Below are 112,396 nucleotides of genomic sequence, written 5' to 3' on the forward strand. Positions count from 1 at the left end.
GCGTTATACGCCCTGCAAAAGCATAAAAATATGATATTAAAGGCACACGCCCGCGGTGTTCAATATTTGTATTATGTTCGTTTTCTTTGTGTTTAATAATAATATTGTAAGTGCCATGAAGGATTCTGTGGAAAAATTTCCGTCATCAAAAATACCGGTGGTAAAAATGTCGTCCACTGGGGACATAAATTGTATCTAGTAGAAGACAAAACGTATTATAAATAGGAATATTGGATTACGAAAGTTTCTCACGTTCTCCCATCGTGCAGGTTGGATGTCAAGTTAAACCGTGGCCTATACACTTTAGGTAACAACCAATCTGAAGGCAGAATCGAAAACATTCAAAACTAGTTTTATTTAATATATATATTTTAGATTCTGACCGGAGCGAATGAATGTATTGTATTTACAATGAGATGTGTGTTTTTTTCTGTCTGCCATCAACATTTTGGGTAGTAAAAATACTTCGATTTTCGACATCAGCATATTTACTAATAGAAAAGTGAATCTAGTTGGTACATTTGAACGGTAAAAATGTAAAATTCGCATTAATTTTAGAAAGCGTCGGGAAAAACAAAAAATGTAGTAATTTTTGAGCAAAACCAATTTTTGAACGATTTTAGTTTTTTTGGTGTAACTCAAAAATTAATAACCGTAGTCCCTTGAAATTTTCACTAATTATTTAAATTAGTATTTATGCATTTTTTGACTTTATTTGTGTTAGTTAATGCCTTGAGAAATTTTTATAAATTCTAATGCAAGGTTCCTTATAAGTTTCATTAATGGACGTTCAAGAATATTAAAGATACATAGGCATGATTATTGATTATTTTTTATATGCATTTAAAGTTCAAATTTTGGTAAAATTCATCAAAATATCTAAAATTTTAAACTATTTTTCAGTTAGAAATTCATAAAAATTTCCTTTTCATAGCTAATATTAGGAATTTTAATAGAAGGTTTCCAACAAGTTTTTCTACCTCAATTAAAATAAAACATACACAGGAAAGTTATGCTATTTATAGACATGAAATATATTTGTTTTATTAATATTTTTCTAAATTATTACAATTGATTATTTATACAAGTATGCTAGGCTAACACAACCTCTCCTCTAAGAATATTTTTTTGTATCCTCGTATGCAATGATTTATGTTATTTTTCATTTCAAAATAAAAAATTAACTATAACTTAATAAATAGGTACTATTAACATGTGTACTGTTACCCATAGAAAAATGACACAAGAGTTAGGAGTAAACGAAGATGAAATAGGTCAAAGAGAAATTGGACAATATCCATGAAAAAAATACATGTTGAATACTTGAATTAAAAGAATATTAAAAATTTAAATAAATTAAATGAAAAGTATTGAGAATTTTCTTAAATGTATTTCTTATTTTAAATTGTTTTTAACATTTTGTGGTTTTTACAGTTGATTGTAGAATTTTTTTTTGCACCTATCCTGTCTTTTTTTGGGCGCAAATTTTTTCATCAGTCAATTTAGTAGATTACCACCTAGGTACGAGATATTTGAGTTTAGACAGATTCATAATATATGTGTTATGCTATATAAACATGTACAAATACGGATAGTACGTAAAAAGAATACCTAAAAAATAATACGTCACACACTACATAGGTAACTTGTTTTATTTTCGGCATTATAATAAAACCAATAGAATATTGTTTATCGGGTTATCTGGCGTAAACGAAACCTTATAGTAAGTACAGATAAACTTGATCGCCAAAAACACTGAAAGTTTAAATTGATTGAATGCACATTTCAGTACGCGCGTATAATAAAAATATATATTTACATTCAACAATTCAGTTAAGTAACTGAAATGTTTTTAAATATTATTTTTTTATTTTATGTTTTTATGAATAATAAACATCCAGATACAGGTTGGCCACATAGTCCACAAACCAAACTGTATAATATTATTGAATCGTGTCGAATGACTGCATACCAATAAGTACATACAGTTATTATTTATTTTATAATACAGTAAAACTTCCGTTAACGGTCACCTCTATGTAACGGTCAATTTTTTAGGTCCCTGCGAGTGTTATCCTAGTGTTATCCTACCTCTGTAGGACGGGCACTTCTAAATAGCGGTCATTATTTACAGTCCTTTCTATATGGAAGTTCTACTGTATTATGAATTTTATCATAAGGGATAGTAAAATATATTTATAAATTATATTAATTTAATATCTATGCATATGCCATAAATATCATAATATGATATTAATATATTATAAAACTATAATACTCGAAAACAAAACTAAAACTCATTAACTTAAAAGTGTTCCCAGTGTGGTAATTTGTGGAAAAGGCGAATTTCTCATTTATTATTTTTTTTATTATTACCTATTTAAAAGTCAAGATTCAAGAGATCCCAATACCAGTATCTTTTTAATCGACTTACTTTACTTTAAAATGTAATAAAACATTTGCTGTTTATAAAAATTAATAATTTATGTAGGCATTGATAAAATATTCAAAAGAGAACTACTATAGGTTATCATTGTTTAAATATATGTATAATTCAAATATACAAAAAGATTTCTTATCGTACATCATTAAAAATAACTAAGATACAAAACAATACATGTTTGTTAACTGTCTACTTCAATACCTATCAAATATGAATGATGAGTACCCACTGTTATTATAAATTTTGTTTTCTTGAACATGTTAAAAAAGTCTCACTTTTCTAAACAATGCGTCACAGTTATTCTGAATTATCACGGATCGCTATAGAATATGGACGATGTATAAACAGCGTGACTACTAAAAATAATAATTGGAAACAATGGTTTTCATTTTTAGTTGAAACCATTACAATAGTTTTTAATTTCAGCTCAAACTATTACTGATTTTGCGCGCCTAATGAATGTCAAACTAAACGGTGATAGTTAAACTATCTTTTATCCTTCGTTATAAATAAATAATCATAAATATTGAATACAAATAAAAACGGTGTGGGAACGATGACAGGAGGAATATAACATTATTGTGTACAGACAAATACTAAAATGTAGGTTCGAAAAAAAAGGTTTTGAATGTATTGTCAGTAAAATTACTATGTAATCGCATAAAAAAAAGTGGATATCCAATAAAATTGATTAGGCGTTGAGTATCAAAATATGAAAAAATGGTTCAATTACTTAGATATTTTTATAAACGTAGCAGCAACTAATTTATGCTGATTAAATTCTTTTTTAAAAAGCATTTTTAAAAGTCTAAATAAACAAGCTGACAAGTAAAAATATTTAATGCTTGCGTTTTTTTTTTTTTTTTTTAGTAGTATTAGTATTTACACAGCGACGCTTAGTATTCGCGTTTGATAAAAGGTGCAATTATTATTAGAAAAAAGAAATAATAATAAATAAAAGTACAAAAAGTAGGTAGGTACTGTAAAGTTTGAGAGACAAGTCAAATAAGAAAAATACTCAATACTTGCACACAGACGATTATTACGCAAACAGAAAAAAAAAATAAAACACATTTGAACACAATCAGTTGTGAGACTAACCAATAGTGAATAATTTTGTTTGTAGATGTTATTATTGTTTTTGATGTTGTTCTCGACGTTTTTTTTTATTTTTTTTTAACCCGACCGACCTACGACTGAATAAAACCAAATGCATTCATGTATATTGTATATGTAGAGGTACTTTTCTCCTATAGCCTTCTCTACCCCTCTACCGCGGGTTTGCGGGAAATCAAAAATTGCTATCGAATCAGACCGGATGATTTATTTTCACTGCGGGAACCGGGTGTCACGGCGACACCGTGTGTTTCTCGTCGATAACTCGCAAAATGCACAAAACTTGTCACGCCTCGCTGACGACTGATCTCTTGTGTATACATTTACGTACGTGCATATACGGGAAACGAGCCGTGGGAATTGTGTGAGTATTATTTCCGGATGTCCTAAAAGTGTGCCAAATACTATATAATAGTACACCTACCAATAACTAGTAGACGAAAATATTATGTCGTATTCCTGCTGTCACTACAATAGCAATTTATTTGCTCGCACGAAACCCAAGACTTTGTGACTTAATGCAGTGCTTTGACTATATTTATTGTTAGTTTGAGAAACATTATAAACGGATCTGAATTTATAAGCAACGAATAACGAGCATTAACTTGTCTAATGCGTAAATGGTAAACTGCTGTACCTATACCTAATTATAATGATCATAGTTTAAAAATAACACTTTTAATTGATGACGTATTATTTAATTTATTAATTAAGATTTTTTCTTACAAGTTATAATGCAATCGTAGTCTAGACAAATTATGTATTCATTTTAGATTATGAGCGGAGCGGTGAATGTATATAATGAATATTTAAATTAAATTTAAAGTTCGAATTTTCACAAAATTTATCAAATTTAAAATTTAATAATAATTTTGTAGTTAAAAATTTATAAAATGTTCAACTTTAAAACCTTATAAAAGCTTCATATAAACTAAATTAAACTTTAATATTTATAGAAACTTTATATAGGTAAATTAATTAATTTATTCACAATAAATCATCAAATATACTTAGTAATATATCATAGGCTGACTAACCGTCTTTGCTCAGAATCGTTTTTCGTATAGGTACAATGATATTATATCATTGAATTCAAAATTAATACCATCCATGACAGTGACTCACTTGTAACCTAGTGTACAGTAGAGCGACACCAACTTGTGGGCACCTTCTCTTATTGTAATATGAATGGTATTCTGTATACTATCGATATAGGTAGTTTGAAGTTTAAACATTTAAATACTGAAGATTTTATTTATTTATATTTTAGGGATATTCAAGCTAATAATGCTTTGATTATGTCTATTGGGGGTATTTGGCTTTACTTTGGAAATATTTTATTTTATTTAAGTCAATAATTAGTTATAGCTACATATGGTCATGAATCATTAAAATAATATGTGTTGTGAAATAAATCTAACTGCTCAAGTAAGTGTCGCGAGAGAAATATAAATTAACAACTCAACGAAGCGACAAACCTATACCGGTTTCAGACTTCAGTATCGGAATTTCACAGTTATAATATTAATTATTTATTATACTACAGTAATCACACAGGAATACTGATATTACAATAAGCTGCCGGCTTGCACTTCTGTAATGGCTCAAACTTTAGTTATCTAGTAAGACGGCTTGGGCGTCACTGAGCTCGGCCTCTAAACTTTAATTTAAATAATTAATTAATAGTCTCAATTAAACCAATACCTATCCAAATTATTTTCCCCATTCGTCAAACTTAATATTTGGGACAAAGGTCTACTGAATTACATAAAATATTTTTTTTAGTTTACAATGTTATTTGCATCTGGTAGATACACAAAATAATGCCTACTTTATTGTTTGTTCTAAACTGTCATCGATTATTGTGATTTAAGTCGGTACGTTCAAATAATGAGTGAGATAATACATTCATACCCTACTATCCTACTTTAATATAAGCACCAAAAACGAGTTCACTACACCTGATTCCTTACAAATATTTTGTTGTATACCATAATTTTTTGTACGGCGTATTATATAGACAATATAAGTACATGACGGAGTAGAACACCATTAAAAATGTTCTACTTTAGTACCTATGTGTACTTTATTATTATTGTTTAAAAAAAAAAGTTTGAAACATTGATAATGAATAACCAATGGTTTTTAATATGCCCATGTTTTAGCTTAGAATATTTATAAGCTAATAATTTTCACCATAGTAATAATTTCAAGATTTTAGTCATGTAGAAAGCTAATCAATTAGTCATCAATGCACTCGCTCGAAAATCCATTATGTATGTAATCGTTGACAGACTGACTAAACCTTTATAATTTATTCGACATAATCTTGTTGGAATAAATACTGGTTAGGAGAAAAGAATCACTAAACATTTTATAATAGAAACAACAATATTATAATTTATATAATTTGCACACTTGGAAAAAACGAGACGGCCACAATCTAAGGGGTGGAACTATTTCCATAAAAGTTATCGCTTATTCAATAGGATTACAACATTTTTCTCTACAGAATTATAATTCTCTTACAGTAGTTAATTCGAAAAATGTTAACGTTTTTACATAAAGACACCTACCTAAATTGGTGACCTCACGCAATCACTTCAGATTTTTAAAAAGAAAACAATTGGTTAAATTTGAAATTTGAAATTCAAATTTCTTAGAACCAAGAAATAAACATTTCATAAGTGCGGCTATTAGATATTTTGTAAAAAAAAACAAAAATAGATACGCTTGGCGGAAATGGCAATAATAGGTGCATGGACCGAGTTAAAGAGAGGTGATCATTCTGTGTAATGTCAAATACCCTTTTGGTTGATGTTGTATTTTACTCACATATACGCACATATAGTACAAAAGGAAGTTCACGTAGACAAAATAAAATATTGGTTCGTAAAGAAGGAATGTCTTTGGCGATTTATAAGACTCGGGCTGACAGGACACAAATGAAATGAACAACTTAAAAAATTACTCGAGTGAATACATGTGCATGTAAATGTATATTAGAAATACATTATCGTTATGTTCTGGTTGGTTTCACTGGCTCGGGCGAACTAAAATATTCAAAATGCACATACTTATAATTTACTCGAGTTTAATAAACATATAAATTATTCACGAAATTCGGATGCAATCGTCTAATATGTTTGTCAAAGAAATGTGAACGATGTTTGTCGGCTTAAATAACAACGACGATGTTCAGCGAAGGTGAATTTACGAAGAAAATCATTATTACAACTGTAACTAACTATATTATTATATAACACTTTTATTACTGACATTTTTCTATGATGTTACGTTTTGTATTTCTTAGCATCGGAACACTTCTTGTAACGACCATTAAAAAGTTTAGACAGATTGTTCAGCATTAACGGCACTGGTGTTCAACGTATATTATATACTAGAGTAACTCACATAGTCACATTTACATTATGGATTGTGGAAATACGAATTATTCAACCAAATGGTTTGTGTTCCGAGCATTTTTTTTTTTTATAGAAAATCACACGGAAGGTTTCACAAAATGTGAATATTAAAATATGTCTTCCTTTGATAGTTAAAAAGATGTACCCATATTTATTTGAAAAAAAGAAAAATACGAACAAGATATTATATAAAATTATATCGAATAAAAAAAATACGATATAAGTTCCCGAAATAAAAGGTAGTATATCATTGATATCCGACCGTCAGCATTTATGGAAATGTAAACCGATATCACTCTCGTTCGTCGATCACTTACATGTATACATAGCAGTCGCTATATTATTATTATACAGTTGACATGCTAATTTTTTTTTTTTCCAAAAAGAGTCAATGCCTCGCGTAGGTATCATTTTTATATTGTTTTCGCCTCATTGGCGTTTCTGCTCGCAATACGAGTGAACATTTTGCATCCAATTTCGCGTTATTCAATAGACGCTTGTTTTAGTTTCTCTCGTTCATTTTTGCATATCAAACGAACTCTGCGAGTGTTGAAAAGTATCTTTTATTAATAATTTTAACCGTTACGCAATAAACGGTTAACGAGGACAAGTCGCATAATTATTAAATGGGGCGCACACCCTTACGCATCGCATGGTGAACTTGTTTATCCCATGAATTATTTTGGTTTCTCATCGCCGTTCAAATCAATAAATTTTAATTGATTTCTTCACTGCATGCGTACAGAATACCATTAATAATTATAAATACAAAATGTGATTAATGTATCAGATTCAGTTTGATCACTCAATAAAACGTCTACAATAAACCAGACGAGGTTTTAATATATGGTAAACGCTGCCATTGACCTTTCCTCCCTCCTGGATAATGTCAAAATGTATTTTTTTTTTGTATTTACTTATTCAATGCATTTTAATTTAATTTTATAGTTATTGTTTATTAAATTAGCTAATAATATTTTTATTTCTTGTGTATATTGAAAAAAGGCAGATATTTTTTTAGGAAAATGATGGACATTCAAAACATTTTTATTCACGGTCCATGAGTATGAGAATAATAATATGCAGTTTTATCTAATTTATTATTTAATTTTTTTAACAATAATATAAGAACTTGACAAAAAAAAGTCAACAAAATACGATAGAATAACGTAACTGTGAATTTTATTATTTTTAATATTTTAGTTTATTACTGAAAATGTTAAATTTTCAATTTGCTAAAATTAAATTGTATTGTAATTTTACAACCATCAAGAGTCAATTAATCTCAAGACCGACGTAAATGATTCTCTTAATCTAGTTCTTCGAGGGTTAAATCACTTTTAATAATTATAATTTATAGATAACTATAATTTCAACAATTAATAGTAGATACATACTTATTATTCATTAAATAGTTTAAACACGCACTGAAGTAGTATATTTTTTTAATTATATTTTTCTATAACGATATTTTACCACTACCTACTATTATTAATTTAATTATCTGTATTTCAAAGCAATATTTTTCTATTTTAAAAGTGGAAAAAATAAATCGCATATCTCATGATTAAAATAATACTATGCAATAATAATACTACCAATAGGTATTATACTATATACTATGTAGTATGATTAGTCATTTATACTTTGGAATTTTTCTTAAAAGTGATACACACATTTTTGTAGTTTAACAGAAATATATATGATATACAAATATGTAAAAAGAACCGAATGCCTACGTATTCCAAAATTATATTATAAAAAAGTTCGGAAAGATCACTCTGCGAGCGTGCTAAATTCCTAGTTTGTAAACATATTTTAATGCAACTATAATAATTAATATTACATACCTATTATACAATTTAAAAAGAACTCTGTAACTTTTATAATATTTAGTACCTATTTTTAATATTAGCCAGTATGAATTAATTACCCATATTATGATATTTTTTAGTACTGACTAGTATGAATTTACTTTGAATACAACCACTGTACAATTATTTATGTATTCAACTGTAGTATTAAAATATTTATATTAATAAGTCTCTACCTAAATTTATTTCTAGTTTTAGGTTTCTAAACATGCGCTTAAGATACCTTTTACCCAAGGGTTAAAGTGACACAAAATGGCAAGGGGTACTGTGATTCATATTTTAATTTGAGCGTTTCATATATATTTTACCGTACAACTCATTAATTTGTTGAACCAAAACATTCTTACTCGAAATATTAATTGCTTTTGTTAATAGGTAGCAAAAATATTCATATTATATAGAATTATAAAATGCATATATATTTAATTTAATTAAATAGGCACAAATGTACAACTGTACCAGTGGTGATGGGCACATAAATTATATTTTTCTTCTTTCTTAGGACTTAATTTTACAAAATAATTTTTTAACGCTTACATATTATAAATTAACAAAATTAAATGTAATTAAAAAAAATCAACGGGAACATACATTATATTTTCTTTGTGACTTAAGTACATTGCACAAAATGTTTAATATATAATAGTTAATATATATATATATATATATATAATTGTAATCAAATAAATAATTAATTTTAACGAAGGAGAAGTTATTTGGATTACGCTTCAATGCTCAGCGTACCATAACGTACTGTTTTAAGAATTAGTTAAATGGAACGCCTTATAAGTGCAATCAGAGGTAGAGGGTCTGAGTCTCACTGCAACCCTACTTTAACCCCTGCTGTGTCCATCCGTCAGTTATCAGTTGTACATAGTTACGATTGTTGATATTAATTTTTCCACTTTAATATTATAGTATTCATAATTCAAACTAGAAATATGTTTAACTAGAGATATATCAATATAAATATTTTAATACTAAGGTTGAATAAATAATAATTGTATAACGATTGTATACAAAGTAAATTCATAGGTACTAAATTCATAGTATAAAAAAGTATAAAAATATGAGTATTTAATATAGATTATATCTGATAACAAATTTATATTTTTGTTGACACATATTATAATAATTGGAACCTTGTATTATTATATAATATATAAATATATTATATACATATTAGCTATGCACGTTACAGGTAGAATATAATATTTTCGATTTTATAGAACAGTAAAAACAATTGTTCTGTTTTAAAATATTTCACATATTTTAAGTAGGTACATTTTATTTTTACCTTGTTCATTAAAGTGTCAGTTGTTTGATCTATACTATGCAGTTTGTACAAACCAAACACCCACCTTTTTGTTATTGTATTAAATGTTAGTTGTGTTAACATATATACCACTGGACAAAGCTGAAATAGATCGTCAAAACAAAAAGCTTAAAGTGCTTAGCTTAAAAGTGAATTTTAATTAGTCAGCATTTCAGTATATAGTCAATAGATGTGTTTACATGGATGCACATAAAGTTTGTCGAAACTAGTCAAACACTCGTTCTCCATTTTCGTTTCTCAATTTCGCTCTCACTTCCTGGATTTTTAATCAACAATTAGCGAGGGTTGTCCATTTTACTAAATTCCATAAAACTCCTAGGTGCGTTGACACTGTTGAAATTTTTTATATCATCTTTGCGTAACTAAGTAAAACAGAATTAAAATATTTTTCGACAATATACGTTGGAACATTATCAAAAATTTCAACATTTTAATCAACACTTCCTTGATTATTTAATGAATAGCAGTTTTACGAATGAACTATTATGAGTGCTTGATAGTAGTTTTGATTCAAAACAATAAATCACAATTATAACTCACGTGGAATCGTAGATTTGGTTCCCCAAAATTAGTATTCTTATTAGTATCCCATGGATAAAATGTAACATCTAAAATGCTTTTAAATACATTTAGAAAACTACAACGCTTCGATTTTTCTTAACACATTTATCCAACACAATGATTACAATAACAATGATATAATAAAATAAAATTTGATATTTATTAAATAATACCTTTAAGACGAACAATATTTAATATTGTGCCCTCAGTCCACGGAATATAAAATAATATTAATTGTAATTTGTAAATCAAATATTCAATCATCACGCGTAATAGATTCCACCAACTATCAATCCTCCTAATAATTTCTAAAATAACTAATAATAGTTATATCAAATTTAATCCGATATTAAACACATACGAGGTATTATAACCTACAAATGTAATACTGAACAATTATATCCTGTTTCCATCTAAACACAATTTTTAACTGTACATAACTATATTAAATTATTTTGTTGCCAGTATAATTATATATTCTTCTATACGCTGACAAATATATTATGTATTCGGCATCAAATATTGTAGTTTTTATATTTAAACAATATTTTTACAGTGGTGTTTTAGGTTAACATACAAAATATTCAACACCTTGATTCAGATTTTTATGTGATAAAAATTTTTATCGAGTTTATTTATGTTATAACGCACAATTATTACTTTAAATTATCAAATAATAAGAAACAAATAATAATATTTATTATTAGTTATGTATTAAAAGTTAACAATATATTAATATAATATAATCGATATCACTAAATATCTAAATATGAATAGGTACATTTAATCTTTAAAGTATTATGTAAGACAATAAAACGAATTTATTAATCGGAGGCGTAAAAAAAATATAATTCTGTCAAATGATATGTACTATTAAGTTCACGTAGGTACCTATTTTAATTTTTCACCATTTAGGAATATAACGTTTATATGTTCTCAAAACGAAAAAATACAATAGAATAAGTAAATAAATAGCCATCTAATTTATAGTATAACAACTATATGGAATCCAAGCAGACTTTGATGAGAAACACAAAATCATAGCAAAAATATTATGCATGACTATCGATTAATTATTCACCATTTCACCAACAGCTGCACTATCTCATAAAAATAGAATAACGATAATGGCTTAGCTTGTGCTCATCTTTACAAATTAGTATTAAAATATATGATAATTTACAATATTATGAAAATAATATGAAACAATACAATAACTACAATAATATAATAATATACCTATATCACATTAAATATATACAAACCACGTTTATCTTAAGCTAACACAAACGCACATACAATTTATTGTATAATAGTTCATTATTTCAATCTCGTCTACCTACTTAATAATATGTTCTCATGACATATCTTATGAAAACCAGTAAATTAGCAAAAATCACCTAAATTAAAATTATTTTGAATAAGCACTTGAAATATTTGTTTCTTACAATACCTACTTGAAACATTACATTTGGAATATTTGGTTAGTTCTTTTTTGAAATAAATTAATAATTTTATTAGTTCTGAAGAATTTATTTTACATAATTCAATATCCAATGCCAATGCATTTCATCAGATTATCAAGTATGACGAGTAAATAAAATAAAACTATTAATTTACGGTTTACCTACTTAAAAAATATGGTTACTACCTTAAAAAATCTTAACAGTTATTGAGTTACCTACTAGAAAGTAAATCAAAGGATTTTTTTATTTTTAAACATGCACGGAGTATTTATAAATTAAAGGTAAATGCCATTATATTTGTATTTTCAATATATTGCAAGGAATTAGATTTTACAACGAAAATAATATATAAGATCTCGTGTTATGACAACTTGATTACTGTTATAATATAATGTATTATAATAATTTTATTTCAATAGATCCCTACCTAATCATACGTTATTTAATCTGTTTTGTATAATCATTAAATGGTGTAATTTATTCATTTCACAACGAAATTATTATTTATTTAAATATATTATATCACAAGTCACAACAACAATGCAATACATTTTGAAATAATTTACAGTGTTTAGCATTTTATGATAAATGTTTAATTATAAATATATGTTTGATATTTATTTAGTATTTTACATTTATATTATTTTATATTTTAACATGACGTAAAGCTTTTTATTATGAAAAATGTTTATAAAAGCACAAATATGATATTAATAGGATATAATCGAATTGAAATATGTCGACAAATTGAAAACGTAGTAAACTACCATCCAAGTTTTATAACAATATTTTACAGCTTCTAATTCTCTAATTACGATTTACTGTATAGAAAAATAGAACTTCTAAAACTTTTGTTTGAACTAAAACAAAAAGATATTAAGGTTTACATTTGTACCAACAATTCAAAAACATTAATAATACTTTTAGCAACGAATAATTGAAATAAATAATAAATAAATATTTTCTATTGAAATGTTAATTATACGCATTTATCAATTTTATCATTGTATTTGAGTTATCAATATTTTACAACGTATAATTTTTAATACCATTTTGGTTTTTCATATTTTGAAAGTATTTCTATTTTTACTATTATGTGAAATAAGTGAAATTAATAGAGATACGCTAACATTGAGCTAACACAAGCAGTGTTGCGTATTAATTACTATTACATGAGTTTTAGCATTATAAACCTGTATTTATTTATGTAATTTCCTGGAATCTTTTACTGTTATATCGAAAAATTACCCATCAAAAGCACAATCAATGTTCATATATAGATGAGCTACAAACATTTGATACACATTTAAATTAATGCTTATAATCATTTAGTTAAAATAGTAGAATGTATTAATATCATATCAAATATTTAAATAACGATTTAAATCGTAATTGCAAGCTTAACAATTATGTCTTTTCAACAACATGAATGTACGATAAAAACATTTATTTAACATTTTTTTATTAAATATAAAATACGAGTAATTTAAAATGCTAGATTTGAAGGATTATCTCATAAAACCCAACTATTCAACACGCATGTACTTCTTAAGTGTCTAGCCAATTACCTCTTACTGAAATTATTAAGTTATTAAATTATCCCTAGTAAATTCTACACACACGTATATAGTGTTCAGTCATTCATTAATCTAGCTACCTACGTACAATTACAACGTTATAACCATTAAGTAATTCATGAGGAAATATATATCTAACCAGTAAAAAGCATACTTAATAAATATATACCTACTATCATATTACAATAATATTTAGCTCTTAAACGAGAGTTTACGTAACTGTTAAATTGTTTCAAGTTAACTACCAGCGTATAAAATATAACATTTGTTAGAATATCACATTAATGGTACCTTTAAGGTTATGTATGACAAATAATTAAAAAGGGTATTGTGAACGTTCTTTGTTTGTGCTATGCTCTACAAATTATATAATAAATTAATAGAATACCTAGGACGTTAAAAACGCACTCCATAAAATAAATTTAAATTATTTAATTAGATAACGCAATTATTCAAAACCCACACCCATAAGTTGATAAACACAACTTATCTATCACATCCATGTGATATTTGTAAAGTTATATAATAAACCTACATCAAAATCTGGCTTTACGTTCACCTCTCTAAACAGACAAAATGATAAGGTCTGGTATAAGTATTTTGACCAGCCTATGGTGCACTATTTCTGTTATGGACACGGACAGTACTATTTTTCCTCAAGAATATGATAACGAACAACAATTTTACTCAAACTCAGATATGAGTTATAACTTTATAAGTATCATAAATGCTACAGAATGCAGCTCAGAAAATGCAGCAGTGATTTTGGATAACTTTTGCCCTGAATTAGTTCGATGAAGCAGACGATGATCATCAATAAGATAACCAACCAGAAATTGAGGCATTTGAAGACCAAACAGAAACTCCAGAATTCGTCTAAAACAATTTTATTTGAAAAAAAGGTATTCAAGCGTGAGCGAGTTAATTATCTCTCATGAGCTGGAAATAACTAAATCCAAGACTAACATCAAACACCAGTTCTATTGTTTTTATGGGAACAAATAATACATAATTATGTTTGTATGTATATTATTAACTATTTATGTACATACGCAATATGCATGTATTTAAATGTAATAACATCTAAGATATTATTTTGTGGAAATTTTTTTGATACATTTCGGTACAACATTTTCATTAGATACGATATGTTATCTTATATGTACACCTGAATTTGACTGTAAAAACATGAAATCCTATTTATATAATTGACACTTTTGATTGACCAGTGAATATTTGTAATAGACGGGCTTCAATGTAAAATGTTCCATTAAATTATTTAAAATTAAAACACGCCAAAAATGAATTATTAAATTATTATTAATGATGATATTTTAAATTAATAACAACAAATACAAATAGATTTATTTTAATTTATTACAATTCAAATACAATATTTGAATACGTTAATATATTCAGTATCGTCCAGAATACCTAAATTAATTCGGATATCTTATAGGTATAATACATATTCAATTTGAATGGAGTTTTCTTCTGTTTGCAAATCATTATTTATTTAAATTATACATCAAAATACATATTTTACGGCTACTGACTTACCAATAAAATAATGTGATTTGGAAAGTACTATATATAATATCCATCTATATAGTTGTATATATTTTATGAATGGCGTATTTCAATGCTATACCTATTAAAGTGTTTATTTTTTGCTCAATAACATTACATTTTGTCTTTACAATTTTTTTTATGCATGATACTTATACAATTATTATTATTTAAACCCAATATCCACAATAATTAAAAAATATTTCAATATTAATCATAAAATAATAGAATATAATTAACATTTAGAATCAAAATCAAATTATACAAATAAGCAGAATAAATTCCTAATATTATCTGTAAACTCACTATACTATATTTTAATCTAGATATTATATAAAAATAAATTTCTGTTCGTTAGTCTCGCTAAAGCTCATAAACAACTTGATCGATTTCAATAATTTTTTTTTCTTTAATACAGGGCTAGTTTAAAAAAAAATAATAAAGAAAATTCTTAAGTAAAGCTAAAAAAAAAATCAAAATTGGTAATTTAGTATGGAAAATCGTTCTAACTAAAAGCCTTTGGGAAGTTGTTAAGTATACTTCAGCGAAGGTTTCAGGCGTATTACAATCTGAACTAGGTTACACCAAAACTGAGATGCACCAATATAACGACGTATTTTGTACCTATTACCTAATTGATCATTTCTTTCCCGACGAGGTCAGATTATACGGCTATATCAAAAATCACTGGATATCACATTGTATCTAATCTACCGTAAGTTGGATCAAGTAAAAACAACAAACTTGATATGTAGGTATAACTTTGCAACTTCGGAGTTAAAAGTTAATAATATTATACACTTACGTACATACGTCACGGGGTGGATCTCCGTGAATTGCCTACCTGATAATATACTGCTCGCATAATATAATATAATCGAACATATCCTAACTGACTCACTGACTGATAAACGTATAGTCCACTAAGAAAGCATTTTCCAAAATTGGTGCTTACACAGTTATTTTTTAGATTTTTACACCATTACACCGAATATTCAATAACGAATTGAACTAAGTTTGAATAATATAGAGTTGGCTTTTTAACGGACAACGAATTGCACGGGGTCAACTAGTCAATAGTAAATTAATAATTATATAATACGTTTAATAATCAAAGAATAAAATCGCATACAGCAAAATTGTATAGCTTATATACAAGAGATTTTTATCGTTAACACCATTTTATGTATAATTTAATTTTCTCAATGTTATAAAAAAACATATCTATAATAATATACCATAATTCATAAATATAAACTACTAAAAAATAATATAATATATACTTTTCCATTTACATACAATTTATTTTAACAATGATAAATTACGAATGCAATTTTATATTTCCCGATACAGTTTATTTTTAAGCATTTGTATATCAAGCTATAATGAATGAACCATAAAAAGTAGTTAATAAACCATATTCACTTAATGTATTAATACATAATATAAACACTTAATGGAAAATAAAAATAACTTTTAAATCAAATCTAAGAATTCAAAATATATATATTTTTATAATACGTTTTTTATGACAAATTGTCAATTTAGAATAAATCTCCAACAATAAAATCATTATCACGAATAAAAGACGATATAAAATTATATTGATTAAAATAAAAATAAATTTGACGCCAATACAGTACAATATAGTTGTCACTGTTTGCAAAGTTGTTTTTTATTTTTATATAAAAACGGTGTTTCAATATTAAATTATAATCATTTTTTATAGCATCGTGTATAACAATTACGAAAAATCAAATTCCTACTTCTTTACATGAATTTTTTCTCTAAACAATGTTTTTTGATCCATCACCCGAGGTTTGTCAACAATGATTAAATATACAGAGATGAACCCTGAGCTAATATTTGCACTGATAAACTCTTATAGAACTCCAACAACTATATTATGTTGGTTATAAAATGTATGAGGGTCACCCCGGGAGTGTGAATAGCATGATAGAAACGAAAAATATTAAGTTTATTGAATTCGTTATTATTTCATTTGCATTTAAAAAGTATAATTAATTTTCCCTCACTAACCCGACGCCCACCTCATCCGGAAACCCACTAGTTGTAGACATTTTCAACCTGCAAGGACCATTCTGAATATAGTTCGCTATTTTAATATTCACAAGGATCGACAAAGAAAATGGTCCAATTACCTTTTGTTAGGTGTACAATCTGGGGTTTCGTCTGGTTATGTATTTTTTGCTCTTCTTTCCATTTCTCTTTGAAAATTATAAAGACGAGATGAGAATGTATAATAAGAACGTTTATCCTTATTCGAGTTCATTTCTTCATAACGTTATACTTCATTTTCCAAGTATACTGATCATAAAGATGACTCTCAATCGTTACCTACCCATTTATCATAAATATAGGTTATACCTATAAAATAATACATCTAATTGGACACTTTATGATTACGCTGTAAGCGATATCGTATTGTATTTTTTTAATATATTTTTTTGTATACAATTATATTCATCCTTATTTTATAATATACTGTGTAGTATATTATAATATATTATAATGTAATGTGAAACAGTCTTTCCTAAAAGCAATTCGATTAAGAATACCCACGTGGTCATTCAGGACAAGCAATAATAATGTTATACCTACGCAAATTAGTATTGTGTTTCGTGTACAATTCTACATTTTTATAACTTCAATGGAATATTTTGCAGATAATAGAGATATAGTAACAAAATAATGACCAAGTTTTATTGATTTCATTTAAAAGCATCATTATGATGACAATTGAAAAGATTGAACTTTTAAACATTTCTATAACGTATTATTGAATGTGTTGAATTCTAACATTTTAATATTGTTACATTAGATATGATTTTTTTACTGTATATAATATATGTGTACACGCATTCATGAACAAAATATATATCATTCTACATAATAATATGGTTATGCTTTTTCAACCAAAAAAAAAAAAAAAAACAGTTGAGTTAAATCTGATGGAACCTAAACTTCCACCATCAAAATAGCAAGCACATAATGTATGAAACTATGAACATTTTTATTTATTTCCACAGGCTTTATTTTCAAAGCCTTTGGGGCCCAAAGCATTCGGTACTATTCACAAAGGCCGATTTAAACGACGTATTCCTTATAGTTTATACCATTGCATATACACATTATTGGATCTTATTTTTCGAGCCATCGGTCCGTACCTATATAAATTTGTCCGCTGTACATTTGATACGATATGTTAAATGTGTGTACTCCTCAGAAACTTCTATTCATTCATTAATAATAAAAACTAAAAAATAAACAGTGTCTAATGTTTAAATTAGATTGCTTTCCATCATAATTCATCTATAATAATTTTGTCTATACCAATTTTGTCGGAAACTAATAAGTTTGAGATACAAATTGTTAGCAGACATTTTTAATGTACAAATTGCATCCATGAATTAACTGTTAAATTATACGAGATGTCGTGGTGCAAAATATGCCACTAGGTAATAATTATATTCAAAATGAAATCTTTGTTATTGTTGGAATAATAAATATTATCTTGGAATGTATTACGAAGTTTGTGATAAAAGCAAAGACAGCAGCTTAGTATGATCTTTAATGCTATTTTTTATTTTTATTTAGCCCACACATTACTGCATAAAAAAAATTGTTTTTTTATCAAATATACCCAGCTACCCATAATTCCTAACTGAATTGTAACGCCAAACTTACAGTGAGGAATAGCCGTGTAAGTATTGAATGTTTATATAACATTTGATATAATTATAATTTAAGAAATATTACAATACCTGATATTATAATAGAGATTGACATAATATTAAATATAATATTGTTTTTTCACGACAAAAGATTTCAAATGTGTTATTTTATTTTTAGTCAAAAAAAGAAAAAGTTTCTTACTTTCTTAATAAAATAAAATAATTTAATTAATATTTTCTTCACGTTTATACCATTACCATTGTACTTATACAATATATTCCCATCTGATATGAAATTAACATTTTAAAAAACAATCATAATTAAAAAAAATTAAAATACTTCAGTTTTATTGAATTAATTAAAGAATTGAATTGAATAAAACTAATATAAACTAATGCTTGATAACATAAACTCTAAACACGAAGAATTTTAATTACGATATATTACATATTGACAGGTAGTTCACATATTATTATGTATGTGTAATATAATTATAGAGATATAAAACATGCCCAACACACATTGTTTAACAAAATATAACTCACTAAATTCTACGTGAACATTATTGTGATGGTATTAAAATATTTCAAGTTATAAATCGTCATCAAAATATTAAAAGCCGCTTAAAAGTTCTGGGACGTTTTATTTAATTACAAACTAGGATAGCTCGAATAAAAGTTTTTTACCCTGTCCGTCAATTTCACCGTAGACAGACCACAAACTCACAATAATAGGCGGCCAACTTTAAAAATGTGAAGGGAAAAAAATGTAATAAATCGAAATACGTTTTGGAATATAATGTCGTTTGGACTTCCGCGCGTTGAAATACAACATAATATAATACAACATCCGTTTATAACACGTCATTGCGTGCTTCGGTAGCCGGATGGAAGGAAACACGAGGCAGGTATACGATGGCTAAGTAAATCACATGTGTGCGTGTGCGTGTATGTATACAGGGTGACCCCCAAAGAAAACTCACCCTGTTTACCCACATTGTAACCCTTAAATAAGCATTCATTAGTTCCGATTTTTGTAAATTTTAAGCATAGATACCCAGCTTTTGCAGGTTAGGTTAAATATATTTTCAAACACTTGGTTTTTTTTCGCGCCACCATTTGAGGAGTGTTGACACGTTTTGTTTTAAAATCAAACCCCCCCCCCCCCCTGTGTACCGTGAATTGTTGAGCTAATGCATTTTGTTTTATACTTGTATGTATCTAAATCAAAAATTGAACACGAGTAGTTTCTGAATTATTAAGCGTTAAGTAAAGGCAGGTATACTTAAAAATTCCTAAAACCGTAATTTAAATGAATGCATAATCAAAGGACAGAATATGAGTGAGCGTGATGCTCGGCGAGTAACCCTGTATATGTGTTACTACGCCATGTCCGTAAGTTTGGTTCGACACAGGCTTTTCGGAATAGGGTCGTGCAAACGTGATGCATAATAACCATGTACATTATACGTTTATTTTGTATGTATAAGAATCTGACCGTGTATGTATACGCGCCATCGTCGTCGATGAGACTATATTCACTTGCAGTTGCCGTAGAAACTCGAACGTCCCTATGGGTATGTAAATCACCCGTGGTGCGCAAATTCACGTGTCGGTGCGGGAAATATCCGAGCAGGTCAAACTTCGACAATTTTAAATCGTTCTTATTCCATTCCGATTCCGGATACCCAAATCAATATTATTCAATATTATCATGCTGCAATATGTCTATATTATTTTTGTCCTGTTTAAACCAACCGTTTTATTGTTTCCCTCTTTGTTTTTGCGCCATATTTTATATAACCACATAAATACGGCCCCATTAGACGATACGCGGCACCAAACTCGTTGAACCAACATTTTGTTGGTATTAAAATAATCTATCCAATGCACCGTCGTGTGATAATATAATATTTAGGAACTTATTTGTCAGGTAGACATATATCAATTTATTTTATAATTTATTTTTAATCGTGATTAAAATAAATAAACTATTTAAACATTAAATGTAATATAAAGTAAACAAAATATCATATATTTATTGCATTTAAGTTTTAGACAGTTTTTAAACATAATCGAATATCTACATCGATTGATAAAAAAATATTTACAATACGTAATAATATGTAATATAATATTTAAAAGATAAAGTACTTAGGTATCTCATAAAATTTACTCAAAAACAGTTTTTATTCCCTCGTAAATATATTCACAAGAAAAAATATTCATGGCATTTTATTATTATCTTAAGACAAGAATCCAAAATAAATAAATTTCGATATTTTTTTTTTGTAAGTCTTGGGTAGACCATCTGTTCGAAATAAATGTTTCGAGCGGTTTAATGGTGTTTAAATAATGTTAGCTGTGTGGGAAAAATTACTCGAATGCCTATGTAACATACACGTACCTTTATACATTTTATTTTTAAGGGTTAGTTTTTGTTTGTTTGATTATAATTTATTTTATTATTATTTCCTTTTTATTTTTTCTATTTTTACAAAACATAATCTTTTATCCGTGTCGTAAATAATTCTTTTATCGCATTAACGATATATGAAATATGTAGTATTTTGACAGTACGTGCTTCCGTCCTTTCGGATCAATTATTATCTGCCTAAATAATTCGAGCTACATATTTTTGGTTCGTAACATTATTGTCCCTTAAACACTTACAGTGTTAAGTATTAGAAATAATGACAAGTTTAAATATAAATGAATAAAATATGTCTGTGTAGGAATATAAATGATCACTTTTAAAAAAATTGTAACTTATTCATTCGAAATTAATTCATGCAGCGTTAAACTTTTAAAATGTAAAATTAGACTAAACTTTTTCCCTGTCTAGAGTCTAGAACTCTAGACTATGTTTAAACAAGGTATCCAGACACTGTATAAAAAATACTTAATGTAGGCACATTTCACATAAATATATTTATTTAGTATATGTATCTTATATAACTGTTGAACGTAATTCTTATAATTTATGGTACAAACTTAAAATATTCCACACTATAATAATATTTTATGGAAGAAAAGTTTTTGAAGACTTGATCTACCACTTAAAAATTTTTTATTCTAAAATGATTTAAATCGGACTTATATAAACTACTGATGTGGAACATTAAAATTTAAAGTAGGTATGATCATTTTTCTTCCATAAGAACTCAACCCTTCGTTGAATCTTTCAGTCAAGTTTGATATAACAATTTACGTATTGGAAATTATTGAAACATGATCATAATATACATAAATGTGTTATACCTATTGTGAAGACTTTATGTAATCGATGCGAAGTATTTTGTTATGGTTCAAAATTTTAAAATACTCAGATTTACAATTAATACAGTATATGTTTATGACTAATGACTTATGAGTTATGGGTGTATATTAATTATTAATATTTATACATATAATAACCAATACACATAATTATTAAACGTTCGTAAATCAAAATAGTAAGGAACGTATTTATACGGCGGAGGGTGGTTTCCATCTCAAAGATGTTATTATATATTTATATACATTATACCTACCAGGAAGGTTCAACCTTTAAACATTTTCTCGAATTAAAAAAAACCTTTAATATTGTTTAATAACAAGGCATTTTTTTTTTTTTTTTTTAATTTGATTTGGTACAACGATACAGCGGTAAAGTATATTATAACAATTAAAAACTGCGGATTTATGTAGGTACGTCATAAATACGAGTAGTTTCAAGATCTGTTATTTTCTACAGTATTTTCAATATATTTGTTGGATCGTACATTGTAAGTACATATTTTGGGTGATTTTATTAGTGCGTTGAATGACCTGCACTGTATTTATAATCCTGGTACCTAATCACACGATTGCTGAGCTAAATAAGGTTGATATAACTGATAAATTATAATATTTTCGTTTTTTCCATCTATATAAAAGCACTCATTATTGTTAATTGTTTTTATTGAATAGGTATTATTGTCTAATGTCTATTGAATATAGTTGGCAAAAACTACCCAAGTAGATAGATTTTTCATAAAAAGTATATTCTGGTAAACAAAAAATAGATTTAAAATTTTTATGACCATTCCATGCTGGCTGTAAAATTATTCCTCATAATTACAACCCCCTTCCCAACCCAAATTCAAAAAAATCAGAAATGTGCAAATTACCACGATTCGCAAGTACCTATATCATATTATTTTAATTTCGATAATTAACGGCGAATATCGATCTGCCGTCTTTAAAAATTATTTCACAGTTATTTTAAAGAAACAACCGCCGCAACATGATATAATTGTAATGATAAAATATAACATTTTGGGAAGAATTGTGTTGAAAACGATTGCCACAAAAATAACATCACTTATTTTGTCGTTTCCCTAAAAAATGTATTACAACAAGTTTGCAAAGAGTAAAAAGAGTGGCGGAGAACTATTGAATTTCGTTTGTATATATTGAATTATTTTCGTATTCGTATTATGCAGCGGCTACTGCAGCAGGCGATGGGCGGCCACTGGGCACCGGCAAGCTGGGCCGTATTCCCCGAGCGCGTGGCCGGTCTTGAAAGAAATGTAGGAGCAATTTTATTCCAAAAGTCCTCGGAGATATCGTGGTTATTGAGGGGGACCACTGCTCGAACTTGGATTTTCTCGGTCAATAATTCTTTTAAATCCGTCGTAGTACGTAATACGCGTAGGTATATTATATAGGTACACCGTGCAGCGCGCTGCGTAGGTATATATACTATGAAGTATGAATAATGTATGTGAATCCAAAACTATATATAGTTTCATATATTAACTAGTAGTTTCCTGAATTATTTTCGACGTAGGTAAACAAATTGAATGAAAAAGGGCACTCGTTTCGCTTCGATTATTATTAGGTCAATAAAGTGATGAATAATATTTTTCATTCTTTTTTTTTCAAGATAAATCGTTACATTTGAAAAATGGTTTTTCCAAACGATGGCAGTTTAATGAATAGAATTTAAACAACTTTTTTTGCATTTTGAAATTACAAAAGGCTCGTAATACTCGTTTATAAAAATAATATATCATATTATTATCTTATTGTTGTTAATCCTTGCGATAGAAAATTAAGGTCTTTGCAATTAAAATTTCTATAACTACCTACACTAAATTATAATAGGACAAAACCATTATTTACAATCCATGGTTTAAAATTTGATAAAAAACAAGTCTTAATTCATAAACACACCTACCAATAAACTCATTAGTAATAATAAACACTTTAAAACATTTTACTTACAAATTACTCACGATTAATTATATTATATTTTAAGAGAATTGGGTACCGATATTTGTTGTTTCTGTTTTTCACATGTGCAACAAAGTAAAAAATTCCGATTTTGCGTCCATTGATGTATAGACATTGTGAGGTGATACTATTATAACAAAATAGATTTTTATTCAGCTTGAATATTAAAACAAAAATTTTCTTTTAAATTGTTTTATTCTTTTTGAGCTATTTATAGAAATTTGACATTTTTAAAAATTGATTTGAGTCGATAAAATTAAAAATTGTTATTTCTCTGTCAAATAGCTTTACAATTTAATATAAGGTTTCTTTGTGTATCTTTTGCTCTCACAATAATTTTTTCAAGTACAATGGTTTATCATTGAGTGGTTAATTTCCCAATGATGAGTTATATACACTTGAAACCTCCTACACAGCTGAATCAAGTTTCCCCGGTTTTTGTTTTAGGTTTTAAATCACCAAAAAGTTACGTTGTTACCATATAATAAATCTGATAAACAATTTTTATAGTTAATAGAATGTTCAAAAAGTGTTGATGTATTTTACATCTATATTTAATCCAAAACTTGTCTATATAACCTACTTAATTATCCAAACTATATTATTTTATTTTTTAAAAATACATTATTTATTTGTAATATATTAATTATTATATTTTGTAAATATTTAATCATTGCACTATAAAATACTAGCTGAATATCTGATCCTACACGGCGTTGCCCGTTTGTTAAATAAAGAATGTTTTGACAAAATATAAAATACAGGTGTGAAATTATATCCAACCATAATAATTATTTTATTTTTGTAACCAATGGCCATTCCATATAAACTAAAAAATATTCGTTTTTCGTGAGCTAACAAATCCATTTGTAAAATTATCCCTGGCTAATTTTAGAGTGCACCTCTACACGGCGGAACGAATGTACCATGGACTTTTCAAGTCTTTGGCTATCATATTTTTGGTTGACTATGAATATTAGTCAGATGGATTCCTTATTTTATATATTATGCAGATATCTGAAATATATTATATATGTTGGGGGAAATTACTTTAAAAATAACTTCTATCTATATATAATTCACTGTTATATTAAACTTAGCTTTCACGTCATAACTACCTCGATTATTTAATAGTTGTTTCAACAATTAATATTGCTATATTTAAGAGGCTTACTTGACCTCTACACAATCTGTTCTTAAGCTAAAGGAGCATGGTTAAGTTAAAATTAATAATCCGGGTATCGGCGATGAACTCAAATATGACTCTTCCGACAATACAGCCATTTTGCATGTTTATTTTAATCACTAACTTAATCTTAGGATTGTTCAATATGCAATTTAAATACTCATATCGCTTTTGAAGTTGTCTCGTACCACTATATAATTATTGTAGTTGTATAATTTGGCAAACAAAACAGTATAAGCTTCCGCATTCATGTTTTATAATAGCTCAAACTAAATCTAGTTTCTAAAATAGTACTTGGTGGAAAAAACATTTAAATTTTAAATAACTTCTCTATTAAATATGAAATGTGATACCTATATTTACGAAATACTAATACATAAAGCGTAAATCAATGGACGTAAGTATATAAGATATTATATTTATTCAGCACAAGCCAAAAGTTATCAGTTAAGATAATCAGAGATGACTACCTCGTAATAAGTATGGTGTGTTTTGTATTTTACTTGAATTATATAAAAAAATCATTATAATAAAACCTATTCATATAAGAATTAGAAAGACCGTCAAAACGCGCTTCGTTAAAATTTTAATTTTTTCCACACAAATCTTATAGTTTTTCTTTTCGGAAACCATTATGTAAATTGAGAAATTATCAGCTTTTGAAAGGCTATTTAAAATATAAATAAAACTGTATTTACCCATTACCAAAACATATAATACATATTTTTGTATTTTATTTTTTATATTTTAGATATTTTTATATTTAACCCACTGCAGTTACATCGTTAACTGTTAGTTTATAATTTATATTAAACTTAGAAAACATAATAATTGTATATAAATTTAAAAAGTGAGTAAGTGGATGTCGCTCTGCTGTACAGTAGGTTACAAGTGGGTCACTGTAATGGATGGTGTTAAATTTGAATTCAATGATATAATATCGTTGTATAAGAAAAACGATTTTAAGCGAAAACGGTCAGTCAGACTATAATATTATACCAAGTATATTTGATGATATTATTGTGAATATAGTAATTTATAAATAACCTATTTATGTGGAACCTTGTTTTAAATTTTCAATCCTTAACTGTAAAAGTTGAACATTTTGTAAATTTTTAACTACAAAATAATTATTAAATTTTGTCGAAATTCTAATTTCTATGCTTATAAAAAAAAATTGTGCCTATGTATTTTTAATATTTTTCAACTAATATTGTAACAATATATCAGGAGCTTCGCATTAAATTTTCACTCTTTTTTACCCAACAAATAATATTTTATTGATATTTATAGAAAAAAAACTAAAAAAATTGAAAATTGACAATGTCCGTAAACAGCTCAAAAAGAGTCAAAATATTTTCAACATTTTATGGTATATAGAAATTGAAAATATAAACATTCCGTAAAACTTTCATGTATCTACAGTTATTCGTTTTTGAATAACGATAAAATAACAAAACCACTACATGAGAAATCGAGTGGAATATCCAATCTTGAAAAATATGGACTTCAAACGCTCATAAAAATTTAATATGATTTGCTTGTAGACATTTTTTAATTTATAAAGGTAGACAAACTTATGAATAATCTTGTATTACATTTTCAAATCTTAGATTTAAAAAGAAAATTTTAGTGGATTCTTAACTCAAAATAATTTGCTGATTTTCGTGATTTTTCCGTATTTTGTCAAGATTTGAACTTCAAATGCTTATAACAAAAATGTGACTAAAGATTTTTAATATTTTTCAAATATTATTGTAACAATATAGTAGGAGCCTTGTATATATTAAATTTTCAAGCTTTTTTAGCCAACAAATAAAGTTTTATTGACATTCATTGAAAAAAAGACCAATAAAATTGGAAACTGAAAATGTTAAACAATTCAAAACAAATCAAAATATTTTGAAAATTTCATCGTGTATAGAAAATGCAAATATAAACAACCAGTGAAAATTTCATCTGTATACGTTCATTTGTTTTAGAGTTACACCAAAAACCAAAATCGATTTTGTGGAAAACCGATTTTGCGTAAAAATTCTCGTTTTTCCTTAATTTTTATGTTGTTTTTTCCATCGCTTTTGAAAACTATTGGGAATTTTAAAAATTTGATCTCCTAAATGCACCAACTAGATTCACTTTCCCATCGAAAAATATGCTGTTGAAGAAAATCGAAGCAGTTTTACTGCCGTATTGAATTTATAGAAAATAAGAATATACGTGATAGTGGAACGTTTCAAATCCCTACAGTTATAATGTTTTGAATTATAACAACATTTGAGGATAAATCTTCATTGTACGTATATCCAATATTCGTCAGAATTTTAACTCCAAACGCTCCAAAAGGCGGCGACACACACATCAAATACAAATAAAACAAATACACTCATATTTCCACTCAGAATCTTAGAATATCTTTTCTCGCACACTTGCCCTGATAACCTTACCCCGTACCCAATACATTCGACTATTTAAGTATAAAATAGGAATTGAATGATAATCGCGTAGCTAATTATATAAATAACCATTCCATTACTCTAATAGTGTATGAATATCCTCCTCTATCGTTTAGTCGTATGATTTTATTTAATTTATGAATTGTACTCATTTTCCTTACAACACACGTATTTTTGTATTTACGTTTTTGCATGAACAAGTGTTAGTCACTGTGATATGCGTTAGATCAACTGTAATTACATTTAATCCTGTATCAATTATTCTAGCGGGGGTTAATCAAAAAAAACCACTGGTAGAAATGAGATTCTACTGAATTCGTAGTGAAAAAACTCCAAAGATTGTTCGGATCCGTAACAGTCGAAATGCCAGTAACAATTCCTAGGACAAAGAAACTCATGAGCCACATAATATATACAAAGCTGAAAACTGGGTACACATAATTGGGTGGGAGGAGGGTTAAAAATTGTAAGACATATGCCTAAATCGTAATACGATTAAAAAAAATTTAACACTTCACATGAATAAACTTTGTTACGATTTCATGACAGATAACTTATTTATGTCATGTATATTATTATTATATATATATATATATATATATATATATCTGTATAGTGTTTATGTATGTCGTGACAATCGACAGTGGTTTCTTCCTACATATTTTTAAAATGACAGCAGGTGGTTGCCGTTAACGCAAGCTGATCATGAATAATGGGTAACTTTTTTTTAGTTATTTACCACTTTTTTATTACGAAAATATATTACATCTCTATAGAGAATAATATCAAAATTATTTTTACAATCGTTTTTGTAGGTCTTGGAAGATTTTTGTGGTCTGATTTCCATACTGTCAATAATATTAAATAATATATTATGTAATTAAACTCGAAATTATATGTAGTTTTTTATACTGTATTACCTAACTTAATAATAGCTGTATTTTTATTTGTACAATCTACATAAAATAAAAGAATTAGTTACCAACATTATTTACGTGTTGTTCGCAGAAAATCCAAATTTTACATACCGTAGAAGAATGTACCATAAGTCATCGCATTAATATATAAAACCAATATTGCATTATAAACCTAATGTTTTTATTTGACAGGATAATACTAGTATACTACAGTGGATTTCACCGTTTTTCGAGTAATCAAAAAGATCTGAGACCATACTTTATCCACTGTCTGTTGGCATTTTTTATGCTTATAATGTTTTTAATCAACTGTAAATTCATTTTTGATTACGACTGTAAAAAAAAAAAAAAAAACAATATTGCATTTAGAAAAATAATCATTTTATGAAATCCCTTCGGTACCTGTTTTACCACGATGATTTATATTCCAGATTGAAAAAAAAATAAGATGACGTGTTCTGGTTTTTCTCTCACTCTCTCTCTTCTTTAATTCGACCGACCGCAATATTTCACATCGTTGATGGGCCAAGTCCTCGGGGGTATAGGCGATGGAGGTAAACGTGCCAGTAGTCAGATTAGTTTGTCAGGACGGCGCCGGAACTTTTCTTATTTAGTGTCCTCGAGACGATGCTGTATTTTATTGTGCATACTGCTGCCAGCTGAAACCAATTTGGATAATAATATTAATTCGCTCGCACAAACTCACGTTGAGATTCCCATTGCGCAGACTGTCTGTACGTTTCTAGTTCCATGGTTTCTACTTATTTAAATATTATTTCACTAGTCTTCGTCGAATGCTATAAACATCCTCCATCTCCTGTATATCGAAATGCATCTTTCAAATGACTTTTAGATTATACGGTACATCCAAGTCTCTGTTCAACCATTTGTCACTTAATATATTAAAATAAATAAATAATTTAATTGTCTGTACAAAAACAAAAATAATAATTTTAGCATGAATTTACTGTGTTGGTTACTGATAAATCTAAAAACCCGAAAATCACGTCACCTTATCAATTTGATAAAAATATAAGATTTTATTTAATGCTTTAAAATCTTTCTTAAATAATTAACTTTATAACAAAATAGTTATTCTATTACGTATGCACTATTGGTTCAATAAATAATTAAGTTACATTTTGCATAAATTAACATTAGGACTTATCTATAATAGTTAATTTAGATTTAGCAACCAAGTAATAACATAGAAGGTTATTTTACTGCCTAGTTGTATCACATCTATAATAGCTATGGCTAATGAATAATAAAAATTTATTTTTCAAAATATCTGTTTAATATTCATGAAGATTTATAATTTATAGTTATCTTACAATATTAATATACAGTGTAACAGAAAGACCTGACATATGAAAAATGAAAAATAAATGATAGTTAAATGTATGAAAAAAAAAAAACTATAAAAAATATAAAGATAGTAAATAATTGTAAATTTTTTGAAAATTTTCAAGAAAAATATTTTGATAAAAGTTATTTCGTTTCGAATAAATTCACTTAAAAAATATTAATGGTTTGAAAAATTGTAAAAACAAATCTACTTGACTTAAATTAACATTTTTAAACCATATTATGATCAGAACAAAAGTAAAATGTTCCTATATCTATTAATTTTTAATTTTTGATTGTCACTTACTTATTTATTCAAAGTTATATATAAAATAAAAACTTATATTCTATACTAAAACCATTTTGTTACACACTAATAGCGGCCAATGACTAATACAATCGAGGTATTTATAGTAAAAAAAAAATTATAATTTACCATTAAAATTGTTCTAACAATTAGAAATATAAATAAGCAATTTTGAATTTTTCCAAAAGAAATTTAAATAAAATAAAATTTTTTTCAGTATTAAAAAATAAAAAAAAAATGTCTAACGCGTCTATAAACTATAAATAAAAAAAAATTAATATTGAATAGAACAAAAGTTATTTTAATTATCATGTCAATCTGTTACACGACTTGTATACTAGGATGTGGAAAATGATTTCTATTTTGATCGATTTAAGAAAATTAATATATCTCACAGCATTCCGTAAAGCTTCATATTTTGCGAATATGTAGAAAATTACATGAAAAAACATAAAATAATGCCAAAAAGAGATGAACATAAAATTATTTTGTTTGAAAAATATTCATTAGTATAAATTATACTAATGAAATAAGGATTTAATCATTGACTGAAAAATATAAATCACCATTGTTGTAGTTTTTAATCGAATTACACGCATTATGTGTAAGAACAGGTAATATATCACACAATACTACTATGTCTAGGATTGACTATCTTTCGTAATTAATTATAAATTAATAAATTACGAATTTTTTTTTTATTTATTAAATTGTGGTAGAGTCTTATAGTCCCTATAGGCAGTAGGCAGTTACCGATGTATAGGGCCCCTCATTGTTATTTATCAAAAAAATAAATAAATAAAAACCATTTTTTTTTTATTTTTAACATACTTGGTTTATAAAAAAAAATCTGAAAAATAGCCAATAATTAATTAGGTATTCTAATTTCGTCCCTACAAAGATTAATGCATGAAACAGTATTAAGCATTCTACTGGTTGCCTACAACTGGTTTATGTACTGTAATCATGATATAAACCAGGGGATCCAACCTTTTATTGAGGTGGGCCAAATCTATGATACGCTTTGGCATCATGGCCAAATTTTTTTACATAGGGATAGATAGGTAATGTAATTGTAGATATTACATAAGAGTTATTTTTAGTAATTAATAAATTAAAAACAATAAAAACATTAAAAACTAGGTAATATATTTTCGAAACAATTATTTTGGCCTCAGCGGGCCATAGGTTTGAGAACCCAGGTGATATAAATAATAAGGTATAGGCTAAACGTAATTTCTTCACAGTCAGACTAATCTCAAGAAACCAACATATGAGGCCATCTTGAAGATGATGACAGTTGAAAATGGAGTTGAGTTGACACGTCATGGATGTAGAGTTTCAAGTCATCGAAAAAAATTGGAATTTTGGTAGGACGGAGGCACGGAGAACCGTAGAGACTGAGTTTATAAGCTAGGAAAAAGGTATAATAACTAAGAGAGTAAAATATCATTTAAAATAATCAAGAAATAATCAACTTGATCAAACACATTTGACACATCTGTATAAATTGTGTTAAATTGGCTGTGTTCACAGAAAGAGTCGTATAATTTAATATTTAGGTAGTTTTTGTTCAGCAAGTTCCACTCAAATAATTTATTTTAGTTTGACATAATTCTGACTTGTGTTCTATCCCTGCATGGACGATTTAGCATGTGAGCACATACATTTAAGGATTTCCCTCATTCTCAACTTAATCTTATCAGGTGTCATTATATTTCCAGTGATATTAAAACAAAAATTGAAAAATAATAATAGAGTACCTATCGCTAATGTAGGTATTAATAGAACCATTAATAGAATCGTTGTACTTAAATCTATCGGAGCAACCAAAAAAAATCAAACTGTTATGTTATGATTTTGCTAGGCATTAGACATAACATAATAAATTCATCCCTAAATATTAAGTACGAATTCTATAATTATTTTATAAATTTGTTATGTCTATTTTTAGAATAATATGTTATGTACGTATATTTTATATTAATTATATAGTAAAAAAATTAGTAATGTTTTGTGCAAATTCTGTTTTGTAAAAGTCACTTGTGAATCACTTTCAATATGTCAGTAATTAGTATGATTAAAAATGAAATACTAATATAGTAATAGGTAATAGGTATAGTCAATATTATATCCTTTGAACAAAGGTCAAAAGATAATACATTGCAATGTTCGCTGGATTACCTGCATGACTCTAAATTAAAGTTGTTGTACAATTTAAGTAATAGGTGTACACTATACAGTATACATATTACATACATAGGAACATACATACAGGTGGTAATTACCTACTACGCGCCGTTCATTGTTTCTAGTACTTACTACCATTGAGTATATACTGTACAATATATCCTACCTACCTTAAATTCAAATCATCATGCCATTTGTGATACCGATGTAGTGTTATTGTCTGACAAAAGGAGAACGTTTGTTCTATCACACTAATTATTTTTCTTGGCTGGTTTCCAAACATATAGATTTAGCCATATTATAGGTTAGGTTACATATTAAAACTTCATGGAAATAACTAACCTACTTGTTGGTGCAGTAAACCGCATAATGTACATTGTACAGTCCTCTTCGATTGCAATCGATCATAAACATAGGGAAAAATACATTCAAAGTCATGAACGTGTATCATTCAATAATGAATAACGATAATATTCTGATACTCGTAACCAGTGTTCGGATTAGATAAGTAGTTTTTTTATCTAGATAAAGATAAAGATAATGCAACTCTAATGTATCTAGATAGATATAAAAGATAACTTAACTCATATTCATCTAGATAAAGATAAAGATAAATACTTTTTTATCTAGATAAAAATAAGATACAATTTTTTTTTAAATTGGTTTTAGTTTTAGATATTTTTTAGTCGGGCACTAGTAACATATTAATAATAATGATGTAAATAAAAATAATTACATTATTTATAAACCATAGACTTGGTTTGAGAATCTGTATAAATATTTTAAATGCATTTGTACAATTTCACGATTTTTATCAATAAAAAATGTATCTAGATGAATTTATTTAGATTAGTAAAAAAATTATCTAAGATGAACGTTTAGATAACTTGTAACTATTTATCTAGATAAGATAAAAGATGAACAAATAATTATCTAGATATTCATCTAGATAAGTCCGAACACTGCTCGTAACAAAGGCTAAGATTCAGCATGGGCATTGGTATTTTTCATGTTTTTTTCACGGTGTCTTTTTACAAATTTAATTAGTAATTCCCACGAATTGCCTCATATTAATACAAACGATCTAATTTTTACTTTGAATATTTTTGCATAATATTTAATGTGTATGACGTATATTATTAAATATTCTAGCTATAAACACGATAAATGCATGATTTGTGGGATATTTAATCAAAAATAATGTAAAGGATATAATTTTATGATACACTAATAATTTAAACTCGATAAAATCAATGATTTTGCAAAATTGTTTTAGATTTATCTGAGAGTAAGACTGACAAAAATAATTTAGCTTATAGATACATCAAAAGTATCTTCAATAAGTTATAACAGTAGTTTGGATAATAATAGGTAATTTTAGTGAATATTTTAGCATATTTCAACAACAATAAATGCATATTACATATAAATCCTAGCGCTACTCGCAAACCCGGATTAAGAGTGGCCAAGGGGGGTCAGGGGGTCAGGGGGGCCACTAGAATATAATATAATCATCCAAAAGAAGGCCCCTGCCGGTAGTACGTTTCCTATAATAAGTATGTCGTACATGGATAGTGGGTATATATTATTACTATTTAGCCCCGGACCAAAAATGATCTTAATCTGAGCTTAGCCACTCGTAATAATTGGATATTTTATAAGTACCTACCTAATAGACTTTTGACACTTATAGGTAATTAGTAATAAAATGTAATTATTGAGGTACTTAAAAAAAAAACACCTAAAAATTAAAGTATATAATTTTTTTCCGAGTCGTTGATCGACATCAACATTTTGATTCCTGTATGGTTAGCGAATGATTGCAACATATTTGATATTCTAGTATCAAAATTAAGTAATTTATGGTAATCCTATTATTAAATATTCAATTGCTTAACGTTGATTCATTAGAGTTATTCATACACAAAGTTTAACCTTATTTATACACTTGAACATTGAAAACCATTTGAATAGAATAAAATGACTTTGAATAACTTACCTTATATAACAATAAATAAAATTAAGAATTAAGTAATCAATATCATATTATTTTAAATATTTATAAACCAACAATATTATGTTTAAACAATGTACTCAATTAATCTTCATTCTTCGACTACTGAATTTTATCAAAACTAATGTTGGAACTTGGAATATGATTACCATTTGAACATATTTTGTGTTTAAAAAAAATTAGATTGAAATATAGAGAGTCATTATAACTCAATGTGCGTACCTGCTTTTCTCATTTCAGTCATCCAGGGGTGGTCAAGAGAACAGTCATGCTCCACCCACAATTGGGACTGAGCTAGATTTTTTTTAATGTAAAATTTTATGTTTAACCATAATTCTTATGAAATATAAGTAAAATGCTTGAATAATCTTTGCAGAATTAAACTAAAGTAATAGTAGATACATACATATATATTATGGGTTTAGAGCTTTTTTTGGATTTTTTTTCTGTTAGACGATCATTCGTTTGATTTCACATTTTTGTTTACCATTTAAGGAGTGTGGCGATACTAACTTATTTTTAAATGAGAATCATCTCTTTTCTTTAAATTGTTAATCAGATAATTTTTTTGGAAATTTTGATGTACCGTAATATAGGTATATAATATCTAAATCGAAATTCCAAATAGTAGTCTTATCATTTTTGAGGTTTTTAACTTTGTGTACTTAGGATAATAGGTTTATGATAATTGGTTTGGAAGATGTTGGGTCATGATGATTGAAACATTTTAGTAATTAATATTAATCCGTCATTATTTTAGAATTTATCAAAATAGTCCGAGTAGGACAGTAGTAACCTAAAATAAATTAATAAATACTAGATCCAATGTTACATAATATATTATCTTATATTTTTTTTAAAACGATTTTTAAGGAATATTATCCTTGGTATATTATCATAGGCGCAACTAGCCCTATATTTTTGAGGGTGCGCAAATTATAATGAATTCCCAGACTCACACTCTATATACAGGGTATAATAGAAAGATCTGACAAAAAAAAAAAATTACGCTACTTAGACTAAACGTATGACAAAAATTGTGAATATCTTAAAATATTCTAAAAAATTAACTACTTGACTTAGATAAATGTTTTAACCATTAAAATTATTCTTATAATTAGATTTACAAATTGCCTATTTTGAATTTTTCCAAAAAATTTAAATTAAATTTTTTGTTTTTTATTTTCAATATTATAAAATAAAAATATTAATTTTATATATAAAAAAAAAATTTTAATATTGATTAGAACAAAAGTTATATTTAAATCTGGAAAATCTAGAATGTCAATTTCTTGTATTTTCTTTTTTTTTTTTAAATAATATAGGTTCTATAGGTCTTATTATTTGTTTAATATTATAAATAATTGAATAAACATTGATATATTTAATTTTCATAAAATAACACCATAAGAGTTTTTTGAACAACATAATTTAACTGAAATATTGTTGGCTATTTAACGCGCTCCCGTTTGTTTTATAAACTATAACAAATTATAAACAAGTAAACAACATAAACGCGCTTACATTCATGAATCATGTATTTATTTAGGCAGTATTTTATTTTGCCAAAGATAAAGATAAAGAGAAATATCGTTATCCAGTTTTCTAATTTATTTTGTTAATTTATAAGAAAATATTATTAGGTACTATGATCATTGTTACACAAATAAGTAATAACGACGTAACTATGACCTGTTCTATACAACATAAAATACCTACCTAGGCTAAAGGTTATTTCATAATATTATGTTATACTGTTATAACTGGGAATGTCGGAACATAATAGTGAAGTATCCACTTATTATATCCCTCAATATACAGTATGGTACAACATTTTTGTATTTAATGATAATTTTCACTTCAAAATAATCAAAATATAATAGATTAAGTCTTTTATATTTTGGGGGTGCACAAGTCTCTGTGCACCCCCCTAGTTGCGCCAATGTATATTATAGAATTTAATAATTCAGAAAGACAAAAACTACTCATTCGAATTTGTATTTAGATACATCAACATTTAAATAATATTTAATATTATAAAAAGTTGGTTATTCTCATTTAAGAAAATGAGGTTTGTTTCACCTCCTTAAATGGCATACAAATCTAAATGATTGAAAATATGGTTCCTAAATACATTTAAAAATACCAAAATCAGAGTTTGAATAAATACTTTTTGAAGGAAAAATTAAGGTGGCATGCTTAGTGAATCATTCTGCATAAATGTATAATATAAAATCCTATGGACTGTTTATCATACCTATAAATCGTTATTATTATATTATTATTAGATATTACATTTGATTTAGATATAAAATACATTCAGCCAATTTTTCGAACATATTCACTACGTTTTTAATCGCTCAACAACTAGGTTCACTTTTCTACCATAAAAATTATTGAAGTTGAAAATCTAAGCATTTTTACTACTTCAAAAGGTGATGACGTAAAAAAACGTACATCATTGTGAATTGCTTTGCTCTGAATATAAAATTAATATTTTAAAAAGAGTAGTTTCTTGGATGACAATTTATGACATTATTGATTAAATTTACATATTTTCATATATTAAATACAATTAAGATAACTCATGTGGCTATGTTTTACTTTATTTGCTATACTCTAGGAATCTATTTACTTATATTTTTGTGTTTTCCTATTTTGTATTTTGTTTGTATATTATATGGTTATATTTTCACTCACAAATGTGTGAAGTAAATAATTGTATTATAATTTATCTCTGCTAATAACTACCACTGCCTTTAAAAGAGGTAAGTTGTTTAATATTTGTATCTCTAAATTATATTATTGTATTTGTTAATTTATATTAAGAAAAATTCGTCTATACCTATAACCGAATTTTTATACAATTTTTTTTTTTTGATAAAGGCGTGAACGACAACTACTAATAGTTTTATTGAAGTGACTTTGAACCAATTGAATAATAATCTATGCACTGCATGTCATTGGACTATGCATATTGGTGTATTGAAAATAATCGTATTATACGGTGTGGCGTCCAACACGAAAAAACGTATTTCCGCAATTCTGCGACAAGTTATACCATTCGTACCTATTACCTATTACTATTATTATACATAACTATTAGGGATCAAAGAGTATTAACTATTAACACTGTGTAGTACTGTTGCGCACCGATATCATACAATCGTTGAACGGATGCGTTTTACTTGAATTACAGTAAATAAATTAAAAAATCACAAAATATTTTGAAGTCCCCTGCTAATTTCAAACCACTCTTTCTTTACACTCCCTGATAACCCACCTCGCCGTCTTAAGCGAAATTGGCCCAGGGACCTCCTTAACATTTAAAACACAAAAGTACAAAAAAAAAACTTCCTAGAATTATGAGGTAGGGTCATTGGACTACCCCCATCTATATTACCTATTGTATACATTTTTATTACAGATTGTATATATTATATAGGTAATTCTTGTTCGTTCCAATAAAAAAAATAAAAAAAATGAATAAATTTCTAAGTGTTTCACATTAAATTTTAGTATTAATGAAAGTTCTCAAAATATAAACTATGCAAAATCTCGTCTTAAAGTGTCACTCTTGCAGGTCGTATTTATATTTATAACGACTTATTATATCAACCCCTCTAATAATTATATGACAACTGACATCGATGTATCGGAATCAATACATCCCCTATGCACCGGATACCACCAAAATTTGGCCTATCGATTCGTATGATCGAATAACAATATTTTTACATTTATATGATATGATGCAACTGTAATAATTGGGGAGTGGATTTCAATGCAAATTTCATTTTTTTTATGAATTTCCTAGGACAATGCTTTCCAAACACAAAATTCGTTTCATGTATCACTTATCCTCAGAAACGCGGGAAATTAAATATTTTTTCTCAAGCATTTTTTAACTATTTTTTTACAAGTGCGTTTTTTAAGACATTTTTCTTGATTTTTAGAGCATCTAAAACCGCTTCCTGTACTAATAATACTGATGACATTTCATATAGAATTCTTATATTCGATTCAGACTATTGTTTACGTATAGACGTTTACTGTTTGATTCTTATGCTTTGTAACAGTAAAACCAGTGGGGGGGGGGGGGGCGCAAGCCCGGATAGCGCTGCAGTGGCATGCCGTAAGTAGGGATAAGACGAACGCGCTGCTCGCAGTAGTCACGTGTATTACCGTCCCGACGCACCCTCGTCGGACGCACAAGGGTTGTTCTGCCGGTATAGTTCGTCTCTCGCGCCAAGTTATTTCGAAGTGACAAATAATTTTTATTCCTTTTCTAATCACATCGTATTTTAATAACAAAATATTACTACTAATAAAAATAAACATATTTTGAATACGATGCACACAAAATATACAAAATGAAAAACGCCGGGTAATATGTTCGACCATTGACGTCCTGGCTCGTCTATGAAAAAACACATACAATTCAGGTATGACACATTATTACAAGTACTGACATTGACATGCCTACCTAATAATAATACCAATAAATAATAATTATTATGATAAAGATAAAGTTTCTCGCGAACGAAAGTAAATTTGTTCAGAAAATATTTCGATATAGAGTGTGATCTTGTTAGTGAACGTTTGTAGCATATACGCCGCTAATGTGAACTGACATCCGCTCTGCCATATATCCGTTCGTCTGGTGTAGAAAACACTTCAAAATAACGATGTCTCCGATTCAGTAGTGGTGGACGTTCATAGTTCTTTTCAAAGAGATTTCACACAGTTAAGCGAGACCTTTTGTACGGCCACAACTTTGTCTATTTTTTCCATTTTATAGATACAATGCAATACTGTTTTGAAACCCGGAGGAAATAATATAAAATTGGTGATACACTGATACTGTAGTTGGTCACAAAACAATCTAAAAACGTATCTTTGTACAATGTACAGTGCAATTCAATGATGAGAGGATCCGAATTTCCTTTTAGTGAAATCAATTTGTAATTTTAAAAAACCAATACCAAAATGTACGAACGTACATATTTTTTTTATTTTATATTCAAACCAGATAATAAAAATAACATATGTCAAGAACGAAGATTATACGTCTTATAGATTTTTGGTGCAATCTAATCTATAGCCTTTACTGTTAATGCTTAAAAACCCATACAATAATTTATTAAATTAGTGTTCATTTTAAATTCATAGCATTATGTAAATTAAATAAGATACTATATAGTTATCTGATTATAAATATTTGAGAAAAAGTAACTAATTATTTCAATAGGTATAGTAAAAACAGTAATGACTTATAAAATAAGACATGTTTCAGACGAACTGCCACTGCATAATTTAGTCGCACCGTTTAAATAACTTTATAAACAAAAGTTTAAATTACACGTGAGAAGATATAAAGACCTTGCTTGTAATCCTGAATAACAGGTGAGGGTTACAAAAAAAAAAAAAAAAAAAGGTAGACTACTTAATATTTTTATTGGACTCAAGCGTAAAAAAAGTTTTTGTTTTTAATTCTTGACCGTCGTTATCCGCCAGTGCTAGTGCGGTTAGTACCTATTCCAGCCAGCATAGTTCTCTGAATTAATTTATGCACCCCAAACACAGGACCAAATCGCAAAGGGCAGGATTTTTAATGAAGGTTTTTTTTTTAATTTCATCAACACCGAGTTTTCCATCATACAGCGTTAGGTAGGTACTGACCGTACCAGCAATGACGCTGCAAAAGTTACGAGTAAATGATTAGTTTAATTCCATAGCAGCGATTCATAAACGTTTCAGAAAACATACTTTGACTTATATACGTACATGGTACACACATTTTAATACCACCAGCATATTTGCAGATGGTTTGGAAAGTTTGATCACAACTTCTGACTTGAACACGCCCTCGAGGAGTATAGGACACATTGTAAGTCGGAATTCTCACCGAAAGAAAAAAACAAGGGCGATAATACTCTTTTCTCTGTTAAACTACATTATTCATAAGGATACAACATAATGTATCGTGAATAATTTAATTTCAAGTTGAAGTTTTATTATATCAAATTACGGTAAGCATTATGTAATTATAAATTGAGTTGTTCGGTGATACTTTAGATCTTTGAACTAAACAAACCTACATTATTCAAGAACTGTTATACAATATTGCAAGACATTAATTTATTGGTTTTGTGCTTTTACAAACATAAAAATTAACATATTTTTTTTGACATCATTATCTGATTACATAGAATAATACAATAACATCATTAACGATACTCCATATTGTCATATTATTCATAAATATAATATAATTGTCGTTAAAATATAACCAAAGATCTTTTGATTATTTAGTTTTGTATAATTTAAAAATGATTGAGAAATTTGTAATAATATTATACATAATTACATATATTATTATTTGTTTATTTTTAAATACTATGGTTTAGGTACCTAACCTAAAAAACCATAAACCATTGAAGTGCATGAATTCGCAATTATTTTTATATTTACCACTCTTGCGTGCAATTAAATGATGGAAGTTTATACATATTTTACGTCAATTTTCTTGTATAATTTTAAATTACTCACAATGCATTTAAAGTTTTCATAATCGATATTATATTAGTAGGTATACGCTCTACAACAAACGTAAAAAATAAAATAAAACATTTTAAATATAATTTGATGCAAACAAAATGTGTGTCAATATACTTTTCAGCCAGATTGGATGGAAATTTATTATATTTTCAAGTTGAAATTTATCTACATTTTATGTATATACACGCGCCTTCTAGTTTAAGTAAATTAAGTTCGACTATAATATATATGGAAATGTTCACCAGTATGCATACTATACTTAGAATTTTCTCTCATTTTTGGGTAAATTAAATTCACCTATATAATAAATTATACACTGTGTAAAAACGTATATATACCTACTATAGTTGGACCATGTAAATTGTCACCATTTATCACAGTGTATAAAATAAAGTTTCAACTACGTTAATAACTATGTATACGCTTCTATATCTATTATATGTGTGCTCGTCCACGATGGTTTTTTTTATTTTTTAGGTACCTAAATATTAATGAATATGCGAATTGAAATAAATAGATAGGTACTTACCTAGTTGTTGTATTTTAATTAATCTGAAAGTGCAACATAATATCATCATGTCCTGCAAAAATATTTCATAGGAACTCCGTACTCGAAGTTTAAAAAGTTAATAGATATGCGTACCTAATAACAGAGATTTCAATACTTTAAACTATACGTTCAAATTTAAAGGAATTTTTCTAATGATTATTTTCAATATAAATCTAGTGCAGCAATAAACATAATATCACAATAACGAGGGAATATTTTTGGTGGCTTAATATCTATAGACGTTGAATTTATGTAGAATGTACAGTATTGTACACATATATATATAATATTATAAGTGAGAATAACTACGGCAACACGACCGGCAAAAAGTTTTCTATATTCATCTAAAAAATTCCACTATCCCGGCTGGGTTTATACGAACATGTGGTACGACGAGGATAAAATCCGGACCGACACAATCGACCACATTACCGTTTTGTGGTAGGTAATGAAATAAAACTTTCGGCGGGTGGCAACAGTTGAACAGTATTGTATCTAGATATAAAAAAAAATGTATCTTTATAATAAATTACTTAGTCTCATCAACTCGTCTAAATAAATTAAATTAAATTGTCCATCGATGTTAGCAATCATTTTGATTAATTTATTATTACATTTCATTTTATAGATTTAATCATATTGTATATTTGCAAATGAAATTGTATTAGTAATTAGGTACTTAGACATTTTCTGATAATACATGTTTATATTTATTTTTTTTATAGGTAGTTGATAATTGTGAAAAATATGATATTTTTTTAGATTTATCATTAGTAAATTAATTTATTAAAAATGAACGACAATTGGTTTTACTCGTGTGTATTATTATACTAAATTTAGAAAATAAACGGCTACAATAATTTAAAAAGTTATGACTTGAAATAGTTTTCCTGCAAATATACCGACGTAGGTACATATAATTAAATAAATAAAAAAAATACATAAGTTCCGCATTGACAAACACGTAAGCTTGGTTATCCGTTCAAAAATAATATATTCGTTTTTATATAAATAAAAAAATTAAAACATTTTACAATATGTGAAAAGGTATTATTATCGATAAAAATAAAAATAAAAATTTGAATATTTATCTCTAATTTTAATACCCATGTACCTACACGTTTTCACGAAATTACCTTTATCTAGACATTTTTTGTTGTTGTCTGGCCTCAACCGCCGATGACTTCGGGGACGATAGTACACGTACGCTTCGCGGTTGTGTGTCACGGGGTTGAAGCCAAAAGGGTAGAATGTCGAACCTGGTGGGAATTCTAAAGCGGGGCGGAGCCGATTTGTGTATAGGTTCGAAGTGCACCCCGTCTATATACACGGGCGAACCGGCAGATTTAGGCATTTGTCAGTTTTTCAGGAGACACGTTCGTGTCGGTACAGGTCATTGTCGAGACAATCCTCCCGGCGGCGACGTGGAGGTTAATGTCAAAGCCACGCCAAAGGGACATCCACCTACATTATACTGTTTATTAATCGCGCGACAGCAACTATATAATATGTAGGTGGTGGAGGAGGAAGTGGCGGCGGTGGCTCGTGTCAGCGTCCAAAACGTATTTTGGCACCACGGCGGTGTCGTTAATCAATTCGCAGAACAATTCGCACGGCCAATCGTCGGACCGCGTCCGACGGCCATTAATCACGAATCGATAACACAATAATATGTTCGGTAAAACAGCCGGCCGATGAAAAGTTTCCTCCCTCCGTCTTTATAATACCATTTCGTCCGCAGTACACAATACCTACACTTTTCCTGCACGTCCGACGTTTAATGTTTGTACAAAATGTTTCCCAAAAGAGTACCTGCGCTGACCGGATAAAATATATTATAGTGTTTCTAATTGAAGACATGTCAGACATGTTTACATTGCGCATCTCCTCAGATTACTGTTCATGTGGTGGGTACCGACGTAATTATTTTTGTGTTTAATGTTAATCGAAAAATGCACTTAACCGCCGCTTGAGACGAGCGTCAGCTGAAACGTTTTGCGAACAGCTAATAGATGCAAAAAGTTGGAATGCGACCATTTGAAAGTGCACTTTCAGCATGCTGATCTCAACAAACGGTTTTTATCGAACTACTGTTTAGTTGAAAATATTTGAGACTATATTATTTAGTGGTTGATGAATAAATAACAGTTTTCAATTTATAATTTTCAAAGTTGTGACATCGAATATACATAACGTGCCTGTAATCACTTTCATGTTTGTTTAATAAAATATAAACGATCACATCAAATGACTAAATCATTTTTTTTTTTTGTACTTATAATAAAACTTGACGTACGGCGTACGATTGAGGCCACAATAAATGATAACTTTAGCTGTCAAAACATGTTTCTATATGTTACCATCGGTATTATATAATGACTTGTAGAATAATAATGGTAGTAAAACAACATTTTGTTTTTTCAATAGAATGGGTTGAACTTTATTTTGATTTTATCGAATTGTTTTTGCTTAATTTGTATATTTTATGTTTTTAATTGAAAATGTGATGATTTTAAACATAATAATTATTACAGAATGTAAAACTCATAAAAAAATTCTGTACAACACAAGTCACTACTCGCAAAATAATGATCATGAATTCATGAATATCATCTAATTCATCTCTGTCAAATGAAAAACATTTTTGAACATGTCTTAAACCATATTTATGATTACAGACTATAATAAAAATTGGTGTATTGTCAAGATACCACATTAAATATATTTTAAAGATAATATACGTATTATTTCATCATCTTTGAATCTTTCATTTTTCAATTTTCTTAATATTTCGAAAAATTTCTAATTAATAACTAATAACATTGATTATAAAATTATAAATGCTTAATAACCACTTAATTTAATACTATTCAGTCGTACATAACTGTTTTCAACCATATTAAGTCATGAATCGATTTCGAAAAAAATGTAGTTACTCACTTGAATATTATTATGAAACGTTATGTTTACTATAATATACTTAATACGCAGGATAACCCATTAAATATGCACAGTGCACACTCAGTCAAATTTTGAGTGTTGAATTTTTTTTCGTGAATATCGAAGTAAGTACTGTAATAAAAAGGTGATCAAATAATTAATGTACAACATTTTTAAAAAATGTTGTCCTCTCTAAAATTATACACAATTCCTTTCAAATCGGAGTAAAATAAAAATATAATTTAGTTATATTTTAATACATTTAGATACACAAAAAAAATATATTAGGTGGATATTCGAATAAATGATGTCATATTATAAAAATTGAATAATTACCATCATATGTACATTGTACATAAAATTAAAAGAGAGCTATACAGTAAGTTAACGTCTAATACAAAATAAATCAAGCATCTGGACTAATTGAAAAATAGAAAGGTATTAAACGATAATCGACAAGAACTATGATAGGTTGAATGAGTATTTAACTTAAACAGTAATTTTCGAAAATTTTTTTTAATGAAGTAATACTCAATTATTAAGAAGAATTAGAAAATATATATCAATATTTATAAGTATAGAATAAGTACCTACCTACTCAGAATATGATTAGATATTCATTTATATTGCATACTTATTACAAAAAAAATAGTGAAATTTACGTCAAAACAAGATAATACGATTGTATTTTGGTTAAATTGTTTCTAATAAAAAAAAAAAAAAAATCCTAGTTTTGATAAAATATAAGTGTTTATAATGTTATTTTATATACGTTATGGGTTTTGAAACATTTCGATCAAAGTTGGACCTTTTATTAATTTTAAAATGACAATATTTGCCGTCTTAGTTATAAATATGAAATGATTGACATAATATTACGGTTAACTGTAGATATTCAAAACATCTCACAAGCCATGAAGATATCAAAAAAAAAAGTTCACGTTTATTTAATTGTTGATAAAAAAAAAAAAAAATAGTATTACCTACATAGTGATGATATTTACTTAATTTCAAGGCCAAATGTAATATTTATATAATATTAATAATGATTATATTATAAAATATTTGCATACAATAAAATTCTATGTAACTTCGTATAAACAAACAATTTCCACAGAAAAGGTACCTAAATTATTTCAATAATATCAACAATTTAATCAAAAGTTTATATTTATTTTTAGCTTAGCTTATTTAATAATTGAAGCTCCTTATAAAATGTTGGTATAATTTATTATATACTCACTACCTATTAAACATTTTTAAATTTATTGAATTTGCTCATTTAATGTTAAAGTGTAATTTGAAAGTATAATAATGAATTTAATTCAAACAAAGTTAATAATAAGAAAACTTTTGTTCCTGGAAGGAGTGAAAATTAAATTTGAGAGAACTGCGCCTATCGTTTATTGAATTAGTTTAACTGAAACACTTTGTGTATTCTCGAATATGTTGAACCATAATAATTTACGGTACGCACAATCGTAAAAGCAGAAGATTTACAAAGTTCTATTGTACACACAAGAAGGGTTAAGAATAAATATAAATAGTCTATATTCTATGTATCTTATAAATATTTTATACTATCTAAACTCCAAAACAAGGATTTACAAAGACATAATATATAATGCATTATACATAACTCATAAATCGTTTATTTTTTAAATAAAAAATATCTAATGTATTTTATGATCATTAATGTTATGTAGGATCATACTATAATACGTGGTTTCCCTTCATTCCATCTAGAACAGAATATTGCATTCATCATTAATCATTAGGTAGTCATTGGTAATAACTAATAACTAGGGGCGTACAACCCCCCCCCCTCATTATAAAATCCCAATAATATAATGATAATATATAATCATAACAATCAGGAAAAAATTGCATGTAGATACTATACAAACAACAACAATTACTTTTAAGTTAAACACAAGAAAACAATTAATATATTGCTAAATTATAACCAAGAGCGAAGATCAATATTTTTGTAATACAGTTTTACAAGTACGCGTTTGTTGCGAAAAATAATGATTGTCTATAAATAGATATCTAATGTTATATTCAATATTGTAATAGCTATATATATATATAATATTTTTACCCACGACGCATACGGCCGTACCAGCAATACTGCTAATAATAGTTTGTTAATAGTATAAGAATTTATCACTGTGTTTGAAATTACGTGATCGCCGATTCACATCAGTTCATTTATCCTGGAGCTGATGCGCATTGCGGCTGTCTCAGACCTCAGTTTGCGTGTAACTAAATATTATTTTCCAGCCAAAGCAGGTAGTTTATTCATTTTTATAATTTATATTATATAAATACAATCAGAATTATTTATTTCAAATTGTTTTTCGTTTTGTCATTTATATTTAAAATGTTCACTGCTATCCATTGTTTGATCTATCCATGTTTACGTATTCATTGTATTTTGGTTTTTTTGTATTCCTATGATTAATATACGCCTATATTTGTATTTGGTTTTTTCACGTTAGCCTATTACTAATAATTTAAGTCGAACCTCCTCTCCCTACCCCCCCACCACCCATTAATAATCTATACCTACGCCCCTGCTAATAACCCACCTTTTAACATTTAGTTGTATCATGTGGTTACTACTTACCAGTAATCTGGTACTCTGGTTAATTAAAGAATGACCTATAAGATAATATTTATTATATTAAAAATCAAAATATATAGTTCCAAAACCACATTATTATGTACCTATACTGTTCATATTTTATCAATGTGATAATAATATTGGTTTTATGATGCTCTTATAAGCTATTTTATAAGTACCTACTACATATTTTGTTCAATATATTTCAATTGCGTATTGTGGTTATTATTAAGTTTTTATCTTTTACTTGACTAAAAATAATTTAAAATATCAATAATTTGAAGTTTTTCATAAAAAAGAACGAAAAATATAAAGTGATTTCAATTTTCAAGTATGACGAATGACGATGTAGATCTTAAAACTTTGGTTTTAAATTATGACATCGACAGCAAATATAAATTACGAATGTAAATCTAATTGTGTTTCAAGGTTTTATTCTTGTATTTCTTTTGATGGTGTTAAATTATTTATGATCAGCTTTTTACTACTTTTACATTACAAATAAATTTGAAACAATTCAAAGAGAATTTTCTCAATACGCCTCTACATTAAGTATCACATCATATTACAACAAATAAACAAATAACAGGAAAGAATTAACAGTAAGCTATGGTTTCATCCCCATGAGATCTCATCGCTCAGTTTTGTTTAACTAGATTTTCCCACCATTATTTAGCCCTTTGGGATTTCAGTCCAACAATTAGTTGACCGAATTTCTCTTTATTTGTTATAGATCCTATCTAATGATTAAACTCCAATTTATATGAAAAAAAAATTAAAAGTAAAAATATTTAGATACAATCTCCGTAAAGAACAGTATAATATTGTATATCGAAGCGTAAATTGAAATGTTTATCTTCTACTCCCTATTACTTCCACTATTACTATACTTGCATTACTACTATTACAGTATTTCATTTTTTTTTGTTTTATACAAAAATTACTTTCTTTTGTCGTATTTAATACCAAACCGTCTTCAAGATTTGTTAAACAATTTATGGGCTCACATTTAAAGTAGGTGGGCTAAAACGTAATAATAATAACGATAATGGAAAATCCAAAAAAAGATACGGAAAGAAAACAGAAGAAATAATATCATTGTTATTGTTTATGTGGAAAACTTCAGTCAGCTATTGCTTTTTTATTATTAATTACGAGAAAATTAATATTTTCTTAAAATAATTAAAACCTTTCCTTGATCATTACTCTATATAATGATGCTACCATTGTTAGAGATGAATTTAAATTGTATTTATTTAAGCTTTTAACATACAAAGTAAAATATTATGATGAATAATAATTTTAATTAGATATTTTAAAGTATGTACCTTTATATATTTGGGAAAAAGTTCATAGTATGATGACATTTTATAGCTTAGAAACTCCAATAGAACAATAATTTTGTTTATATATATTTGAATTAACAAACATCGTATTTTGTATTAATATCAAAAAGAGGGAGTAATACAGTTTTACTGGATGATGTATTTTTAGTTACTTTTTTTTTTAAACTAAAATTGGGTCATTTTTTTCTCTATTTTTATTTTTTACAGGAAATTTTAATTTAAAAGAAATACACACATTTAACACCAAATAAATTATATTATATTTTCCAGTATATTCAATGTATTTTCAAATGATCTTGTATATAGGTACTTAAACATTTCTAATGGAAATTAGTTTCACTTAAAGTTATATTTTGAATCGATGCATTCGAATGTATAAATAATAATTTCCACATCTAAAGCCTTTACCCAGGTGAGCGAAGCAAAAAAAGTTCCAAACACCAGTTTTTGTTTTCTGTCAGATTTTTTTTTCAATAATGTGAATATTTACTTTTTTTAACGTGGATTATTTCTGCTTCTTTAGAAAATTGTTACCTGAAACATTTTAATCTGAACTCAAATAACATTGAAGGTGTGTTCAATGAATAATAAATCAATCTAGTTTATTTAATTTTAATAATTTAAAGATCATTAAATCGTTTCACGGAAAATAATTAAACACTTTGGTGGACGAAAACGTCGACAACATAGCTGATCAATAAATTATTCATATTAATTAAAAATCGTTTTAAACTTTTTAAATAATCATTATATGCAGTGGCGTACGCAGGATTTTTCAATGGGGGGAGGGGGGAGGGGCTTGAAAATTAGTTACAATTTTATTTTTATTTTGTCCAGTCTAATAATTGGAGACGTTTATTTGAGGTATTTTAAAATGTTTGCAACTTCTCAACTTTTCTGGTAGAAAAAATGCTCTTATGCATAAACTTCGATGCCCGATGAATGTTTTTGGAAGCAAATTGTACTTTTAGAGGTCAAATTTGAAAATGCTCAGTGGTTTTTAGAATAATTGCAGAAAAAAATGAAAATTTATTAAAATTGTTTGGTAACCAGCTTGGTTATACCGTCCTCACTTGAATTGTATTTGATTAATTAAAATTATTTTTTTTCTGTAAATGTCAATAAAAAATTATTTATCCGGTCAAAAGCTTAAAAATGTTATACGTAAGTTTTTATTATAGCTAAAATAGGCATCATGGTTATTTTTTATAAGTATTTAAAGTTCAAATTTCGTCTAAACCCCAGTTAATTTGTAGTTCAAAACTTAAAAAATATTAAATGTGTATAAGCTAAGACTAGAAAATTGAATATAAGGTCTTTCATACAAGTAGTTCATACTTTTTCCGAAAAATTACAGATAATTTTAGGAAAATTGGAATGCAAATACAGTGTTTTTTTCAAAAATGAATTCATTCTGGTAAGACTGGTATTGTAGTTGACAGTTGAAACTTGATAAATATTTATTTTTTTTAAGTAATAATAATACGTTAATGGGGAGGGGGCATCAGCCCGTTAGCCCCCCCTGCGGATGCCACTGATTATATGAATACTATAATAAACTGACTGATGGTGTTTATTTAGATTTTTTTTTTTCATATAATTTTGAAGTTTTTGGCTTTAAGCTTATTCATACTGATTAATAAATTTGTCTATTTTAAAATATGTACAAGTATGATTGAGCAAACGCATTTAACAAAGTGTTCAAAATATATTGGATATGATCCAATAAACGTTAAAAATATATTGAAACACTTAAATATAACCTATGACGAAATTGTGCAAAACAAATTGTTATTAGGTACTATAAAAATAAATTTACGATTTATGAAAATATTATTGAGAATTATGACATAAAAAAATTTGATTACATAGCCTTAAAACCTGCAGTGTTCTTATTAGTTTTACGATTTATTTCATTACAAAATAACCAAAAACTTTTTTGGTAGATAGTTGGAAGCTTGGTAGTAGACGATAAGTACTTTAGATGCTTGTTCGTTAACTGTACGTTGTATATATGTGGACAACTGTGTAAATGTGTAATATTGTAGCATGAAAATCAATTACCTAACTGATATAGTTTTTAAAATTGATTAGGTATGTACCTATAATTATTATAGGTTTAATACTATAATATAGTCAGTGACATCACTGAGATCGTAATTTTATTTATGTTTTTGGCCATCCAGAATTGTTTTTCAGTTATACAGTCATGACATGATGTTCTTCAAGAATGTTTCCAACTGGTTGCTTATTTCCAAGTACTTACACATTTTTTTTTTAATGAAACGTTTGTATTTAAGATTCTGAGAGAAACTAAAAAGCTATTGATTTTACGATGTTTTTTTTTTTATTGTGTGTCTTATTATTTAATTTTAACGAGCTTCACTCAGTATCATTTTTTGAATTCAATGATAATAATATACCATTAACTATTGTTATTTTTCATTTACTTCTTTATTTCATAATATCGTAGTAGGTACATCTTCTACAATAATATTTCATTTCATCGAGTTGTGTAGCTCGGAGCTCCTTATCAAGTTTATTCGAATAGCGTATAATCAAAGAGTTGTGCATACAATTTATTATGTCCGTTAAACGCTGTATAATTATTATTATAGAATACATTGTGCAAAATAACGATTATTATGAACTGTCCTGGTACTTAATAATATTTTATAAGTAGAAGTACAGTTAATTTTCTGGGAAAAACAACGGTATGAGTGTTTCGTAGGTAGGTCGAACATCAACCGACAGTAAAGATTTATTATTGCATAGTGATAATTATACAAAGCGCGTCACCAAGCGTGCTCGCTCACTATATTTTTTCAAATTAATAATTTATTTATTAAAATTCTGATTTTTGTAGTTTTAAAATATATTTAAGACCATATTTTAAAATTGTTTAGACTTGTACTACTCGGGTGTCCTGTGGTGATACCAACTTAATGTTACAAAAAAAAAAAACTAACCTTGTTTTGTGTAAATTATTTAGTTCGAGATTTTTTTTAAATGTTGACGTTTCTAAATCAAAATTTGATTAAGAGCCTGGTTTTTGAGTTAAAATGTATATACTAAGGGTTATAGTCCTTAAAAATGGCTTTAAAAAAATATAAAATTGGATCTAGTATTTATTATACTCAAACTATTCTCACAAATTATTAAATGTTGATGGTCTAATATTAATTACTAAAATGTTCAAATCATCATAGCTCCTGTATCTTCCAATCCAATTATCATAAACTTGTTATCCTAAAAATATAACGTTAAATACCTCAAAACTACGAATTAATATTTAGATACATCAAAATGTCCAAACAAGTATCCTGATAACAATTTATAGTATAAAAAAAAAGTGATTCTTGTTTGAAAAAAATTTTATTGGTATTGTCACACAGTAAGTAATAACTAATAAGTAATAACTCGTATATGGTATAAAAAAAATAAATATTTGAAAATACATAAATATATTTAAAAATTCCAAAAATCAGAATTTTTATACTTAACTGCATTGTTGAAGGACAAATGGGGTGAGTATACTGAATCACTTCGTTTACTGTATAGCAATGATTATTTTATGCAGACAATTATTTCCGATGAAATAGACTTATAAATGATAATTGTAGACCTTTGATTGTCATACCGAACGATTGTCGTACATTTTTAATAATAATCATGTAACTATTATTTTCTAACACACATCGATCTATATTGATCATAATACATAGCTCATATAGACGTATGGAACTAATCATTTTTCCTAGAAAAATATTGTTAAATAAATGTATGTAAAGTAAGTTAGTTGATTGTTTCAATAATACGTTAAACTATTAGTGGAAGTTCCACGAGTGTAATTTATTTTATTTATAGTAACCGAAAAACTGTTTTTTTTTTTTTTTATTTAGTACAAATATATTGTTTTGTGGGTTTCTTAAAAATTACCAATATTGATTGAAATTTAAAATGTGCACAACAAATATTAATTTAAAGAGATCAATTGCGCACTGCGAAACCGTAGAATTCGGCATATTTATGGGTTTCCTTATGCGTCATAACTCATAAAATAAGTGTTTTTTTCCTATCTGACTTAACATAGATTGGCTTTACTAAAAGAGTATTTTGATTTTATTTTTATTCATTTTAATTTTTAATCAAATATGTAGTTTCACATATTACATCTTAATATGTTAGTTTTATTCAAAAAATATAATTTTACTACAAATTATTCAATTAATATCAAAACTCAACATTTAACAGCAATACAGTTATTTTTTTTTTTTTTTAATTTATAATGATGAACAATTTTATATACTTAAATATACAATCATTTTCTGATCTGATTTTACTACCCCCAAGACCATAGAAATAAACGTTCAAAATATTTGGGCTACTTAAAAATAAAATAAAAGTTTTATAAAAAAAAGTCAAGTAAATTCATATTAAGAACAAAAGTATCTAACATTAAATGTACATGATAAAGGTGCATTATTCAGATTTATATTACTATGAACATAATATATTATACGTATAATATGATTATTTATAAAACCATTTATGATCTCGAAAGATACTTTAGGATTCAACAGCTAATAATTAAAATATTAAATTGTAATATATTTATCATTCAAGCTTAACTAAGATAAAAATTACAAGTAGTGGAGTATGGACACACTTCATGGTTTACAGTCCGGCACTGGTATTAAGCTTTTCCGGTTATTTGTTTTTGCACGAGTGGCGAGCATTTAAGCAACACGTCATGCCATGTTCTTAAACGCATAACTTTACACTGTTTTCTACAGTTCAAATACAAATGGTCTAGATGAAAATTAATTCACTAGATACTAAACAATTTGGAGGTATTAACCCACTTGGGTTTCTTAATTGTCGAACTATAATATGGATATTTTCACGTCAACAATTTTTAAGGGGCTCTGAAGTGATATGTGAGTATTATGTCCTAAATCCCCTTTAACTGTGCATATGGACTGTTATAAATTAGATTGGGTGGCTTGGCGTGGCGTGGTGGCTGCAATAAATTACGCAATGTGAGTTAGAGTAAGTAAAATCTGCTTCCACTAGTTACCGGATGGGTGACCATCCGGGTTCGTAGTGGCAAAAACCTTGCCACATATACACGTGTTGCTAACCTACTGTTTCAACCGTACCAAACCTACCTAACCGTAATCTCTACAATAGCTAATGAACATAATGCCAGACTCAAATTCATTAAAAAAAAAAAAAAATAATATTTGAAAATTTCTTCTCAAATGTCATCTATACATAATACAATAATACATGTTATATTATACAATAGCTATTCAATGAGCTTTTTATATGAATAAAAGTATTCCAAAATTGTTTGTATACATAAATTCTAAGTAAACCTTTGTTTTCAATGTTTCCGTAGGGTCTAATAAATAAATTATATTATACATAGTAACCTAGTTCGATCTATAGAAAATGAACTACAATTTTAACAAAAAGATACAGTACGTATACTAGTATGCTCTGGGGACAAGTGGGAAAAACGGATAGGACGAGTGTTGATTGGAAAGAATGACATACTTCCACAGAGAATAGAATATTCCTGACACCTTTCTAATACCCTAGTATAATTTATTCAAATTATAGTTTACTCAAACCCATTTAAAAAATCGTTTATTTATGTATGTATCTTGCACATAAAAATTAAGAAAGTTTAGAATTTTGAAAAAACATACTTCAAAAAATAATAAAAGTTATATTATATTAATTACCTAAGCTAAACAGTACACCCTCCTAACAATTATTTAGATCTCGTAAAATCGTGTACGTGTAAAATTTAATTAAAAAACAACAAAAAAAAAATTATAAACTGTTAATAAAAACATAGAATAAAATCAAAACAAGAATATCTACATATTTATATTGGTTACCTACCAAACAATCATAATACAAAAATAACATGTATCTCATAATATGCAGTACATTGTACATATTATATTAAATAGTAAAATATCTAATAACACGCATAGGTAAAATGTAGTAGTATCTTGTGTGAATTAGAAACTCAATTTAAATGTTAGATACAATTTTTGTTGATTATTTACTGATTTAAATCCTTGTTTGAAATAAAAAAAAATACTTACATAACTTAAAACTTTCCCCTTGAATACAAAAATAAAATTATAATCCATTAAAACTAATACATTTAGTGTATACAAATAATATATTATACTCATGAGTATTTAAACTAAATCATTACATTTTTCTTTCTGATAATTAATTTTAATTCTTAGTTTACAAAACATTTCATACTGTAAATTCAATTATAGTAGAAAAAGGCTCTTCTTGTAGGTATGAAGTAAAAACGACAAATTTAATGAAATTATTAAACTAAGACGTGATGAAGTTGTACAATCTGAAGAGAGGAAACAAACATTGTCTATCTCCTTCATTAAGAATATGTCAAAATTACCATTATTTTTAAATAAAATCTCAAAACTTTTCAAAATAAATGAAAAACCTACCTATAGTTATTAGGTATTACATTAAGGCTAGGTATATAATAACCTACCTACACAATATAATAATATACTTATAATAATTGACTATAATATAATCTACTATTTAGATAATAATTCATTTTGTTTCTTTCAAACTAAAAACTATAAATAATGAATAACATTATGTAAAATTAAAATATTTTAAAAATTGTTTAAAATAATATGCTAAATACAACTTATGTTTACTGTTTTTAGTTTTATAGTAATTTAACTCATAATTCAAATATTAAATATTATTGGTGACGCAAATATCGATAGAACTGTAATCAACAAACGCAATCCAATTCGTAATTGTTCCCTTATAAGTTATAATCATTGTTATAAATCACCACCCTGCACTCTGTAGCACTAACGTTGAGGGGAGAGCTTCGGAGGACGGATTACCCTTTCTTTTCAAAATCTTTTCCTGTGTTCCAATTCACGATTTCCATCTAACCTAACCTTACGTAATATGCTCGCCTAACGTTTCTAATTTAAAACAAAAATGTTGTCTACAACTAATATACGTTCTGTCACTTATATAATATATTGTAAATAGTCATTAGATAAATAAAATTTTTAATATTAGTTTTGTGAAAAATTACGATGACTTAAAGGGGTGAAATACTGAAATGTATGAAATTGTTTAAAATACAATTAGATTAATAAAAACCATAAGGATTTGAAAATAATATTATTTGAATGTATTAAACCAGTTAAACTTTTTTTAAGTTACCTATTAGAAAGTACTTAATATGTATATGCACTGAATTTGTATTCTTATACGCCAATCTACGTATATAAAATATTATTAATACATTTTTAAACACTCGTGACAGATATTATATAGCTTATAAAAAAAAATACTATTTTATACTCAACTAATTATTTACAATGTTAAAAATATAATCAATCAATAGTTTGTTCTAAATTAAATTGCTCAGAAAAATAAACAGAACAATTTTTTTAGGTCAAAAATAGTAATTGGCTGCTATATAATACCGGATAACGTATAATTTATACATTACATACGTTTACTGTAGCTGATGATATTACCGACATTCTATAGATTTAGTAAGTCCCTTTTTAGGATTTGCATAAATAACACTCAACACTCTTGTATAATTAAAATTGCACTCAGCATAAATCCATTTTTAGAATTGCACACTAGCCCAAAAAGTATTTTCCGGTGAAGTTATAAAGGCTTTTGTCAACCACATAGAATGAAAGAGATTTAAAGCAATGCCATTAAAGCCTGATGACATGGCTACAATAAAGGACATGTTGTGGTCGCAGACAATTCCATAAGCTCCTTCACATGCCGAACATTAGTGTAGTTTTAAGATATTTAAATTGTATAATAATGGATAGAGATTTATACATTGGGATCTAATGATAAGTGGTATATAAATTAATAGTTTAACCTTTCATCAACAATAATTACAAGATAATATACATAAAGGTGAACGAGAAAATATTATAGAAATAACCTGATATAGTGTTTTTGGTAAGACACCTTTTAACCCGTGATTTATAAATCTAAATTAATACATTTGAATGCCTTTAATAATAATTAACTCTAACTCATTTTTAATAACAAATAATAATATTCTTAAATTCGCATTATTATTGTTTATTTTACATTATCTTGGTAGCTGTATTACCCTGCGTTGCCTGGGGATACATGAATCCGAGATAGGCAATCCACCTGCGGCGGATAGTAATTAGTAATTTTTTTCTTGCGTGAACCATTAATTGCAATCAGAAACTAACGAAATAAAACACAATGAATATGTGGTTATAGTTTTCATGTTCCTAATAACGAGTAAGTCACCCTAAAATAATTAGTTCTATCTATTATCTAAACCTTCTTTGAATCGTTAAAGTCAGTCGAGTAGGCATTTTTTGATTCTATATGCCTCAGTCCCATACACTTTGCTTTTATATCACATTGCTGTTAATCATGGTTTCTAGTCAAGTATTTTTAGAGCCTATATACATCCTATTAACCTGTTATAGAGGACGAAAAAACAAATAAACATTCCCTTTTATATATTTGATTTTAAGTATCAAACAGTCTTGTTAAGTATTCGAATACTTGAATTTCAAATACTTTTCAAATACTTTTTGACCAATGTACTTTAAATACTTAAAAAATACTTTTTATTTATATTTTTATTTTTAAATATAAAATACTTTTTTTCATTCCGTGGTCTATTCCAAATTCCAATTACTAATATTTTGAAAAGTACTATTTTAAATTTTGTTTCTAAAATATTATTTTAAAAGTGGTTCTAACTTCTGATAATTTATAAATGAGGTTTCGCCAAAATACAAGCAGATAACAGAATGTCTGAACGCTGAAACCACTGTTGGCTCCTCACTCCCATATTATACCATGGCATACAAGACACTGATAACCGCTGGTTGGATTGGCATTTATCTTGAATTTTTAAATAGACTTCCTTCTTATTTAATGGGTATGGTACTGTGGTAGTAGTTTATAATTTGGATATAAGATATTGGTATTAATGTTATTGAACTTTTTTTTTTTGTCATTTTGATTTGTACAATCTATATAAAATATTTTTACAATAAGCACAATAGGTTGTGGGATATAATATAAGGTATTGGTTTCCTTGATTAAAGAAACTATTCAACAATAGTACTTCATGGCGTAGGTAGTAGTGGTTAGTCGACTAGTCATTGAATTGATTTAATTATTGATTATTAATTATTCATTTATTGAACTTAAAAAAAGTATTTGTGTAAGTATTTTGAATACTTTTAAAAGGTATTTGTATTTATATTTAAATACTTTTAAAAGAAAGTATTTGAATACATATTTTAAATACAAATTACACCAAGTATTTAAATACGTATTCTGAATACATTTGAAAAGCATTCTTAACAAGACTGCTATCAAAACATAATTACAATTTAAAAAAATATTTTGACTAATATATAATAAAAAAAACTACTAAATCTGGTTAAACGTACTTATACTTACCAAATATAAAAGTAAGTAATATACTAATATGTACTATTGATCAATTTGAAAAAATCGAAGTTATTTTACATAAAAGTTAAATAAAAAATAAGTTAAAATAGATTCAATGTATCGATTTCGATTTATTTTCAATAGAATAAATTATAATTTAATCATTAATCTGAGCAAAATAATAACAGGTAACCTACAACTAATTTTTAATTAATTATTACAATTTAATCGATTTTTGGTATACGTAATTCTAACCTACCCTCTACAAAAAAAAAATCAAAGTTGTAAACATGAAGACAATAAAACGATATTGTTAAATTAGCTATTGGTTATAATTCCAATATATTATTCCAATTATATGATTTAATAATTATGATACAGTAAACGTACTATACAATTAAAATTTAATTTTAGATGGAGTACTTTTTTAAAACACTTAATTATTTAAATATTGAAGAAAAAAAAGAACTATAATTAATTTCGATTTTTAAATGCAAAATGTGTATGTGTAAATTTGCTACTATACAAATGTATACAAAGATTTTGGAATGCATATAAAATCTCTAAAATTATTGTCCTAAAAAATAGCCTCGTAATATTTGCAATTTGTTGAAATTACCTAAAGTCGAAACAAATACCGATTACATTTTTTTTAAACCAACCTAAAATTTATCAAAAACTCATTTATATTTTCCTGCTCTCAACAGAAATATCACTTAAAATTAAACATTAAATAATAGGTATCGTGTTTTACAATGTTATATTAGTAGGTACCATTTTAGTTGAATTGCCATTGAAGTATAAAAAATATGAACGAAAACGGCCTATTGTTTAAAGCGGTAAAGGTGACGTTCGTGTTTATGGTCGTAGGACATTAGGTTACCAGGAAAGTTGTGGAAAGGGGAGGGAGAGATTGGCAAAAACAAGAGTCGCGTAGATGTGAAGTCATTAAAAACAACGGCTATTATGCATTTCACCGGTCGCGTGCCAGTAAGTATAGTGTTCGTACACCCTTTCAGTATTGCACCTACATAGCCAATGGCCGACGGGTGGAAATTATTAAGGCAGACTTTCCTTCTAAACAATGAAAAGAGAAAAAAAAGTAGAAGGAAATCATTTCTCGTGCACGGCGAGGGGTAATTTGGCTAACCCCAGTAATTTATTGGAGGTATTTCACCTAATATTAAGTCGAACCGACACCTTACACCTATATTCAAACCGACCATAGGCGTGGTTTAATACTGATGATAAATCGTTCATGCATTCAAAATTAAAGGAATACTCGAGACTTTATGATATTTTTGAATGGATTATTACTAGGGAAATAATTACATAGATTGAAAGTTAATGGGCTATGTATTTATATGTGTCATGATCTTTTTTCTTAAAACTTGAACTACACAAAATTGAATTGAGTAATTTATGCTTTTATTATTATAATTATTTGTATTCGTTTAATGTTTATAGGTGTATACATTTGTAATATACTTAAATAATAATTTACATTTATATCTACTACGTTTACCTAACTATAATAAATGCGTATTTATTTAAATATAGGAATAAATTCTTTGGAGAGCTACCTGAAAGCAATGAAGCATATCTATCATACAAAACTAACTTTTTTAAACTTATTTTAAATAGGTTGGTATCTATAAAATCCAAGTATTAGTTTCGCCTATCAATTTCTTGAAAAAAAGTCTTCCGGGATACACAAAGTAGGTACATTAAAATGTTTTATTATTATTAATAATAATATTGAATTCGCATACCTGTCTGCGCTGATTAATAACGATTAATGTAACTGTATTAATGTAATTGACAAATTAGTTTCTTAAAATTCCTACTATTTAGATTCTTAAACTTTAAAAATATAGAATTTGGAACATTCAGACTTATGCATTATGACTTATGTTCAAATTATTCTAGAAAATCATAATTTGTTATCAATGAGTTATCAACAATCATAAACAGTATTTACAGCGAGTTGTTAATATAGTAGGTAAACCTAATTTATTTACTGGCCGTAAACTTAGGTGATATACGAAAAGAAGCAACATCTTTTCATGAAAAAAAAATTATTTGTGAATTAGCCATATTCCTATGTTATTCGAGAGATCTCTGCAGTCTACACCATTGACATTTTCGTTTGCAGGAAGGTTTTAAATGAGAGAGAAAAGCCAAAAGGAGAGCAAGTATAGAGGATTAGGATTGTTTCGGGAACTAAAATTTAATCATTTGAAGATGTTGAAACAAAGAAATGTAATTATTGTTCGAAATAAGTAAGTTTATTTTGTACTTACTGTAGTCAAGGATAGACAAAATAAACAATTATTATACTATAAATACAAAATATTAATTGAGTTGGTATGCCTATTTAAAAAAAATATTAAAATATTTTTTATTCGTATTAAGGACTCAACTGCGTATAATCGTTGCTTAACAGCTAAGTACCATTTTAGCCTGGTGTCGATACTATTAAAATGATTGTGAAACTATATATGAACACGACATACAAATTATAGAATAATAATTGTTAACAATTTCTTATATTATTCAGAAAATTAAAAAATATTATTCTATTTTAAAAATATTAACTTTTTAAATATTTAATAATTTATTAGTTTGACCTAATTGCATGCACTGAATCATTCTAGACATTAAAAATATTCTTTTCAATATGTTTATAATGACTACATATTAAATACTAATTTTTTCCTTTCATGTGAATGTAACCTACTATAAGTTATAACAATGCTGGTAGGCGTACAGTGATGTTAATTATAGTAAAATCGTCATAATAGTTTCATGTTAGTAACAAACAACGGAAACGTTAATTTTCCAAATCACATACAATTTAACCCTAAGGCCCGTATGGTGTATTATACTGTATACCGATGGTCGCTTATTGTATTGCGGAATTTAGTAGAATATGGCATATGAATATCACATAATATTTAACAGAATTACAAATCCCAACTACCAACAAATATTACCTAAATCTATCTCCGAAATATTTTTTATTTTTATTTATGATTTTTAGACTTTAGTCAACTTTTAACCATTATAATATGATAATAGGTTTTTACACGCAAATTTAAAAAATATTGCACGTTATATTTTTTTTATATAAATAATATCATGTAACATTTTTTTTATCACATAATATTTTAGCAAAAATTACATTTTAAATGTATAGTCGGATAAAATGTGACCCCCTTATTATAAGATTTAAATTTTAGGGCCCTGATTACGAAATGTCAGTCAGCACACCTCGGACCCCCCCCCCCCCTCTTGCACACGCTTTTAGACTTAAAAATACTCCAATTTTTGAAATTTCAATACATTCTAAGATTTTTTTTTGATTTACCAAAACTAGATTTTTATTACCTAGACGTTTGTAACATTGAGAGCGTAAAGTTAAATTTAAAAAAAATGATAAATCGTCACATTTAAAAAACAATTTGGAACGGAACTCGCTTACATCAACGTTCAGTATATAATGTCGTCAATAACACTCCTCAATAGTTTTCTTCACACTTATAGAAATATTCAATATTTGAAGGATCATCTAAACTTAAATTGCAATCGATTTAGAGTTGTACTTGAAATCGTTTGGGTATATCTTCTACCCCAAAAAGTGTACTCGAGATAAGATTAATTTAAATTTAAATAACGTCGTGGAAAGAACCAATACATTATTTGATTCGCTCGAAATGAAATACTTTGAATTCTAAAATAATATTATATATTGCATTTTAAGAGTAAAATATGATTTTTAAATTTATTATAAAATAAATGCAGGATACTGAATGTATTTAAAATGAATGTATGATAAATAAACAATAATAATTGTATATAAATATATGAGTCTATATAAAGTATTAGCATACGTTGAATAATTGCATTATTTGTTAAAGTAAGCTTTTCTAAAGTATCATTTAATAAGTATCTTATTATTTTTATTATTCCATTTTACAGATAATGAGATGGAAAGAATAAAAACACCGTGATTCATTTTAAGCCTAATTTGAAGATGGGTGAATGTAAATCAACTACAAAAACTACATCTGTTGTGATGGCATTACTGTTTTTGATCATAGATCCTTGCGGTAAGTAAAAACTAAAAAGTATAACTAATAACTATTGTCGTTAAAATTAATTTAAATATAATATAATCACTTTCGAATATTTTGCTTGTTATGTGTGTCCATTAATTAAATATATACATATAAATATGGGCTATCTCCGAAATTAGATTTTAATCAAAATTAAAGTTTAAATCAACAAAATGTTTCTTATTTTAACGGAAAATAAATTGTTGGATTAATTCATATTTTCTGATATATTCACATAAGGTTTTGAAAAACCATATAGTATTCCATGCACGACTCAGCGTACGAATGTTGAATTTAAAATAGTCAATCAGAAAATTATCAATTACCTACCCTCATACAAAAGAGAATAAAAATTTTAAAAATTAATATTAATAGAGGACTAAAACTAGTAAAACTAATGTAGAATTACTAGAATTTGGCAAACATCTATAACCTTGTACCTACGTTATATTTTAACCAAAAATATTATAGTAATATCAACAAAAATATTATAATTTCTAAATAAACAAAATATATTTTGATAAAATAATTTAAGCTTTTTTTTCAATAATTAATTATTATACCTGAGTACTTGCTTCCTAGTTCCTTTTGTTTATACAGCATTCACATTTATTATTTAAAATTAGTTATAATAGATAAATGTAAATTATTATTATTCATTATAAATCTATACTAAATCTAAACTGAAATATGCATCTACGAAATTAAACCAAATCCTTAAAATCGATTCTATACTAAGTAAATAATTTATCATTTTATTTTTATACTTTATACTTTATAAGTTTTGCTATAGCTTTCATATTTGTCAACTAAATTATAATTTAATTAATTAATAACTTAAATCGATGGAGAGATACATTTTAAAAATGTAGGAAGTACAATACATCATCACATTCCAGGCCACCGTTTTTGAAAAGCCTTACAAAAGCGTGTGTCATGTTAAATTTGAAAGTGACTTATCTGATTTGAAAACAAATCTGAACCAAACTCAGTTTACAACAATGATTATGTTGTTTTAAAACTTTGAGGAGAAATTCTATGTATGACTTGTGGACTAAATTGGTATTATGTAGTGTAGGGTGATATTTCAGCTATCACTACTGTCCGTTTACTTTTTATACGTAAAAATATTGTTGTGTAATATACTAATGTAATAATAAAGTTCTAGTGCAAGAAAGTTGAAATTTTCCATTTTCAAAGTACTTCCATATGATCACAAAATATCTATAAGTTAAAAATCTGAAATTTCACTCGAATTCTGTTATTTTTTATTGAAAACATTTTCTGGTAATGTGGGTTACCAAATAAGTCAAATATTATATATAATAGCTATAGCTACTAAAATACTATAATATATTATACTAAGATAATTTAATTTTTTTGTTTTTATTGAATCAACTATAAAAATAATTTATTGTCCACCCTAACTTTAAAACAAAAAAAAATCGTATATTTCCGTGTTAAACTTTGATAGATTAAATTATATTTGGGAATAATAGTTAAGGGTAGATTACTACCTAGGTACTTTTATTTCATATTTTTAATGAAACTATTTACCACACCTTATTGTTAAGTATTGGTTTTAAAATGATGAGTGTTTTTAATTTTTTGGGTCTCATCACTTTTCAGAGCAATAAAAATGCTTCAATCTTAAACTTTGTGGGTGTTTTCTTGTAAAAAAAACTGTAACTCGTTGGTACTTTGAGGCGTCAAACTTGAAATCTTAGATATTTAAAATATCAAATACCTATTTATATTATAAATATTAACATTTTCTAGGCATATATATATTTTTTTAAATATATTGACTCTTTTTAAACTATTTATAGTCATTTTAAAAATTACAATTTTGACAAAATTATTTATTTAAACGTAAAATAACGATATGAGTAGTATTAGTGAACTATAATAGTCTACATTTGGAAGTCTCAATTTTAGCTCGTTATCTTTTCGAATATTTTGACAATATCAAAAATTGTGAACTTAGTTTTAACTTTTAAGTACGTAAGTACGTTTTATATTCAGTTAAATATGAATGACTAAATAATAAAACCTAAATCTCAGTGTAGAAGAACTTTGTAGCCCACACTGTAGATGATGGGAATACTCAACGAAATTCTCTTCTTTGGAAAAAGCAGGCTAACAAATTCTCAATAAAATGTCGATACGTTTCTCTATTAATTCATGCAGGTACAGCGAATACAGTAATGAACGCCATCTTAATAGCTAACACCATCACTAATATTCGGGTAATCGGGTAACCAGTTAGCACAGGGATCGGCAACTGGCGGACCGCGGTCCGGATCCGGACCGCGGAAGGCAAGACTATGGACCCTGTCAAAACATTGTACTTCATCTTCATTATGTTATTTTCTGTAATAGTATTATTATTAATACAGACATTTATTTAATTTAATTTATATTTGTTTGGTTCGACATACATTTGTGAGGCATCGTTTTCAAAAATTAATTTTTTGAAAAACAAATATCGGACAAAATTAACAGACTCTCACCTTGAGGACACATTGCGCATAAGCTGTTCTCCACGAGTTCCCGATTTCAAAAAGCTGGCTAAGGAAAATAAATGCAATTTTTCGCATTAAATAATTTACTGTAATAAATATATTTTTTTTCATACTTTTAATTTTGTAATTATTAATATAAATTAATTGTAATAACTGAATAATTATTTTTATTTTTATACTGCTATTTTTATTATATAAAGATTTGAAAAAGATTTTTTTCACTGGACCTCATTGATTTATTATTTTAATCTTTAGGACTCCAATAGAAATTACTTGCCGACCCCTGAGTTAGCAGTTACCACAGTCTATCATCGTTCCCGTTTTCTGACCTAATTCCTTTCCTTTACTCGTTTATATTTTATGCTTTTAACAATCCCATTGGTTTTATGATTTTCAATACATATTTTTAAAATTCAATTACAATTAATACTTTTTAGTGACTTGCATTAAGAAAACATATTACCTATGTATGGATCAAAACAAAAATAATGGTGGATGCTATAGTTTATAACAACCACTTTAATTGTTCATATTATAGATGGATAACACTAAAATAAGTTATTAATTATAATAATATAGCATAGGGATCAAAACTTTCAAAACATTATTAAAATTAATTACAATCTATAGATATTTAAATATTGTACCTATACTATCATGAAATTATATCAGATTACACGTATTTCGTAAATCGTAATTATGCGTTCATTAAAAAAGTTAAATTGTTTCAAATTTAAATCGCATAACCATAGATTATGATTTATGACCATCAATTGACATAACTTGTGATATTAAAAACAGAAAATCCATAGAAATATTAACCCTCGATAAATATTTAAATTATTATAACATATGAAAAATGTTTTTTTGATACTTATTTAGTACCGTTTTCCGGATTAAGAAACAAATATTTCATCATTCAAAATACATTTTATATTAAGAATTGAACAAATAATCAATTTTAATGAGTAAATATAGATAAAATAGTTAATAGAAAATCCATGCTATGATCATAATATTATATTAGTATGGGAAATTCACCTTTATAGACATTACGTACCATTGAATATTTTCTTTAAAACATTACCATATTGTTCTTATTCATATTATATTAGTTCTAAGATTTATTACTGAACCAATTTTATTTTACCAGCAAGTAATTAAATATGTAATAAATTATTTTATACTATTTAATATACCTACATTTATTAAATATACAAACGTATTATAATGCGTCAATAACAATTCTTGTTGAGAATAGATATAGAGTTTGAAAAATCACCGTAATATGTCTAAATATAATTATTTTAGTGAACACCTGAGAGCAATTAGAATAATTAATTACCTGAAAATACAAATTTAATGTATAATTACTAGAAACAAAATTATGGATAAAAATATTTTTGTTTCCGATTGTCATATGAGGAAAAATAGTTTATTATTATTTATTATTTATTATTTAATATATTGTTAAATATATTTAATTATTTAAAATTAACTTAGTTGAAACAAAATTTATTTGATTCCTTAAGTTACTTAGAAATAGTTGATAGGGACCCTTCAATATTAAATTAGAAAATTATTTTAACTTAATTAAAAATCGTCCTGCACATAGTAATCGTTCTATTACACCTACACATGTACCTTCAGAGTTCAGTGTTTGTCAAAATATCTACCTATTGTACAGATTAGTCTTTGAAAAAAAATATGTATAAATATTTTTTATTTGAATGATTTTAATAATTTTTTAATTTCAAAAACAACTTTAACATTAAAACTATATGTAAACAGGTACCGCACTATAGGTAAGACTACTATGGATTATTATTATCCAAATACAAACGATAAAAAATTATGGATTGTCACTACATGATTACAAAAATTGTCTTCTTAATTTATAATTGTTTGTAATTTAGAAATTGGTGAAGCCGTTCAAATGCTAGGTGTTAAGGTGCCTGCGTACATTTTTATGGGCGACTCTGTACAATTATTTTGTGATTATGATATGCAAATGGACAAATTGTACTCAGTTACCTGGTACAAGGACAATGAAGAGTTCTATCGGTACGTTCCAACTTCTTCAAATCTCAAACACAGTTTCAGTATGGACGGAATCACAGTTGATGTAAGTATTTCATATTACCTTTGAAATTGTACCTATATTATATCCAACGGTAAAAAGCTGTTATGGTTATTGGTTATTCAATAAAATATACTTTCACCAACAAATTATGACCGGTACCATTGTTGAATATTCACAGTTTATAATTTAAAAACAGAGTAAGAATGAATTACTTTTATTTTAAAACGTCATTCACCTATTGATAAGTATATCGTCAGACACTCATAAATGGATAACACATAATAAGTTTTACTTTCAAAAGTTAAATAATAGTATCATAACAACAAAAATATTAAAATACATTTTAAATATCTTATCACTAACAGTCAAAATCACTATTAGTATTAATATTTACTTGTAAGTCAAATATTAGTTAAAACTTATGTATCAAAAATGTTATACTTAATTATAAACCCAAATCAATAAAATGTTAAATTGAGAAAACCACAATTAGTTATAGAAACTATAATACAATCGCTTCCTTAAACATATTAATGTATTAATGATAACGGTCTTATTGTATCATTGACAATTTCTACTCTCTTACACACATTGAAAATCTTTTCTGGAGGTAGTAGTGAAGATATTCTTTTCAATATTTAAAAATATATAAGCACAAAGTCAGTATTCCTACTGATTTCTCTAGCTTTTTATTATAATTTCGTTATAAATAACTCACTGTACTATTTTTCAGTGCTTTACGTATTTGGAATCCACGTAAAAATAATATAAAAATATGTTTTTAAAATTTAGAATCTAAACTTTAGAAGAAATAAGTGGATTACCCCACCACAAAATGTATAGTCTATAACTATGCTCATCTAAAATTTGAAATTGTAATGCATATAAAAAACATAAACACAAACTATTACTTTAATAATCGATATTTATACTTACATCAACTTTTTAGAAAAATTTTATGTTTCAGATTATGACATTAAAAATAGTATAGTTTGACGTTTAAAATTCAAAAGTTAATAATGGGTTCACTAATAAATAAAAGGAAGAAAAAGTATGGGTAATCAAAATATCAAAATTGCGTGTGGCTTATATTTTCTTACAATATAATTCTTATCAAAATAATGAGTTTTCACAGGAAAAAATTAGACTGTAGGTATACTCAGCTATAGAAGAGTTAAATGTTGAAAAATTAAGAATATAGTGAATATTCAATATTCCTTCAAATTTCCTGTACAGCAGAACATTAAATTAACTTAACAACGGTTGTGAGAATCAAACAGTTGATATAGCCCAAGGTAACTTATACTTGCGTAGTTGTGTACCTATATAATAGTTAGATAATATTAATATTAAAATATACGATGTACATTGTAAATAGTTTTAGTTAGGTACCTGTACGGCGCAGCATATATAGATACAAGCCAAAATCAATATTTTATTAAATTTAATAACTTTAAATGTTTTAGTTTTGATCAGTTAAATTTACTAAAATAGAACAAATAATTTGAGGTTAACTTAAACGAATTATAAATCAAACCAAAACATATTTAGGAAGAAAAGAGACGACATGAAGATAACATAGCAAAATAGCAGTGGTATGACAACAATTAAAATACATATATTATTTGCAGAAGTATAAAAACCTAAAAGATCAACAATTAAAATTTATGTTTTCATAATATATTTTACTTATGGTAGGGTACATATAAAGAGTCTAATCAATTTGCCCATTCGTAAATTTCTCGGTGGTATAGATATATTTACAAGAAATATATTTGAGTTCGATAAATATATTTCATAATAATTTAATATCGAGTACCTACCTAGTAATAAAAATTTTAAATTATATTGTTAAAATAGTTTCTGAAATTAATTTCCGAGAAGTATTGAATTATCCGCATACTTATACAAATATACAATATACATTTCCACCAGTTAAAGTAATGATTAAAAAGAATAAAATAGAATATCACGGAGGTATAATTTGTTTGTTTTCATTGTTCACCATTACAAACAAACAATGTGTGCATCATTCATGAATCGTGCATCTTATATTTTGATCGAGCTACTGTTATGGCTATACAGTAGGCAGGACTGTAAGAGAAACTGAACCATAAAAAGATAAAAGATAAAATTCAAGTTGCTAATTATACTTAAGTTAAAAAATCTATCAATTATAATTTAGAGTTTGAATATTGTGTAAATTGTGCATCGTCTGTAAGTAAATTTCTATATATACGCACGTCAAACGGTGTCTACTAATATTATAGTAAATATATTATTATAATATGCGAACATTGATCGCCTATTTTACAATATTATGAATTTACGTGTATGAAATCCATACGAAAACACGTATATTTAAAATGTTGTTAAGATAACTGTGATCAACTTTGGTGATTGTATTATAATTTAACATTTTGAACTTATTATTAAAAATACGAAAGGAAGTTTTGAATTCGTACCTACCTGGAAAAGTTTACCTACCTCACATATTATGATTGATGAATAATGATAAATGAATTACGTGTGAGTCTAATCACGGATAAATTTACTAATATGTATTATAAAATGGTTCTAATCATGAATCAGGTATCCTTTGACTCTTTGAGTAGCACTTTCTTTCGGTTTTAAAATACAGTTTTGGTTTGAATAGCACAAAACACAGACACAAGGGAATTATATAGTTAATTACGGGCGTTTATGTTTGTTTCGTAACTGTCAATATATTTTAATACTGCACGCTGGTCCTGTGCAACTGAAGCTAAAGCTAGCTGAGGTATCTATTTATCTATTATTACTGGCTAAAACCGCAATTTAATTGTCAAAGCTTGTGTAATTAGTCGCCACCTAACTATAGAAGCCAACGTGATAATATTAAAATGACGAGGGCTGCTGCAGAAGTGATTACGCTGCCCTCTCTCCACTCTGACACCGTAACGTCTGCTGATGACATCGCAATGTAATTCAACACATTAACCCGCGACAGGTTGTTACAACTATACAGATTACCGATAGAACTATTTCGTTAAGACCATCTTTGTTTTTCAGTATAATGTTCCAATTATGTGTACAATATATTTATTACTACCTATTTGTAAATCACAAATACTTGATAAATTCGTATACCTAAATGTTGTCGTGAATCAATATTAATAATAATAATTTGATAGTTGGTAAACACTTAGTAACTACATTATATGTATAGCACTTGAATTCTAAAATAGTAAATAATCATTTTTACTGAAAAATTAAATTGTGTTATTTTGGGTTTAGTAATTTGTTTCTGACTTTTGATTAATTTTCTTCAATAAATTTTTATTGATTTCAAATAATTTTTAGTAAATTTTAATTTTATGAGGTTTAGCTTATTACTGTTGAACTTGTCACATTTTTATTTTTAATTCATATAAATCTATAATATTATTGGTCAATATTTTTGTACTAATTGTTGACAAGACGTTTAATTATCAAATTAAATTAAATTAAAATTAAACAAATGACTAATTATTACATTTGACTAGGCCGTGGTCCGACTATTCATGAATAATTTACTGGATATTTAACAATTTAAAATTGATGGTAAAGTCATCAGAAGTTATATTCGTATTTAAATCTATAAACTGAATACCTACACGATGTTTAAAATTATGATTTGCAGCATATTTACTCGGACAGCAAAAAAGTCACCTTACGCTACGCTAATTTGTTGATGAATGGCGAATACAAGTGTGAAGTATCTGCTGAAGCACCGTTCTTTACAACTGTGCACGCTGAATCCAAAATGGCCATAATAAGTAAGATCACTTAAAAGTTAATTATTTAAGTTTAAACAAAATATTTATATAAAATGATTAGATAAAAATTAGTTTCAGAATTCAATTATAACGTTGTTCAACTTTCCCCTTATATTTTCATAAAGTATAATTTAATTTTAACTAATTGATTTAAATTAAATTCTTTACGTATAAATAAATGTTAATAGTAAAATTTAAACTCATAAAATTTATTACTTATAGCTATTGGTATTTTACATTTTGTTTGTATACTGTATTTATATATCCCAACAAAAACATTCCGCTAAACTTCGTGTAAGAAAAAAAACTAAGTTCAAAAAAAAAACCGTCTGTAAAAGTTGTAATATAATTTTATATATAGCAAAGTCTTCGAACTATAGATATAATATACACGGAGCTTATAGCGGAACATATTATTTCGGGAACATATCGGTTTTACAATGATCTTTGTTTTCTTTTCTTCTTTTTATTTATTTTATAAAATAAGTTTATAATATGTTTAAAAATAGTGGCCATTGCAATTGATTGCAGATTATAATAGTAATAGTAGAAATAAGTATTTTTATTTCATATTGGTTACCATTGGTGTCGGCTAGTGCATTGCAATGCGGTCCACGGGTAATAATATATAGGTAATAAAATGTTGAAAATACGCTACAATAATTTCTAGTTAAATTGGCTAGAACTCTGTTGATATTGTTCAAAATGATTTGAAAACTACAGGATACACATCTACGTGAAATTTAGAATTTCGATTGTATTTCCAAACTTCATTATTTAATTACAAATTTGCAATGCTTTCTCAAGAAATTTTTTTCGTGAACCATGTTGCTTTCTGTAGGCTGTAATTATATATATAGACCCGGCAAGTTTTCTCGTGTTGTATTGCCTATGTGTGCATTTTTTAAGGCGAAATTTTCTTCTTTTTATACTTAGCGTGACCCTGCCGGGTGGTTAGATTCATATATTTTAAATAATATATACATATAAATACAATACGACAATAAAATGGACAGACCACGAGTACATATTTTAACTAGTAGTCCGACTTATAAATTCTTGGGTAAACATTTATTGACTTCATAATGTTATTCTGCCACAGTATTTAGGAAGATTTAATATTACAGTTGTAGACTGCGTGAGTTCTCAATTAAGAATCATTATCATTATTAAATAATTTGCATGAACCTTTTTCATCTAGGTTGCCTTTAATAAAAACGTAAACCATAACAAATATTTATCATTTTGGAAAATTTCAAAAATGATTTACTTCAAACTAAAACATATAAATAATGTTTAACTGTTAAACAGGTCAAAATGTACCTATATATTTATATATTGATGTTTGTGTACTTATTTTTAACTATTGGTACATAATTGTATAGAATTGTATATTATCGTTCTGTTCAAGCTATTTAAAATCTTTGTATACAAAACGATTTTTGAGTGAAGACGGTCTGTCAATCTATAATATTACTAAGTATATTTTATGATATTATTGTGGTTAATATAACTTATTTTACTATTAGGCATTAGTACAACAGTCGGTTGGATTAATTTTTGCTGAAAAAATTGCATTTGAAAATGTCATTGTGTATAAAATATAATAATATACTTTCAAAGTTTCAAGTACCCATGAATAATATTTTTAAATTACAACAAAATAACTAAAATCAATATTCTCTGTTTAAATATCTAATTTCGTCCAAATTTTAACTTTAAATGACTATAAAAACCCGTGATTATACATTTTTTTAAATTTTGGTTGTAGTATGAACTATTTAGGGCACTCCTTATTTTAAAATTTTAATCCTTAACTATAAAAATTGAACATTTATAATACCTTTTTGAACTACATGCTAATTTACAAATTTTCGAGATTTTGATAAACCACAGTCACACATCACTGTAAAATCAATACATTCATAGGTCCACTCAGAATCTAAAATATGCAAAAATAATTATTATTTATGTAGAATATCCTCAAGTTATTCAACTTGTATAACTAGATATCTATATATTATTACATTACCTATATTAATTGCTCCCAATGTTTTAAATTAAGATATAATTTGTTATTATTTATGAAATATACACCAAATATATATATTCAAATATTTTGATTGGGATAAGTCATTATTAGTTTTACGTGATCCATTAAAGATTTTTGTTGTTCTTATCTAAATTGACAAACTTGAAACATTTTAAAAGTTACAAAAACAAAATGTTTAATCTAATAACACTATATTTGTATTATAACATTTTATCAACGATGCAATATAAATGTATTCATTTAAAATACTATTACACATTTTTAAGATCAGATAAGCCAAATTTATTATTTTTATAACTATATAAAATGTAATGTCGATTATTCGGCTTTGCTAATACCTATCTAGGTACTGTTGAATATTCTTTAATTTTATTGATTATCGATAATTTTAAATATTAATAAAATTACCAGACAATTTAAACAATTATTAAAAATAATATTTCATCATTCAATCACAAATTGTTTTCTATATTTTCCCACAAGATAGCGACATATTTTGTAGTGAATATTTTTGCATATTGTTTCAAGATATTGCATATAAGAAAATATAAAATACTTGTAAAACAAGAAAAGTGTATGGATATTTAAAAAATATATAGGTATACATATAGGTAAAACAACGGTTACTATTGATCATTGTATACATTTGAATTAGTTCAATATTATCAAAATAAAAAAAAATTATTAATTATTTATATTAATTACCTCGACTAAATTTTCGGTTTAGTTATTGAAATAACTCTTAGGTATCAATAAGACTTATCACTAAAAAATAATTAAAAACTTATAAGTCTCTAAAATCAGATCGTTTTCTCATAATGAATTAAAAATGCTGTTTGTACCATTTCTTTCATATAAATAAACGAACACACGACGATCAATAAACATGTAACCTAATATTGAGGTTTTTTTTAAATTAAATTCTTATACGTTTATAGATATAATAGACAGATGAATTTAAAAATCAGAATGATCTGAATTGAATAACATAGTTTTATCAAAAAATCAACGATACCTACATGTAATAGTGTTGACAAATAATAACAGTCGTGGTTATAAAACAAGAATGCACACGCTATTTGCAATCGCCTTAATTATGAGAACCGGTAAAAGGTTTCGCCTTAAACAAGGAAGCTATGCGCAAAATCGAATACATCAATGTCTCGAAGAAAACTCATCGGGATAGAGCCGTTAATATTAATTATGTTTTAATACTTCACCACTGTGTACACATCGTGTGTCCTCGAAGTATTTCAGCGACGCCTTCTTACTATAGGGACCTGACAGCGTTGTTATTATTATGATGGCCCCTTGAAAAATGGTCACAGGCTTACACTGCCATAACATCGCTGCACAATACGTCGATTTCCCTTACCCAATTATTTTAATAGCCCATTCACAAACGAATGTATACGCGCTACTATTAAACGTCCGAAATGACTAAGTAAAAACACGTAACTTTGCACTTTAACAAAACCTTTATTGTGTATCCCGTTTACCTGCCTGACTAAAGCCACACATGGTACACTCCCACCCCCCCCCCCCCTCTTGGTTGTTTTTTTGTACATTTTCAGTATACATTTTTTATGTAACGAGTTGTGTAGGATATTGTCGTTTACATAATAGCTTGTAAAATGTTGAACATATATATTTTTACACATTTTAGACAACATAATAATGTAAACTTGTCATAAGCATATAAACAAATTATTAAATATGTATTTTACTAGTGCACATTACATTACACATAGTCCGTTTTAAACACGCGTATCACCGAACATTAAAGTACCTAGGTATCTAGCTAGGCGGTGTTGCAAACTATAATAGATTAGAATTAAAAACACGCTTAGCCAAGGTATATATTTTTTTTTATTTTAATTTTGAAACAAATCATACGAAGCTTTTGTTACCTACCAATTATTCTTATTATATACACCCACAAAGCGTTATAATATTTTAAAATAACAAAAAAATACTACACGCTGACTCTGTGGCACAATATTATTGTTCAGTATTCTAATCTGAACATTTGACAATAGATAAATATGAATATCCTTTATTATTAACTGTAATACCAATGAGGTATGTAAATGTATATGTCATATTATGTTTACGGGACAACGTGTGTGTAGTACTAAGATAACGGATGAGAATGAACGATGAAATATTTCCAAAAATATTACAGAGAAATTATGTAAATATTTGACTGGTTCATTATTTATAAAATATGTATTTCGCTCTTGATTGCTGTCTATCCACTTAAAACCACGTACCTAGGTCAGTGGTTCAAAAAAATCATCTAAACCTTCAGATTAGGTATATACAGATTAGTATAACCTTTAGTTTAATAAACTTCAATTTTTGTAGTCACATTTATGAACATTTACCAATAAACATCAAACATTAGCGAGGCCTTTTTTCATATAATTTTAGAAAGCAATTTTTTTTTTTTTAGAAAAGCTTAAAAATATACTATTATAGTTGTTCATATTCATAAAAAAATGTGAACGACACAATTTAAATACATAGTACCTAGTAACGCAACAATAGCGGGGGTGCTGAAGATACAGCAAACCCCGAAAAAGGCCTCATAATTTTATAAGAGGGCCCTCAAGACTTCGACACTAATAAATAAGTATAAAATAATATGTTTAAGTTTTATTAAAATATATTCATCCTTTAATGTTTGTTATTTCAGTAATTTGCGATAAATTAAAGCATCAAATCATATTTTTAGATGGAAAATAAAATATAATTAATATAAAAAGATTAAATTAATATCTCAAATATATTATTTCAAAACAATAAATATTTTAAAAATTCGAAAACAATTTTAGCTTCACGTCACATTTAAATTAAATATTAATTAAAATCAATAATTAAATATACATTATGTAAAAACCTATCCGTAATGTAATATTCTAAGTCAATAATTGTATAAAATTACTCAATATACAAAACATTCAGATATGGTTTGTTAAATTAACTAACAAGTAATAAATTAAAACTAAATGTACCTACTAATTTTTTTTTTGTTCCTGTAGGTACTTAATAATAAACCAATGTTTGACCAACTAATTAAAAAAAATATTAACGTATAGTATTAAGTAAAATCATTAAACTTTTTACTACCTATATTGAACTCCTAAAATAATATTTAATTATTATTAACTTTCATTTAGGTTTACCAAAACAAAAAGATGTAACCAAAATCAATGGAGGCTCAGGAATTTATCAAACTAGTGACACTATTTATTTAAATTGTACATCGGGAGAATCATTTCCCGCTGCAAGACTCCGATGGTTTATTAATGACAAAATGGTAAGTTAGATTTGTTTTGACACTTAGTAATATGATAAATCAAAATAACAAATATCAATAAAACTGAATTTATGTAACACTATAACTATGTAATAGTCTGTAAAGGTAAATACTATAAAATCCTACAATAATGTAACTAATTATTCAACACTTAATTAATGAGTTGTATTCAAACTAATATTTATGGAAAAAAGTTTTTACAACAGAGTACATTTTCGTTTTGAATTTTAAAACCTTTAAAAGTTATTCATTGAAGTCTGTTATAATAAAAAATGTCTTGTGACTTTAAATTCTAGCGTATTAAATAGAATATTTGTAATTCTAATTAGTTGTACTGATTAGTTAAAAAAAAAAAACATTTTTAAATATAGAACCAGAAACTAATCATTCCGAGTGAAATCTGTTACCACCTTTTCAATACAACTTTTGTACTTTTCAATATACGATGTAATTAAAAATAATTGGTTAATATTAAAATTATATTTTCTCGGAAATATTTTCTAAAAAAATAAATATCCGTTCAAAGTAATCAAAACATCAAATATTCAAATACATATGAAATTAATGTTATTAATCAGCAAATGTAAAATATTTTAATTAGTTAAAATAAATAATACCAATACGCTTGTGTAGTTTAAAAATGTTCAATGAAATAGATATTTAATTTTTATGATTGTAGATGAATTAATATTAAAATTATGAAATAATTATGTATCAACTATATATAATTCAATAACTTCTTTAGTCAAGTATGATTAATAATTATTATAAACATAATATAAAGTTGATAGATTATTATTATTTACGTAAATGGCAAACGTTTTAATTAGGTGATTTCCAATTACGACCGCTCGGAAAAATTACGCAACGGTTTGTACATCAGCATATCCAAATTAAATTTGGCAATATCTCCTGATCACTTCAACAATGGCTTAATGAAAGTTACATGTCAAGCCATCATCAATATAGGTCGTCAAAAGGCATTACCACCTCCTAAGGAATACAAACGTGAAGCAATACTCTTAGGTGAGTGCAAATATCAATTATCTAATTTCATTTAAACACCGTGTTCGTGTATTTCATAATTTAAATTAAAGTACCTATGTTATATCTATAATCAATTAATGTTAATGATCTACATTAGTTTTATAAATGTGAACAGATTTTTCAATATAAAGTTCATAGAATGGTTTTATTAAATACGTAAATTATGAATACAGGATAATATACTAAAATTAAAAGATTATTACAAATTCTAGCAAATGAGAAAAATTAGCTCACAGTTTTCATTTTTCGGTGATAGATTCGTATTTGCCATGTATATTGGAATGCGATGGTACAAGTTTTACAATCTGTGTTCAATAATTCTTTTAATTTAATCTAAAACTATAATTTATGAGTCAGTAGGTATATCATACAATTCTGAATAGGTAGGTATTATATTGAGTATATATTGACTAGCAATACGTCTATATCAATATATTGACAACTAACCTAAAGCTATACCTCATATTGTATGACTATGACAGCTGTTCATTTAATCCACATAGTTATAATATCAGACATCAGTCATAAAATAGAGTGTGTCCACTGTCCAGTGTTCCCCTGATAAATGTATTAGTTATATATGAAAACTTTAATAAACTTGTCATCATCATAATCCTGGCTACGCCACTGAGTTTGTCTATGGTTAATATGTATATATGACAGTAATGATTTATAAGAACTTCAACCGATAAAAATACGAACATAATTTCATGGTATGGTAAATAGTATATATTTCGTGAAATTCTGAAAAATGGTTACTGAAGCATTCAAAAGAAAAATTGTTTACATTTAACTTTTTAAGTTTAACTTAGTTATCACATATAACTAAAGTTATTTTATAAAACAATATGGAGACTTGCAGGCTGGAGGTTGTTATAAATAATAAGCACTATATATAAAAGGCGTATTTATAATTGTGGGAGAGGGTTATCGTTATGCAAAATTCGAAATTATAAAAATAAATAGTGCACCGACACGAAATATAAATACATTTAAAATAATATATATTGATACTATTAAAATGAATAAGTAATAACTCAATTATAAAATAATTAAATACTGTGTACCTACCATTTATAAATAATTATTTGAATGTAAATATAATATGGTTAAAATTATTATTTTCTAAAATATAACGAGATATATAAACGAGCTGCAAATAAAACAAAATGTTATAATTTAAGATAAGTAACTTACCTAACATGTGCAGGATAGTAGGACAATTATTTGTATATATTGTATTTGTCTAGGTAGGTTATTTATGTGGGTGTATTATTTTTTACAAATTGATACCAAATTTAAATATAGATTATATTAGTTGCACCATAATAAAAAATTATCTACTATAATATATTCTAATACGTGTTGCACCTATACATCATTGTTTTGACATTTTGCTCAACTAAAATTACCTATATTTCTTTAGTTATCTCTTTAAATGGACCTATATTCATAGTGCATGCGTCAAACTACTGCGTAGATACATTTAAAACTAATATCATGTGTTTTACGTAAGAGTTCTTCAGTAAAAATAATTGTATATAATACGACTATACGAGAGGACAACGCGTTCCAAAAATAATAGTGTGAATCCCTAGCAAAAAAACATGTAAATTATTTATATTTGCATGTTTTTATATACCTATTGCCCTTTCTTTGTCCTTTTTGTACTTGTTTTATTTAATAATTATTAATGTCAAATTGCATGCATAAATTTTAATTTAATTTGTACAGATAAATGTACTTTCGGCTTTCGCTAACATTAACCTTAAATTCTCTACTTTTACTTTACAAAATAATGCAAAAAGTATAGTAATGGTGGAAAAAAATAAAAGAATCTCTTAAAAATTACAAAATATTACTAACCTAAGTGTTAAGCGATTTACATTGTACTTTCTTTATTTTCTCGTATTTATATTTTATAAATTAATCCAAAATAGGATTTTATACAGATTTTTTTCTTGTAGTATACCAAACTTAAAATTAATAAAATGTTTGTAAATCCCTGGAATGTAAATACAACTAATAATAATAATTTAAAAAATAATCTGTATCTCTAAAATGGTAGTCAAAAAATAAAAATTATTTATAATTGAAGAAAAAACATTTTAATTGTCTATTTAATCTCTTTTTGTATGTTTGATTTTAGTACGTGGATCAGCAGTAGCGATGTGCATAACATTCAACTTTAAATTAACATTAATAACATTAACATCAACATTGTTTTTATTAAATACGTCGTGAAAACGGTAAAAATTGTTATCCAATTATTTTGGCTCCTTCATTTAACTTATGTGAAATTCTATGTTATCTTGTTATTTTATCAAAACTGTTTAATAAACTTTATATCCGCACAAGTTGTAAGTTGTAAGTTGTAACTATACATTTTTTGTTTTAAACATAAACATATTATTATTTTTTTTTTTATAGTAGTTTAGAGAATAGTATTATTTTATACAATACATATACATTACACTATAATTAATTATTCGAACATAATTAAATACTAAATATAAAATTTCAAAAAAAAAAAAAAAACGTTTAGATTTATTTCTGGTACCTATACCTACGTTATTTTAAACAACAAAATGTAATATATTGATACATAATTTATAATTTCTTTTAACAAGATGTAAATGTTGGTAATAATTAATTATTTATCATTTATATTGTATGACAGTAGGTACCTACTACCTATTGGTATTATAATGTACCTACCTACAAATTAGTAACTAATTTATTTATTCATTATAGCCAAATTATATGGAAAGTAAATCACGTTCAAATATTTATTGAAATATTAGTTATTACTCACATTTAATTTTATAACAAATAAATATTTGAAGTGTATTTATTTTATTTCAGATTGTTGTTTTTTTAAATATGTATATATATATTGTATATGCGTACCATCTTTGTTATTCCTTGTCAGTTCTACTTAAAATCTGAATGGAATTGCTTTAAGTAAAGTAAAAATACCATCTAGATAGTTATTTAAATAACGTTAAGAAAGTAATTTTATTTGTTATAGGCATAATTAATATCATCTTGGCTTCGAAATCGAGGCAATTAAATTAATACGACGAAACAATATTAAGAACAAAGGTTTACATGTTTAAATATTAATATTCTATTTAATAGACTTTTCTTAATATTTCTTCTTTAAGATACATTTAGATTTAATCAATTCTAATTTAATTAGTCTAATATAAATTATAACTTATATAATCCTTGTTTAATTTACTTAGTTACTTTTGTTTGAATAGGTACACATTTCTATAAAACTGATGAAAATATATTATTTTCTCTTTGTTATCATCTTTATATATTATATATATATTTTTTTTTTTTTTTTTTGGTGGGGGATGAGGCTTTGGCAGCTGAGGTCATTAGCCTGTGGAACTGTGGGGGAGGGTACTGTAGGTTTTGAACACGTGTGTGTTTGTTTTGGTTAGGTTGTATTGGCAGAATTTTTTAAGTGGGCACCCATGGCAGGTATCTGCCATGTCCGGGTGGGGGATGGCGGCCTCTCTCTCCGGACACCGTGACTGCCCAAAGAAAAATGCCGCCCGTGGCCTGTTCGAACCGGCGTCGGTGCCTTAGTCCGCTCGGCCACTCCATCCCCCATATTATATATTACATATATATAGGTATCTACCATGTTACAAATTTCCAATATACGAAATTCACAAACATTTAATTCTTTGGAATAAAGTTATAAGTTGTTTGTCTTTACATCGGTAAGTGATAACGCAGCAATTACATTATCAAACTTCGTTTCAAAATCACACAAATAAGAAAAACGAATATTTTTAAGTTCTTAGGTTTAAGGTTAAACCTCAATTAAACATCGTGTCATAAATCATAATTATATATAATATATCTAAATAATCATCTCAAAATATGCGATATTTGTACTATGAACCATCAAACTGTATTCGGTAATTGGCAGGCAACTGGCATAGAAATGAGAAAAAACATATTCTCAAAAATGTTGGATTGAAGATACCCAAAGAAAAAGAATCCCCTAATCATTTTGATTATTCTCTTATCGTTTTTTAAGGGTAAATATTATTACCATTACAATAGCAACAAGTATTTTTTTAACGTACTTTTTCATTGGATAACAGATAAATGTTTTATTTTTTCTGTTTAACATTTTGACAATGATGAATGGTTGAATTATGAAATCAATTCAATAGTTTTCCGATAGATGTTACATATATTTTCTACCTATTCTAAGTACAGATCGGTTTATATTGTCATCGGTGGCCGCTTACAGTACCTAATCCAATTTCGATTTTATAAGTTTTCCTTACTCCAGGGGGTAAAAAATAAGAGTGAGTGTAGATAGAGATGAAAAATAAAACAATAAATATAGTAGTTTTTGTTAGAGTTTCAATATAAAAGAGCACAGGATTACTGTAGGTATACGACACGGATAAAAGTTTTTAAAAGTCGATAAATCCCTGAGGCGACTTTCTGGATTGAAAAACTTCAAATTTCGAAGTTATACTAACAATTTTGAGCTATTTCACTGAAGTTTATTAGCTTTATTTATAGAAAATTGGATCATAAATACAGTGTTATAGTTTCTAGTTTTTTTTTGATTTTATAATATTTACCTATATTTAAGATGAAATTAGTTATGACTAGAATAATAATAATTGTTTGATAAAAATTATTTATTATTTATATAGGTATTTGTTCAAAAATAATGAACATATTATTTAAACTCAATTAAAAATTAAAATACCTATACTGTATTATTTAAATCTTAACTTTAAAATAATAATAATAACTAACAATTTATGGCTATTATATTTCAAATATAAAGTATAATATAGGTCATATTATAGTATATAAATATAGCCACCACTTATATCCTATATTTATAGGATAAAATTACAAGCAATATCTCAAATTAATTCACATAGATTATTTACAATGTTCATAAACTTCAAGATCTTGGAAAATAATATATCCCAGTAATTATTGCAGATATCAACCTTATTGTATCTATATTAGAAACTTGTATAATCAATTAATTACGATATTTTTCGATTAGAAAAATTTAACATAGTCTTACATTTGTGGTAGTTTCCTCAAAGTGAAATAAAAAAATAATGCTGTATTTGTAATGTAAAATATGTATAGTATAAATATGTTGGTACCTACCATAAACTAACATCTAAATAAGGCAATAGAAAAAAATGTTAAGGCGCCCGGTGCCGATGTCATTTTGTCCTCAAAAATACACTCTGCGGGAATAACGATACCGCCTTGTAGAATCAACCAAATTTCATAATTTTTTTTTTAATTGCTAGAGGGAAATATTCTATAGCCCGCATCGATCTCTGTTTTTCAATATTTTATTCTCAAACTTTATAATATGTCTAAGAAAATACAAGATAAAAAGCATTTTTTTACAATTTTTTTAATACAATTATTCGAAATAAATAACAAAATCAGAGATCGATGCGGGCTGTAGGAAGTCTTCTTTTTTCAGATAAAAAATAGTCATAAAAATCTGACAATTCTACAAAGCTTAAAAGTTATTCCCGAAGTCATTTTTTTCGATATAATACACCCTATCAACCCCCCCTAAATAGGTATCCGGTAGTATATTAGTGGAAAAGTCTTATAATTGAGGTGACAACCAAAATATAAAACTTAATTTTCAAATTTTATAGAATTGTGGAAAATTGGAAAAACTGGCACCGGGACCCTTAACAACACCTAGAAGTTACACTGTCATAAAACATTTATAAACTCATTGTTTGATATGCATTTAGTTATAAGCCAAGTCCAATCAAATGGTTAACGATATCAAAAGATAGATTCAAAACTATTTACTAATTCATATTAAATAATGATATAAACAATGTATCATGGTTACCGATATAATATTTAATGGTTCAAATCCATTGTAAACATGATTCAATAAAAAATAATAAACTTATATCCACAATGCATTAATTACACTGAGAAATACTTACGTATTTCCATCAAAAATTCACCAATAAAATTTACACTAGTAAATAAAAACAAAAACAAGAAAATACTGCACTGTAGTCTGTAATTCAGAGTTGAAGCATTTAGTATAGGTACTCTTCTGCAGTAAATCAATTGCTTCTGTTTCCAGTAGGTACCACGGGTATCTTGTTGTAGCAACAAGTTCATTAATTATTATTTTCAACTGAGAAAAATAGTATAGTCATCAGTTAACATTTTAAAAGTTAATAAATAAAAATAAAATGTACAACTTTTATAACAGAAACACGTATGTGCCTAATATATACAAGAATGCAATATATACCTAATATTATACATTAATAACTAACACCAATTTTCGTAGTCTTAATCTAAGCTTATTGTCGCTATATTAGTTATTTAGTTATGTATACCTGCTAAAGCGAATTTGAATGTTATAGCCATTTTAATCTACATTCAACCAAAGAGCAAAGGTCACAAAATATATAATTATGTTACCGGAAACGATGACATTTAGTCAATGTTGACAATGACTATAGTCAATAACGATAATGCCTGATTTAGTAAGGAATTAACGTCAATAACCAGTGGTCGGAAGTAGCGCGCTAATTGTAGCGACAGGTAGAGTACGATTGAGAACGTTGTACCCTATTGATAACACGATTTGAGAACGATTGCGGCAGATCAAAGAAACAATATTTTGTACCTTATAATCAAACGATTGAGAACGATTTTTGGAGCGACGTTGCCGTTCAGTGCCGTCCCGAAATAAAACTACATGTACCTATGGATTTCTAAATAATATTGTAAGTACAGGGGCCTTGAATTCCTGTTAAAAGTTATTGGTACTACGTTTATTTTCAATTAAAAATAACATTGGGTTATTGTCAAATTTGAAGCACATTTCATTTAAATCCAGTACAGTACTGTATCAAACTGGAAGTGTCCATAACGATACCTATAGTACGACAATTTTATATTTGTTGAAAAATTGTTTATAAGTAATAAGCATTTAAAAACGAATAACGATAACATAAAACCGGGTTGACCATACTGATGATGTTCAAAAATCAGACCGATCACCGATAAAGGTATTATTTGTATTTGTTTTATACGGATTTATAACATTGCCAAATATAATACGGAAATGTTGATAAAACTAAGAAATATCCGACTATGCATATCCTTTCCAGTCATTGTCAGCAATGACAAGATAATCACGACAATTCCTAAATTATCATCTTTTCCGGTAACACATACACGTATAGGCATAACTTTAAGGGGAATCTTGACATTTTTTACCAAAAAAGGTATGTTGACACAATTATAAATTTTAACAATGTTGAATATTTTTTGTGTTAATTTATATTAAACATATAATAGTTATTTTTTAAAACTGTACAACAAAATTAATGTTACCAATAAAATGAGTGGGCTCCGGACAATGCCCCCCCCCACCCCTAATGTCCTCCTATGTAACGGCTTTTTCTATAATAGATTTTAAGATTTATGTTGACAAACATTTAAAAGATCCGGATTCCGGATTAAATACTGGATGGTAAGGCACTTATCGAATGTATTATTATTGTTATAAATATAAAAAGAATGATAAAATATCGCATTCAAACTTCAAAGAGTTCTGAACGACGCGACGATTGGTTAAACGATTTTCCTAATGTTTAGAATAATACTAGAGAGTTTACTGCGTAATTTACTTCAAAACCAAGAATTAAGACTAATGTTAGTGTATTTGTATATTTACCAATATTATAAAAATATTGGGTAAAATTACAAATTCATGTGAGAATAAACCATAAACATATTGGTTCATGTTTCAGAAAAATAAATTCATCAAATTCAGCAATAAATGTTAACAAAACTACTTCTACTCCTATTGAACGTAATACATTTACAGAATTATGATTTATGACGTTCACAAATAGTGGCATAAATTACTAATAGGATGTCTCAAATAACATATTTACATAAAACACAATCATATGTAGATATATTATGGCCATACGCTGATCTTAAAGTATAAAATAAAGAAGCTGTAAAGTATATATTATGTCATATAAATATTAAACTACAACACCACTTTTATGTTGTATGTTTGTCAAAATGTCCTCCTTTAGGTACAATACTTATATATTATAAGGTATTATAAAATAAGCTGGTCATATTGACATTCACTCCTATAATATAAATGAGGTTTTAAATACAATGTAGGCACATTGAAAACTTTGTAAAAACACATTTAATACAATATTCATCGCGAAAAGTTGTGAAAGTTAAGCGATCGAGAAGATAATTTATACTGTACTACAAAACATCTTAGAGGCTTTTCTGTATACTAGAAAGGTTACCTAACCTTATACATTTTTGAATAATTCATTACATAAAAAAAATAAAAATAATTTATCGTTTTTAACAATATTAGAATATTGGGATATATTAGAATATCACAACTATTAATATTAAAATATCACAACTACTAATATTAGAATATCTCAACTCACAAAAAAAATCAAACGCTCGTCGTACAATGACAACTTTACTGTGCCGTATAGTAGGAGCGCTTTAAGAACTTAAGCCCCTCGCCCCAACAGCCTCATTGCTTCTCTAAAGCTAAATGGAGTTTTTAGTCTCAAACTAAAAATCCATAGGTACCTAGTAGTATAGAAATATTATGGAGGATAACTAAGTGCTAACTGGCTATATAATATATCATTATGACAAAAACCAGTGGTAAAATAAAAATGTAATCAAATATAATTATATGCATACTCTTTTTATTTATAATATATTTTGTACCTCAAATATAAGTACAAGGTAGAGAAACAAGTAATAAATAAGATAAAAATCTAAAAACTATTACTTTTTAAATATTATGCTTAATTATTTAAATAATATTTTAAATTGAATACTCGTTATTGTTAGGTACTCAAGAATCATTTGATATTTTTTAATTGAACAATATAAGTTATAATATTATATGAGTATGAATATTTTTAACAGTGACTTAAAAAGTATCATGTATCATTTTACCATAAGCGAATAATCAATAATCATCATCCATTCAAAACTAATATTCTATAGGTATATTGATATTTATGTTGTTTTTTAATAAAATATTCTAAAAAATATGTAATTGAATTTAAAATGTTTAAGTATAAATGGATTAATACCGCTCGAGAATTTTAAATTTAATTCAAAAGATTTTTGGTGAAAAACTTAAATAAGTTGCATCCTCTAGAGACAAGGTTTTTTTTAAATTTATGTTATGACATTTTGTAAAGAACACATCTGTGTAAATTATGTAGAGAAGTGTGTGTTCTTTGAAAATTTCACCGAACAAAGTCGTCTTTTCTATTTTTCATTAACTATTGTAATTACGTACCAAGTGGTTCAAGAATGACATATAAATAAGATAAAATGATAACTTAAGGGAGAATATATATTATTAATACAAATAAAGGTTTAAATTGATATTAGTCAGTTGTTGCACATAGGTATGGATGCCTATTTAGTATTTATATTTAATTTACCGGAAAAATTGACTCAATATGTTATATGATGGTGTCAGTCAACCCCTCTATACGAAAAGAGGAAAAGTTGAGTGAGTAAATGTTGTAATCAGTAATCAGTTGCCAGTCGGTTGTCGTGGAATTTTTCTTGTAACATTAATTGTAATACAAATGTGCATATTTTTATGTATAATACTATTTATATAGAAATAAATACAACTTCAACTTTATAGTATTATATATGGTAAACTCTTCAATATTACTTAGGCCTAGTTGTGCTATGTTATTAGCTCGTTATTTTTTTCCCCATAATGATGGCTTAAAATTTTAAAACAACATAGGTAAACTACTTTGATAAATGGTAATTCTTTTTTATTATTGAACAAATAATGGTTTGATTTTTAATAATTAATAATTAGGTAAGTAAGATTAGTAAGAACACAATATTATTATCTTACCCATTGGTCATCATCACTCATCGGCTTTAGTCGTTGGAATCTATTCTACTTTTTATAATTTATAATACATTACATATTATTGTTTTTTAGGTAAGATAATTACGTTGATATAATAATGTCATAAAAATATAATCCACAGATATACAAAGTCAACCAGAATTTGTTGATGATCAACTCCGTTATATCCTTATTTTACGATAAAGTCTGCGCTTTATTATTTCTTATTCATCGTACAACGTTAATCTATCAATAAGATTCCACTTTATTTTCTGGTTAGTCAGCACTGGATTATTAACTATATTATAACACATCTGAAATTAATTAAAAAATTCAATCTTATTATAATACTACAGTATAATATAAAGATTCTTTTTCAATCAACGAGATTTAAAAAAAGGATGATCATAAATAAAAATGACATTCGTGGACCTGTGAAAACAAAAGTATTCATTCAAGCTAATAAATGATTGAGGTGGATAAAAATGAAAGGCTAAAAAATAAAATGAAGTAAGGGGTAAAAAAAATAATACACTGGTAAAAGAAAATCAAGGGTGGTAGATTCCATTAGAGATCTTTTAGAATTCTCCTCAGCGCTATTGATGACGTGCGGTTGATTAAATACGGGTTTGCAACACGTGTTCATAACTCCCATGACGACAAATTGTCCATTTTCTGTATAGTTCAAAGCCAAAGGGTCGTCACCGTTATAACATCCCCCCTGTGAGGCTTATGATTTATTACATAACACTGCACGACAATCATTAACTTAAAATGCATCGCTTATGTAGAAGCCCGTGCGAATAGCCCGTCAACCTATTGACTAGAATGCTAAAAAATTGGCCATATCATAAAGAATTTCATCAAAGTCAATGCAGTAATAATTAATAACATTTAAAAATAAAACGAAAAAAGAGGCAAAGAAAGTAACCGTTCTGCTGTACAGTAAGCTAGAAATCGATTGTACCTCGTCAATCTCCATTGAGTAGGTCACAGTAATGGATGTGTTAAATTTGAATTCAATGATAAGTCGTTGCTTAAGAAAAACAATTCTTGAGTTCTGAGCGGAAACTGTCTTCAACGTATGTTATAAATAAATTCCTATTTAATTACATTTATTTTACTAATTATAGTAATACGATATAAACTATAAATAAGCAATAGCTTAAAATTAATTTTATAATTTTGACAGTGTCATTGCGTGTGCCATGTACGAAAAATATGTAAATCCTCACTCACCATCAATAGCGATTTTGAATTAAGTACAACAAAATAACTAAAATCGTTATTTTTCGTTTAACTGTCAAATTTTGTCCAAATTTTAACTTCAAATGTCTATAAAAATGAAGTTTATATATTTTTAGATTTTTTTGGTTCTATTTTGAACTAAATATGAGGAACCTTGATAAAGTGACTATACATCATTATCCGATACACTATCTACAATTCAAAGTGTTAATTAATTAATTTTACTGTTAATTAATCATTAAAATACGATTTTGATTGTAAATTTAACAATGAAAAAATAAACTGGAACAAGTTTGAAGATTACCTATGAGTATTATTAATATTTAATAATAAAATAAAGAAAAACTATATATATGTAAACTATATACAGATACTAATATAATCTGTTATTAGATTTATAAAAATACATATCAATATTGTAACAAAATTATAAGAATAAACTGTATTGCTGTCAACATCATCTTATACTTTTACTGTATCTTGCTAAATAATTCATACGTGTATCATATAATATGGAAATAAAAACGGTTATCTAATGTTAAAATGTTTTCCATAAAATTGGCTTCTTTAGGTTCATCATAAAAATATAAATCACAATTTGTATGTGTGGCCAGAAAACGTGCTTAGTTGAATTTAGAATATCTGATTTCAAACTATGAAAGGAGTGATTGTTTGATTTCCTGTATCGAATTGCCATAACAATACATTTTCACCGCATATGGTGCCTCCGTCTTACAAGTTATAATCACACAAGATAGTAAATTTATGTTAAGTAGTTCCAATTTTGTGTAGTAACCTTTAATAATAAGAATTTTATTTGTGTTATTAATGTTATTATCGATATTTAAATTTTTAAGCAATTATGAGTATTTTTAAATGGTAATATTTTACATAGGTAGGTTAGGTACCTAACCCATAACTTGCTTGAAAATTAAAATATTGTAAAAAACTCATGTAATTACACAGATAATGAATGTTAGAACTGCTGAACACAAATTTCCTATGTCGTACATTTGTAAGACGGAAAGAACAAACACGAGTGTGACGTATTCTTAATACATTTTTGTCTAAAACTCTAAAAGTCTGCAAATTTCAAGATTTTCAATTGATTTTCGGGATGTTAGGTCTCTTAATTTACTAACGAAATTTTGTAATCAATTGTTTTCATTTTTTGGACAGTCAAATTTTTGTATGCGTCAGCCACAAATGTATTGTATCTTATATTGTTATTCCATACTTTACTTCTTTTAAATCCTTCAGCTATAGATGAATATAAAATATTATAGAAATTGATGCTTCCAATGCTTCCATACCATATGAACTACCATTAATGGGCTAGTTTTTAAAACAAAGATATTTTTATTTTAGATTCTGAGTGGAGCAATATACATATATGGATTATTTTACAATAATGCGTGTTTATTATTATTATTATTATTTTTTGTCTGTATACACGAAAACTAGTGAAAAAATTCTTCCATATTCACTTATAATTATTATTCGACTTTAAGGGTGGTTTCTGATAGAAAATTGAATCTAATTTGAACTTTAAGAGGTAAAATTATAAAATCTCAGCACTTTTTAAAGTATTTGAGAAAAACAAAAATAAAATATAAAGATAAAACGGGAATTGTTATGACAAAATCGATTTTGTTTTTTTAGTGTAGATAACTCAAAAATGAAAAACTTTCTTATATTAGATTTATACTAAAAATAACACCACGTTTTTAATTTTTGGTTAATTTACCAATTTTATAGATTTTTTTTTATGTTTCCTGAATAATTTTTAAAAATGGACGTATCTGGTTGGTGGTTATTGCACTGGGTCTTTAATTGGTCGTAGGCAGTGGCGGACAGGCCCACTAGGTATTCGGGATTTTCCCGGAAGGCCCTATCCTTTGTTGATGTATGGGGGCCCTAGGACCATGTATCAAGTACTGGACATTGTGTGATGAAGATTGAAAATAATTTTAATAAAGATGCAAATTGACAAATTTAATATTTTTAACCACTCTAAAAGAAAAATTATTTTGATTATTTCTTTTTATTATAGTATTATAGTAGTATTTTATAATAGAGACTATTATAATATCAATTAATATGTATCTTTAAATCATTATATTATATTCATGGAAAAATCATACCTTTATCGAATTTGTTCCAATTTTTTTCTAAAAGACATTTCAAAATCAGACATGGTACAAAAAAATGTATATCTAGACTATGGTTAAAAGTTAATACTTAATATTATTTGATAATGACGGTTTGTCTGCTTAAAAACATTTATTTAAGTAATGTGGTTTATTTTTAAAATATCATTACTATTGTTAAGTTAAATATTTTGGTATTTACAGTGGAGTAAAATGTGGTTTGGTTTGTGAGCACACTCTATCGGCGAACGAAGTTGTGATAATCTAAAATGTTATGATTATGGTTAATATTGAACACTGCAGTAATGTACTTATTTTGCCTAAATAATACACCGGGCAACACTTTATGCTTACACAAAATGCAAGTAGGTACATATTAATATATTATTATATTATACAATATAATTCGTTTCTATTTCACAGAGAAAAAATTCAAAGGTTGGTTAATCTTTATAATATAATATTTTGACTGAGTTTTTATGAAAATATCCCACTATGCACCGCAACTCCGCATAACCATTCAAAACAGCAAAATATTTAGATTTGTATATTCTAATTTTCTTGGGTCATAGGTATCTAGTATTATTTCCCAAATGTACAAATCATAGATTTTATTTAAACAATAAAAAAACTTTAAGTTTTGTATTCTTGAATGATCATTATAACTAAAAAACAAAATTTTAATAAATAATTATCGTACAGATATAATAATATATTAAAAAATCTAGATACTTTCAGATTTACACAAACCACAAAAATCTTGTTGCCATGTACATGAATGTTTGAAAAATCTACAATTCGTATCTGTGTCACATAGTTACCACTTGTCAATATTCATTTCTGTTATTCATTACGAATAATTCTTCATTCCTGCGGTCAACCTGTTAAAACGTATTTCCGTTAATTATTCTGCCTGTATCAATTATTATCCGATAAATTAATATGTCCGATATCAATATTCTGTCAAAAAGTGAAACAATGCTACTGGTTTTCAACGACCTGCGAAAAAATACACCGAAACCTTTAACTGAAAGCTGATATTTGAAAAGTTTACGTGTGCATAAAAGATATTATGTATCTATGCCGAACATGTCCATAATGGATACAAATTTCTCAGCCAAAGCGACAGAGATCGGGTGGCGATCAACGCCAAATTTGAAGTTTCTGCAGGTCGCCAGTGATGTACGGAGACCGGAATCTTCGGAACAACGTGATTCCAAGGGTCTACTGGACGGCCACAGCAGGCTGTATATCTCCACGCCGAATTTACCTGTACGTCCAAATTTAGCTGGCGATACACCAGCTGTAGAGATTAGGTGGCGATCAATGCCAAATCTAAAGTTTATTCAGGTCGCCAGCGATGTACGGAGACCGGAATCGCTGGAACATCATGATTTCATGATCCCCGTATGTCCAAATTTAGATGGCGATTTTCCAGAGTCGCTCCAGAGTCCACATCGTTCGTTTTGGCGCCGGACGAAGAAATTCGTCAAGCGGTTGCTTTGTTGCTGTGGTTCTATTGACATGATAGACCAATAATGTAGATTATAGTGTTAAAACGGTTTCTAAACGTCCCCTCTCCTCCCCTCCCACCGTTATCTCACTTCCATGTTCGCTGGTACTATTGTGTCCGGCCAGGATTCTGAAACCGTTTATCATGTCCTCCATTGTCGTTTGTACCAAGTTAATGTAGGTTTGCCTCACGTTTTTTATGCACTGTACGTCTGTACCACCGTCGGCTCTTCGCCACCTATTTTGTGCCGTTCGTATGTCTTTTGAGTACACCTTCTAACTTTGCTTTTGCACCGAAATAATTTCATATTGTATACCTAATTATATTCTGTGTAATAATTTAATAATGTATTAATGTAATAACGATGTAATAATGAAATAAAAATGTAACTATGTATTAATGTAGTAACAATGTAATCTATACTATTATATAAATAGGAGTTGTTAGTTACCGTTGTTGAAGGTAATCTCTGGAACTACTGAACTGATTTCGAAAACTCTTCCACCAATAGAAAGCCACATTCTTTGTGAGTGTCATGGGCTAATTTAAAAGGGAATTGATCACCCCCCGGTAGGTGCTCAAACAGGAATTTTGAGATTTACGATAGACATTTTTGTTCATCAATGGTTGCTATGGGTTATAGGAGTTAAGAATAATATTTATTAATTATTATTTTTTTTAATTTGAATATTAATCATCGTCTCAATCAATCGTCTCAATCATTCGATGTTACGATCAATACGTGTACATTCACTTGCGTGACGCCATCGCTACGCGGCCAACATTGGTCGTTTGACCATTCTCTCAGCTACTCATGTTGGAAACCCACGCATGATGCATTCAATCGCGAATTGCAACGGAAGCAAGACTATGATCGAGATCAGCTGGCTGAAAGAGTCGAACAAATGTCCCGAAAAAAAGAGCCAAACACCATCTTCCTCTTTTGTTTAACATAATCACAAATCAGTGGAAAACTATACCAATAATGGTCGCATATTTTATCTTGATGGTATTAAGAGTAATTCTCAATATTTTATTAAATCCGGTCATATTTTTGACTCAAACCATTAGTGGCGGATAGGCCCACCGAGAATTCAGAATTTTCCTGGTAGGCCCTATGCAGTGTTGATGTATGGTCGCCCTAGGACCATTTATCAAGTACTGGACCTTGTGTGATGAAGATTGAAAATAATTTTAATAAAGATGCAAATTGACTAATTTAATATTTTTAGCCACTCTACAAGAAAAATACCAAAATCATTTAGCTATAAACAATATTTATTTTTGTTTCCCATATCGGCTGTATCATTGGGAATATTGAGATTTATTTTTAGATTAGAGTTATAGAAAACCGTATTTAATATCGGTAGATTATAGCTATACTATATAATGTACCAACGCGGTGGTTATACGCTTTTATAGTTTTTTAAATTTGTTTTATCAAAATGTGTGATTTTTAACGCTGATTTCGAAACTGTTTCAATTTTTTTGCGGAAACCATTATTTTGGAAGTTATAGTCATAGTCATCCAAAGTTTGCGATTTTACGTTTATACGCATGTGCGCAACACTAATTTAATGCTGCGTGGAGAAACTCGTGTTTGGTGTTCCTTCGATTTTTTTCTCCAAACGCAGCGCAGCGGCAAGTGGCAACGTTAGCCGATTATGTTCATTTTAAAAGACATGTTTAAATCCGAGGCCTATCCAAGGTGGTTTTACACAGTAAATCGGGGGATATTTTCGATTTTTTGTCCGAGCGATGTTCATTTCTAAGTATTTTTTTTTATGTGCGTTACGAAAAAAATTTAGTTTTTGAAGTTTTTTATCAATAATTTCAAAACAAAGTTTGTCCGGGCTTTTTTTTACATTCGTAAAAAGCACACTTAAATACACATTTTGAAAAAAAAAATTTTAAAATCGAAAAGTTGCTGAACCAGAATCGTTCCCAAATCGCGTCTTTTTTTTTGGGGGGGGGGGCCTTATTCAAATTACTTCCCGGTTAAAAAAATATAAGCCTATCCGCCACTGGTCGTAGGTACAGATGTAACTCACCTGGTATGTTTTTGTTCTAACTTACAGAGGTATAGAGCCCCCTTAAATAAAAATTCAAAATCAAATATGGGAGTGCTTAATGCTTAGTACCCACTAGGTGCGCCTAAACCGAGACATCAAAATTACATTATTTATTTAGTTCATGGCGGATAATAAAAAAAATGTAATCGGTACGTGCAGAGACATCAACCGGAATAATGAATAACTAATTAAATTACACTACTATTTGGTAGAAGGCGCGGTAAAAATGTACCTAATGTACGAGTTACTTAGGTACTCACCTAAGATTAACTTGATTTTTATATTATAGCCTACCTAATGGTATAATGATTTTACAATTAATGAATTAAACAATGAAAATACTATAATATAAATAATTATCTTCACTCATCTTGCTTGTTGGATTAAGCAGTTTAATATAGTAATACATATATTATTATGAATTATGAACACTACACAGAAGGTTCACAGTCTACGCCAAGGATTGCTCATTTGCTCGTACAACAAATAGGTACCTTTGTCGACTGTAATGACGCAACTAATTATATAAGATCTTTAGCTATAGCCTAGTTCGAATAATGTTAAATTAAGAATATTGATTTTTTTCCCTTTTCACTATTTCATCAGTTAATTTTATTTTAACTTTTTAACTTAACTAGTTACTTTTGGCTTTTCATTAATTTAACTGTTAACTTACTAAATTTCTTTCCTAATTAACGTGAAATTAGCGAGTTAAATTTTCATTTTAAGAAGTAAGTTAAGTTAATTTATTTTGATTTGAATTTTATTATATTTCATTATTTCAGACTATTTTATTTTCATGTCAAAAAAAATGTACCGTAAATTGTTTAAAGTTAAAAATTAAAATCATTCGAATCTATGAAGTATAAACACTACATCCTATAATTTAGTTTAAGGTTGGAAAAAATTAAGTACGCTAGCGTTTTATAAACAAATTAACTTTTCTTTAACTTAATAAAAAGTTAACAAAAAGTGTGTATTAACTTTTAACTTTTTGTTATTGGTGCATATTAACTTAACTAAACTGAGTTAAAAAAAAAAATCATTAACTTGCCCAGCCTTGCCTATAGGTACATAACAAATCGAAAGATATTTTTGATTTTAATTGTTCGAGCGAGTGACCCGCCGAATATGTACATGAAAATACTATAAATTTAAATTAGGTACCTATAACTTTAAAACTAAGGCCGACCGCCAAATTCTAACTTCACCATTGTTTTCAGCATGGGTAACTACATACGAAAAAAGGGTGTCCGGCAACCCTAAGTTTACTCAAGATCTCAAAAATTTGAATTCTGAAAATTGTATTAATTTTTATTTTTATATATTTGGTAAAAGGCAACTATAGTAGGTAGGTATACAAAGGTTTTTAGCTTACATTAACTTAATATTTATACAAAAGAGGTTTAATATACATTAAATCTTAATACAAATATTGACACGTTATTGACAATATTTATGGCTTAGGTTTGTATTGTGGAAAACTACTAGGAATTTTTTACTTTTGACACCCCTAAGTACCAACTATTTCTTATCAGAAAAGATACTGTTGAAAAAAAATCCAAGCATTTTCAATGTCCTAAAAGGTGATGACAGACACAAAAAAAAATGAAAAAACACACAGCATTGTAAAATCAATAGGTACGCATTTATCGTTCCACCAGGGTTGTTATGTTTAAAACAACTTGTTTTATATTATTTTAAACGTTTTGTTCATTGTTTTAAACGAATAAAGCAGTGCAAAATCCGAGTGAATATTTTGTTTTTTTTGGTTTATGGAAAAAAGCATTAAATAATTATAACTATTGATTTTACCTATATTTTAATTTTTTTTTTAATTTTATTGAATAAATTATAAAATTTAAAATGTTTTCACTAAATAATTAATATAATCATAATATAATGTTCACATAAAAAATACATTCAGAAAAATTTAAAATAAGTAATAAATAAACAGTGAAACAATGAAACATAATATTATCCTAGTACAGTAGTAGGTAGGTATATGGCATAGTGGCATATAGGTAAGTAAATTACATAGGTATCAAATTAAAATTACGTTGTTTTAAATAATATTATACACTATTTAAAACATTGTTTTTAACTGTTTATAACTCAAACAATTTATTTTATTTAAAACAGTTTAAAAAAGAAATACAGTTTTTTTTAAAAATGAATCAACTGCTCCGCTCAGAATCTAAAATGTAAAACTATACAATAAAAATATAAATGTTTTGTTTTAATAAAGTCTATTATATACAATAACCTTCAACGTGCCGAAATAGCTCAGTTGGGAGAGCGTTAGACTGAAGATCTAAAGGTCCCTGGTTCGATCCCTGGTTTCGGCAAATACTTTTTTGTGATTTTTTTACAATTTAATTCGTTTGGATTTTATTGTACAAATCAGATATTTCAATATTTACCATTATATTATTATATTTATATAATAAATTAAGAAGTAAAAAGACAATTTACTGCTACCTAATATAACGAACAGTAATTTATTATTTTAGGCTCTATAGTATCATAGGCTATAATACTTAATTTAATCGATAAACATGCAACATAAAACACATTTGGCAACAATGTAAAAGTGCTATCACAGTATCACACATATTATTATTTCGTATTTTGTACTATTATAGGTATGCTACATATTTATTACCATTGAACAGTAAAGTTAGTAGTTATAGTACCAAGATTAAATTACTGCCTTATTATATAACTTTTGTATATCTATAGATAATTATTATCAGTTAAAAATTGTTACTCAATACATTTTATCGTAATTATTATTGACATTCATCCGAAAACCACCAATCATTACCATTATATTATTATATTCTATTGTTGCTACCAAGTTCTGCTTAATATTTCAGTTTTTGGTATCAACTATCGCACGTCATAATAATATGACATACGGTTAACCTATATTTATTTTAATTTTACAGCAGTACACAGCAAGTTAAAGGTTTCGAATAATTATGTTTGTATTTTATGAAGTAAGTTAATTACCAATATTTCATTTAAATAGATCACCAGCATTCTGTTATTCTAAAATTATTACGATTTAGTTCCACGAACTTTTTTTTGTACTGAAGTAGTCAAAAACGTCAATGGACGTCCTGCACGTTTATCTTTTTATGCGTAATACTAATCGTATTTAGTGTATAATAAAGTGTTTGTAAAATATATTCTCATTCATTAAGAAGCTTTTTCGATTGTTGAATTTTTGATCAAGACTGACTAATTGAATTTCAATTATTATTTACTTCATACCTAATTTAAATTATGTAATTCATCTTAAAATTAATATTGCCCTTAATTTTATCAGTATTTGATTCTGTCGAATATGAGACTGTATTTAAATTATTTATTCTTTCTCCCTTAAAAATAATTATTACTATTATAATGAAACCACATTCATAGAATATTTAAATTGATGTGTATAACTACTACATTATAATTTATATCCAACTACATTTTGTTATTGTTTTGTTTTAAGATAATTTCAGATAAAACAAAAGGCGAATCTAGTCTTGAATCAAAATTATGTACAACACTCAAGAACTATTATGGACACGCAACAATGTACGGCTTCATATTTTAATATTTTATGAATTATACCACAACTAGATCAATGCTTCTCTTTCGGTGTCGGGGAAACTTATCTTTCTAAGCTATAAAATGAAAATAAGTTAAATATTGTATTATTATAAACTTATCTTACATATATTAGTGATAAACAAGCATGAGTAACACTTTTAACAGCTAAACACGGCATCAACGCAATATTAATTATGGGGGTTGTTAAGAAAAACAAAACTGTGGTTAGGAAAAGCCCTAGACAGCATCAATGCAAGTATTGTTATAAGATTTTCCCATTTCCCAACGTGTTGAAAAAGCATTACAGGGTCCATACTGGTGAACGACCATATGAGTGTGATTTATGTGGAAACAGATTTACACACCAGAATACTTTAAAAAACCATAAGATGTGCATTCACAATTGTGGTCGGGAAGAAGATTTTACTTGTGGTCATTGTGACAAAAAGTTTCCAATCAAAGAACGACTTATTGAACATGTGCGCATTCATACCGGATATTATCCTCACAGGTATTTTTTCTTTATATTATCAGTTAATTTGTGTGTGAAAAAAAAAAACAGGTATATTATTTTCGTCAAAATACTTTTTTTCTTTTTCAACTATAAACTGTAGATAACATTATTTTAATTTTAAACATATTCCTTGATTTTAATAAACATGAAGAGCAGTAAAAATAGTTAAAATAGTAATTTAGAATACATATAACATATATAATACACAATATATATTTGTAAAATTACTTTAGTTTTTAAGAAAATACTGGTGGTGGATTTTCAACAAAATAATTAATCAACTAAGGGTCGTTCTTACAAAGTCCGGTTAAGTGTCGAGTAACGCTAACCCGGCCGATTACAGATTTTATTACCGGCAGAATTCTGCAGGTTAAGTGTCCGTTAACTTTAACCGTACATTGTAAGAACGGCCCTAAATGTATGTATTTTTTTTCCAGATAATAATTACTATTATATTCTTGTAATTTTGTTTTATGATGATTTTTTCTTTTAAATCTTATAGATTTATTTGAAAATTAATATCTATGATGATTTTTAAAACTAATTAAATTAGTTTAATTGTGTATATAAATATAGTTCTACCTTAATATTATACCTACCTATTTGTATAATATTTTATTTTTACTGTCATTAGCCTGAATCTATGTTCTATAATCTCTTTTATTAAAACAAACTGTAATCACATAAATATTTCCTATTTAACTTAACGTTTTATTTTATTAAATTGTAGTCTTTAGTGTATGAGTAAAAAAGAATTTAAACTATTTTAGTAAGCTAAAATATTCATTTTGCAAAACTATACTTTTCTTAGTCACACCCTAAATTACTGATTTAATAAAACAATGGTAGGTACTACTGCTAATAAAAATGTTTGAATAGATTAAACTATGCTATGATAAAACTACTTAAACGTAATAACATTGATTTTATACTGACTTGGTTAACTTGAAGTTGAAGAAACCGTCTGAAAAGTTCAAGTTATTCAGGAATTTGAGTTATATAAGGATAATACAATAATTGAAAATTCTAGAGACCTGAAAAAAGTTTGATGTTTTGACGATTTTGAGTTAACCAAGTTTGACTATAATATTAAATGGAAAATAAATACATATATTTAGTACCTCTATTTTGAATTAAATTAATATATTGTATATTATTACTTTTATTTTTATAATATTAGTTAAAACATGTTGTGTTAGTCTAACTACTATTATGCTCACAAATATTTGTATTCACTTATTCATTTAGTATGATTAAGAAGTTGTTATTTCTTCTGTTTATTAATTTTGTATTATTATTATTATTATTTTCACTTCAATTGGTATTTCTTGAGCAATTTCTATACATTTTTTAGATGCGACAAATGCTTAAAATCCTTCACACGAGCCAGTCAACTATGGCAACATGCGCGTTCTCATAACAAACAATATACACTAGAATGTGCAATATGTCATCAATTATTTGCTTGTCGTTCAGTTCTACGTGGCCATATGAAACGGCATATGGGACAAAATGATTATGTGTGTGAAGTGTGTGGAAAAGCATTTTTACGTAGGGATGGTCTAACTAAACATCTATCTAGCTATCATAATAATATCAGAGCATTTACATGTAAAATTTGCAATAAACAGTTTAAAGGACATATGATACAACATTTGAGGACACATCGTCATGAAAAGCCTTATGAATGTAAAAGTTGTGATGCTCGTTTTGTACAACGTTCTCAACTGACAGTACATGAGAGAAGACATAGTGGAGAAAAACCTTATCCATGTCCAGTATGTAAGGTGTCCTTTGCACATTCAACAGCTATGAAAATGCATGTGAGACGTCATACTGGTGAAAAACCATTCAAATGTCTTGTTTGTACCAATACAGCTTTTACACAACTACCACATTTAAAAAAACATATGTTAACCATACACAAAACAGACAAACCATACTTGTGTGTTAAGTGTAATTCATATTTCAAAACAAAAACTCAAATAATAACTCATGAAGAAACATGTTCACCAAAACAAGAAACAAAAGAATTTATTGCTCCTGGTATGGCTTTGGACCGAATGCGTATGTTATTAGCAGTTTTACTGATACGCATATCAACTACTGAACGCTTAAATGCATTAGGGTTTGGAAAAAGACTTATTGATTTGGTATTATGTGATTCTATTGAAAATTCTGGCCGTAGTCCTTTCCGCGGTAATGGTCAAAGTGAAAATGATTTGTTGAAAAAGAATATTGAAATATTATTAGACTGGACTGTCCCAAAAATGTATATGGATCGGTTCAAAAGTGAAAGACGTACAACTGAAGAAATTTTAGAGGAACTAACATCATGACTCTAATATATAAATAACATGCCAATTACTTGTTAGCTTTTCTATACATTAAGAAAAATTTTAGCCATTATCTGGTTTTATTATACAATTTTATAATATACCTTAAAATGGCAAAAATTTACCTGATCAATGAATCAGATTGCATAGTATAATTTATAAGCTACTTGTTCTTCCACAACTATCTTGCAACGCTCTATTTATAGCTCAAAACTGGTGGCGGTAAATTTGAGTACTAAATGTTAAATAATTCTGAATATTTATTGTAATATATGTTCAAATTGAGGGATGTTAATTTTGTATTATAATACAATTTATAAGAGTAGTCAGTAGAACTTATGACTTATCAAGCTTTTTTCAATAGGTAATGGAAATATTAACTTATTAATATTATATTGGTGTTGGTTTTCACAAATGATAATATTATAATAATGTACACCTCTCCCCTTGCTTTTCGCTGTAACTAATTTATTATCATGTGTAGTTTGATTTCAAACATATAGTTAAAATTATTATTTATTCAAACCAAAATGAATTGTTTTTAGGTGTTATGTTAACAACTTGGATGCCAAAGTTTAGAAGTTAGCTAATTTTTATTTTTAATTTTATTTTTTTTTCGAACTAAAGACTTAAGCGGATTACCAAAGAATAACATTCTAGTCACACCAGAAGAATGGTGAGAACCGCTACTTTATCATACCTATCTATTCATACATTTTACATTAATTTAAATTTGTTGACATTTCAAATTATTTTTTTTTCCCCAATAAAAATACTAAGTTTCAAGTATTTAAAAATTAATTTTTCGTAATTCCTTAGCATCAATAAACAATTATTTTTTATAGGTATACGATGTATAAGTTAATGAAAGTTGTGTAGAATATTCTTACTTTCATAAACTTAACTGTATAATGGAAATATTTAATATATGTATATGTATTATATTTGTTACTTTTAGTTAAAATTTAATTTTTGTTGTGTTCATTTTTTCTATGGATTATATTTAATTGTTTTATTAAAAATTTATTGTATTTATAATTATTTTATAAATTATTTACTAACATTTTAGAGTGTGAAAACTAGTGAATTAATTATAAATAACCTGGTTTACTGTTAACTGTAATTTATTCTTTAGGTTACCAAAAGTGTGCAAACTATGCTATGTATCATATATTATAGTTTTTTGGGAAATTATGTTATTTGAATATCTTATTTTTGTTTTGATTTTAAAAAAAAAGAAAATCTTAAAAATCAATTGCTGTGTTTTTTTGCTTTTGACCTTCAATAATTTTAAGAAGAAATATACCACTTGCTCACTCATTACTATTTCTCAAAAACATATTAACTTAAATTTAGAACTGGTAACTACCAAGTTTTTAAAAATTATAATTTTAAAGAAACTGTATTTGGATATAGAATATTATTTTTTGTTTTATAAACGGTTATAGATTGGTTACAGATTATATAACTATTATAACAAGTAGAAAAATTGAATACAAACATTTACCGTTCTACGTTGTTATTGGAAAAATACAACTAAATTTTCATTACTTTTTACTTTTCAATACATGCATGTTGATGAACTTGGCTGACTCACAAAAAGACTATCATCATTTGTTTGTTATCGGCATTGGTTATAGAAAATAAAATCGGATACCAAACTTATTATTAAAAATATGTATGGTTTAAAGGATCAATTAATTACCTTTTCACAGTAATAGACAATAACATTGTCTAAACTTTCCCAAAATTACCAATTTATAAATGTGCTACAAGTAAAATGTTTAGTACTCATTTACTCTAAAAATAATACTAATAAAATATTTGTAACTAACACCGATTCCACATTACTTGCAGCATTAAACGTACTTGGATACTTAAAATACATTTATTAAATAAATACTAATAATAAACTACAAGGTACAAATTATTTTGTGTGTTGCCTAGATTTTTTTATAATAATGTTATAATTTGATTGAAATCAATAGATAGGAAAGACTAAGTACCCACAGTTTTAAAATGTAGTACTTAATATTAAGTATAAGTTGTTAGGAATTATTATGGTGAGGACTAAAAAAATTTGGGCTTGTGCCTATGGCTAAGATCTTTTTAATGGACACCAGAGCGAAAAAATTTATTAATCACAACTTAAAAATGCAATCATAAATGGCATTAGAAGTTTTATTGAAGGGAATACCTACCATCATTGATTATAAACACTATATATTTATAATCAATGCTTCTATATAATATTATAATGTCAACATAATATGAAACAGGATATACTAATCTCAATCCAACATTTTAAGTACCTGCAATCTTTATTTTTTAATAAATGTGATCTACATATTAAGACTTAAGGTAATAATTCTATGTAATTTCTAATAGATGTTGAGATTTCCGATCAAAAAATAAAAATATATATTATTTTTATTTAAATTTTAGCTGTTTTGATAAACATTATACAGTATTATATGAATACATACATATAATATTATGATTTAGGGCACGGTCTGTAAACTCAACTGTGGAAACGCTCTGAGTGTATGTATCGGCCGGTGTTGCTAGTTCCTGGGTGGGTGACCACCCGGGATTTTTAACAACAAATCATTGCCACACATACATAAGTGTTTCAATTGATCGTTCCTCCCCCCCCCCCCCACAAAAACAATAAAACAGTTAATGACATAGTTGCCGGGCTTAAGCTCAAAAAAAAAAAATTATGATTTATGATCTTTATATGTATATCAGATTATTCAGACTACTCTACATAAATAAAAACAATTACTAATTTATTGCATAAGAGTAAACAAATTTAATATTAAAGAAACATTTTTTTTTTTTATTACATTAAACATTTTCACTAACTTTCCAGTTGTTAGGTATACTTTTTTTTTTTTTAATACTAGGTTTTAATTGTTTGTTTGGGACACCATTAATTGGCAATTTTCTTTTAATAATTTGTGTCTTATTAGGAATATTTACGCCAACAATAATATCATTTTTAACTTCAGGTTCTTCTTCAGACTCATCCTTTACCATCTTAGATTTTCTGTAAAAATAAAAATTGATTAAATTAAAATAGTTCTAGTAGGAAATTTAGAAAAGGACTAATACTACGACAATATTTATTAGTTTTCACAGGCAATGCTAATATTCTTACAGTAAACAAAATTATAATACACAGATACAGATTTTTTATAATTTGCTCATATAATCTTACAATTCATATTTTAAAAATATATTAATGAAGTATAATAAGAAAAGAAGATATTCCTCATAAATTTAGTAGAACAATAAGAATACTTTTGATACTCAAAAAATGTTAACTCTAGGCAGGGGCGGCTCCAGAAACATGGTTGGGAGGGGGGGGCAAGTCATAATTTTCTAGCAATTTTGATGATTTTTATTTGTAATTTTGTTTTTAACAGTTTCAAATTGTTTAGAAATACAGCTTGGGGGGCCGCCCTGACTTGTCCAGGGTTATTTATAATAGCTAATCTCCAAACCATTAATATTGTTCTGTGGTTAAATTGTCAGAGCACCAGTGATATCTGGATATATCCCAGAAAGGGTATTAATGTGGTATGGTATACTCTAGCCAGTGAGAGAGCGCTTTTCGTTAGCGCATCCAAATGAAGGAACTCCGCCGTTTCATACCCAAATTTTTCCCACTCTAGCACCTAGTCGCTGCCATAAATTCCCCCACTCGCTTATAACCAGGGCTAGGATCTATATGCATTTACATGTTTTTTTTCTTAAGTCCGAATTGATTAGTTGTAAGAATTAATGTCCACGATTTGGCTTATTCTTGATTAGAACCATTTTTTTTTCATATTTAGAACATATGCATATAATTTTATATTTATAGATTTTTGAGAATTTTGTTAATGTTATTGATTTTTAAATTTTTATAATATCGTTAATTTTAAATGGTATTAATTTAATAAACGTCAATAACAATTATGGGTTACTTTTCAAATTGTTGTAAATATACCTTAGATCATATCCTATATAGTATATGATCTAAGAAATATACTACCTATATAATCTTATCTTGGTCGGACGACCGACAGAAATATAAATTAATAGTGACAGTTAAAAAGGTATTTTTAAAAGTCAGCTGAATTATCAAACTATGTAAATTTTTCCCGGATTTACCTTTATCATCCCAACCAATTATAACTAGATGGGGAACATGGTTAAATGCAGTAGAATACTATTCAAATAATTTTGATTCAATAAAATCTGAAATATCACATTCAGACAACAAAGCAGAATTAATTAAAAATCGAATAAATTGTTTGAAGACATTCAAACATTTAAAAAATGATTTAGCGTAACTAAAAACTGTTTAATAATAATTTTTGTTTTCTCACCAAAGCAATTACTAACCAAGAAAAAATTACAGTATCTCTTGATGAGGGCTTCATAATTATTTTAAATGTGAAAGATAAACCGTATAAATGTAGTAATAATTTTAAGCAATTTATTGAGGAAGAAAAATATCTTTGTTATTTAAGTAGTTATGGAACATTGTAAGGGAACGATACAGTGACATTTGTTGTCTCCATCTTACAAGTGCATAGCATAGTAATTTATACGCTCAGCAAATCACATTTATCTCCGTAAGTTTAAAAATTAGTGTGAATTGGCTATTATGAGTATTTTAAAATTGTAAATTGTTTGTACATGTTTAAATACTCGTAACTCGCATTAAAATATAATAAAAAGCCTTTGTCATTGCCTAGATAATAATCATACCTTTAAATTTTATAAGAGGTCAATTCAATCTAATTGTTCTATTAACGTAGATAAACGTGATCTGCTGAGAGTAAAATTTGCTATGTTACGCACTTATAAGACGGAGACAACAAATGTTACTGTAACGTCCCTTTAACTGGTTAAAATTAAGTCATAATTTATGAACAATACGGATGAACCATCATTTCTCTCCCAAGTTACCTAAGTATTGATAAGCGAGTGAGGGCTGCAAAAATGTGTATTTATGAATCATGTAACAAATCGTAACTCAACTGTAAATAAGTGTTGAAAACAAAAAAGACAAAGTCTCACAATAAATAAGTTTATCTTAAATCTTTAAATCAAATTTACTCTAACACAGTCGATTTCAGAATAAAGTTCTTAATTATTGGTTTTACAATGATTATTTTTTAGTATGCGTCATGTACTATTTTAAGGTAGAATGCTAAATAATAAGATTTATACTGATATTTTGAAGATCTATTTAATAATTTTAATTTTTAAACCCAAGGAAAACATCTTATAATTTTTTTTTTATTAAAATGATTTAAAATGTACAATTTGTTTCATACATAAACAATAAGTAACATAGTGATGGACATTTTAAAACAATGACATGAAAAGCAGACCATCCAGCAACAGAACCTCAGAATTTAAGGTTAATTTTTTTATATATATATTTATTTTATGCCTCTGACGGGGACAATGGGGTAATTCTATGTAAAATTATTTTTTCAAAGACCTTTGCAAATGTGGGTGGTAAGCTAATTGGTAAATTCATGTAACTTGATTTATATTATTTACCTTAAGGAATTATTACAAATACAAGTAATTCTGCAGTCTAAAAACAACGAACAACTTTCAACAGGTTTTTTACTACCATTGAGTTCCCATACTGTAACATGGCCATCACTTAGTGCTGTTACAAGTCTATTATCAACTTTGATTAAGCACTTTACTCTAGTATCTCCAATTTTAATTTCCCATATGCTTTCTTTATTAATTATATCGTAACAATGTAGAGAACCATTTTCTGAGCCATAGCATACCAAATGTTCCTGCAACAAACAATTAACAATTACCTCATGTATTGTAATACAACAAACAAATATATATACCAACCGCTATAAATGTGACACCATGTATTTTATAACTGTCCTCAATTGTAAAAGCAATACCTGCAGTTTCTACATTAAAAATCATTAACTTAGTATTTAGAGGTAGACCATAATACTGTCCATCTGGAGACCAAATTATATTATCAAAAAAATAATAAGAACTCATACTATTAAACAAAAATAAATAAGTCAATTATTAAAGAAATAATCTGTGAATGAATAGTGATTTGTGCACTTACCTGGACTGATTAGTTGTGTATGCAGGTCTACCTTTAACTAAATTCCAAGTTCTAAGGGTTTTATCTTTTCCGACAGATAATGCTAGTTTGCCACTAGGATGAACTGCTAGGAAAGAAACGGCTATAACAATATTAAAAAACAGAAACATGTTAACGTATTTTGTTACAAGTTTAAAATCAAATAGTCACTACTAAATTGATATACGCTACTGTTTTAGAATTTAATCATCAACCTACCTGATCCTTTATGAGCTTTGTCCCATAACTTTTTTAGCTTCCATGTACCAGTCTCAAACATTGCTATTGAACCGTCATCACTAGTACTAATTAAATGTGATTCGTCTGGTGTGAATGCCAAAGATGTAACTGTGCCACTGTGCTGTAGTATGGTGTGAACGTGACACCGCTTGACCATATTATATACTTCAATAGTCTCATCTGTACTACTTGATACCATATACTTTGATGAACACGATACCGAGCGGATACTAGCTTGATGAACATGATCATTAAATGATTGCACCAACTCTAGTTCCTTAGACTGCTAAGTTATAACACAAAGTCAATTGGAATTAATATTATATTACATACTTATATATAAAAATTACAACAACACTAAACAGATTAATGGGAATATTTACTTGGCTTTTGAAGCGACATTTTACACCAATTACAAATGATTCATAACTTCCAAGAATGATTTCAAAAATATCCATAACTACCTATTAATTACGATAATATTAAAAATGTAATATTTAAAAAAGACAAAAATTAAACCACGTTTTAAGATTGTAATTTATAATGTGCATGATATGAATGAATACTTCTATCATGGTATAAATGTGTACACAATTGTTAAGTGATAAGCACTTTTCAGAAAAATGATAAGGACCGATAAGAGTGGCACGGTGGTTAACTTGTGGTTACCCTATGACCAACTTTGTGTTGAAGACGCGGTGAGGACCACGACTGTCTGGACGGTGTCGAGAGACATATTCGTTTTTATTTACCCGTTCGCAGGGTTGGTGGGGAAGCGAAGGACCACGCGGTCGTTACTGTAAATAATTTACGATTTTTTTTCACATTGGCGTCACTGCTTGATCACTGGTAAAAACTATAAACATCCTTATCATTTTTCACTCGTTTGGAAGTTTTTCCCCAATCACGCCTAAATTCAATGGTAAATATTTATTAGTTAAACTACCGGACGGTGGATCATATATATATATATATGTAATATATACTTATCAGTGCGGCTGTCATCCACGCGTAGAACGTAGAGACTTCTGTACGTATTATTTACGTGAACCCGGATCCCTTTGAGTGACGTTTTACGATTGTGATTCATAAATTCATTCAAAACGTTAGATTGGGTTAACGCAGGTCATCATCTATCTTTCGCGAAGTACATAACATTACATTCGGTATTACTAGTTCCAGGTTATAATGGCCGACGTTTTAGACTTGAACGCTGAAGATTTCGTGGAAGAGGATGACGGTAATATAAATGTGTTTGTATATTATTTACTCTAAGACCTAAGTAGCTTTAAAAATACGCTAGATTGATAAGTGAGTACTGCATGCTCGATTTATTAATTTACCCGATCATACCATACGATTACTATTTACCATAAATACTAGTAAAAAGTAGGTACATGATCAACTACATACTAATTCACTGCATATAATTATGGATTCATAACACAAACTATTCAAATAATCTAATGAAAAACACTTATTTTAAGTTTGTTTACATGTATAGTGTATACAAATTTCATTACAACCTTGATATACAAAAATATTTTCCTATTATTAGCTAACTGAAATATCTTGAATTTTCATGATGATGCTTACACTAATTTCTCACTGAATGTTAGTGTTGTGCAAAATAACAATGTATGACTGTTGCATAAAATCTATTAAATTTAACTGTCCAACCTTTAGATAACATCTTAATGTTATTTTCAATTTTAATGTAACAATATTTTTTTACTATTATGAAGTGTTTAATTGTATTTTTGACAATATTTTATTAAAATCTACTAATTTTATATAGCGTAGTAACTTATTATGACAATATTTTATAATTCTAATTAATATATCTTTACTTATGTAGGAAAATGAACCAATTTATTTATAAAAATTAATTATATTAACTGCAGTGGCGTGTTGATTATAATTTTGGTGGATTAATTAAGGGGTGGTGGGTGGGTGAGAGTACTGAATTTTCAGTGAGAAATTGTAGTACAAGACTAACTTCATTTGAATATGATATTTAATCAGAATAATAAGTATTATATTAAGTAGTCAAAGGGTGGTAGGTTATTCAACAAACTAATTGCCCAATAAAATATTTCACTTCGCCATGCCACTGATATTAAGCGTTAATTATATTATTAATTCTACAATAATAGCAAAATTGTAATAAATGTATTGATTTAACAAAGTGTACTTTTTTTTTTCATTTTTTTTGAAAACTTCATTTAACTTATTTTCAACTTCAGTAAATTTGATAGTGGGAAACTTAATATTTGGTCAGTAATTTTCATAAATGTCAAGGCTAAACAAAAAAATAAATAATTTATAACATGTTTAATTTGCAATATCAAAAAATTAAAAACAATGTTGTACAGTCAATGTTTTCCCCTCTCTAATGTAAAAATTTGGTTGCTTAACTTGGACTACAGCCCGAGTGGTTCTTCCCCCCCCCCAAACAGTTTTTGCTATGTTTAACATCTGTAAGACATAATATAAAAAACTGTTTTGCGTTGGATATAACTACTCCCTCAGTATTTATAATAAAATTATAAAAATTCCACAACACATAGGGAACAACTTTATCTGTGTCTTAGCATTTTTATTATTTGGATAACATAAAATAAAATAAGAACATTAGGATTTTTTTTGTTTTTTTCAATTAATTATTGAAAATTATTGGTAAATGCTATCTAAAAAATAAAAACACTACGACACAGATAAAGTTGTTCCCTATGCATTGTGAAATTTTGGTATTTCTACTATAAATACCGATGGAGTGGTTCTATCCCGCGTAAAACAGTTTTTTGATTTAATGTTGTACATTTGTATGACGGAGACAACGCATGTGGGTATGGCGTCCTCTTAAGTAATTTTTTTTACCATTAGACATTAGTACTACAGTAGGTTAAATTAACTTTTGCAAAAAAAAATTGCGTTTTAAAATGTCATTGTGTGTTCAAAATATAATTATATATTTTAAAAGTTTCAAATACACTGGAGTAGTATTTTCAAAGACTATAAACTAAAAAAATAATATATAATCAACATTAATTTTAGAGGGAGTCTCGAAACTTAAAGATAAAGCCAGGAGAAGGAAAGGACGTGGATTTGATGACAAATCTAAAAGAGAAGATATTAAAGATGAAGCCATGGAATTTGATTCTGTCGATCAAAATGATGACGAGGGCCCTGGACCACAAAGATGTAATTATACCATTTTCATAAAATTGTTATTATTATTTACATCATTTTTTTTTTCAGCTGTTGAAGGTTGGATTTTGTTCATTTCTTCTTTACATGAAGAAGCACAAGAAGATGATTTACATGATAAGTTTGCTGAGTTTGGAAAAATTAAAAATTTACATTTAAACTTGGACCGTAGAACTGGATTTTTAAAAGTAATTATTGTTAAGTATTTACTTTACTATTATATTATTAATGTTTTAAATTGTTTTTAAGGGATATGCATTAGTTGAATATGAGTCATATAAGGAAGCATCTCGAGCACGCGAAGGACTTAATAATACAGATATTTTGGGACAGCAAATAAGTGTAGATTGGTGCTTTGTGAAAGGACCAAAAAGGTATTGTTTAATAAGTAATAACAAACTCATCATTTTATTATTTATTTTAATTTATCAATATGTTATTTTTAGGGTTAAAAAATCAAGGCGCCGAATGGCTAATTATTAACCATGTAATTGAAACTCAAGATATGTAAAAAAAACTTACACTTTAATTAAGTTCTTTTTTTGTAATACATTTAATACTATAAACAATTTTTTCATGACTTATATTTAAAAAAAATAAAAGTGTTTTAATTTATGCTTTGATGAATTAATATTTTATAAGTATAAATTTAAAAAAAAAAACACAAGACGGTAACACTCTGCTGTACATTAGGTGTCTAGAGAAATCAATGTAATGGATTTGTTAAATGTGAATTCAATGACTTAAATCATTGAATACAAAAAACGATTCTAAGTGAAGACGGTCAGCTTATGATATTACTAATTATATTGTATGATATTATTGTAATTAAAGTAATATATTTTACTATTAGGCGTAAGTACTACAGTAGATTAAATTAATTTTTGCCAAAAAAAATTTCATTTAAAAATGTCAGTGTGGGGTATGAAACTTACAACTTTAAAATAAAATAATATATTATTTTAAAAGTTTCAAGTACAAATACATATTTAAATTACAGGGCTGGAAGTAAGTAACCTTTTTAAAATTGAATCACTTCAAGTCACTTATTTAGATTTATCATAATTTAAATTACTTTCTACAAGTACAGAAATAAATGCATTTGTAATTTTATATTTTTATTCTGATTTTATATTGTTTATAAACAAAAAATTGGCAATATCATTATTATTATCTTAATTCAAATAAAGAAAGTTCCTAAACAGTGATCTTGAGTATTATTCTATATTATAGACATTATTAATTTAAAAAGGTAATATGATTTAATTATTTGATATTAAAATTTGTGTTTATTATAATCAGGGCCGGAACTTGATGACCTAAAAATCTTTAAAAAATGTTAAAATTACCTAAAAAATAACCACAGAAATACCAAAATTCACTTTATAATGACTTAACATTTTTAAAAATTTAAGTTTTACAATAATTACATTTTTTATAATTCATGGGTCATAAAAGGAATTTATTATAGGTTCTAGCTCTGAGCTCTTTAATTTTCTAATTAAAAATTTTGATCAATAATCCAGGTGTTCTATCTGTTGAATACTATTGTCAGCGACGTATATATGGGGTGGACCTAGTGGGCTGCTGCCGCCCCCCCCCCCTCGTAATTAGTCTTTAAATAGAACAACAATATGTATTTTTAGGTACTATTATAAGTTATAATATTTCATAGCCTGTTGAAAAATAACAAATACGAGTATATTTATAGAAACTGTTAAATATATAGTAAACAGTAGCCTATAAGTAATAGATCACTTGCTAGTTTCTATCTACTGTAGCCCACCCCAAAAATTATTTCTATCTACGCCACCGACTATGTGGACTATCTTAACCTAATTTGTGCATTTTGAATAATATTTTCAGTTTAAAATTATTAGTTTCTTAATATATTGTTACAATGATAATTGAAAAATATTAAAAATCTGTACTCACAATATATTTTATTAGCATTTAAAGTTTAAATGTTGACAGTAAAGTAATTTATATATTTACCTATTTACGTGGAACCTTGTTTTAAATTTTCAATCCTTAGCTATAAAAGCTGAACATTTTATAGATTTTAACTACAAAATAATTATATTGATCAATTTTGTCAAAATTCGAACTTTATATGCCTTTAAAAAAAATTGCGCCTATGTATTTTTAATATTTTTCAACTGCT

The 112,396-nt window shown here is 27.0% G+C and overlaps 4 protein-coding genes and 1 non-coding gene across 9 annotated transcripts; 4 read left to right on the forward strand and 1 right to left on the reverse strand.

Annotated features, from left to right (window-relative positions):
• The first annotated feature begins 38,917 nt into the window (after positions 1-38,917).
• On the forward strand, positions 38,918-80,039 carry LOC132939003 (uncharacterized). Of its 3 annotated transcripts, none has more exons than XM_061005992.1 (7): positions 38,918-39,180; positions 62,265-62,395; positions 66,843-67,051; positions 70,671-70,806; positions 76,042-76,181; positions 77,012-77,207; positions 79,378-80,039. In XM_061005992.1, the coding sequence occupies exons 2-7, from the start codon at positions 62,320-62,322 to the stop codon at positions 79,470-79,472; spliced, it is 852 nt and encodes a 283-aa protein (XP_060861975.1). In that variant the 5' UTR covers positions 38,918-39,180; positions 62,265-62,319; the 3' UTR covers positions 79,473-80,039. The 3 variants fall into 3 exon arrangements, with proteins under 3 accessions (XP_060861975.1, XP_060861976.1, XP_060861977.1); XM_061005993.1 differs by lacking the exon at positions 38,918-39,180 and adding an exon at positions 46,982-47,081; XM_061005994.1 differs by lacking the exon at positions 38,918-39,180 and adding an exon at positions 60,492-60,565.
• A 16,423-nt stretch (positions 80,040-96,462) lies between these two features.
• On the forward strand, positions 96,463-96,535 carry Trnaf-gaa (transfer RNA phenylalanine (anticodon GAA)). Its single transcript has one exon. It is a non-coding gene; the product is annotated as a tRNA-Phe (tRNA).
• Positions 96,536-96,827: 292 nt separating this feature from the next.
• Positions 96,828-101,233, forward strand: LOC132939125 (zinc finger protein OZF-like). Its single transcript, XM_061006151.1, has 3 exons — positions 96,828-97,189; positions 97,693-98,304; positions 99,662-101,233. The coding sequence occupies exons 2-3, from the start codon at positions 97,988-97,990 to the stop codon at positions 100,644-100,646; spliced, it is 1,302 nt and encodes a 433-aa protein (XP_060862134.1). The 5' UTR covers positions 96,828-97,189; positions 97,693-97,987; the 3' UTR covers positions 100,647-101,233.
• A 2,181-nt stretch (positions 101,234-103,414) lies between these two features.
• Positions 103,415-107,609, reverse strand: LOC132939158 (p21-activated protein kinase-interacting protein 1-like). Of its 2 annotated transcripts, none has more exons than XM_061006186.1 (6): positions 107,406-107,609; positions 107,002-107,305; positions 106,765-106,885; positions 106,530-106,692; positions 106,212-106,465; positions 103,415-103,695 (listed from the first exon to the last, which is right to left on the reverse strand). In XM_061006186.1, exons 1-6 carry the CDS (start codon positions 107,478-107,480, stop codon positions 103,494-103,496), a joined length of 1,119 nt encoding a protein of 372 aa, XP_060862169.1. In that variant the 5' UTR covers positions 107,481-107,609; the 3' UTR covers positions 103,415-103,493. The 2 variants fall into 2 exon arrangements, with proteins under 2 accessions (XP_060862169.1, XP_060862168.1); XM_061006185.1 differs by having other exon boundaries at positions 107,002-107,308; positions 107,406-107,607.
• Positions 107,610-107,793: 184 nt separating this feature from the next.
• LOC132939159 (RNA-binding protein 8A-like) lies at positions 107,794-110,847 on the forward strand. 2 transcript variants are annotated; one of them, XM_061006188.1, is made up of 6 exons: positions 107,794-108,052; positions 108,199-108,262; positions 110,080-110,226; positions 110,284-110,420; positions 110,482-110,606; positions 110,679-110,847. In XM_061006188.1, the coding sequence occupies exons 2-6, from the start codon at positions 108,211-108,213 to the stop codon at positions 110,713-110,715; spliced, it is 498 nt and encodes a 165-aa protein (XP_060862171.1). In that variant the 5' UTR covers positions 107,794-108,052; positions 108,199-108,210; the 3' UTR covers positions 110,716-110,847. The 2 variants fall into 2 exon arrangements, with proteins under 2 accessions (XP_060862171.1, XP_060862170.1); XM_061006187.1 differs by having other exon boundaries at positions 107,951-108,262.
• The last annotated feature ends 1,549 nt before the right edge of the window (positions 110,848-112,396 follow it).

This window comes from Metopolophium dirhodum, chromosome 2 (genome assembly GCF_019925205.1).
Source record: "Metopolophium dirhodum isolate CAU chromosome 2, ASM1992520v1, whole genome shotgun sequence".
Taxonomy (NCBI): Eukaryota; Metazoa; Arthropoda; class Insecta; order Hemiptera; family Aphididae; genus Metopolophium; species Metopolophium dirhodum.

Excerpts from the sequence above, each read along its gene's own strand:
- LOC132939158 (XM_061006185.1), bottom strand. The coding sequence starts at position 107,480 with ATGGATATTTTTGAAATCATTCTTGGAAGTTATGAATCATTTGTAATT. Across the intron at positions 106,466-106,529 it reads ATGGTGTCACATTTATAGCG|GAACATTTGGTATGCTATGG; the intron begins GTTGGTATATAT and ends TGTTTGTTGCAG. Across the intron at positions 103,696-106,211 it reads ATTTGTAATAATTCCTTAAG|AAAATCTAAGATGGTAAAGG; the intron begins GTAAATAATATA and ends TTATTTTTACAG.
- LOC132939003 (XM_061005992.1), top strand. The coding sequence starts at position 62,320 with ATGGGTGAATGTAAATCAACTACAAAAACTACATCTGTTGTGATGGCA. Across the intron at positions 70,807-76,041 it reads ATCCAAAATGGCCATAATAA|GTTTACCAAAACAAAAAGAT; the intron begins GTAAGATCACTT and ends ACTTTCATTTAG. Across the intron at positions 76,182-77,011 it reads GGTTTATTAATGACAAAATG|GTGATTTCCAATTACGACCG; the intron begins GTAAGTTAGATT and ends CGTTTTAATTAG.
- LOC132939125 (XM_061006151.1), top strand. The coding sequence starts at position 97,988 with ATGGGGGTTGTTAAGAAAAACAAAACTGTGGTTAGGAAAAGCCCTAGA. Across the intron at positions 98,305-99,661 it reads ACCGGATATTATCCTCACAG|ATGCGACAAATGCTTAAAAT; the intron begins GTATTTTTTCTT and ends TACATTTTTTAG.
- LOC132939159 (XM_061006188.1), top strand. The coding sequence starts at position 108,211 with ATGGCCGACGTTTTAGACTTGAACGCTGAAGATTTCGTGGAAGAGGAT. Across the intron at positions 110,421-110,481 it reads GTAGAACTGGATTTTTAAAA|GGATATGCATTAGTTGAATA; the intron begins GTAATTATTGTT and ends ATTGTTTTTAAG. Across the intron at positions 110,607-110,678 it reads TTTGTGAAAGGACCAAAAAG|GGTTAAAAAATCAAGGCGCC; the intron begins GTATTGTTTAAT and ends TGTTATTTTTAG.